Here is a 140,824-nt window from a genome sequence, read left to right on the forward strand (position 1 = left end):
GGCTCAGCCTGTTGCCTATGTCAGGCAGGAGCGAGTTCCTGGCCCTGGAGTGATGTTGAGCAGACTGAGCTGCTGCTGTGAGACTGATATACCTGCTCTGGGAGTCACAAGGCCAGTTCCTGGCTTGTGGATTAGCTGGAGCCCAGCACAGGAGGGAATCAGCACCTTACAGATGGCTCCCGGGGCGCTTGGCTCCCGGCCCCGCTGGGTATTGACATGCCAGGTGCAGGGGGCGAGGTGCAGCGCCAGGGAGGAAATTGGGGAGGCAGGAGCACTGAGGTGGGGCTGAGCGGGCAGGTGCTGAGGCGCTGCGGCTGGCTGGCCAGCAGAGAGGAGGAGCAGCAGCTCGGCTCTGGAGGGCCCAGCTGCAGCTTCACACAGGGCGCTGCCAGAGCCTGGCAGGCGGCTGGCTGAAGTGGCACTTTGTGATCTGGCACGGGCGGGAGCTAGCTCCCCACATCTGAACGCTCCGCAGCGCCGGTGGATTCAGATCCAAACCAGGATCTGGCTCCAAATTCACAGCTGGCCCCTTCCCCCGATCTGGAGCGGCCCGCACCGTGTGGGGGTGGTTGATTTCACAAGAGAGGTGGCTTCCCACAGACTCTCCAACTCCCTCACTGTGACGAAGTGGGACTCTTCTTAATGTTTCCTCTGAATACTGTAGGGGTGCCTCAGTTTCCCCTATGCAATTCTTAAGTCTCTAGGTGGGGGGATAAAGGGGCACTTGGTAGACATGCGCCGCCCGGCCAGGAGCTCGGGGAAGTCTCGGTGTGGCTGGCGATGCAATGGAAAAGCAGAGGCGGGCAATAGAAGATTCTCCTACCTGGAGTCAGGAGTGGGCAGAAGCCAGCGTGTATATGGGCCACCCACTTTCTGCTACCAGTGGCGGAGCTGAAACGGCCGGATCAGCTTTCCCAGCGGCACGTGCCAGCTCTCGCTCTGCCAGAGACAAGCCTGGCAGTGAGGGGATGAGGCTTTGGCAGCCAGCAGGGGGCGTGTCACAACAGGCAGGCGAGTCACAAGCCAGTCAATGTGTGACTGCCAAGCCATGGGATGCCCCAGCCCAGACTAGTTCTGGCCTCGCCAGGGCTTTAGAGCCTCTCCTTCCCCACCGGGGTCATGGGAGGGACCTTCCGTTCCCCACAGTCACAGACTTTAGGCCGGAAGGGACCGCTGGGCTCATCTAGTCCCAGCTCCTGCAGACCCCAGGCCAGAGCCCCTCCCCGCATCCATACAGCTGGAGCCGGGGGGGGGGGTGTCTCCGGATCCCCGAGTGGGAGAATCAGTTCCATCCCGGTTCCTCCTCCTTGTGACAGCGCAGAACAGGGGTTCCCGAACGCTCCCCTCCCCCAGCTCCCAGCCCACGCAGGCGGCTCTTTGTGCCTGCCCAAGCTGCTGGGCGCCTTGGCCGTAGGATGTAAAATGGCCCCATCTCTGCTTCCCCTCCCACCGCGGCAACAACACAAAAGCTGCTTTAAGAGCAGCCCCCCACCCCAGCTGAGTCTCAGGCCTTGCTAGCCGCTCAGTGCCACGGCAGCCCCAGGAGATGATTGCTGCGGGAGTCTCGGCCCAGGGGGAGGCAGTGACTCCTAGAAGCAGGGAGAGCAGCAGCACCAGAGATCAGGGAGTCTGGCAATGCCAGTGGCTGGCTGGGGTCTGACAGCCCAGGCACCCAGAGCAGACTGTCAAAGGCCAAACCCCTCTCACCACCGGTTCTGTAGCTCCCCCTTGCTTTTGGTCTGTCTTAGGCACCATCCTGGCCCTCATCCCCGTGGCATCAGAGCACTGTCCAACCTCGATTGCATTTATTCTAACCGCCCCCTGCAGGGCAGGGCCTGGCTGCTACCCCCACTGAACAGACAGGGAACTGCAGCACAGAGGGAATAAGGGATTTGCCCGAGGCCACGCAGAGCATCTGTGGCAGAGCTGGGAATTGACTATGGGTCTCCTGGGTCCCAGGATGGCACCTTCTCTTCCAATGACCGATTTTAAAAAAGCCCAATATGAGCGAGAGGAGAGGTGGCGTGCTGAATCGCGGGCTGAAGAGGAGAAGTTGCGTGCTGAAACGCGGGCTGAAGAGGAGAAGTGGCGTCAACTTGTACTCAGAAAGCAAGAGTCGATGCTCCGGCTTCTGGAGCATCAAAGTGATATGCTCCTGCGTATGGTTGAGCTGCAGGAAAGGCAGCAGGAGCAGAGACCGCCGCTACAGCCCCTCTGTAACCAACAGCCCTCCTCCCCAAGTCCCATTGCCTCCTCACCCAGACGCCCAAGAACACGGTGGGGGAGCCTCCGGCCACCCACTCACTCCAGCCTAGATGATTTCCAGTGCAATAAGTTTTAAAGTTTTAAAGTGCAGTGTGTCCTTTTCCTTCCCTCCTCCCCCACCCATCCCGGGCTACCTTTGCAATTATCCCCCTAGTTGTGTGCTGAATTAATAAAGAATGCATGAATGTGAAGTAACAATGACTTTATTGCCTCTGCAAGTGGTGCTTGAAGAGGGGAGGGTAGGGGTGGGTGGGGTGCTTGGTTTACAGGGTAGTAGAGTTAACCGGGTGGGTGGGGGTGCGGCGATTTCATCAAGGAGAAACAAACAGAAGTTTCACACCGTAGCCTGGCCAGTCACAAAACTAGTTTTCAAAGCCTCTCTGATGCGCAACAGTCAATGCTGGTTCTCCACTTATAAGGTAACTCCCTTCTCTTCATGTATAAAAATACCTGCATCTGTAATTTTCACTCCATGCATCTGAAGAAGTGGGGTTTCTACCCACGAAAGCTTATGCCCAATAAATCTGTTAGTCTTTAGTCCAGACTCCTCGTTGTTTTTGTGGATAAAGACTAACATGGCTACCCCCTGATACTTGACACCCACTTAGCTGCTCCTAGCCCAGCCCCTCAACACTTCCTCAGCTCTCCCTGCCTCGGGATCTCTGCCCCAGGGACCGCTCCCCCTCAGCTCCTCTCCCCCCAACCCCTGCCCCAGGGACTGCTCCCCCTCAGCTCCCGCCCAACATCCCTGCCCCAGGGACCGTTCCCCCTCAGCTGCTCCTCCCCCATACATCACCCCCTCCCTCAGGGCACAGCCCTATCACCCCCCTTCCCCTGGAGACAGACCCCTACTCACCCCACTGCCCCCCCCCGACTCGAACACCGGCCCGGGGGCCCCGCGCTCCCCTCCCCACCTCAGGGGACATGCTCACGACCCCTCCCCCCACTCTTTGCCCTGGGCTGGTTGAGTCGCCTGCGTCCGTCCTCCCCGCTGCAGTTAGAACCCAACGGCCGGACTGGGCCACGCGCACTCCTTCTCCAGGCACCGTTCGAATCCCCATTCTCACTCCCCATTGGTAAAGAGTGGACACGCCCCTAGTTACCCGATTGGTAGGAGCGAGGCAAGACCCGCCTCATAGAGCAGCTAGGCCACTCACCCCCGCTCCTGATTGGAGGAGTCCGCCCTTTTCCGCCTAGTTTTCCCGAGGGGGGGGTTCCACCTCCGTTGCTCCCGATTGGCTGGCTGCCTGGGGGGCGGGGCCTGCGCCGCGAGCAGGCCGTCGGTGCGGAACTCCGGCCCCCGCCCTCCTGCAATGGCACTCGCTGGAGCCAGAGGCTCGCGGGTCACGCCGCAGGCAGACGGGGCGGGACTGCTGCCAGCCCACGGGAGTTTGCAGCGCGAGCGCCCAGCCCCGGCGTGACCCGGGCCCGCCGTGTAACAGGCTGGGACTCACGCGGGTCCCAGTTCCAACGGAGGGGGAGAGCAAGGCAGCACAGAGCTGGGAGAGAACCCAGAAGTCTGGGCTCCCAGCCCCGCCTCCTGCTCTAACCCACCTGACCCCACTCCCCTCCCAGGGCCAGAGAGAGAGCCCAGGAGTCCTGGCTCCTAGTCCCCGGCTCTCAGGCAGGGCTCTAGCTACCCAGCTCCGTGGGCAGTGCCCAAAGCCCCAGCGAGGTCTTTGCCCTGCACACGCCACACTGCCGTGTGCCCGGTTACATGGCTGCTCTCTGGCTGCTGGGCTGAGTCACTGGGAAGTCCCTCCATGCCCAGGCTGGAGCTGACACCCTGCCCCGGCTCGCTGCCCGAGGCTCCTGCGCCACCCTCTGCCGGTTTCTGAGAAATCACCCGGGCATGGGGGGAACATCTGGAGCCGGTCACAAGGGTGGAAGGAGCGTGACCCCACTGGGGGGACCAAATAGCCCAAGTTTATAAGGATAGGCCCGCGATTCGGGGCTTTGTCTGACCCTATCACCCCTGCCTGCCCCTTGGCCCAAGTTTTCACACTTGCTATCTGGTCACCCTGCCTGCCAACGACTCACACAACCCACTGCGGGGTGTTCAGCAGCTGAGCCAGAGCGAGAGAACCCCACACTGCCCAGTGCGGGCCATGCAGCAATCTCAGGCCCTCAGCCCCATGGCACTGACCCCACCCGACCCCTAGTGTTATCCACCCCCTGGGAAGCCCCGGCCCCTTGACCCCTCCCCCCCCACTCCTGGCCCATTTCCTGGGCTTTGCGCCCTATTTGTCCCTGGTGTAAATCCAGCTGGTGATCTGGGGCAGCAGGGAGAGGAGAGACCCAGCTAGATGGGCCTGTTAGGCTGGGCCAGGTCATAGTGGGGGGGTAGAGGGATACCAAGCCAGACGGGTGTAAGGGTCTGACTAGGGTTGCCAACACTCCTGGATTTTCCTGGAGTCTCCAGGAATTAAAGATTAATCTTTCAGTAAAGATGAAACCTCCAGGAATATGTCCAACCAAAATTGGCAACCCTAGGTCTGATGTAAGGAGGCCAGGGACACTGGGTTAGACAAGCCAATGGGTCTGATCCAGCGTGGTGTGGATGGGCCCCAGGTCACACCAGGGTGGCTGGGGCAGGGCTGGAAATTGAGCCCAGGGCTCCAGAGTCTTAGTCCGGTGCCTTAATCACAATTCAACTTTCCTGTAGTGCTTTGCAGGAGGGGTGGGATGAAATTAACAAAGGGAACCCAAGGCTGGGGGGGTCTGTGAGCTGGGGATCCCTCCACAGGGGAAGGGCTGGGGATGGTGGGAGTCAGGGGAATCCTCTCTCCAAGGGAAGGGCTGTGAGCCCCCAGGACCAGCACTGACAACCCCCCCCTCCCCCCCAACACACCCCAGTCATTTAAAACCCCCCTCCCAGAATCCCCCCCAGGCGTGGGCACATGGTAGTTGTGACGTGGATACACACAGACACTTTGCACAGCATTCCAGCACTGCGGCTCTTTTACTTACCAAAGCCCAGAGAGGACAGAGCAGATAGAAACCACAGTCAATTGTGACCCCCATGGGGCAGGGCCCCTCTCTTTGGTCAGTGTTTGGGCTGCACCAGCACAACGCCGGTCTGGGCCAGGACGAGTTTTTAAATCACTTAAGAAATGCAGAGTCGTAGCAGAAGAGGAGAGCCCCAGTCGGCCATTCCCTCACCTGTGCCAGAGGGGGACAAGCCCGCATCCGTCAGCAGCTCCTGCTCCACGGACACGGGCTCAGAACTAGCTCTGACATTGTGAGCCTCAGTGGCTCAGCTCTGACCAGCTTTGGGATTTTTTATTTGACCCACTAAATCCGTGCAATAGCTCCAAGCTGAACTCGATCAGAGTACAGAGACGTGTCCTGACCATCACAAGCTGGGGGTCAGTCTGTCCCACGGAGAAGGGGTGCGATCCCACAACACCCCACTTGCCCCAGCCTTTGCCTGCTTGTCTGACTCTGGACGATGGCTGGGGACGGCCTTGCAGATTCTCACAGGCCGAGGAATTGTCAGACCCAGAGTAACCAGCGATCGGGGCCCATCTCCAATCACTGCTGGGCTCCCGTCTCCCCTCATGGGGACCACCCCCCGCACCCATAATGCACTGGGGCATCTGGGCCCTTTACCCAGGATTTATTCACTGGCTACCGGAGCAAAGGGGCCTGAAACACAAGCAGAGAATGAGGATCAGTGCAGGGAAGCAGGGTGACCCCTCCCCCCTGGTGACCCTGAACCCCCGGACATGGGGCTCCCCACAATCCCGACTGCATCGCGCTCAGGCCAGCCCCACCCCAGTGCCCCCCCCAAGCAGGGCACATGGCACCCAGCCAATGAGAGAGTCTACTCTGCCCCCAGTAGGGCCGGGCTACGGTGATCAGACCTGCTCCATGCCCCTGCCCCACCTGTCCTGGGGGGCGGTAGGAGGAGCCATTCCCCCTTGGGCTGGCTGGGCCACCCCACTCCCCAGACCCTCCCCACATCCTGGCTCTGTGGGGATCGGCTCTTACCTGCTGATTTTCTCTTCCACAGGATGACGCTGGCCCCTACGGCTCCAGCCAGAGCCAGGACGATGGCGGCCACAGCCCCAGGAGGCAGGGTGCCCTTCTTCCCAGGGGCTGTGGGATGAAAAAGGGCACAGGTCACCGGGGGGAGGAACCGCTGGGGCATCCTCCTGGGGCACCCACAGGCCTTTGCCTTGAACAGCTCCCCAAGGGCCTCTGCAGGGACCTGGCCTCTGGGGGAGGGGAAAGGCTGAGCCGGGCGGTGACGGGGATGGGGCATGGAGGGCGGGCGCTCTGCTGAGCACTGCCAGACACACACGCCACACAGCAACCAAGACCTTCCCTCCTAACGACATCAGCCTGTGGAACTCACTGTCACTGGATGCCACCATGGCCAGAAACTTAATGAGATTCTTTGAGGGATTAGCCATTTCTGTGGGTCACACGAATACCTAGAGCTAGAGTTCACACTGACAATGGGCAGGGATATTGACCTTCCTGCAGCAGGGCTGCATCCCATCTCTGTAATTCCCATGGGCTGTGTCCCCTGCCCCATGCCCTGCCATTCACCTCACCCTCACCCCAGACGAGCGTGGGCACCGGCAGGCTGCTGTGCTCCACCCGGCAGGCATAGCGGTGCCCGTCCTCCTGTTGTGGGGAGATCTCCAGGGACGACTGCCTGTAGTAGGTGCTGTCAGCATAGGGCAGGATCCCGCTGGAGTCCATCTCCGCCAGGATGTCTTCTCCGTCCCGCACCCAGGAGACGTGGATGGGACGCGGGTAAAAGCCCCTGGCATGGCAGGAGAGGGTGATGGAGCCGTCAGGGGCGTCTCTGCGGAAAGCTGAGACGATGGGGGGCACTGGAGGGAGACAGTGTGTGTGAGCCACATGCCAGGGGCTGGGACCATGTAAAAGACAAGAGATAAAGGCCCCGCAGCATGTCAAGTATTCAGGTGAGTGAGAGACCTGGTCTGCACTCGTTTATACTGATTTGTAACTGGAGCTAGTTAACCTGGTGTAAATACCCTCTGCAAACTCACTCAAACTGCTCACATCGGTGTAGCTGAACTGGAAGTTTCCAGCAGAGGCCTGGGCCCGGGTATCCTTCGCAGTACACTATCCCACACTGTAACACAGCCATGCCCAGGCAAGTTGTCACTGGGCCACCCAAACACGCGTGTGCGATTTATGGGGCTAAGAGCCCAATTTCCAAACTCCCCTCAGTGCCTAACCCCAGTGATTTCATGGGGAGTCAGGTGCCTCTGTTTGGAAATCTCAGCCGGCCCCATCTGCATCGTCAGGTGCTTAAATCCCTTTGTCCCACGGCCTTGAGTCCCTGTCCCCATCCATGTCTCTGCCCTCGACTGTGGAGGTGCCAGCACTGGGCACAAGAAGCTCAAAACAACTTTTTTTTTTGTATAATGACAACGTGTATCCCTCTCCCCCGCCCCGCCTCTTTCACACTCACAAAGGGCTGGGCCTTTTGCGGCTCAAATATGCCGAAACAATCAACTCACAGTCCAGAGCTGGGACATTTCAGCCTGAAAAGGGAAGTCTGAGGGAGCTGGAAGCCAACGGGAAAGGCCCTGCAGAATGGAGACGCCCAGGCAGCCAGAACCAGCTAATAACCTGTCTGTGCTAATAACAACCCATTTCTCTCATCTAGCGCTTGTCATCGGTCAATCTCAAACTCTTTACAAAGGAGAGTGGTGTCATTATCTCCATTATCCAGATGGGGAAATTGAGGCACAGAAAGGAGGACTGACTGGACCTAGGTCACCCAGCAGGACAGTGGCAGAGCCAGGTGTCCTGAGTCCCAGGCCAATTGCACTATCCACTAGGTCACAATGTCCTTTGTGAATGTGTCCAAGTCCCATTGCTGTCAATGTGCCCCAGAGCCCACTCCCTATGACAGATCCCTGCTGCTCACTCACCCTGCTGCTCCAGCACTCCCATTCCCTGCTGCAACAGGATCCGCAGGGTCCCCATGCACTCGTGCTGAAGGCACCACTGGACGTACTGAGTCCAGGTCTTGCCCGTCTCCCAGAGCTGCTTCTGGAGGAAGGCCGGCTGCACGGCCGCGACCCAAGTTCCCGTCTGGTTGTCAAAGCTGATGAAGTCCCCCCCGTCATAGGCGTATTGGAACCTTGGGTCCACAGGGGCCTGGTTGCTCAGGGCACAGCCTACATGAATCTGCTCAGTGTGAACCCCTGCAGGGGAGGGAGAGAGCTCGGACCGTGCACTGAAATCTGGGAAATGTCTCTGGGTGGGTGGGGTCAGAGGGGCGTTCAGCCGGACCAGTGGCATCGTCACATTACCATCTCTAACAGCATGGCACGCCTTGTGCCAAGCAAGTGAACCGTTCCAGAAGGAAGTTGATAAACTGGAGAGGGTTCAGAGAAGAGCCACAAGAAGGATGAAAGGGCTGGAAACCTGCTTGACAGTTACCGAGCTCCGGGAGTCTCTCCACTGATGGAACCAGCTGTTTCCACAAAATTGTAATTTTTGGTGAGAAAATTTCAGTTTTGCCAGAAAGCATTGATTTTCTGTTGGGGAAATTGAAAGGGAAGATCCCGGGGCTGCCCGGCTCCCTGCCTGGGATTCTCCCGAGATGGAATTTCTGAAAAATTTCCTTCTCGCGGACACCTCCCATTTCCGACTTCCCTTCCAATCGGGAATGAAAACACTCCCGGGAATAACACATTTTCTGTGGGAAGAAAGCTCCATTTTCCAGCCAGCTGTGGTTTGGGCAGCACCTAGCACAGAGAGGCCCCGATCCCCAGTGGGTGTGATTCTGAGCAGGCAGCTCTCTCGTGCCCATTAATAACAATAACTCTCAGACACTCACCGCCCGTCTGATTGTGCTGCTGCATCAACCTCCTCATACCCCCTTTAGAATCCTCATCATATGTCCAGAACTCCTGGGTCTTATTCTGGAAAAACTCAGCGCCCAAGGCCTGTGCAGCCCACTCCTTGGTGGTTCTAACTTCTCGTGTGTCACTGCTGTAGTACAGGATCTTAATGTCATCCAGCTGGGCGATCATGAAGTAGTGATGGGCCCAGTCTTCCTCAATGACTATTGTGACTAGCACGGCCAGGCTGTGGCGTCCTAAAGCAACAGGAGAGAGGCTGAGTTAACGAGCAACTTCCCTCCCTTGCTCAGGGGACACCAGGGTCACCCATTGGGACCAGCAGAGACCTCCCACCCCCAGCCACGTCCCCAAGCCCTCAGCCCCATCCTGGGCGAGGGACAAGCTGGGGTCTGTCAGTAACTCACACTGCGCGGAGCTGCGGGGAATCAGGAAGGACGATCTCTCAGCCCGCGCCTCTGAAAGCCGGTGGCTTGTTTACGGGGGTCAGACATTGATAGGGGGTCCATTGCCACTTTAAGAACTCCCCCCCCCAATGGGCAAATGCCCTGAAGATGGGAGGGGTGGATGGTCAAACTGCTTACAGCAGAACCTGGGGCGTTTGTGGTGTGTGTGCATATCTATGGTGTGTGGTGAGCATGTGCGGTCTGCATGTGTATGGGGGGGAGGGTATGCAGCAAGTGGGGTGTGTGCATGTGATATCTGCATGTAGGTACATGTGTGGTCTGTGTGTGTACATGTGTGTGCTGGGGTGTATGCATGTGGGGTGTGTAAGGCACTTTGTTTTCAGTTTTAACTGACTTTTTACTGAAAAATTCCCGTTTTTTACAGAAGCTGTTACTTGGTTTTTATTGATTTTCACCCCAATTTTGGCTCACTCAGGTACAAGGAAATACTGATTATAGTAAGAAAATCCAACCTGTGACAGAAGGTCCATGTGTTTGTGTTAATAATGAATTAGTCTAAGTGTCAATGCGAGGCTGTCTGTTAAAATAAGACACTGGAGAGGAACTTACGCGCGCGCACACACACACACACACACACACACACACACACACACACACACACACACACACAGACTGTTAAATGCAGTTCATGAAATAAACCACAACATTAGATTCCTTTGACTTTCAATAACACTTTTCCCTCTTTGTTGCTTTTTTTCAGTCCTCCCGTCCCCCAATATTAACCCTGATCTTGACCCAGGAAACTGGTCAGTTAATATCTGGTACTGGTTTTCACCCACTTTTTTAATTTTTGTAATTAACACTGATAAATTCCCAGGAAAATTTAAACAAAATAAAATTTGAAGACAAAGAACCTTGGGTGTGTGGGATGCATGTGTGCACACGCCCCTTCCCAGGAACTGAACAGGGCAGTTCTGCAGGAATGTGGGGTTCTCAGGGGGCCAATCAAGCAGCCCCCCCCTTTTGTGCCAGAGACAGGGGATAACAACAAGCCCCCCACCCTGCAGGGGAAGCAGCTGCCAGAGTCTGCCACAGGACACAGCCTGGGGCGGGGAGACGGTTGGCTGGGACAGGCTGTGGCAATATACGTTGCTTTTTTTAACTTGCACCTCCTCTCCCTGGTTTGACATCACCCCTAGGGGCTGCGGGGGCAGTTCTTGGGCTGGTGTGTTGGGGATTTCTGGCAGAGCCCCCAAAGAAAGACAGGAGGGCTATGGGGGCTCAGCCCTTGGAGGAGATGGAGCCGAGGGACTGGAGGGTCGTAGATTTCAAGGCCAGAAGGGACCATTCCTTATCTGTATGAGGGCAGCACCCAGAACCCCTGCCATGGCCCAGAACCCGGCTGCGCCGGGGCTGTACAAACCCAGAACAAAGAGACTGTCCTGGCCCCGAGGAGCTCACGTCCCATCTGAGCTCCTGCACAGCTGCCCCGTGGGTGTCACCCACCAGCCCCACGCCCAGCTGGAGTGGGGCCATTAGAAAGAGCTGCCCGGTCTGTTACAGTGAGACCCCCAGCCAGGGGGTCACCCTGCACCTCCCAGCCCCCCTCATACTCACCGCCAGCCACGGTTGGAGCCAGGAGCACCCCACAGAGCGCCAGGAGCAGCCCCCAGGACATGGCTCCTGGGCTGGGGGGAGGCTCAGCCCGGGGCACGGACCCCCAGCCACTGTCACTATCACTTTCCAAAGTGTCGCAGCTACCTGCTACCGTCCAATCAGGATGCAGGCAGAGGCCTTTCGTCATCGGTATCGGGGCAGAACTGGCTGTGCAAGGTTAAGGTGCAGACCCCATGACAGCAGAGTCCTGCCCCTTGCCCTGGGTGGGTGTGAAGAGCCAGGGGCAGCACTGCGCTGCTGGACTGGGCGGGGGCTGCGGGGCCTGGCTGCAGAGAGCAGGGGCTCTGGACCCATGTGTATAGTGGGGGTGCTGAGAGCCACTGAACCAAACTGTGAACCCTGTGTGTGATGGAAACCACTTCAAGCTGGGGAGTGGGGGGGGGCCGGCAGCCCCCAGCCCGCCTAGTTCCAGCACCTCTGGCCGAGAGGAGCCCAGGGAGCTAGGCTGGGGCAGGACGCCGGGGCGTGGGAACCAGGGCGGGCACCGAGCGCGGCTGGCGCAATGTTGGCACAAGAGAAGGGGAACCACATGTCCCTCAACTGAAACCGGGACACGTGGGGCTGGCCCGGGCTGCCTGGCGTCGCTCTGCTCGCCCCCTCCCCAAATCTCCCTCTGCGCCCCCAATTGAGCCAAGTAGCAGAGATGAGGCCAGGGAAGAGGGATGGGGCTGGGATCTAGGCAGCCAAGCTGGGGGCGAGTGGGTGAGCACTTTTGGGCTGGGAGCCAGGAGGTGAAGCTATCGGACTGATCCAGCTGGCGGGGCTGGGAGAACAGAGGGGCAGGAAGAAGGCTCCAGAGAGCAGCCCTGGGGGTCAGGGGAGGCTGGGATGGTGGCAGAAGCAGGCAACTAGAGGCTGGACTGGGGAAGGAAAGAGGCAGGTTGGGGCTGAGGGGCTAGAGAGGGCTGGCCCACTCAAGGTAGCATTTGCTCAAAGGTCAGGCCGGTTGCTTGGTAGGGGGTTAATTGTAACCGTGCTTTGTGAGCATGCTGGGGGTGTACGGAGTGGGGTTTGGGAGTGTTGGGGCGCTGGGGGGACATGTGCCCCATTACAGGTATACATGGCACCTGGACTCCACCCTCGCTTCACAATGCTCAGAAGGCAGGTTGCTTATGCGGTGCCCAGTGGAGCTTGCTCCCTGTCATGCCCCAGAGAACCTGGCTATAAAAGCCAGCAAATTTCCAGGCCTGGTGTGATTTAGGCTGCAGCTAGAGACAGGTTTATGATGCATGCTGGTGCTGCTGCCGCCAGGGCTGAGCTGATGCTCTCAAAGGGCTTCGCCGGAGTCATAAATGGAGAGAAGCCAGGAGGGAACCCTGCCCCCACAGGATCCCAAACGGCTGTATTGGTTTAACTTGGCTGCATTTCCTGCCAGCAAAAGGGGCCAGGCTGGCACCCCTCGGCACTTCAGCCACAGACGAGTTAAGACCCGAGCATGCAGCAGGTTAGGACCAGAATTAGGGACAGAGCTCCTGGCTCCCAGGCCCCTGCTCCAACCACTAGGTAATACTTCTCTAGGGAGTATCTGGGAGGGAACTACATAGAGTAAATCCCCAAATGGCAGAGGCACAGAGAACAGTCCCAGGCTCCTTCCATCCTTGCGGGACAAAAGGCAGCGCATGCAGTGGGCGAAGCAGGGGACTAGGAGTTCCTGGGTTCAGTTTCCATTTCTGCCGCTGACTTTGGGTGTGACTCCAGGCGGGTCGCTCGATCCCTGTGTCCCTCCTTTAACTCCTCTGGAGAAGGGGAGAAAAACCCGAGGGAAGGGGGGGTTTCGTTCTCTGTAACAACTCATGAGCGCTTTCCCTCTGCAGATCTCCACGCAGGGCAGCACCGTTATTTTCAGGGAGCAAATGAGGGAAACGAGATGGTGGGGAAGGGACTTGAGTTTTTCAAGGCCCGAGAGCCTGGGATGGAAGGGCTATGGGAGGCTGCTGATGGTGATTGACAGTGAAGTGTGGGGTGAAATATACAGACTGCCAGCATGTCCATCTCGGGCACGCGACTAAAATTAAGGCAGCAGAGGATCATCTTTAGCAGCCATTGGCCTCCTTGTCAGCTGATTACGGCAGGTCTAGGCAGCAGGCGGATGCTGAACGGCCAGGAGATTTTATCCACGGGGCGAAGGGGTTGGTTCGTCGTCGAAAGACATCGTCGCAGATATACATGGCTTCCTTTACCAAAGATATCTAAAGTGTTCATTTGGCCTGTGTAACAGGGCAGCTTGCCCCGTTAAGGGCTGCAGGCCTGTGGCCAGCTGGCCCTGTTCACTAATAAGACCTAGCTGAGGAGAGACAGGTGCTTAGTTCACTCTAAGGAGGGGCAGGGAGGTGGGGTCTGCAGAGAGATGCTGTAGCAAAGGACAGTTGCTTGCAGGAGCCGCTGGAGAGAGGCCCTAGGCGCTGTGGCTGGGTAGAAAGCCCCAGCTGGGGCAGTTTTGTTTTCCTGGGGTGAGTTTGTGGTTGTTGGGATAATAAATGGAGCCCAGAGGGAAGGGACTAAGGATGGGGGCATCAGACCTTGTCCTCAGCGTTGCTTATGCTTTACGCAGTTACCCCCGGGTGCAGGAGCGCGTGTGAAATTGCTGCAGGACAGGTCAGCACGCGGTAATTGAAAGCTGACTCCTATCAATCCCTCCCCCTCCCCACAGCCCTCATCAGGCAGGTGCCCTGGCAGGCAGAGACTCGGGTTGGGCCCAGGTGTATTCCAGGGAGGGGAGGAGTGCCTTGTTGGGGAGCCCGGCCCCGGGGAGCCCCACTCTGAGGATCAGGCGCCAGCTAATGTCCCCTGCAGTGTGAGTGTCCCAGGAGCAGCGCGGCCTCCCGGCCGTCGGGGCCCAGCCTGTCATCACTGTGGATGGTCTCCAGCCACGCAGTGACCTCAGGTGTGATGTGATCTTTAGCCCAATGGCTGGGCCTCTCCGGCTGTCACTGTCTGTAGCAGCTGACGTGTCTTAGGCCTTTGCCTCATCCCCTAGCCAGGCCACGCTGCTTCCCCCGGATTGAATCTTCGCCGCCTTGTTCTCAGCTTGGCCCCATGAAAGCAAACCCAGCACGCTCCGTGGGTGGGATGACAGAGGGACACGAGCTGTGTGTCCTGTGACACCCTTTCCCCCAGCCTCCCCCGCTATCTCCGATCCACCTCCACATACACGGCAGGCGCAGGATGGGCAGCCGCTGGGGAGCAAACCCCCAGCACCATCCCCCCAGGCTGTCGAGCAGAGGGGTGACTGGATCTGTTAAATGGCTGGAGAGCATTTGGATTGGTTTGCCTTGCAAAATTGCCCGGCGAGCATCATTTCCCAGCCCTCCCCGCTTCCCGGGGCTCTGGGTCCTGCTGCGGCAGAGGAACAAGTGGAGACGTTTGTGCAAGACCCTGCTTTTGTTTTGCTTTTCCTGTCTCTGTTACTAGGGAGCCGAGAGCAGTCCCGGGCCAAACAGGGGGCAGGTAGGTGCTAGACAAACCCCACACACCCAGCCCTGACCTCCAGCTCCCCTGCTATCCCAGCCAGCAGACCCCCAAACACAGCTCTGCCACTGCCCCTCAATCCTGACCTGCAGCCCCCAGACTTGGCAACGCCTTGGGGCCAAAAAGCAGCAGAGTTTGAATTTGCGCAAACTTGGACAAATGTGCATGAAATACTCCCTGGCGTGGGGGTGGGGACACTTCCAGCCTCTCCCTAAATGCAAATGAATGAATTCTGTGCCCAGCCGTGACGCTTCACACGGGTACCCGGGGTTGGGCGGCACCTTGCTACAACCTGCCGTTTGCATGTGGGAGCCTTGTCTCTGCCCACCGGGGGTCAGCTCCTCACCTCCACTGGCACCCCAGGCCCTACCCTCTAGGCCTCTGCAGGTCCTGCTGTCACTGAAGGGTTAGCAATTGGCACACGCCAAGAGGACACTGGGAGGTTGGAGTGTGCTGATCGCTCACTGAGTGGTCCCAGGTTCGCTGCACCCAAAGCAGCTGTACACCACACCCCCCACAGCTCCCCAGTCCCACCTCCGATCGCTGCCCTGTTTTGCACACACTGGGTGTGTCCAGAGGGACACACGCAGCAGTTTATTTGATGCAGATCGTGTAGCACGTACAGGACACTCCCTGTTATCCGAATAGCAGGCGGGACACGGATTTTATTTGGATAATCTAGCAGGCAGGAGCCACTCAGCAGCCTGGTGACCTCTCTTGCAGCTAGGGCTTGTCTTTCTCCTCCTCCTCTCAGTCCTGGCTGGGGGTCTCTGCGCTGCTCCGATCTCTCCCTCCCCTGACAGCAGGGCAACAGAGGAGCTCTATTGTCTGAACTGCTGTGTTAGCCAGCCTGTCTTGTCGCCCAGCATGGGAGACGTGCTGTGGGGGGCGTGTATTGGAAACCAACGGTTACATACAACGTAAAATCAGAGCGCGCATTCTAGAACCTAGACTCGATACTTTCATGTCGTACAGAGCAATGCTCACCCCAAAATCCTTCCAACCTTTTACAGCCTGTGATCCTTGTTTCATGAGACAAGTCATGCTGGCAGCTTGCCTCCTAAGTAAAGAAGCCCCCAGTGTCTCTTTTGCAGCCCAGGCTATCTCAAAACAGTCCTTTGATCTTTATTCGTAACCCAGACCCCCTGGTGCTAATTGCTCCTCCTGGTAGGTTTCAGAGTAGTTGCCGTGTTAGCCTGTATCAGCAAAAACAACGAGGAGTCCTTGGGGCACCTTAGAGACTAACACATTTATTTGGGCATAAGCTTTCGTGGGCTAGAACCCACTTCATCGGATGCATGGAGTGGAAAATAGAGGAGCAGGTATAAATACATGAAAGGATGGGGGTTGCTTTGCCAAGTGTGAGGTCAGTCTAACAAGATAAATCAATTAACAGCAGGATACCAAGGGAGGGAAAATAACTTTTGAAGTGGTAAGAGAGTGGCCCATTACAGACAGTTGACAAGAAGGTGTGAGTAACAGTAGGGAGAAATTAGTATTGGGGAAATTAAGTTTAGGTTTTGTAATGACCCAACCACTCCCAGTCTTTATTCAGGCCTAATCTGATGGTGTCCAGTTTGCAAATTAATTCCAGTTCTGCAGCTTCACGTTGGAGTCTGTTTTTGAAGTTTTTTTGTTGAAGAATTGCCACTTTTAGGTCTGTTATTGAGTGACTAGAGAGATTGAAGTGTTCTATTGGTTTTTGAATGTTATGAATTCCTGATGTCAGAGTTGTGTCCATTTATTCTTTTGCATAGAGACTGTCCAGTTTGGCCAATGTACATGGCAGAGGGGCATTGCTGGCACATGATGGCATAGCTCACATTGGTAGATGTGCAGGTGAACGAGCCCCGGATGGTGTGGCTGATGTGGTTAGATCCCTATGATGGTGTCCCGCGAATAGATATGTGGACAGAGTTGGCACCGGGGTTTGCAGCAGGGTTTGGTTCCTGGGTTAGTGTTTTTGTTGTGTGGTGTGTGGTTGCTGGTGAGTATTTGGTTCAGGTTGGGGGGGCTGTCTATAGGCGAGGACTGGTAGATTTTGCAGTCTCTTGTCAATTTTGTAATCTAGATTAGTTGCATACTGAGCCACAAGCTAGACTCCTGTTGTGAAGGGACTGTACACAATACAGACAAGGACCAGACGGGGAGATAAGTGTCTGTAACCCCTTCCCGAAAGGAACCTGTCTGAGATATGTCCCCTCCTGATTACCTGCCATGGCTCCCAAGGCTTTAAGAACATAATTTTAAGTATAGAGACATAATTCCTTAAATACTATCCATGCATACATTTCAAAATGATTGTGATGACCAGCGGGCTACTGGCTGTTGCTGGAGACTGTCTTCTGGAGTCCTAACGTGCATAGAACTGACCCAGGAGAGCCCTGTAAAACCCCCTGCACCTGCTATGCCAGTTGGCATCAAGAGGTCACTGGGTCACAGCAGCCCCACAGCACTTACTAATGTGCTCCCACATTTCCCCACATCAGCTCTGTGCCTCCCCATCAGTCTTGTGCTCCTCTAGCTGCCCAATCTTCCCCAGCTCCCCCTCACTTCTGAGCCCCTCCCCCAGCCCCACATTTGCCCCTCTGCTCCTTATGCAGAGGTTCTTCACCCCCCCCTCAAGCTTCCCCTGCCCCAAGCGCCGCCCCCGCAGCTCCCATTGGCCGGGAACCACAGCCAATGGGAGCTGCAGGGGCGGTGCCTGCAGACAGGGCAGCATGCAGAGCCACTTGGTTGTGCCTCCGCATAGGAGTCGGAGGGGGGCATGCCACCGCTTCTGGGAGCTGCTTGAGGTAAGTGCCGCCTGGAGCCTGCACCCCTGACCCACTCCCCGGCCCCAACCCCCTGCTCCAGCCCTGATCCTCCTCCTGCCCTCAAAACCCCTCAGTGCCAGCACGGAGCAGCCTCCTAAACCCCAAACCCGTCATTCCCAGCCCCACCCCAGAGTCCTCACCCCCCCTACTCCCCAACCCCCTGCTCCAGCCCAGAGCCCCCTCCCACACCCTGAACCTCTCATTTCTGGCCCCATCCTGGAACTTGCACCCCCAGCTGGAGCCCTCACCCCCTCCCACACCCCAGCCCCCTGCCCCAGCCTGGTGAAAATGAGCGAGTGAGTGAGGGTGGGGAGAGCAAGCAACAGAGGGAGGGGGGATGGAGTGAGCAGGGGCGGGGCCTTGGAGGGGGTGGGGCAGGAGGTGGGGCAAGGTTGTTCGGTTTTGTGCGAGTAGAAAGTTGGCAACCCTAGGGTGGGAGGGAGATGGGGAGAAGCGGAGGCAGGAACCCATCCCCGTTCACAGGAGAGGATAGGGGGAGCCTTCCCCAAGGGGTGGGGCAGTAGGGAAGGCAGCCAATCGGAGGCTGATTTCCCTTTAGACTGATGGGCTGTGCCCCAGATCTGTAAGAGGCTCTGAAACTGTGGGAGTGTTGGCAGGTCTGATGGCAACCGCACCCCGTGTTATTGCAGCCCTGGGTGTCCCTCCCAGCTCTGCCAGTGCCCCCAGCCCCCCTGGCTAGTCCATCCCTGGGCCTCTCCTGTGTAAATATGGCCGGTACCATGGCATTGTACCAGCTGACGAGGTGGTTAGCGTTAATTGGTGCATATGCAGGGACTGTGCCTCAGCTCTGTGCTTCTCCTTAATGCCCACCCACAGACCCTTCGAGATCATTATCCTGATGACCATCTTTGCCAACTGTGTGGCGTTGGCCGTCTACCTGCCCATGCCGAACGATGATACCAACGCTTCCAACTCCAGCCTGGTAAGAGACAGCCTCGTCCTCGTGTTGTACAAACCCGCCCGGCGCCGCCTCGCTCACGGCAAAGCCCCCGAGGCAAACCTTTTTCTTTCACTTGTGTTCCAAACTAACCTTTTAAAAATAGCCGGGGCATCAAGTCGAGGCAGCATGAAGGGGCTGAGCCCCTCGCCCACGAATGTTAGCGCCTGCCTGGCACTGAAATTTCACCCTCCAAGCCACCAGCACGTGAGCTGCATGATCTCCAGTTATGTAGTCGTGAAATTTGCACCTGAGTCTCTGAGTCCATAAGCAGGAAGGGAAGCTGGGACCCACAACACCAAGATACAGGCCTCTGCTCCCTGTTGCGTTGGGATGGGAGTGGCTGGCCCCACAAGTAAGAAGCTGTTTAGGGGGCTGAAATAATTAGGGGGCTGGGGCACATGACTTACGAGGAGAGGCTGAGGGAACTGGGCTTATTTAGTCTGCAGAAGAGAAGAGTGAGGGGGGATTTGATAGCAGCCTTCAACTACCTGAAGAGGGGTTCCAAAGAGGATGGAGCTCGGCTGTTCTTGGTGGTGGCAAATGACAAAACAAGGAACAATGGTCTCACATTGCAGTGGGGGAGGTCTAGGTTGGATATTAGGAAACACTGTTTCACTAGGAGGGTGGTGAAGCACTGGAACGGGTTACCTAGGGAGGTGGTGGAATCTCCATCCTTGGAGATTTTTAAGGCCAGGCTTGACAAAGCCCTGGCTGGGATGATTTAGTTGGGGTTGGTCCTGCTTTGAGCAGCGGGTTGGACTAGATGACCTCCTGAGGTCTCTTCCAACCCAAATCTTCTATGATTCTATGTTAATAAAACATTTCTGTTGACTGTTAACAGCACTAAACCACTCCGTTATCCCCTTTGACCCGAGCAGCTACTCAAATTCTGGGGCCCTGCGGGTTGTCCAGCTGAGAACAGAAATTGACGATGGAATCTGAGATTATCTTCAATCGATGCAGTCTTGTGTGTTTGTCCCTTCCTTGTAAAGTCCTGCGTCCCTGAACACAGGAGGCACCAAAGTGGCCTCACTCATAGCACCCATTCAGCCAGCGCCCCACAAGCCCTCTCTAGGCTTTTTCCAGGGGGTTGGGGTGCAGGGGGTGGTGAGGGCTCTGGGGTGGGGCTGGGAATGAGGGGTTTGGGGTTTGCCGGCTCTTTGCTCAGCATCCCTCTCTTTCTTGTCTCTCATTCTTCTCCTCTCTGTCTCTTCCCCCCCACCCCGACAAACAGCCCCCAGTACAACCCTCTGCCCCCGTGGTGCTAATTTATGGGAGGGGGGGGCTACCCCTTAGGTGGGGGCTTGTGAGTAATTCATTTTAAATGAAGGCTGGTGGTGAAGCTTGTAACCAGTCTGTGTGGGCCAGAGGCTCATGTCAAGTTCCTGGTCACGACTCCTATTCTAGCAACCATCTTGTAAGGCTTTCATCTGAACCATTTCCCATATTCGCTTTAGCTCTAGAGCCTTTTCTAGGGGAAAACACTGCTTGACGGTCTTTTAGATCAGTGGTTCCGCAACTTTTTCCATCCTGCCCCCCCTTACCCATAGTGGAACCTGTCCACATCCCGCCCCTGAGAACTGGAGCTGAGGCCGGGGCCGGAGCTGGGGCTGCAGCCGGGAGCAGAGCCATGGCTGGGGTCGGGAGCGGGGCCATGGCTGGGGCCCGACCTTCAGCTGGGGCTGGGATTGGAGCCAAAGTGGAGCTGGGGGCAGAGCGGGGCGGGGTGGCATTCCCCCCCCCTGCGCTCTGCCCCCCCCAAATGTTCCTCTGTGCCCCCCTCAGTTTGGCCACTTAAGAACTGCATAGTTGTCCCTCTGTTTCACACCGTGAGCGCTTAGAATTTCATAGTGACGGCGGGCTCCTAATTCAGATCATCTTGCTTCAGAAAGCCCAGGCCCCTACTTTCAGAGCAAAATGAAAATCTCCATTAGCTGTAAGCAGAGTAGGGGCTTGGGCACACAGTTGAGCAGTTGTGATTGCATCCAGTAGAGGGCAGTGGTCTCTCTCTCTCACACACACACACACACACACACACTTGCTGCACCTGCTGTGTGGATACAAAAGAGCGAAATCCCCGGAGATCTCAATCCAGCCGCTAGAGTCCCATGAACCTTGAAACAAGAAAAGGAATCCACACGCTCCTCTGCCTGCTCAGACCTCCCCGGAGATGATAGAGTGTCAGAGCCAGGGGCATGTGCAGGGGCTGCTATTGTTGCTTTTAAAGTGAATAAATAACTGGTAGCTGACAGTCCTGCAGCCTACCTCGGGGATCTGAGCGGGCAGCTAAGTTATGGCTGGGGGTCCCGTGTAGGTCCCAGAGTTAAGGCCCCGCTGACAGGGTTACAGAGGCCAGCCCTGACGGAGAAAAGCGGCAAGGTTTATGACTGGGAGCTAAGGAGTCCATAAAGGGAAAGGCTCCTTGTCGGAAGTGGCACCTCCACTCGCTCAGCTCCCAGGGAGAGTTATTGCTGCTTTGCAGCCTGTCTCAGGAGCCCTGGGATTCATCAAGCAAGGCCCCGTCCCTTGTTTATGGGAGGAGAGGAGCAGTGGATGAGGGGGCCAGAGCTCTGGGGAAAGCTGAGTGTACAAGCCAGGAACTGGTCCTCAGCTCTTTCCTATGTGTTCCCCTGTACGCATTCCTCGCCGAGATCCCCCGTGATCTGCGTAGGGAGCCGTTCGAACAGGCAGCCTTCCAGCCGGGGTCTCCTAGCATCGAGAGGCTGTCTGGGTTGGAAATACTCCCCCTGGGTTCCTGCCTCCTGGGCACCGTTGGAAAAACGTCCGCCACGTGCTCTGGACCTAATGCCTGGTGCCTCCGTTCCTGCACTGGGAGCAGGGGATCAAAACCCGCTGTGTTCTCAGGCGCCACCCCGGCCCGCAGTGGAACTTAGAGCAATCTCAGGGCTCTGTGGACTTGCATTCTGCTCCTAGTGCCTCCCTCTGGGCCCAGGGAAGCAGAGAATAGCTGTAGTGCAGTGCTTTCGGGTCACTCCCCGACATGCTCCACATCCCCCCCATGCCAGGCCCTGGGGAGCTGGGAGCAGAGCCTGTATAGTGAGCCAGCTCTGCCCTGGCTGGCGAGGGAGTCCCCGTTCCCATCACCCACGGCCCCTTGGCAATGCCAGACCAGGAGCTGCAGTCCGTGCCCCGGAGAGCTGACAGTTTAAGCTGTTAGGTTTGTTCGCAGGCATCCTGGCAAAAGAGAGTGTTGCGGAGGGACATGAAGGAGAAGAGGGAGCTTTGCAGGTGTTTACAGGGAGCTCCGCCCCAGCGGGAGAGGAAAGCACAAAGGGGCTTGTTAGAAAACGTAACAGGAGGGCGATGGAGGCTGCCGTCATGTAGGGTGACCAGATGTCCCGATTTTATAGGGACAGTCCCGATTTTTGGGGTCTTTTCTTATATATGTAAGCGGGGGAATGGTCCCGCTATTATGGGGAACTTTCCTGGCTTCTGCACTACCCCGGTGAAGTGGGCTAGCGAAAGGATCTGAGTCCTCGCTCCCACTTCCTTTACCCAGAGGCCTCCCTGCCCTTGAGGACTCCCCTTCCACTCTCCTGTCTGGCAGAGTCCTCGTAAACCCCGACAAGGCTGGGCCCAGGATTCCTGGGGGGCTCGATCCCCAACCCTGCTGTGGTCACCCAGGCCAGGGGCTAGGGTGTCCCCACTCCAGGGTACTCTCTCTGCTCTGGGCACCTCCCTGACCCACTGATCATTTCATACAATTTAAAGCAAATACAAGTTGTTTAATTAACAATTAATTTTAAAAAAGAATAAGGAAAAATGGGAAAGGTTAAAGGAAACACATCACCCTGCTCTGTGGCAGGGAACATCACAAACAGTGTCTCTGGAACGTCAGGGCAGGTCACAGTCTGTTCCTTGTAGGTCCCAGGTCTCCTTCTCAGGCCCGGGCTGTGCTGCAGGGATGCTGCGGGTCAGACATTTGCTCTGGCGGTGGCCACACGCTCTCAGGCTCTAGGTGGCAGGACCCTTTTTCCCAGCGTTGCCCCCGCCCTGACAGGGTTACGATCCCCCTTCAGGGGAGGGATAGCTCAGTGGTTTGAGCATTGGCCTGCTAAAGACAGAGTTGTGAGTTCAATCCTTGAGGGGGCCATTTAGGGATCTGGGGCAAAAATCTGTTTGGGGATTGGTTCTGCTTTGAGCAGGGGGTTGGACTAGATGACCTCCTGAGGTCCCTTCCAACCCTCCTATTCTATGACCCAGAACCCATTGCAAGTCTGGCCTGCAGAGCCTCTTGGCTGAGGTGTCTCCCTGCACTGGGCCTGCTCACCGCACCCAGCTCCACGCTGCTGCTGCTCTGCCTTCAGCTCCCTGGGCTGCTTCTCTGGCCTCTCTGGCTCTGGTTGCTACAGCTCTGTCCCCAGGACAGGTCTGCTCTGCAGGCTGCTTCTGTGACTCTGCTCCCAGCTCTGACCTGCTTTCTGGCCCCTCTGGCTTTGGGGCTGCAGCTCTGCTTCCAGCAGCTTAGCTTGGGCCCCTGCTTTCTCCTTAGCTCGGCCCCACTCTGTCTGACTCAGGCAATTCCAGTTCACACGGAGGACGGGACTCCTCCTGACTCTCTGATTAGCCTGCCCGCCCTGTCAATCAGGCTGATCTGGAGCATTGGCCTCTCCCCATTGTTCCTGGGGACTGTCAGTCTCAGGCTCCTGATTTGCCATCGACCCTTCCCCTTTTAGTGCTGGGAGCTAGCCAACCAAAACACCCCCACTGAGTGTTAGTAAGGGGGCAACAGTCCCCTTACATATAGGCTCCTATTACCCCCCACCCCTGTCCCGATTTTTCACATTTGCTGTCTGGTCACCCTACCGTCATGGTCCAGTCGGAGGCAGGAGTCGCCGTCTGGAATCTCGGGAGTGGGTGAGAGGGAGGGTGGGGAGAGGCCCTGGGGCCGTTGCCAATGAAGACAGTTAGCTTACCTACGATGCAGTAGAGATGAGGGAGGCAAAGAGAGGGGCAAGATGGCCCAAATGACGAGCTAGGACAGGGGTGGGCAAACTTTTTGGCCCGAGGGCCACATCGGGGTTGCGAAACTTTATGGAGGGCCGGGTAGGGAAGGCTGTGCCTCCCCAAACAGCCTGGCCCCTGCCCCATTCGCCCCCTCCCACTTCCTGCCCCTTGACTGCCGTCCTCAGAACCCCCGACTCATCCAAGCCCCCCTGCTCCTTGTCCCCTGACTGCCCCCTTCCAGGACCCCCCGTCCTAACCACCCCCCCCGGTACCCCACCCCCTATCCAATCCCCCTGCTCCCTGTCCCCTGACTGCCCCGACTGCTATCCAACTTCCCCCTCCCCCCAGCCCCCTTACCACGCCACTCAGAGCGGCAGGAGCTTGCAGCTATGCCACCGCGCTACCCGGCTGGAGCAGTGGGCCAGAGCGCTGGCAGCGCAGCACGCTGAGGCTGCGGGAGAGGGGGGACAGCGGGGGAGGGGCCGGAGGCTAGCCTCCCGGGCCAGGAGCTTGGGGCCGGGCAGGACGGTCCCGCAGGCCGATGTGGCCTATGGGCTGTAGTTTGCCCACCTCTGGGCTAGGAGGTGATCTCTGCAGCAGCACTCTGCATGGACATGAGCAGGGCTGGAGGGCATAGCTGGGAAACGCAGTGGCCCATCTTCTCAACCACTCTGTCCGCTGTGGGCCACTGGCCCCCTACAGCTGGGCTGAGGGGCCCTCTCTTTATCCTGATTCTGTAAAGTCCCTGTAGGTCTCCCCTCCAGGGCCTGCCTTAGCTTTGCATGTGAGACCCCTCCCAGCTCTGGGTGCTGAGGCTCCAGGAAAAGATGCCAGGGCCTGGTTCTCCTCTCGCTCCCCATTCACACCGGCGTAATCCGATTGGTGTCACACCTGATTGACAGTGGGCTGAGTAAGGAGCACAGGACCATGCTGTCCACAGACGCTCCTATCCTATCCCAGCTCTGCCACTGCGCTGCTGGATGCCCTTGGGCAACCTGGGGGTTGCAATGCCATTCACTGACATTGCGAGGGAGGAGATGCCGGCACGCTCTTTGAACAAGAACATGGTACTAAGCGGGTTGGGCTGGCCAGGCTTCCCAAATGGTGGGAATCCTTCCGGGGCAGCGAGCCCCGCAGACTGCAGCTACTGGATGATGTATCCACTGAGCAATGAGCTCCCAGGGAGAAGGTGGCACCCGCCAGTGCAGCAGAGTGTTTGAACCCTGCCTAGCCAAGAGAGTCCCTGTCCAAGTACCGCTGAGACTCTCAAACGAACCCCACCCTTGCCTTAAAAGACAGGAGCCTGGTGGGAGCGAGTCCTCGGACGGCTCCTCAGCTCTGGAGCTCAGGTATAAGTGACCATAAACTTGCCCTCCAAGCCACGAAGAATGGTAGGGGAGGAAGGATGGTGTGACAGCTCAGGGACAGGCTGGGTCACACCAACCTGCCAGTCTGTGCCAGGCACCTCAGCTCAAAATGCCCCTCTAGCAGTGACGGCAGTTCAGATATTGGGGAGGGGTGTAAATTCCGGTCCCCGCTCATCCCACCCCCTCCTCCTGCAGGGACCCTGGGTCTCCCTCGGCCGGGAAGTCTCCCCACTTTCTGACCCACACAGTGTATGAGCCAGTGCTGCCAGGGGTCAAGTTCTTGGTGGACTCCCCTGTGTTCCACGGCACAGCAACAGACGCCCTGTGTGCCAGGTCACAACGCCATCTGTCGGTACAGGGGGGCGGCAGGCCATGTCAGTGAATGGCATTGCAACCCCCAGGTTGCCCAAGGGCATCCAGCAGCGCAGTGGCAGAGCTGGGATAGGATAGGAGCGTCTGTGGACAGCATGGTCCTGTGCTCCTTACTCAGCCCACTGTCAATCAGGTGTGACACCAATCGGATTACGCCGGTGTGAATGGGGAGCGAGAGGAGAACCAGGCCCTGGCATCTTTTCCTGGAGCCTCAGCACCCAGAGCTGGGAGGGGTCTCACATGCAAAGCTAAGGCAGGCCCTGGAGGGGAGACCAGGGTGTTTTTGTTTTTTATCATTTTACTGTGCAAGTTCATTCGAGAGTGTAGTGATTGTTTGGTTTCACCCACGTAGTTGTTGTTGGGCACTTAGTGCACTGGGTGAGGTACACCACTTGTTGTGATAGGCATGTGTAGGACCCATGGATCTTGAAAGGTGTGTTGTGTGGGGTGTTGGTCATCGCAGCAGTGGAGCTATGTCTGCAGGTTTTACATCTGTTGTTCTGGCAGTTCTGGTGCCACTTTGAGTCGGTGTGTCCTGGTCTGTGGGGAGCTTGCTTCTGATGATGAGTTTGGAGAGGATGGGGGGTTGTTTGAAGGCCAGAAGAGAGAGTTCAGGAAAGCTCTTTCAGGATGTGGTCTCCATCGAGTATAAGTTGTAACTGTTCGATGATGTCCAATGATATGGGTTCCAGTGTGGGGTCGTTCCTTGATGTGATCTGTTTCTCTGGTGGAGTGCCCTTGTTTGGTGAAGGCAGTTTTAAGTTTGTAGCCCAGACTTCATAGATTTCCACCACACCTTAATCCATTCTATAAGACCATGTTTTCAGTATATATACTTTGGTCCTGCTTTGAGCAGGGGGTTGGACTAGATGACCTCCTGAGGTCCCTTCCAACCCTGATACTCGATGATTCTATGATTCTAACTCCTTACTTAATATCAGTACATACATCTCACAATGATATCAATAACCAATGTGACACCGGCTTTCAGTGGAGACCTCTCATGACATTCTTGGGTGAATGAGAAGGTGCATACTGGCCTCAGGGTACACCTGTACCCCTCTGTACCTCCTTGTTGGTTGGCATTAACAGGTTCTCGGGTCACAATATGGAATGGGGCTGCTAGCTATAAAGTGATACCTGGCATGTTCGCTGTGTGTGTGGGGGTGAAAAGGGAGCTACGTGGGCTTTGGCCTGATTTCTTGCACTGCACCTAGAGGCGGGAGATTTCAATCCTGGGTCCCATCCTCTATTAGGGTGAATTCGCTCTTTCAGTTCTGGCATTTTCTAATCTACCAGTCAAATGAATACTTAGGAAGATATGTGTGGGCCAAACCTGGCATGCACCCCTATTGATGGCAGCAGGAGATGGGCATCTGTCTTAGAGTCTGGCCCCGAAGAGCATTCAGGGTGTAATTCCAGGTGGGGTCAGGATTTCAGCGGCCCCCAGAGCAAACTGAAAGTGGGGAATCTCCCTGCCCTGTTATTGTGGGGTGTGAATGTAAAAACATACCCCCCCCCATATCTGGCTGGTTCTAAAGTATTTAAATCCTGACCTGGAAGAGGCCCCAGCAACAGGCAGTGATTAGCGTCAGCTGGGGTGATGGACAAGCGGCCGGCACTGCTGTGCCCGGTGCAAAACGCAGCAACTATTCCGGGCCCTGATGGCCGCAGGCAGCTGCGCTGAGTCAGCTGAAGCGCCAGACAGCAAAGCCTCTGGACGAAGGCAGGAGAGGAGGGGGGCAGCATCCTCTCTGCCCAAATGGAGTTTAGAGTTCTCTCCCCTTCCCCTGGTTTGCCAAACCTCAGTTTCCTGCCACGAGTGGCAAGAGGGGCTCACAACACAAAGGGAGCTGGAATTAGGGTGACCAGACAGCAAGTGTGAAAAATCAGGACAGGGGGTGGGGGGTAATAGATGCCTATATAAGAGAAAGCCACAAATATTGGGACTGTCCCTATAAAATCAGGACACCTGGTCACCCTAGCTCAAACCCATCAAGCACAGCCATGGGCAAAACCAGGGCTCAGTTTGGGTTTCGATGGGAGCGAGGGGCCCCACTGATGGGAAACTGGCTGAAGTGGGGGAAAGGGGCTCTGCTCGGGTGCCTGGCCAGAGTGGAGGTGAGGGGCCCAGATGGGAGAATTGGCCTCAGTGGGGCCTGGGGCAGCTGGGGGGACTGGCCGCAGTGGGGGTGAGGGGCTCAGATGTCATATTCAACTGTACTTAATAAAGAGGGACAAGATCATGGTGGAATGGATCAGAGGGGGCCGGGCTCAGGAGGAAGACAGAGGCTACTTCTGGGGGGATTCTGCACCAAAATTTTAAAAATTCTGTGCCAAAATTTTAAAAATTCTGCATATTTTATTTGTCAAAATGACACAATATAATCCCTTTAGTTTCAATTATTTTGGTAATTTATTTCAAAATACCTGTCAACAAGTATGTCAACAAAATACAGACAACAGCAAAAAAGATTCTCCCAGGAGTAGAGAATTAAAGAAACCCCTATGATGACCCAGTTCCAGTTGAGGGGTGCTGGAAGGAGTTGTGTGGGGCCCCCCCAGAGCCCAGACACCTGCACTCCCATCCCCCCCCAGAGCCAAGCCACACTGCACCCCCTGGCCCAGAGACCAACACCCCCTCCCCCCAGAGCCCAGTCGCGGGGCAGCCCCCGGCACAGACACCAGCACCCCCAGAGCCTTTACTCCCCCCAGCTTCTTTACTGTCCCACCGGGGGACATGGTGTGGTGCAGCCCTGTCCTTCCTCAGCCTTTACCAGAGCTGGCTGCATCTCCAAGGCCCTCTCCGTCCCTGGGAGAATGAGGATCAAAGTGCTCCACTCTGCAGTGTCCAGCGGCCCCTAGTGGCAGTTAGAAATTCTGCAGTGGCAACAGGGAATTCTGCAAAATTTTGCATTGTGTGGCAGCGCAGAATTCCCCCAAGGAGTAAGAGGCTGTGCGTGAGCAGGAGCAGCAGGTGTGGAGGTGACCTGGGAGTTGGCTGTGGAAGGAATGCTAGCTGGGTACAGAGTTCTTGGGAGGCTATGGATGCAAATCACATGCAGATCAGCAAGCCACTTAGTGAGAGAGTGGGGGGCTTCTCTCAAAGAGTATTAAACTGGTTTGCTCCGTTTTCCCTCTTAACAACAGGGGATACGTGAATTAGAGATTCTCACCCAATAGCAGTATTGCCAACCTCAAGAGATCAAGAATCATAGAAGATCAGGGTTGGAGGAGACCTCAGGAGGTCATCTAGTCCAACCCCCTGCTCAAAGCAGGACCATGACTCACATCCTCTAAAATCATGTGATTGGCCACACAATCAGTGACATTTAAAAAAATAATAATAATCAAACTCTGTTTTTCAATCTGTCTTTTGCCTTTCGAACTCTCCTCTGCTTGTGTGTGTGTGTGTGAGAGAGAGAGAGAGAGAGAGAGATAATGTCCGGTTGACAAGTCAACCTTTAATGAACACGTGCCTCTCTCTGGCTGCTTGAATGGAAGCTGCAAGTAGACAGACATACTTCAGGAGAATTCAAAAGGAGAAGATGCAGAAGATGTTGTATTTGGGCTAGTCCTCAGTACCAAGAGATTCATTTCAATATAATAGTCGTGCTTCTGGTAATGGTATCTCCTTATGAGGATGGAGCCCCTCAAAAGTATCCATTCCAAAATGGAGAGCTACCGTAGAGGGAAGGCATCCATGCTGGTTGGAAAAAGGGGAGGATGTATGGGAAGTTCTTGTACACAGGTATAACCCTAAGTACTCAGTGGAGAGCTCTGTCGTGTGACAAAGTTACAATATGATAGAAAAACCTAATTCACACACATTTAGAAATAGACTGAACAAGGCCTATAACATGGAGCCGGCAAATGAGCAATGAACAGCTGAGAAACACAAAGCATTCTCTCTGTGCAGCACGTTTTCCAACGATTTTTGAATAATGAGGTGAGCTGTAAAGATCTTGACACGTAAGAAGATCTTTACAACAACAAGCCCCTTTCAGAGCTTTCCTTAGCTCAGTGCAGTAGTTACAGTCATAATCCCTGAATATGATTTTTTTTTAAAAATAATCAATTCAGTCACATTCAAAGCATTTCGACCGTCTTCTGTTGTTGTATAATTTTGATAACTACATACATATGTACACGATCCAGTAATTACAATGAATAATTTGGTTTTTAATTAATAATTGTCCAAATAACTAAAAATAAATCATTTTTTATTTTAAATAGTCTTCTCTTTCGCAGCCTCCCCATCCCCCCATCAGTTCAGGCCCCCCATCAGTCCCCAACCCCTCAATCCAGCCCCCGGAGCCTCACCTCTGCTCCTCCTAGGTTTCCTCACCCCCCTTTCCCAGGCCTGGGGGTTGTAGTGGGGTCCCCTCTCATCTCCCCTTTCCCAGGCTGGGGGGTTAGGGATGGCTCCCTCTGTCCCTTTCCAGGCCAGGTGCTGGAGGGGAAAAGAGCAGAGGTCCTGCCCTGTCCATGTTTTTCACAGGATGGGAGGAGGGAACGGAGCCAGTGCTGGCTCAGCCAGCTTCCAGCAGGACCAAACTTCGCAAGGGGGCTGTCGCTTCTTGCGTCAATGCCAGACAGGCTCCAGACCCCCCTGAAATCCGGTCACCCACTATAAAATCAGAAGCTGCACTTTGCTGCATGACTGCTGTGGGGGGTCCCAGGGCTGCTGGGTCGTTCCCCCTCACTAGGCATCGCTGGTCTGTTACCCACCTCACTCCTGGTTCCCTCCTGCCCTTTGTCTCTCATAGGAGAAGACAGAGTACGTCTTCCTGATCATCTTTACCATTGAAGCCACACTCAAGATCATCGCCTATGGGTTTCTACTTCACACGGATGCCTACCTCCGAAACGGCTGGAACGTGCTGGACTTCGCCATTGTCTCTTTGGGGTAAAGGAGAGCTGGTTTGGTGGGGTGGGCAGAAGGTTTCTTAGAAAATGTCCTGTTTGTTCTTGGGGCGGGTTGTGAGACCACGGTAGGGAGAGCGTGACCAGGCCCGACACCTGGAGTTGGAGCCAAAGCCCACTGAAGCCGGTGGGAGCGTTTCTAGTGACTCCCCTTGGCGGAGGCTAACTTGCCTTTTCCCACACGGCGCCCCTCTGCCTGTGATGACTCCCCTGAGCTCACCCGCACGCCCTCTCCACTTTTAAGTCCTCCTTCGAGACCTACAGGTTCTGCACACGGGCTGGCTTGAAATCAGAGCTGGGAGAATAACCGATCTTTCGATTCACTGGCCATGCCGAAAAACAGAAAAAAAGCCGCACTGAACCGGTCTGAGATGAGGTTATGGTTTAGCTGTGCTGGCAGGGGCTGTGGTGTGAACTTCCCCGGTCCGGCCTGTACAGGGTGAGATTGACTTTCCTTGCTTGGATTTTTTTTTTTTACTGTCTCCTTCCCCCCTTTCCCTCCCCCTTCATGTTCCTTCTCTCTCCCCCCTCCTCCCCTTTCCCCTCTCTTCCCTGTCCCACTCCCTTCCTCACCCGCTCTGGCAGGCTGGTCACAGTGGTTGTGGAGCAGATCAACGTGATGCAGGGCATACCGCCGTCGGGGAAGGGCGGCTTTGACATCAAAGCCCTGCGAGCCTTCCGCGTGCTGAGACCCCTGCGCCTGGTGTCAGGAGTGCCAAGTGGGTGAAAGCTGCCCGGATGGCAGGCGGCTCACTGGCAGGAGGCTAGGGTCACGGCAGCTGCAGTAGGCTTCCCCTTTGCACGGGTCTGTGACCAGCCCCCAGCTGGGCCTCGGCGGAATTCCAACCGATCAGCAAAGTCTAGATCAGGGGTGGCCAACCTGAGCCTGAGAAGGAGCCAGTATTGACCAATGTACATTGCCAAAGAGACACAGTAATACGTCAGCAGCCCCCAATCAGCTCCCTCCCCCCCCCGCTCCCAGAGCCTCCCACCCTCCGACAGCCCCGCCGATCAGCACCTCCCCCTTCCTCCCCGCACCTCCCGATCAGCTGTTTTGTGGCGTGCAGGAGGCTCTGGGGGCAGGGCCGGCTCCAGGGTTTTGGCCGCCCCAAGCAGCCAAACAACAACAACAAAAAGCCGCGATCACGATCTGCAGCGGTAATTTGGTGGGAGGTCCTTCGCTCCGAGCCGGAGTGAGGGACGGTCCGCCGAATAGCTGGACGTGCCGCCCCTCTCCGGAGTGGCCGCCCCAAGCACCTGCTTGACAAGCAGGTGCCTGGAGCCGGCCCTGTCTGGGGGGGAGGGGGAAGAGCGAGGGCACGGCAGGCTCAGGGGAGGGGGCAGGAAGGGGTGAAGTGGGGGCAGGGCCTATGGCAGAGCCAGGGGTTGAGCAGTGAGCACCCCCCGGCACATTGGAAAGTTGGCGCCTGTAGCTCCAGCCCCGGAGTCGGTGCCTATACAAGGAGCCGCATGTTAACTTCTGAAGAGCCGCATGTGGCTCCGGAGCGACAGGTTGGCCACCCCTGATCTAGATAGTCCCAGTGCTAGTGCCCCTCGCGGAGACATAACCCACCAAGACCCAGCATGCGCCAATCCCACCATAGCCTGTTGTGAAAGGAGCTGGTGGGGGTGACCCCAGTGTCTAGGAGCCAGATGCCCCCATCCTGAGACCATCTCCCAAGGAGATGAACTGCGGGGACTCAGCCTTCCCCGATCCCTCTGGGGCAGTGTGAGGGGGCCTGGAGCTGCTGCTGCCTGTAATGGGATTGAGAGATTTCAGTCACCAGGGCTTTCCTTCTCACACACACCCCTCCTGGGACATGTAGGGACACATGCTGGGGAGGAAGGATGGCCTAGTGGTTGACACCCGTGAGAGCTGGGCCCAGGTCCCTCCCTCTCTTCCCTGCCATGTGCTGCGGTGGCGAAGCGGTTCAATGTGTCTGTGAGACGCCGTGCTGCCAGTTAAGAGGGGAGGGGGTGTGACCTGTTACCCTTCTCTCTCTCTCTGTCGGCTGCAGGCCTGCAGGTGGTCCTGAACTCCATCATCAAGGCCATGGTGCCCCTGCTCCACATCGCCCTGCTGGTCCTCTTCATGATCATCATCTACGCCATCGTCGGGCAGGAGCTGTTCAAGGGAAAGTTGCACAAGACCTGCTACTACATCGGGACAGGTCTGGAACATGGGCGACCCTCCCACCAGCCGGGGGGCCATGCCATAACCCTCCCAGCCACACCATATAGCCATATAACCATATGACGTGGCTGGGAGGTGTATGCCATATCTGGGGGCGTTGTATGACTACATGGCATGGCGGGGAGGTGTATGGCATGGCGGGGAGGTGTATGGCATGGTTGGGGGCATTATAAGGCTATATGGCATGACTGAGAGGTGTATGGCATATCTGGGGGCGTTATATGGCTGTATGGCATAGCTGGGAAGTGTATGGCATGGTTGGGGGCATTATAAGGCTATATGGCATGATGGAGAGGTATATGGCATATCTGGGGGCGTTATATGGCTGTATGGCATGGCTGGGAGATGTATGGCATATCTGGGGGCATTATATGGCTATATGGTGTGGCTGGGAGGTGTATGGCATGGCTGGGGGCGTTATATGGCTATATGGCATGGCTGGGAGGGTTATGGCATGGCTGGGGGCATTATATGGCTATATGGCATGGCTGGGAGGGTTATGGCATGGCTGGGGGCATTATATGGCTATATGGCATGGCTGGGAGGGTTATGGCATGGCTGGGGGCGTTATATGGCTATATGGTGTGGCTAGGAAGTATATTGCACTGCACCAGAGCCCTCCTCTGGGTGGGGCTGGGGGCTAAGGCACAAGCAGCAGCAGGAGTGTAGTTGTCCTTCTCCTCTACTCAGCCTGACTTCTGTGCTTCGGTTTCACCCTCAGATATCATTGCCAAAGGGGAAATGGAGAAACCATCCCCGTGCACCACCACCGGCCACGGGTATCACTGCACCCTCAACGGCACTGAGTGCAGGAGTGGGTGGCCAGGGCCCAACAACGGCATCACCCATTTTGATAATTTTGGCTTCGCCATGCTGACCGTGTACCAGTGCATCACCATGGAGGGATGGACGGAAGTTCTCTACTGGGTAGGTGCAGGCCTGAGCCCGCTGGCTGCGAGGGAGGAGATGCCGGCACGCTCTTTGAACAAGAACATGGTACTAAGCGGGTTGGGCTGGCCAGGCTTCCCAAATGGTGGGAATCCTTCCGGGGCAGCGAGCCCCGCAGACTGCAGCTACTGGATGATGTATCCACTGAGCAATGAGCTCCCAGGGAGAAGGTGGCACCCGCCAGTGCAGCAGAGTGTTTGAACCCTGCCTAGCCAAGAGAGTCCCTGTCCAAGTACCGCTGAGACTCTCAAACGAACCCCACCCTTGCCTTAAAAGACAGGAGCCTGGTGGGAGCGAGTCCTCGGACGGCTCCTCAGCTCTGGAGCTCAGGTATAAGTGACCATAAACTTGCCCTCCAAGCCACGAAGAATGGTAGGGGAGGAAGGATGGTGTGACAGCTCAGGGACAGGCTGGGAATTGCAGAGCTGAGTTCCAGTCCCGCCTCTGCCTCTGGAAAGCGCTTGGTGTGTTACCCTTCTGGGCATCCTTTGTTCCCAGGAGTGTGGGCTGAGGGCAGCTTGAGACACAGGTTGCTGGGCCAGTGTCTGATATTGTATCTGGTGGCTTTTAATAATAACACCACCTAGCTCTTATACAGTGCTTTTCACCATTAGATCTTAAAGCATTTCACCGTCGTTAACGCCCCCTGCCCCACACACACCCCGGGAGGCAGGCAGGACAGTGCTAATATCCCCATTGCATAGATGGGGAGCTGAGGCCCAGAGGCTAAGTGACTTGCTCAAGGTCACACGAGGAGTCTGTGGCAGAGTTGGGAGTTGGGTCTTCAAAGCCTTAAACTAGTGCCCTAACCACTGGGTTCCTGGGAGGAAGGCTGGTCAATGAGTAGGGACAAGTCTGAAACCTGGGAGACCCAGGTTCAATTCCCTGCTCTGCCACAGACTCCCATTGTGACCGTGGGCAAGTCTCTTAGTCGTTCGGTGTCTCAGTTCCCCATGTGTAAAGACAGTGAGGTGTCAGCTACTCCAGTAATGGGCTTACCTGAGCCAGGTGGATTTGGTTCTCCCCCTGGATCTTCATCTGCCTCTGTCCTGCTCAGGTGAACGACGCCATCGGGAACGAGTGGCCCTGGATCTATTTCGTCAGCCTCATTCTGCTGGGCTCTTTCTTCGTTCTCAACCTGGTGCTGGGCGTGCTCAGTGGGTAAGGCGTGTGGGCTGCATGGTGCCGCTCTCCTTTCTCTCTGTCCCAGCAGGGGTCTGCCCCGAGGGAGGGGCCGGGCCCTTATTGAGTTTGGGGATATGAACAGAAAGTCTGAAGGGGTTTTTTAACCTTTTCCTTCCCTTTTCTTCTTCCCTTCTTCCTTGTTACCTTGGCTACCAAGGCTATCAAGCCTTGTCTTCCCTTTTCTCTTGGAGAGCTCTTTGGATGACTCAGGAATGTGGAGCAGGGGCGCTCTCAGCCCTTAATTGAAGGGACAGGATGGCAGAATTCTTAACACAGAGAGCTTTTCTCCCCAGCCTTAACAAAACCAGACAATGAACACATTGTAATTATTCAGTTGTATTGTGGTAGCACCTAGCAGCCCCCATCCTGGCCCAGGACCCCATGGTGCTAGGTGCTGTGCAAACACAGAACAAAAAGACAGTCCCTGCCCCAACAGCAGTTTTAAATAGTCCCTGTAAAATTCCCTTCCCTTCTCAGTTAACCAGGTGTCACTTCCTTGGTCCCTGCAGTGTCACAATCTTACTAGTCCTCGAGTCTTCCAGCATAGCCAAGACATGAATTAAAGCAAACTGGTAAAATACCACTGAAAACAAACCCACCCGTCCTTTCCAGGCCTGCTTTATCCCTCAGAAGGGAGCAAAAAAAGGCCAAGCCCGATGTTTTTCCCCCTTGACAGGTCACCTTTATTATGGAGAGTGTGGGAAAGTGGGCACAGCTGGCAATCTCTCTGCACCCTCCAGCTGTGTGAGCTTCCCCTTTAGCTCTGACACTCTGTTATGATTTCCTCAAGGCTTTCCAGTATTGGATACTCCTGTGTGCCTCAACAGCAGCAGTGGGGACAGCCATTAGTGCTCCTAATGTTAACCTGCCCTCTTTACAATCTAGCTGTAGTAGTTGGTTCTGTGGTGTCCTGTGGCAAGGAGTTCCACAGGATGATAAAAAAATGAGGAATAAGGAAGCATTTCCTGTTATTAGGTCTGTATTCCTCCCCCTCCCCCCGCAATTTTGTATTATATAACAAAGGTAAAAGGCAGGACTGATCCATTCTCAGTCTTCAGTTGAGTTAAAGGAGTAATTCCACCAGCTGGCAGCAGTAGTAGGCTCTTGTCCTCTCTGGGGACTAGCCACTAGAATAGGACGTGGCACACACTTGATGAGTGTGTCCCATGAGCAAGGTCTGGATTGAAGCTGCCCGCAGAGCCCCCTCTCCATTGGCCTCATGCCAACCATCTGGGTTTGTTCCAGGGAGTTCACCAAGGAGCGTGAGAAGGCCAAGTCATGGGGCACGTTCCAGAAGCTGCGGGAGAAGCAGCAGCTGGAGGAGGATCTGAAGGGCTACATGGACTGGATCACCCATGCCGAAGTCATGGACAGCCACCGGGCCAGGGGAGAAGGTACCATCCTCACCTGGGCAAAGCCAGGCAGGACACGCCCAGGCCTGGCTTCCCTCTCGCTTCTGGAGAATGGTTAAATCCTCCACCGGGGGGGGTGGGGGGGGGGGAGGGGGGTGTCTGTGGGATGAGCGGGGTGGGAGGCCGGGGGAAGGTGTGCACTTGCTCCTAGTTTACTCATTGAGGGAGGCTGCCCCTCCCTTGACATTATCCAGGTTCAAGGATTAGAAGCTGCTTCAGACCCGCCAGAGATGAAGGGTTTTTGGAGAGGAAAGACAGTCTTATGGCATAGGACAGGCCAAGGCCTTGGGAAGCCCGTCGGCTGTTCCTGGCTCTGCCACTGACTTACTGGGTGACCTCGGGCAAGTCACTTCACCAATCCGTGCCTCCGTTTCCCCATGTGTAGTGGGATGTACTAACACTTGCCCATTTTGGGCTGAAATTAGTCACATTTGCTAAGGGCTTTTGAGAACCTGAAGTGGAAGTTGCTATAGAAGAGAGTTATTGGCCCCCTTCCCCATTACCTCCCTGGGATGCTGTTATGTGCTTGGATATAATCCCTTGGCTCTTTGTTTACTCTGTGGGGCATTTTACACAGCTGTGGAGCTATATGTAATGATCACAATTCTGAACGCCATCGCAGGTCCCCTGCGCACTCTTTAAGGGGCAGTGTCCTCTCCAGAGCATGCCACCGGTTACACTCCCGTGGTGTCTAGTATCGCTCCGTTTCTTCGCACATTACGATGCCAAAAAAAACCTCCTTCCCAAACTTGTTCTCTTGAGCGCGGACGTGTCTCTTGAGGAGGTTTGTGTCTCTTAGGGAGTTATTAGATGGGAACCCTTCCTTTGCAGATGTGCTTCTCAGGGTATAGCTACGCTGCAATCACTTTAATCTAGCCAGCTCGGTCACCAGAGCGGGTGAAGCCGCAATAGCCCCGTGAGTGATTATGTGCCGATTTCACCGCTCCAGTATCGGAGCTAGCGAGATTAAAGTTCGCTCGGGTGCATCTGCACAAGCTGCGATCACACCTCCGATTGCAGTGTGGACATACCCTTAGAGTTCCCCTTCCCTCCCTGGTGGGAATCCATTGCCAACATCCCCATGTGTCTGTTGAGGGGGTCCCCAGCTCACTGAAGATCTCTCTCTTTCATAGGGATGCTGCCATCAGAGGAAGGGGGTTCAGAGACCGAGAGCCTGTATGAAATTGAGGGCATGAACAAATGGATTCTCTTCTTGTGAGTACACACACACATACACACACACACACACACACACACACACACACACACAGAGTCTCTCTCTCTCCTGCCTGATCCTGACTCTCCTGCTGTTGGAATCAATCCTGTTGTAAGAGCCCCTATCGGAAGAGCTGGTAGTTTTGTTGGGGGGGGGAATACACCATGTTCAGTGCAGCCCACGCAAAGGTGGATTTTGCTATGTCCGGCTCTGGAAAAAGGCTAGTTCAGGTGGTATCCCGCCTCTTCTTTTGGGGGACCATGCGTCAAGCTCCTCTCCACTATCCCTCCTCCTACCCAGCACACCCCAGGGCTCCGGGAACTGCGTGAGTGGTGTCAGGAAATCCAAGGTCATTCCGACCGATGAACAGGTGAGGCCAGCGCACTCTTTAAGGGGCAGTGTCCTCTCCAGAGCATGCACAGGACCGGCCGCCATGCGGAGGGGAAGGCATCTCATGGATCTTGCGCTGGGCGAGCAGCCCGGACACCTGGGTTCTATTCCTTGGGCAAGTGCCTTAGTTTCACCATCTGTAAAATGGGGATAAATGAAGCACACTTCCCCAGGGCTTTGAAACAAGTTGTTCACTAACACACCAGCGTCTCCTTTGTTATCCTGTAAAAAGCAACAGAGGGTCCTGTGGCACCTTTAAGACTAACAGAAGTATTGGAGCATAAGCTTTCGTGGGTAAGAACCTCACTTCTTCAGATGCAAGTAATGGAAATCTCCAGAGGCAGGTATAAATCAGTATGGAGATAACGAGGTTAGTTCAGTCAGGGAGGGTGAGGTGCTCTGCTAGCAGTTGAGGTGTGAACACCAAGGGAGGAGAAACTGCTTCTGTAGTTGGATAGCCATTCACAGTCTTTGTTTAATCCTGATCTGATGGTGTCAAATTTGCAAATGAACTTGAGCTCAGCAGTTTCTCTTTGGAGTCTGGTCCTGAAGTTTTTTTGCTGTAAGATGGCTACCTTTACATCTGCTATTGTGTGGCCAGGGAGGTTGAAGTGTTCTCCTACAGGTTTTTGTATATTGCCATTCCTGATATCTGACTTGTGTCCATTTATCCTCTTGCGTAGTGACTGTCCAGTTTGGCCAATGTACATAGCAGAGGGGCATTGCTGGCACATGATGGCATATATAACATTGGTGGACGTGCAGGTGAATGAGCCGGTGATGTTGTAGCTGATCTGGTTAGGTCCTGTGATGGTGTTGCTGGTGTAGATATGTGGGCAGAGTTGGCATCGAGGTTTGTTGCATGGGTTGGTTCCTGAGTTAGAGTTGTTATGGTGCGGTGCGTGGTTGCTGGTGAGAATATGCTTAAGGTTGGCGGGTTGTCTGTGGGCGAGGACTGGCCTGCCTCCCAAGGTCTGTGAAAGTGAGGGATCATTGTCCAGGATGGGTTGTAGATCACTGATGATGCGTTGGAGAGGTTTAAGCTGAGGACTGTAGGTGATGGCCAGTGGAGTTCTGTTGGTTTCTTTTTTGGGCCTGTCTTGTAGCAGGAGGCTTCTGGGTACACGTCTGGCTCTGTTGATTTGTTTCTTTATTTCCTTGTGTGGGTATTGTAGTTTTGAGAATACTTGGTGAAGATCTTGTAGGTGTTGGTCTCTGTCTGAGGGGTTGGAGCAGATGCGATTGTACCTCAGTGCTTGGCTGTAGACAATGGATCATGTGGTGTGTCCGGGGTGGAAGCTGGAGGCATGAAGGTAGGCATAGCGGTCGGTGGGTTTTCGGTATAGGGTGGTGTTAACGTGGCCATCGCTTATTTGTACGGTGGTGTCAAGGAAGTGGACCTCCCGTGTAGATTGGTTATCCTGGTGCATCCCCATTTGGCGTCGTGGTGATTGAGTGGGGACTTTGACCCCGTGCTGGTAATAGTTTGGGATGGAGGAAAGGTGGTAGAGAAGGGCAAAGCGGTATCCCTGCCTGCAGAACCCCTCTCCTATGCGTTTGCGTGGGTCCCTAGGAGCTGGTGGGCAGGGCGCTTTGCAATGACTCTGCCCTCTGGGGCTGGGTGCTGGGGGGGCAGGGAGCCCTGAAGTCACCCCTCTTGGCCCATCTCTCTAGCCGGCAGTGGAGGCGATGGAACCGCCTGTTCCGCAGGAAGTGCCGCGAGGTGGTGAAGTCCAAGTTTTTCTATTGGCTGGTGATCCTGCTCATCTCGCTGAACACCCTGTCAATCGCCTCCGAGCATCACTGGCAGCCCGAGTGGCTGACCCGTGTGCAAGGTGAGCAGGGTGGCCCGGGCCTGGGGAGCCGCTGCCGGTTCAGTGCATCCACGGGCGGGCGTGCGCACACGCCTGCCCGCACGTGAACACCCACATAGACACCCACACATACCAACGCACATACGTGCATGCGCCTGCGCACCACACACACACGCAAAAGTGCACGCACACCCCCGTGCCTGTGTGCACATGTAGTTTCCTCCCGGTCTTGTGTTTCCCCTCCTGCACACAAACCCACCTCTTGCTGGGGTGGGGAAGGGAGCGTTCTGCTGCCGCTGCTCAGGGCTAGGAGCTGGGCAGGTAAGTGTGAGTCAGGCTCCTCTTCCTCCCTGCTGCGCTGCCCCAGGATCGTAGGCTGGGGGAGAGGGAGGCAGCAGGGGGTGTAGTGAGAGGGCGGAGGAGGATGTGGTCTCATGAGCAGCTGCTAGTGGCCATCGGGGGATCTGCCGCCTCAGTCCAGAGCGCTGACTGGCTGGGTTCGCTGCTTGCAGACAGCGCCAACCGGGTGCTGCTGGCGCTCTTTGCGGCCGAGATGCTGCTGAAGATGTACGCGCTGGGCCTGCGCCAGTACTTCATGTCCCTCTTCAACCGCTTCGACTGCTTCGTGGTGTGCGTCAGCATCCTGGAGATTATCCTGGTGGAGATCAACGTCATGTCACCCCTGGGCATCTCCGTCCTGCGGTGCATTCGCCTGCTGAGGATCTTCAAGATAACCAGGTGGGGGCACCTCTCCCCAGGGCCTGGGGTCAGGCAGTACGGGCAGGGGGGCTTGCACTGGGAGGCTGGGCTGTCCTTACCCCTTCTGAGGCCTCAGGCATGACTACAACTATGAGCTGCCAGAGGCTGAGGAAGGGGAACTGGTGAGTTCTCTGGCCTCTGTGTGGCCAGGGTCAGGATACCTAGTGTCTGTTTACAACTCTGGGAGGGGAGTGGGGTCTAGTGGTTAGAGCACGGGCTTAGGAGTCAGGACTCCTGGGTTCTATCCCAGCCACAGGAGGGGGGTGGGGTCTAGTGGTTAGAGCAGGGAGGCTGGGAGTCAGGACTCCTGGGTTCTGTTCCCAGCTCTGGGAGGGGAGGGGGGTCTAGTGGATCAAAGCAGGGGGCGGGGAGCCAGGACTCCTGGGTTCTCTCCCTGGCTCTGGGAGGGGAGGGGGGTCTAGTGGATCAGAGCAGGGGAGGTGGGGGGCTGGGACACAGAACTCTGGGGCTGTAATCTGACACTGACTCACCGCTATCAGCCCGCAGCTGATCAGGCTGTCCTGTGAGTGGTGGGGCAAACCACACTCTGAGTAGTTACCTGCGGCCCTGCTGGAAGGAGGGCGTGGAGAGTGCAGGGTCTGAGCCCTCCTGCCACGAGACAAACCAGCAGCTCAGCCTGTCCTTTGGGACCCAGCGAGGCTCCTCACAGCTACCCGGAGCAGGAGCAGGAACCCGCTCTGCCAGAGGGGTCCCGGAGACACAACAGAGCTGGGAGCTGAGAATGCCACAGGATTCATGAACCTCACTTCCCTAGGTTGGGATATTTGGTGGCAATAATGAAAATGGGGAGAAGCTGGGCATGGGGTTCACCTGGCTCCCCAGATCTATCTAGGTAGGTACTTATCTGCCCTCATCACCATAACATCAGAGCAACGGATTCCTCCTCACGCCCCCTGTGCGGCAGGGCAGCATCCTTATTCCTGTTTCATGCATGGGGAACGGAGGCCCGGAGGGGATAAGTGCCAGGCCCATGGTTGCACAAGACATCTGTGGCGAAGCCAGGAACTGAGTACTAGGATGTGTTTCCTAATGGAGAGCACACTTGAATGGGAATCAGGAGACCTGGCTTCTACTCCCAGCTCTGCCACTGGCCTGCTGGGGGACCTGGGGCAAGTCATGTCCCTGCCCAGTGCCTCAGTTTCCCCACTTGAGAGATGGGGACAAGGAACCTGGCCTCCTTTGCAAAGCACTTTGAGATCTACTGATGAAAAGCTCCACAGAAGAGCTAGGCATTATTCTTATCATCTCCTGTCTAACACCTGGTCCCAGGACCACACGGGAGACATTTGGCCAAGCGGAGATGAGATGATGGAGTGTCCCCCTCGAACTGAGCAGGGCATTCCCCTCATCACCCTGCCCCCCATTTCTGCTTGTGTGCCCCAGCGGCGCCCCTCGACGTAAGCAGCCTGTGTGCCTCTCCTTATGCTAGGTACTGGACCTCTCTGAGCAACCTGGTGGCATCCCTGCTAAACTCGGTCCGCTCCATCGCCTCCCTGCTCCTCCTCCTCTTCCTCTTCATCATCATCTTCTCCCTGCTGGGGATGCAGCTCTTCGGTGGGAAGTTCGACTTTGAAGACATGGAGGTGCGGCGCAGCACCTTCGATAACTTCCCCCAGGCGCTCATCAGTGTCTTCCAGGTACGGGGCATGGGGTGCAGCGGGCAGCAATCCCGCTGGTCTAACGCATAGAGGAGGGGCTGAAGTCAGGATACCTAGGTTCTTTTTTGGGCTCTGGGGGACAGTGTGACTTAGTGGTTAGAGCAGTAAACAAGAAGTCAGGACTCCTGGGTTCTGTTCTTTCTGGTCCAGTGGAATGGTTCTACCTGACCTGTTCTTTCACTCACCCCGTCTCCCAGATCCTGACCGGAGAAGACTGGAATTCAATCATGTACAATGGGATCATGGCTTATAAAGGGCCCTCCTTCCCCGGCGTGCTGGTATGCATTTACTTCATCATCCTCTTTGTCTGCGGGAACTGTATCCTCTTTCTAGTCAGTTGGAGAATAACAGCTGGGCGTTTTCTTGTCTTATCCAGCTCAGTCACATCTAGGTTCAAGTACACATTGGGGAAGGGCTATGGGGCTGGGTATGGTATGTTCAGACATCATATGGTGAAACAGGAGTGGGGGTTAAAAGGGATGAAAAAATCAGTTGGGTAGCTCTCTTGGTCTCATGGCTTTGGATCCCACTGCTGACACCAACAGAGATTCACTGGTGACAGCCAAGAGGCAGCTGTCATGGGTACACAGAGGGCTCGTTGCTGAACCTGGGGTTCTCCCCAGCTGCCTGCGTACATTGCTTAGTGTCACCACACAGGCTCTCGCTAAGCCTGGGCCATGGAAGGGACTCATTCCTTACATATGAGCATGCTCCCTAAGCTCCTTAGCCCCACCCCCTCTCAGATATCCTGCTCAGTGTCTTCCTGGCCATCGCTGTGGACAATCTGGCCGAGGCCGAGAGCCTGACGTCGGCCCAGAAAGCCAAAGCCGAGGAGAAGAAGCGGAGGAAAATGTCCAGGTCGGTGCTGCTCTCTGCTGCTTAAAAGCGGGAACCCCCAAGGGCCCAGGGCTTGCAAATCAATGTGGTCTTGGGCATCATCTCAGCAGCATTCATTGCATCTCTGCCATGGCCTCACTCCTCACCTCTCCTTTTCGGTTCCCCCGTCCAGAAGTTACCCAGAGAAATCTGAGGAGGAACAGCTCCTGCTGGCCAAGAAGCTGGACAGAAAGCCAAGGCTGAAGGAATCCCCACCACAGCCAAGGTCAGTGCCGCGACCCCTCTGAGCTCGTCTGAACAAATGTCTAGGGGAACTTTCCCCGGCAGTTGAGGAGTACGGTACCGAGCAGTAATGTCTTCCCATTATTTGTTCTGTCGTGCATGAAAGGTGGATGGCCATGGGGGGAGGGAGGGAGATTTCCCCAGGGCCCACGGAATGACTGGGGACAAAATCCTGAGCTTCAGCAGACGCATCTCCGGAGACTTGTAGCAAGACGTCCATTCTGTATGCCCTGTAGGCCCGGATCATTCCTCTGACGAGCGAGCCTGCTTTCCCTGCCCCCTCCCAAAACGCGTGATGGGGGAACGGGGAGTGGGACTCAGTGGGTACAGGCCCAGGATCAAAGGTCCTGTATCAAAGGACTGTCTCGGTGGACTTTCCACTCAAGATCTTTCTACACACACGTGTTCACAGACACACACACATGTAGGGCCCATCAGAGGCCCTTGTCCAACTGGCCAGTGATCCTGGCTCCCCTGCCTCATGTTGTTTATTATTAATTATTTCTATTATGGTAGCGCCTAGGAGCAGTGGCAGATTAGCCACTGGGCCCAGGGCCCCAGCCAACTGGGGGCCCCCGGAAAAAATCTGCTGGCGGCAGCGAAAGCCTGGAGCTGCGGCCGCTGGGCGGGTGAGGCTGGAAAGCCCTCACGCACTGACCCTGTTCCGTGGCAGAAGTGTTGGGCAGGGGAAGCCCCCTCCACAGCAGCCAGACCCTGGTCCCACAGAGAAGCACGGGGGTGGCGGGGGAAGCCTCAGCATCCAGACCCTGGGACTGAAGGAGCTCTCACACCCTGCTGTGGCCCCAGGGCCGTGGCACGGGACAGAGCTTCTTGGTCTTGGGGTGCAGTGGGGGGGGCAGAAAGGAGCAAAAGGGGTTGTGGGGCTGCAGTGGGGGGTCAGAATGAGGAGGACCCTGGGTGGAACAGGGGCGGGCCTCAGGGGAAGGGGCAGAAAGGGGTGGGGCCACAGGTGGGGCCACAGGTGGAAGGGGTGGGGAGGGGCCCCCCACTTGCTCTGGCCCAAGGCCCCAGGGAACCTTAATCCGCCTCTGCCTAGGAGCCTCCGTCGTGGGTCAGAGCCCCATTGTGCCAGGCATTGTACAAACACAGAACAAACAGATGGCTCCTGCCCCAATGGGAGATCGGGGGAGCTCTCCCTGCCTCTCGCCTGCAGCATTGTCCCGCTGGCCTGGGGAAGGCTGGCACGCAGAGCCCTGGCAGTGCCACGGGTGGTGTTTCCGGGATGCTCAGCTAGTCGCCTCTCTCTCTCCTCAGTTAAAAGTGGACGAGTTTGAATCAAACGTGAATGAGATCAAAGACCCCTACCCTTCTGCTGACTTCCCAGGTAAGGCTCTGGCTTGATCCTTGCCTCCAGCCGGAGAGATTGAGGGAGCGATGGAAAGGGTTGGGGTGGCTTGCAGAGAGAAATCCCATTGGAGGGCTCTGGTCCCAAGAGTGCAGCTCAGCTAGTGGCTTATTACGATGCAGAAAGCCACATGGTTTGTTTCCAGCAGACGCTGAGCTGGAATAAACTCTGTGCAGTTCTCTGCAGCACTTGGTCTGTGTATGAGGGTAGGGGCGTGATCAGGGAGTTCTACCTCTCTCTGGGGAGGATACCAGACTCTGCACATGCCTCTTCCATTGCTTGTGGGGTGTTACTTGCCTCACTGACGGGTGAGTCCTGCTGGCCACTAGGGAGCGCACTAGGAGACATAAGATGGGGGATCCCCCCCCACACACTGAGAACAATGGGAGCTGGGTTTGGCCAGGAGGATTTGAAGTCAGGACGTCGGGGGATACCCCAGGGTTTTGTCCTATGGGTCTCTAATGGCAAGCAGCATCTTGCTCCACAGCGGGAGTGTGAGTACCCCCAGGGGCTGTGGGGTGTGAGGGGAGCCACAGCCCTTCATCTAACTGTGGTGGCCACAATCTCTCTGCCCAGCATAAAAGGAAACATGGCCAGATGTCAGGTTCCTGATCCCTGCATGGAGGGTCAGAGCTGTTCTGTTGACTCATCCTGCAGCTGGACCACGGGGGTCTCATCATCCCCAACTCCGGATGGTTAAGGAAACAATCCCTCATTGGCTGCCCAGGATGGGGAGGGGCCAAGTGATCCTTCTCTACCTCTAAGTTTCAGCTTCTGCTAAGTTTTTTTTTTTTTTTTTTTTTGGCTGCTGCTAAGTGAATGACCCCAACATGCGAGCTCAAAGTGACTGACTATGTTTCCCTCCCTCTGGCTGCTCCACAGGTGACGATGAGGAAGATGAGCCCGAAATCCCCCGAGCCCTCGGCCATGCCCCCTGGCAGAGCTGCAGCTCAAGGAGAAAGCAGTACCCATGCCCGAAGCCAGTGCCTTCTTCATCTTCAGCCCGACCAACAAGTAGGTGCTGCTTCTCCTCCCATCTGTCAGAAACCCAGCAGTGATCAGCGAGGATAGAACCTGGAACCTCCCGACTGAGCTACAAAGTAACACCTTTAACTATAATGGACTGTTACAGCCTCTGGAGCCAGCTGTGCCCACAAGCTGTCCCAGGGTAGAAGCATGCCGGGCATACAGAATGAGGGGTGCCACCCCCGAGACTCACGCAGGGATCTCCCCAGCTGCACCAGTCCCCAAGCTCTAACCTGGGCTGACACTCAGCCCCTTGGAGCTGACAATGCTTTGACTGCCTGCCTCCCCTCTCTCCCTTCCCCAGGATCCGAGTGCTGTGCCACCGAATCGTCAACGCCACCTGGTTCACCAACTTCATCCTGCTCTTCATCCTGCTCAGCAGCGTCTCCCTGGCGGCTGAGGATCCCATCCGGCCTGTGTCCTTCAGGAACAAGGTTCCCAGGATGGGCTGTTGGGGAAAGCAGTTTGAGCCACCAGAAACGGGCAGCTTCAGGGGAGCTGCTTGCCAGGCTATTGCCTTGTGCCCAAGGAGAGTTTAGTGCAGGGGATGAGGAATCAGGAGTCCTTGGGTCTTTTCCTGGCTCTGGAAGGAAAACCTGTTCCAGGGCTGCAGCAGGGGATTCTGGGTTCTCATTCCTGGCCTGGCACTAACTTTACTTTGTGGCCCTGGGCAAGTCACTTCCTCTCTGTGCCTCACCATCCCAGTCTGTAGCAGAGGGATAATAAAGCTGCCCTGTGAGGTTACATTCGTTCCCCGCTGGGAGCTGCTCGGCCCCTGTGGTGCAGGGAGCGGTAGGGATGCCCGCAGAGCAGTCCATTGCCCTGTGAAGCACTCGGAGACCCCACAAGTGTGGATGGAGTTATTCATCAGAACTCCACAGCTGGAGGTGGGCCATTGAGCAGGGTGCAGAGGTGGCACCGAGCATTCGTGCTCTCAGGCACTCGGCTGGCTGGTTCTTGCTCACGTGCTCAGGGTCCAACCGATCGCCATATTTGGGGTCAGGAAGGAGTTTCCCCCAGGTCACACCGGCTGGCATCTTGGGGCTGGCTGGTTTTGCCTTCCTCTGGGGCACAGATCACTTGCAAGGACTCGCTGGGTATGTCTCAATAAAACAAATCCCTGCCATTGCAGGGGCCTGAGCCATTGGTGGGCCCCTCGATCACTGGACTGCTGGCTCAGGTTTCTGTGGAAACCTCAGCAGCGTGGGGCACACAGCTGAGGTAAAATGGGACTGCTCTAAAAAACTGGAATCAGGACTCCTGGCTTCTGCCCCTAGCACTGCCACTAACTGCCTGTGTGATCACTGGCAAGTCACTTAACATCACTCTGTGCCTCAGTTTCCCCACCTTTAAATTGTCTTGGATTGTAATACTGTGGATGTACAGAGCCTTTCATCTGAGGACCCCAAAGCACTGTCACTAACCTCGTTTTACACATAGGGAAACTGAGGCCTGGAGAGGGGAAATTACTTGCCCAAGGTCACCCAGCTAGATGCTTACAGAGCTGGGAAAAGAACCCAGGAATCCTGACACCTTAGGCCATGGTCCTTTCCCAGAACCAGGAATTGAACCCAGGAGTCCTGACCCTAAATCGCCAGCATTAACCACTGGCGAGGCCACATCTGGAGCACTTTGTCCAGTTTTGGGCCCCCCACTACAGAAGGGATGTGGACAAATTGGAGAGAGTCCAGCGGAGGGCAATGAAAATGATCAGGGGGCTGGGGCACATGACTTATGAGGAGAGGCTGAGGGAACTGGGCTTATTTAGTCTGCAGAAGAGAAGAGTGAGGGGGGATTTGATAGCAGCCTTCAACTACCTGAACAGGGGTTCCAAAGAGGATGAAGCTCGGCTGTTCTCAGTGGTGGCAGATGACAGAACAAGGAGTAATGGTCTCAAGTTGCAGTGCGGGAGGTCTAGGTTGGATATTAGGAAAACCTATTTCACTAGGAGGGTGGTGAAGCACTGGAATGGGTTCCCTAGGGAGGTGGTGGAATCTCCATCCTTAGTGGTTTTTAAGTTCCGGCTTGACACAGCCCTGTCTGGGATGATTTAGTTGGGGTTGTTCCTGCTCTGAGCAGGGGGTTGGACTTGATGACCTCCTGAGGTCCCTTCCAACCCTAATCTTCTATGATTCTATGAACACTCTCCCCTCCCAAAGATGGGAACAGTAGCTAGGAATCCTGGCTCCCGGGCTCTAACCCTTGGACTGCTGTGCTCTGCCAAGGATAATCCTTTCCTGACTGCTGTGGGGGCTGGGAGGCTTAATTCATTAGTGTCGTAAAGATGCTGGTGCGAAAGGAGCAGTCACAGTGCAAAGCATGTATGTATTATTGTTGTATTTATTATTAGCACCAGGTGTGCAGTTTCCATTCAGCGGGCAGTGTGCCGTCTGTCTGCCAAAGCTCCCGGTTGTAGGACGTTCAGATAACATCTGGTCTCCCGAGTTACCAAAACCTCTGCCTGATTTTTATCTTCAGGTTCTGGGATATTTTGACATCGGCTTCACCTCCGTGTTCACAGTTGAAATAGTCCTGAAGGTGAGTCACACCCCATCTTTCTGGAGACGGTGCATAATGGGGTGATGCCGTGAGGGGAGCCGCTGATCGGGGCAGAGCAGAGGCAGGTGTCAGAAGTGGCTGCAGTGAATGGGGAATCTTAGATTGAGGCTGCTGCACACAGACAGACACTGGGGGGGTCGCTGGCCAGCCTGTGCCACTTACTGTCACCACTAGGACGGCCACCTCCGTACAGCTGGTCAGAACATTTTCCTCAAACGTTTTTCGTTAGTTTCTCCAAAACTGAAATTTGTCATGAAATTGTGTTGATTCTGACAAAAATTCCTGCCAAAAAAAAAGAGGTTTGGAAATGTTCAAAATGTTGGTTAGAATTTGATGTCCTTTCTTTTTTCATGTTTACTTTATTTCATACCATGGCAGGAGTAACAGCACATAATAGGTTTCCATCAATACGAACTAGCAACTGCCATTAATGTACGCCCATAATATGCCCTATTACTGTGACATGTCATAATATAATAGAAATTAGGGCTGTCAATTAATCGCAGTTAACTCATGCGATTAAATAAAAAAATCACGATTAGTCGCAGTTTTAATCGCACTGTTAATCAATAGAATGCCACTTGAAATTTGTTAAATATTTCTGGATGTTTTTCTACATTTTCAAATATATTGATTTCAATTACAACACAGAATACAAAGTGTACACTGCTCACTTTATATTATTTTTGATTACAGATATTTGCACTGTAAAAATGATAAATAAAAGAAATAGTATTTTTGAGTTCACCTCATACAAGTACTGGAGTGCAATCTCTTTATTGTGAAAATGCAACTTACAAATGTAGATTTTTTTGGTTCCATAATTGCGTTCAAAAACAAAACAATGCAAAACTTTAGAGCAGGGGTGGCCAACCTGTGGCTCCGGAGCCACATGCGGCTCTTCAGAAGTTAATATGCGGCTCCTTGTATAGGCACCGACTCCGGGGCTGGAGCTACAGGCGCCAACTTTCCAATGTGTTGGGGGGTGCTCACTGCTCAACCCCTGGCTCTGCCACAGGCCCTGCCCCCACTCCACCCCTTCCCGCGCCCTTCCCTGAGCCTGCCATGCCCTCGTTCCTCCCCCCCCCCCAGAGCCTCCTGCACGCCACAAAACAGCTGATTGGGAGGTGCGGGGAGGGAGGGGGAGGCGCTGATCGGCGGGGCTGCTGGTGGGCGGGAGGTGGCGGGGGAGCTGATGAGGGGCTGCTGACATATTACTGTGGCTCTTTGGCAATGTACATTGGTAAATTCTGGCTCCTTCTCAGGCTCAGGTTGGCCACCCTTGCTTTAGAGCAGTGGCTCTCAAACCTTTTTTACTGGTGACCCCTTTCACATAGGAAGCTTCTGAGTGCGACCCCCATTATAAATTAAGAACACTTTTTTATATATTTAACACCATTATAAATGCTGGAGGCAAAGCGGGGTTTGGGATGGAGGTTGACAGCTCACAACCCCCCATGTAATAACCTTGTGACCCCCTGAGGGGTCCCAAACCCCAGTTTGAGAACCCCTGCTTTAGAGCCTACAAGTCCACTCAATCCTACTTCTTGTTCAGCCAATCACTCAGACAAAAAAGGTTTCAAAGTAGCAGCCGTGTTAGTCTGTAACTGCAAAAAGAACAGGAGTACTTGTGGCACCTTAGAGACTAACAAATTTATTTCAGCATAAGCTTTCGTGGGCTACAGCTCACTTCTTCGGATGCATAGAATGGAACACACAGACAGAAGATATTTATACATACAGAGAACATGAAAAGGTGGAAGTACGCATACCAACTGTAAGAGGCCAATCGATTGAGATGAGCTATCAGCAGCAGAAGAAAAAAAACCTTTGAAGTGATAATCGAGATGACCCATAGAAGGTGTGAGGAGAACTTAACATGGGGGGAAAAAATTCAATTAGTGTAATGACCCAACCATTCCCAGTCTCTAAAGTTTGTTTACATTGACGGGAGATACTGCTGCCTGCTTCTTATTTACAATGTCACCAGAAAGTGAGAACAGGCGTTCACATGGCACTTTTGTAGCTGGCATTACAAAGTATTTACGTGCCAGATATGCTAAATATTCGTATGCCCCTTCATGCTTCGGCCACCATTCCAGAGGACAGGCTTCCATGCTGATGATGCTCGTTAAAAAAATAATGCGTTAATAAAATTTGTGACTGAACTCCTTGGGGGAGAACTGTATGTCTCTGGCTCTGTTTTACCTGCATTCTGCCATATATCATCTTATAGCAGTCTCAGATGATGACCTAGCACATGTTCATTTTAAGAACACTTTTGCTGCAGATTTGACAAAACGCAAAGAAGGTATCATGTGAGATTTCTAAAGATAGCTACAGCACTCAACCCAAGGTTTAAGAATCTGAAGTGCCTTCCAAAATCTGAGAGGGACAAGGTGTGGCACATGCTTTCGGAAGTCTTAAAAGTGCAATATTCTGATGCAGAAACTACAGAACCCGAACCACCAAAAAAGAAAATCAACCTTCTGCTAGTGGCATCTGACTCAGATTATGAAAATGAATATGCATCGGTCCACTCTGCTTTGGATTGTTATCAATCAGAACCCGTCATCAGCATGGACGCATGTCCTCTGGAATGGTGGATGAAGCATGAAGGGACATATGAATCTTTAGCGCATCTGGCATGTAAATAACTAGTGACGCCGGTGTTATACCAATAAAAACTAGCAGGATCTTATTAAAGGGGACAAGATAAAGATGCCACATTTATTATGATAACAATTTGATTTATGACCAATAACTAATATCTTAATCCTTATACACACACATTATACCTAATACCTATACACACACACATCCATCAGATGTTCTGCAGCTGCTGCATAGTTACCAGTCCTGCTTGAGTCTGTGGCTTGAGTTTGCAGCTTGGGTTCGTAGCTTGTGGTGGCTAACTGGCCAGGAAAGCCGGGCACAAGGACGAGCTGGGTCTCTGTTGGGCATGCACCAATGCCCTTCCATGTTGGCAGCAGAATGTTACCCTCCTCCAAAGTTTTCCATCTCACCCATCCTTTTTGTAGGCTTTAGTTTGAATCCAGAGTCTATAGGTCTTGCTGTGTCATGCTGCCTCTGGGTTTGGTGATTGATCACCCGTCAATTGCAGACATGACTTTCGGCCTCGGACCGGGCTTTGATCTTCCTTCTATTGTACCTTTTCTTTTTAGGGTGGATTCTTCTTACTTTGTTAGGGCTCTTGTCTGCATCTTCAGCCGTTGGTGTTTGAACTCTATTTAATCAGGACAGGCTGGGGCTGGAGGTTGATTCCATCATCCATACATACCTCATTCACACATCTAAACTAAACTAATAAGATTACAGCAGGGTTTGCAAAAATGAAGGTTGCAGCAAGCCCTTACAAAATGGAGTAAGCGTTTTAAAATGGGGTTTGACTTACAATATGGCAAACAGTGAACAGAAGTTACAATATAGACAAGTATAATGGATGGCAAACAGTGAACAGAAGTTACACAGTAGGCAAGTGTAATAAATGGTGAACAGAAATTACAATACTGAAACAGTGCAAGTCTCAGTGATTTAAGCAGGAATTGGATTGATAGTGAAACTTACAAAGGCAGCTGACTGAACAGCTATGGCTCTTAACAAGCATCTTAACTGTTAATTAGCCAGTTATTGGGGTAACCGGTTTTATGAATGAATATTGTTTCATTCATAAAACTTTACTTATGAAGTTACGTTAATAAAGTAAACAATTTAAAACAATTTCATTCATCAGTCCTACACCGGCTACAACAGTGCCATGAGAACACCTGTTCTCACTTTCAGGTGATATTGTAAATAAGAAGCGGGCAGCATTATCTCCTGCAAATGTAAACAAACTTGTTTGTCTGAGCGATTGGCTGAACAAGAAATAGGACTGAGTGGACTTGTAGGCTCTAAAGTTTTACATTGTTTTATTTTTGAATGCAGTTATTTTTTGTACATAATTCTACATTTTTAAGTTCAACTTTCATGATAAAGAGATTGCACTACAGTACTTGTATTGGGTGAATTGAAAAATACTATTTCATTTGTTTTTTACAGTGCAAGTATTTGTAATCAAAAATAAATATAAAGTGAGCAGTGTACACTTTGTATTCTGTGTTGTAATTGAAATCAATATATTTGAAAATGTAGAAAACATCCAAAAATATTTAAAGAAATGGTATTCTATTGTTTAACTGCAAGATTAATCAATATTAATTTTTTTAATCGCGATTAATTTTTTTAATCGCTTGACAGCCCTAGTAGAAATATTATTTTAATATAGTTTATTTTAAAACTCTTTAAGGGCAGCTGCCACTTAGCATGGATTGAAACAGCTTCGCTTTTCTTTTAGATCAAAATGTCTCCTGTTTGTGTTGTAATGAAAGTTTGACACTGGAGTTACAATGCAAACAGCAGACGTTTTGACCTAGAAGAGAAGAGAAGATGTTTCAATCAGTGCTAAGTAGCAGCTGCCCTTAACTGTTTTAAAAATGCACAGATTAATCCATTCCAAGGCCAGAAGGGACCATTACGATCATCTGGTTTGACCTACTATGTGACACAGACCATAGAACCTAGAGAATGCCTTTAGAAAAACATCCCCTCTTGATTTAAAAATTGTCAGTGGTGGAGTCTCCACCACGTCCCTGGGTAAATTGCTCCAATGATTAATTACCTTCACTGTAAACAATTTACACCTTCTTTCCAGTCTGCATTTGTCTAGTTTCAACTTCCAGCCATGGGACTATATTATGCCTTTCTCTGCTAGACTGAAACACCCGTTATTAAATATTTAAAATAAAATCAATAGAATAATTAAACGATTATGTCATTTTACGACACCAGTAGTAGTAGTGTATGCCACAGGCATGTCATTAAATAATAGAAAAATAAAAATATTAAACAAACAAACAAAAAGAAATAAAATAAAATAAAATAAAACGAAACAAAATTTCAAAGTGTTCCAGAACCAACATTTTTCAAAACTTCCATTTCATGGGATATTTTGAAAATATTTTTTTTGTTCCAATCGGGACCAAAACCAAATGATGATGTGTCGAAATTTCCCCCGAAACAGAAATGCTGAGTTTTGACCAGCTCTGCTCCTGAGTCCCGCCCTAGACGGAGCAGTCAGAGAAGGCCCTGCGGGCCGTGCTCTACTGTGGCCGGTTGGGCGCCCAGGGAAGCATTTGTTTAGTGGCTGTCAGCCCAGTTCCTAGGCCACAGGTGTCTGCGTGAGAAAAGCACCATCACAATTGGCAGCTGGGCCAAGAACGGGCTGTGGAGAATGAACTCCCTGGAGAGACTCCTGTGGGGTGGGGCTGAGGCTCGCTGGCTCGGTGGTACATGATAAGCTTCCTTTACTGTGCCTATTCTGTGGATCTAGAGAGGACTTAAGTGTCCAGGGCTCCAATCTGGCTTCTTTCATGAGCAGCAGTCACTAAAAAGAAAGAGGATCAGAGGTGATCTGTCCCGTTCCCATTAACTCCCCTCTGCTCCCCTTCAGATGACCGCATACGGTGCATTCCTTCACAAGGGGTCCTTCTGCCGGAACTACTTCAACATCCTGGATCTGCTGGTGGTTGCTGTCTCCCTCATCTCCATGGGAATTGAGTAAGCACCCGTTGTAGCAACAGGTCTGCCTGTTCAGCAGAGGATAGGGCCATCTGCTGTGCTGTCATCTACGTTGGCAATAGAGACGTAGGATGGGTTAGGCCATTGGTCTGTCTAGCCTAGTATCTCACCTCCAGCAATGACCAGTAACTGATGCTGCAGATGGTAGGGATGCACCTGGGCAGATGCAGGGCTGTAGATGGAGGGTGGGGAGTAATTCCCTCCTGATCCCTGTGACAATCAGCCTGTGCCCAGAAGCATGTGAGTTGGTTGATTCCCCTTGCATTAGCATTCATACACTATTCAGTGCCACTAAGTCATCCAGCCACGCTGTTGGGAGTAAGGAAATAAACAACCCCGAGAATGGGGAGGAGAGGCTATGCCATGAATTGGATACGCAAGGATTTTGTGGGCAGGCACCCACTTCAATCTGGAATTGCCTTCCTCCTCCCCCAAGTTCCTTCAGGACTCCTGGGTTCTGTTCCTCACGGTGGGTGGGAATGTGGCCTAGGGGCTAGGGCTCAGGACAGGGATGTCAGCGATCCTGGGGGCTAGGCCCAACTCTGCTACTGATGTACTGTGCAGCCGCCTGCCCCTTACAGGAATGGTGGGAAGCGCCTGGAAGTGCTGCCCTTGGGGAGCTCTGTCAAACTGGATTGCAATCCCCTCCTAGAACACATGACAGCCTGGCCCCGCCAGAGCATGCTCCCGGCCTGTCCTCCTGCCCCTGCCGCTCTGCACCCCCCGGCCTGCCCCCTGCAGCACACCGCCAGCCTGCCCCCCAGCGCGCCCCCTCCCACTCCGCACCCCCCAGCCTGCCCCCTGCAGCACACCGCCAGCCGGCCCCCCAAGCATGCCCCTTCCTGCTCTGTACCTCCTGGCCTGCCCCCCAAGCATGCCCCACAGACTACCCCCTCCTGCCCCTGCCACTCCACACCCCCCAGCCTGCCCCCTGCAGCACACCGCCAGCCGGCCCCCCCAGCACGCCCCTTCCCGCTCTGTACCTCCCGGCCTGCCACCCAAGCATGCCCCCCAGACTGCCCCCTCCTGCCCCTGCCACTCCACACCCCCCAGCCTGCCCCCTGCAGCACACCACCAGCCGGCCCCCCCAGCACGCTCCTTCCCGCTCTGTACCTCCCGGCCTGCCACCCAAGCATGCCCCCCAGACTGCCCCCTCCTGCCCCTGCCACTCCACACCCCCCAGCCTGTCCCCTGCAGCACACCGCCAGCCTGCCCCCCCAGTATGCCCCCTCCTGCCCCTGCTGCTCTGCAACCCCCGGCCTGCCCTCCAAGCATGTTCCCCAGCCTGCCCCCTCCTTCCCTGCCTGTCCCCCCAGTCTGCCCCCTCCTGTCCCTGGCAGGTACAGCTCCCCTGCCCATGTTAGAGGGGCACAGGTGTTGGCTCTCCCCCGATGTGTGTGAGGAGCTGATTTGTCTGGCCAGATCCCAAGCTGGCTGAGTCACCCCGTCTCCCCCCACCCTCCCCAGGTCCAGCGCCATCTCCGTGGTGAAAATCCTGAGGGTGCTGAGAGTCCTGCGGCCACTGCGGGCCATTAACAGAGCGAAGGGGCTGACGGTGAGAGCAAGGCGGGGACAAGGGCCCTCCATAGGGGGTGGACACGGCCCCCCTCAGATCTGCCACAGGAATCCAGGGCCTGCCAGATCATGGGCCATCTGAGCAGGATCCCAGGACTGCACGTCCCAGGGCTCAGGCCACCTGATTTCACTCTCACCCGGGTGTTTTGTTAGGTGTCTGTGGGCAGCTGGGAGCAACCCATTGGTTTTGTACTAGGTCCCCTGGCTGCATCTGGAACAGCTGCTTCCCCTGCACACCAGTGTGGTGCCGGGTCCCCCGTCCGTGTCTGGGATGGCCGCTTCCCCTGGTGTGGTGCTGGGTCCCCCATCCGTGTCTGGGACGGCCGCGTCCCCGGCACACCGGTGTGGTGCTGTGTCCCCCGTCCGTGTCTGGGATGGCCCCTTCCCCTGCACACGGGCACGGCCGATACCCACAGCAGGTCGTGGTGCTGCAGGCCTGGCCCATCTCTGCATTGGCCTCTCTCTCTCTCTCTAGCACGTAGTCCAGTGCGTGTTCATGGCCATCAAGAGCATCGGCAACATTGTGATTGTCACCACCCTGCTGCAGTTCATGTTCGCCTGCATCGAGGTGCAGCTCTTCAAGGTGAGAGCCCCTCCCGGCCAGAACCCAGCGCTGGTATCCCCCAACCCTCCCTGTCCTGGGGAGAGCTGGGGTGGAGCTGAGCTCAGGGAAGTGCCAGGAAGTGGCTCCCTTTCGTTTCTTTTAAGAGAGGGGATTCTCCCATGTCAGAAATTCAGAGGGAGGCCGAGGACCATCCCCAGCCATCCCCTTGGGGGTACTAGCACGCTGCAGGCAGAACAGGGCAGTGTATGCATAATCTGTGCCCAAGCAAGGCAGCCCCATGGCCCAGTGGGAGTCAGCCAATTTGGGGGTCTCTTCCCAGCTTTGGTGCTGACCAGCCAGGTAGCCTTGGGCCAGTCCCTTCCCCACCTGTGACTCGTTTCCCCCGCCCGCTCCAGCTCCCCACCGTGTTGCAGGATCACAGGTGTTTCCTCCTGACCACCCGTGGCACTGCAGGCAGGTCTGCACTTGCGCTGTTGTGCGAATGGATGAGGTTGACGTGACTCTTTGGCTAGAAGTGCTACGGGTTGCTACAGCAGTGGTCTGGCCTTCGGGCCCTGCAGGGCTCCTAGGGGTTGTCAGTGCTGCTGACTGCGCAGGGAGAGTTGAGGGCTGGCACATCTGGCTGGGCTCTAACCACCCCTAAGGAAAGGCCCAGCTGGGATAGGGCCCAGACGCTCACGGCCGGCACTAACCAGCCCCCTTTCAGGCTGGAATGGGCCGTGGAGACGCTGCCCCCTGGGTCGGGGCCAAGCCGTGGGGCCATGTCAGGATGTACTGCAGTTGCCAGCAGCTGCCCTTGTCCTTGCTCCCCAGGTCTATCAGTCAGGCCCCCTGCGGTTCACAGTACAATCCCTGATTCTTCTGCTCTCTGCTTAAACCTAGGGGAAGTTTAGCAGCTGTACGGATCAGGACAAGATGACAGAAGAGGAATGCAGGTAGGCGCCCCCTGTCGTCACTGCATGTACCTCACAGCCAGAGTGCAGGGACCGGGGGTGTCATTGCCTGAGGGGGGACTGGTGGGGAAGGCGAGGAACCAGTCCTGGTTTGTTGTCTCTTGTGCTCACAGCCTGTTCCCGGGAGCCTGCTGAGCAGAGGAGCCCAGGGGTGGCTCTCTATGCAGAGCAAAGCCTGCAGCACAGGGCAGTTTGCTCTAGGGGGCAGAGAGCCGAGGGGAGTGTTGAATGGCCAGGACCAAGGAGGAGTTGGGCTCGTAAGCCAGAGGAAGGCCAGGCCAACGGTTAAGGCACTAGCAGGGTGGCCAGGTGTCCGGGTTTTGACCGGAACGCCTGGTCGAAAAGGGACCCTGGTGGCTCCGGTCAGCACCACTGACCAGGCCATTAAAAGTCCGGTCAGCGGCACAGCGGGGATAAGTCAGCTGCGGCTTCTGGAAGCAGGAGCATGTCGCCCCTTTGGCTCCTATGTGTAGGGGCAGCCAGGGGTCTCCGTACGCTGTCCCCGCCCCAAGTGCCAGCTCTGCAGCTCCTATTGGCCAGAAACTACAGCCAATGGGAGCTGCAGGGGGGGTGCCTGCGGACAGGGCAGCGCGCAGAGCCACCTGGCGGCGCCACCGCGTAGGAGCCAGAGGGAGGACAAGCCACTGCTTCCGGGAGCTGCTTGAGGTAACCACCGCCCAGAACCTGCACCCCTGACCCCCTCCCACGCCCCAACCCCCTGCCCCAGCCCTGATCCCCCTCACGCCCTTGGCTCGGAGCACCCTCCTGCACCCCAAACCCCTCATCCCCAGCCCCACCCCAGAGTCTGCACCTCCACCCCCCAACCCCCTGCCCCAGCCCGGAGCCCCCTCGCGCACCCTGAACCCCTCATTTCTGGCCCCACTCCGGAACACCCACACCCAGCCCAGAGCCCGTACCCCCTCCCACCCCCCAGTCCCCTGCCTCAGCCCGGAACCCCCTCCCATACTCCGAACCCCTCGGCTCCATCCCCCAGCCCGGAGCCCCTCCTACACCTCAAACCCCTCATTTTTGGCCCCACCCCAGAACCCGCATCCCCAGCCGGAGCCCTCACCCCCTCACGCATCTCAACCCCCTGCCCCAGCCTGGTGGAAATGAGGGAGTGAGTAAGGATGGGGAGAGCGAGTGACAGAGGGAGTGAGCGGGGAGCGGGGCCTGGGAGGCAGGGCAGGGCTGTTCAGTTTTGTGTGAGTAGAAAGTTGGCAACCCTAAGCCTGGGACTGTCTTGTGTTTTATGGAACGACCTGGAAAAGCTCTTTCAGGCCTTCTTCACTCATCATCAAAAGCAGGAGCAGAAGATGGCAGCCCCCAGGCATGGGTGGTGGGTATAAGAGGCCAGAGGGGGCTAAGCCTCTCCAAACAGACGGCCTGCCGCCTTTGGAGCGCACCGCTGCCAAAAGGGTGGGCACCCTGGCTGTGGTCCTGCCCGCACTCCACTTGAGCTCCCGCTCCCACTCATCCTCTTCCTGTCCACAGTCTGCTTGCAGGGGAGCCTTGCGGGAGGGGGTGAAGAGACACACGCATGCACGAGGGGTGAGCGGCCGGAAGCCGGTGGGCAGGCAGGGGAACCCCAGGGGAGGGGCCAAAGAGGCGCAGGCGGGGATGAGTGGGGCAGGAGCTGGAGCAGGGGCAGGGCTGTGGTCTGGGCACACGCAGCCTCCCCAAATGGAGGAGTCACGTGCCGCCCATATCCCCAGGTGTTATGTCACCTTTGCAGGTCCCCTTTCAGACACCCTAGTGGGTGGAGTACGTGTCTGGGTGTATAGGGGGCTGCCCTGGGGCATGAGTCTCCCTGGCTGTGGAAGGGCAGAGCTCATTCCGGATGGCAGGATTTGCCATGCATGTGGTGGGATTTGCCAAGCTGCTCCAGCCTGCAGATCCAGGCTGCCACCTGATCCCAGGTACTCCGGGGAGAGGCACCAAGGGTGGATCTTGGTGAGGCTGCTGGGCAGGTTGTAGACGGGTTGTAGCCCTGGCATCCACAGGTGATCCTTCCTCAGCACACCCTGATTGCATGACTGCCGATTCCTGTTATTGTCAGAACTCGCATACTCGGCCATGGTGCTTGTCGCGACCAGCACTGGCCTCTGGCTTCCTGCAGCTGTGAGTTCCCCAGGTTGATTTGGTGAGACAGTAACGTGCTCTGAGCAGCATGGAGTCTTCAGCAGGCGGGCACGTGTGTGTCATGGGCAAGGGGACTGGAGAGTTTCTGGGCCCAGTCCCCCGCTCGCTCACCCCTCGTCTGTAAATGCGCCGCTGCCTCCCATTCCAGAGGCAACTTCATCGTGTACATGGACAGCGGCCCCAAGCAGCAAGAGCTGTACCCGCACGAGTGGGTGCACAACGACTTCCACTTCGACAAAGTCCTCTCAGCCATGATGTCGCTCTTCACCTTCGAGGGCTGGCCGCAGTGAGTCCGCCGGGGGGAGCACGCAGCATGGGGGCCGGGCACTGGGTCAGGCTACACGGGGGGAGATCCCAGCACCCCACTGGTGCTGCTGCCTGGCTGGGGAATGCCATGTGAGGGGACTTCTGCCGAAGATGGAGAGAGGGGTCAGACCCCCCCACCCCCGATCAGGGGCACAGAGGTGCCAGTGCAGTCAAAGGGGAAGCAGCTGTCTGGGATGTCCTGACCTCTCTGCCTTAGCTCAGCTGGACTGAGCCGCCCCCCCATGCAGCCTGGTAAACTGCATGCTCTCTACTCGCCACCCCCCCCCAGGCTGCTGTACAAGGCCATTGACACCCACACCGAGGACATGGGCCCCATCTACAACTACCGGCTGGAGATCGCCATCTTCTTCATCATCTACATCATCCTCATCGCCTTCTTCATGATGAACATCTTCGTCGGCTTTGTCATCGTCACCTTCCAGGAGCAGGGCGAGAGCGAATACAAGAACTGCGAGCTGGACAAGAACCAGGTACTCCCCATGGAATCCCCCCCATGGGACCTCCCCCAGCCTGCAGAGACCTCCCTCCGACCCCCCAGTCTCCTCCCACCCCAGCTCCCATGACATGGGTAACTCCCGGTTCCAGGGATGCCCAGGCTCTGGGTGCGAGGAGCCAGTTGTACCAGAGCTAGGTGCCAGGGTCTGGACGTGGCTAAGCGTGCGGGATGAGTGCCAGCCGGACGAGAGCCGGGGTGCCCTAGCTGGGTGTGAACTAGGCAAGACCAAGGTGCAGGGGACCCCAGGCAGGAGAGGCCGGGAGCCCAGGCACGAGGGTGTGTCCAAGCTGCAGAGTTGAAAGACGAGACCCCCTGTTCTTCTGTGCCTCTCTCTGTCTGCTCTCTGACACCTTCACCGACACATCCAGGCTTGGCCACCACACTGGGAGCCCAGGATGGTTCCCATAAGCCAGGCTGCACAGACCACTAACTTAGGGTTACCATATTTCCACAATCAAAAAAGAGGACACTGGGGGGGGGGGGGGGGAAGTCCCGCTCTAGCCCCGCCCTGCCCTCATCCACTCCAACCCACTTCCCACCCCCTGACTGCCCCCCTCAGAACCCCCAACCCCCCCACTCCTTGTCCCCTGACTGCCCCCTCCTGAGAACCCCCCACCCTAACTGCCCCTCTAGAACCCTACCTGTCCCCTGACTGCCCCGACCCTTATCCACATCCCCACCCCATATTCACACCCCCGCCCCCAGACAGACCCCCGGGACTCCCATGCCCTATCCAACTGCTCCCCACCCCCTGACAGGACCCCCAGAACTCCCGACCCATCCAACCCCCCCTGCTCCCTGTCCCTGACTCGACCCCTCTCCACACCCCTGCCCCCCTGACAGCCCCCCCAGAACCCCCGACCCGTCCAACCCTCCCCCCCGCTCCCTGTCCCCTGACTGTCCCCCTTCTCCAACTCCCCGGCCCCCTTACCGTGCCGCTCGGCTTAGAGCAGGTGTCTGGCTCCGCCCCACCCGAGTGGCGTGCTGAGGCTATGGAGGAGGGGGGAAGCGGGGGAGGGGCTCTGGCCACCGCTGCCAGCCCCGCCGCCGCGTTCCCTCACAGGCGCACAGCCCTGCCCCCCAGCGTTGCCGGGCGGCATGGTAAGGCTGCAGGGGATGGGGGGAGCTGGGAAGGGGCTTTGACTGCCGAGGCCCCAATGCGAGCGGCGCTCGGCCGCCCTGTCAGCCGCTTTTCGCTCTTTAAATAGCTGACCGGGGGAAATCCCGGACATTTTTAGATTATTAGAAATCCCCCCCGGACGGCTATTTAAAGAGCGAAAAGCCGGACATGTCCGAGGAAACCTGGACGTATGGTAACCCTACACTAACTAGTTGTGACGGAGCGAGACTCACCACCATGGCGCCTCCTGCTGGCCGTTCTGGAATTAGCTCAAATCCTTCCACAGGGCGGCCTCCTCCGGTGGTGTCTCGCTCGCCGTTACTCCCGCTTTGCTGTCTCCACCACTCTGTGACCCGCGTTGCTCCCCGGCGTCCTCTTCTCTCCGCTGTCTCCCACCCCTTTCGGGGGGACTGGCAGTCTATAGTCCAGCCACTCGCCTCAGTGGCCTGCTGCAGTCACCAGTCTAGTCCCTTGCTCCAGGGGCAAACTGCAGTCTGTGTGGGCCACTTCCCTCAGGGCAAGTGAGGGGCAGCCCTAGCATGTTGTCTGCCCTTCCTCCGGGGCCAGAGTCTGGCAGCGGTCAGCCAGAAGCTCCTTCTGCTCTGCTACCCTGCCCAGCACTGCTCTAGCCATGGTGCTCCTAGGCACCCAATCCTTCTCCCTAGCAGGCCAGGGAGAGACTGCCTTTTGCTCTGTTGAGCAGCCCTTTATATATGGCTTCTGCTGGCCTTGATTGGCCGCTGCAACAAGCCACCTCCTGATTGGCTCGCCTCTCTGATGGGAGGGTTCTGCGCAGGCTCCCTCTGGCCTGCTTTAATCCTTCCTCCCTGTGTGGGGCAGCCGCCCCACCACACTAGCGTATTGGCTATGTGGGAGCAGCACAGTATCGACCCTTTGAGCTGCAGTGGGGGCCTGCCCCAAGTCAGTAGGGTGACCAGACTTTCCCGATATTTAACTCTCTGTCCTGTGACCCGACCGATGTATGATGGACATGAATCCTGCATGACAGTCGTGGCGGGAACTAGCACCACTGGGAATGCCGGAGGTCCCTCATGCGGTGTGGCTCGGGCCCAGCTGCGAGGCCAGTGTGCAATGGTGGGAGCATTTTCTGCACCTTCTTAAAGGGAGCAGCAGGTCCCACTCCCGAGGGGGCTCCTCACCCCATTTGTCCCAATATTGTAGGGCTGCCAGGCCTCCGGTTGGTGCAGAGCTGGTAGGCTCCCTACCCAGATGGCTAGTGGTAAAATCTCCCTCTGGGTTCTAGGTGCAGGGACGGCCAGGGGGCTCTGCGCATGCCCCGCCATGAGCACCAGCTCCGCAGCTCCCATTGGCTTGGGACCGCGGCCAATGGGAAATGCTGTGGCGGCACCTGTGGGCGAGGCAGTGCACAGAGCCACCTAACTGCTCCTCTGCCTAGAAGCCAGAGGGAGATGTTGCCACTTCTGGGGAGCTGCCTGATGTAAGCGCCGCCCGGAACCCGCACCTCTGCCCCAGCCCTGAGCCCCCTCCCGCACCCAAATTCTCTCCCGGAGTCAGCACCCTGAACCCCCTTCCTGCGCCCCAACCCCCTGCACCAGCCCTGTGACCCCCTCTTGCGGCGGGGGCCAGAGCAAGGCCTTGCGTCCCCGACCTGCGGCTTGCAGAGGGGGCCGGAGCCGGGGCCGTGCGTCCCTGACCCGCGGCTTGCAGAGGGGGCCAGAACCGGGGCCATGTGTCCCCGACCCACGGCTTGCAGAGGGGGCCGGAGCTGGGGCCATGCACCCCCCTCACAGCTTCCTAGGGTTGTGCACTCCCCTCCCCCATGCCTCCGGTGTGCCCCCCCATGTGTCCTGATATTTTACTCTTGAGATCTGGTCACCCTACAGGTCAGTGACTGGCGGTGGCCTGCCAACAAGGGGTGGCGGTGGGCTGGGGAGCCCCCTCGGGAGTGGGACCTGCTGCTCCCTTTAAGAAGGTGCAGAAAATGCTCCCACCGTTGCACACTGGCCTCGCAGCTGGGCCCCAGCCACACCCCATGAGGGACCTCCGGCATTCCCAGTGGTGCTAGTCCCCGCCACGACTGTCATGCAGGACTCATGCTGCCCCCGTGCCCTCTCCCCCGCCCAAGGAAAGCTAGAATATGGCCCTCTATGGCCCATTCCTGCCTGGGAGTGCAAGGGGCTCCGGCTTCCCACCCAGACTAATAACTGGTTAGAACTGGGTCCAGGGAGGGCAAAGTCCAGGAATGAGCCGAGGGTCAGAAGCCAAATGCCAGAGCCGAAGGTGTGGTAAGCCACGGGCAGGGCTGGGGATCGAAGCCAGAAATTTGAAGCTGGAAGGGAGCAGGGACTGGAACAAGGGCAAGTGCTGCTGCAGGCAAGGTACCCGGTAAGCAGCCGCTGATCTGCGGTGGGGGCCGGGCTTAGAACCGTCAGGGGCTGTGACCTCTCTGTCAGTTCCAAGGTAGTGCAGATAGGCTCACTGATTGCTTTGCAGCGAAGTTAGTCAGGGACTAGGCCAGCGGCTGGGCCTAGCTGGTCTGATACCTGACAGCACCCCGCTTCTTTTAGGGTTGCCTCCCTGGAGCCCTTGGGCTGGGTTTCTTGGGGAGCCTGCAGGAGGTCCAGGACATGGACGTGTTCCAGGGATTCCCACAAATGCTCTTCTGGGCCGCATCCCTCCCCATCACTCAGCTATTGGAGTCGCCCCCGGACTTGGCGGGAGTCCCGAATCCGCTGGCCCATGCGTTCCTCTTGGCCCAGCCCAGTTATTGGCAGAGGGGGAGGAGTAGCATGGGGTGGGAAGGGATTCTCGGTGAAAGGTTTCAGGAAGGAGATGTGGAACAAGGGGTGGACCTTGAGGGATTCTGGCAGCTGCAATCAAAAGGTTACCGGGTCAAGTTTTTCTGTGATCACAAATGGCCCTAAGGACTTGTGGTCCAGCTTCACAGATGGATGGGTGGATTCCAGATCCTGAGCACCTGAGGTTGTTATGAGTCTCATGCCCAATGTGCAAGAACAGAGGGAGTTAACCCAGGCGACCTGGGCCAGAAGGGGCCGAGAGCAGAACGCCCAAGCGATTGCTGGTAACCGTGCACCAGGGCAGCCTGGAGTCAGAGAGGGGCAGAAATGTTTCATCACAACAATTCTCCTGTGGAAAATGCTGATGCTGTTGAAAACGTGTCCCTTCTGATGAAATATCATTTGGAACCCCCTCCCGCAATGAAGCATTTTGCTAGCGTCAGCCATTCAGCCATTTTCTGAATGGAATGTTTGGGGGGGTTTTGGTTTGATTTTTCATTTAGAAACAAACCACAGATTTAAGCTGACGAAGGTCGAAGGCGGCGGGAAACATTCCCGTTTTCTCAGAGCAAAACATTTAGATCGGCTCCAAACACAACTTTTGTTTCATGGGAACTTTCTAATTTTTATGTTTTCAGAACAGGGAAAAAAATGTTCAAAATCACAGGATTTCCTGCGCAGTGAGAAATCGGGTCTGGCCTGGCTCTGCAGGGGAGAGGGGCAGGGAGCGGAGCTGGAGGTTTTATAGCTGGGAGTGTTTCATAATTGCCCACGGTGCCACCTCTGCTCCACGGGCGTCAACGCTTGACCTTTTTCCTCCTGTTGCCCCAGCGCCAGTGTGTCCAGTACGCGCTGAAAGCCCGCCCTCTGAGACGCTACATCCCCAAGAACCCCTATCAGTACCAGATCTGGTATGTGGTGACCTCCTACTACTTCGAGTACCTCATGTTCTTCCTGATCATGCTGAACACCATCTGCCTGGGCATGCAGGTGAGGAGGGAGCAAAGCTAACGACCTCGCTGTTGGGTGGCAACCTTTGATCACTGTCCATGGGGCCTGGGGGTGGGGTGTCCAAGACCACCTTGCTCTTGGTAGCAGACTAGCAAGCCATCAAAGTGAGACTCAGGCTGGGCCACTGGTCGGGTGCCCCTGGATATCTGGGTTTGGATCTTGGCTTGGAATACTTCAGGCAGTTCAGCATCCCTGCTCCAGGGAGGCCCCTCCTATGGAAAAGCCGCGGGTGCTATAGGTGAGGAGGGAGGGACGGTGGCACAGCTGTGTGTGAGTGCGGAGACGCCCCGGGCTGCGGATCAGGAGTCAGGAACATCTACAGAGCTGTGGGGCAGGACCCAGGGCTGGAACAGGGAGGGGGCTAGGGGGCAGGACTATTGGCAGAGCTGTGTGTGGAATGGGGGAAAGCATCACAACTTCTGCTCACATTCCAACCCCGCCAGAGCTCTAGGTTTGTATGTTGGTCTCAGGCTCTCACATCTGGCCCAGAATCTGAGAGCCCAGCCTCATACCTGCTCCCCATAGCCCAGTGGGCTAACCTGTGCCTCTTCCTGGCTCCCCAGCACTACAACCAGTCAGCTGAGATGAACCACCTCTCGGACAACTTGAACGTGGCCTTCACCATCCTCTTCACCCTGGAGATGTTCCTCAAGCTCATGGCCTTCAAAGCCAAGGTGAGTGTGGGGTGAAAGTCTGGGGGGCATGAGTCTGGAGAGGGGTGCTGGGGGGGTGCATAACGTGACCAGGATGTGGGCAGCCGTGCCCAGTGGTTGGAGCAGGAGTCAGAGCCCAGTGTCAGAACCGAGTTACCTGAGCTGAGACAAGGCAGGAGCTGTCCCAGCCATGGACAAATGCTTTGAGTAGCCACTGGACTGCTGCTACTGCCGCTGCTGGGCTTAAGAGCTTGTCTGCTGGCTCTCCCCACCCCTCAAGCGCGGTATCCACAGGCAGCCTGCTGCAAGCCAGCTGTGCTCGTTGGGTTGCCTGGAGACTGGCTCCGCTGCAGACCCCGATTCCTGACTGGCAGGTGCGAGTCCGGAGGGGGGCCCAGGGGGTGTGAATCTGGAGGAGGGCAGGGGCTCACCCCAAGCGGTGGGCATGGCATTTTCTCCCCATGCGGCGTCCCGGGAACACAATCCCCTCGGAGCCTGGGGCCCCGGAGAGACCTGCCCACGCCCAGTCACTCATGTGGACAGTGCCACTGAAGTCACCTGGGCAAGGGCTGCAGGCTGACCTGGCAGCTCCTGAGGGGAAGAGCAGGGCCAATCCAGGCCACAAGGGGGAGCCCTTCCTCCAGCTACCTGTTCGCCCAACACCCCCACCCCCACTCCGCTGCTCTCACTGTCCTGGGTGTCTCTCCAATGGGGGTGGGAGGCTAGTGGTCCTCCCTGGAGCTCTCCGGACCCCCCATCAAACCAGGCTTGCGTGTGAGCGGCCCTGGGAGAGCCCCTGAACCTCCCCCCACCACAGCCACTGAGCCACATGAGAGGCGAGGCAGAGCCCCCCGCCCCGCAGGCCTGTCCCCAATGCCACTGAGAGACGGCCATCACCTCCGTGGTCCCTGTCGATGTGCCCGGAGGGGAATCCCTCCCCTGCCCGACCTCACGAGCGATTCAGTCACGTGAGCCGCTGCTCCATGGGCTGCCTTGGCATCCAATGGTCGCTTTTCCCTGAACCCCACCAATGCCAGCCCTCGGGGGTAGAGAACCCCAAATGTGGATGGTCCTCTGGGAACCAAGCCCCCTCCAGGTCATCCCTCTGAGCGTAAGGGATAATCACAGGTTGTCTTGCTGCCACTTGGTTCAAACAGATCCATGCCCACCGGGCACTTACCTAGTACAAGAACAGCCTCCTCCAGCCTCCCCCTGCCTTCCCTATACGCCTGTAGCCCCAGGCAGCCAGCATGGGGCATGCCGCAAGAGCCGCTGCTTGCGACCCATACACAGTGATGTGGGCCGGGGTAGGTGCACTGCAGGGAATGTTTCCCAGTGCAGCTCCTTGGCCACACACCTCCCCTGTACTTGCGAGCCGTGTCTTCCCCGCCATCCCAGCCCTGACTCGAGCTCCCTTGATGGACAATCACACTGTTGCTGGGCCTGTTGGGGGCTAGGAGCGTTCGTTCCCTGGCGTGCCGAGGACTCGCCCAGAATAAGCATCGGCACCAATCAGCTGGGAAGGTCTGACCCCAAGAGCTCAGTGGGTGCTGGGTGCCAGCGGATAAGAGTAGACATGGAAGGAAATCTAAATCCAAGCTCCGCAGTGCTCTCTCCATCTCGAGGCATGGGGGGCAGCCTGGCCATGCTGGCTGTGTTCTGTATGGGCAAACGGAGACCCTCCCTCTGGCGCGGTGAGTGGGGCAGCGGTTTGCAAGGGAGAAAGCGCGCTGCGCTCAGGAACGGCAGGTCTCCTCCGCAGGGAGTTTATAACCCCCCTGTCTGACCCTCAGCTTCTTCCTTTCCTTTCCCCCTGTTCGGCCCCCCCAGTCATTCCCACCTCATTACTCTCTCCAATCTCAGGGCTATTTCAGCGACCCCTGGAACGTCTTTGATTTCCTCATCGTCATCGGTAGCATCATCGACGTCATCCTGAGCGAGATCGATGTAAGTGCCGCGATGGGCGGAGGGAACGTGTCCGAGAGCATGGGCAGGACAGTGATGTCATGGCAGTGACAGCCTTGGCAGGCTGCCAGCGTCCCACTGTCACATGGGAGGCCCGGGTTCCTGCAGGACTGCGCGGGACACCGGTCCGGCTGGCAGAGCAACCTGGGCCGGGCAGAAGGAGAATGGGGCAGGGGCATGGGCACACGGGTTAACCTTCTCCTTGCTGTTTAAGAGACAGCGCTGACGGGATCTCTCTTCAGCCATTACACAGCCATGGTGGACCCCCCCTAGCCTCAGTGGCCCTCACCCCACCCCTCCTCCTGAATCTGCCTGGAGAGGTACCCTGTGGAAACTGCCCTTGTCCTGGGACAGAACCAGAACCTCAAGCTGACTCCGCAGTGACATATGCCAGTACTCCCCAGAGGCTGCACCCATGCCGTGCCCTGCCCGTGTTCTTTAAACTCATGCCCAGATGGCTAGTAATCAGCTCATTGGCCTGAGATCACCATAGAGATGGCTGAAAGGGTTCCCCTTGCCTCATGGTCCCTATAAGAAGTTTCTGCCCTGCGCTCCGTGAGGGTCAGGCACCGTTTCAATCTGCTGCGTGTGCTTGGAGTGTGTCAGTGTGTATGACGATTGCCACATATACCCGGTGCCTACTCTGTATATGTGTGCCTGTATATCCAATATACACCGGAATGTATTCGGTATATACCGTCTACATGATACCACACGTGTACGCTGCAGTGTGTATGTACTGAGCAGCCTGCATACAGAAGCATTGTCAGAGAGGCGTGCACAGTGCATTGCTGGGAGCTGTGTACCTCGTTGCTAGCACGTGGCATGGAAACCGGCTCCATACACACATCGGGTGTGCGGTGCGTACAATCGACCCAGCTGTAGTCGGAGAAGTAGCTTCCGAAGTGAGCACTCCAGTGGGGTTAGCACGTCCTCGCTAATAAAAAGGCCCATCCAGTTGTCACTGCAGAGAGTCCCCGCTCTTTGTGCTGTCCCAGAGTAGCATTGATCCGTTCCCCCGCATCTGAGAGTGAACCATCGGCAAGGAGATCCGGCCCGGAGGAGATGAAATGTCATCCTCTCCTGTTCTCGGGCACAGCTTCCCAGCCCCAATGCACACCAGTCCTGCATGGTGGATTGCCATCCCTACAGCCCAGAGGAGCCCTCTGGCTGGCTCCGTTCTCCTGGGGCAACTGCACTGGCTGAGCGAGCTGCCGAACTCCAGAGAGCAGGACTCCTCAGAGCCGCCCCCCACCGGGTATTGGGTCATTGGCTCCATTCCCATGTCACCACCAGCTAACAGCAACCAAAAGCCCTCCTAAGCAGGACTGCCACCCCAGCTTTAGTGACCGGCACTGTGTCAGCCCCTCTGCTTTTTCACCATTCCCAGCCAGCACAAAGGACAAACCCCTTAGGGAGCTTGCAGAGGTCCCCAAATTGCCTGCTCATTTGGGCAGTTGCCAGCTGCTGTCAGGAGTTCCAGGCAGAGCAGCAGCTACCAGCCCCTTTCCCCAAGTGCCGAGTTGCCATCGAGCGGCTCTTTGCCCACGGAGTGCTCTCTGTCTGCTCGGGGGGCCTTGAAACACGTTCTGGGCTGCTGTGTCCTTCCCAGCAGTTCTCAGACATGAGGGCACCTGGGCTCCAGATCCCATTGTTGCTTGGGAAGGGATCCACTGGAGCTCTGGCTTCCCACTGGAAAGAGCTTGGCATTCAGTGGGTATCGAGAAACACTAACGGGTTGGGCACGCTGCCCAAGTCACCCCACATCCCCTCCTCCAACAAGAGACCTCGGGGCTGGTTTTTTGGTCTCGTTCCAGAGGGTTCACTCGGCCACCCCACGATCCCCCCACCCCTCATTTCCCCCTTGACATCGCTCCCAGGCACGCACCTTGACAGCCCCCCTCATGGCCACTGTCAAAGCTCCAGGGGTAAGGGGAGATCCTGTCTGGCCACCAGGAGCTAAGGGACCCAGAGTTCTAGGGACCGTGCTGGAAGTTTTGGTTAGGGGGAACTAGGCTTAGTGAAGCCGGGCATGTAGCTGGAGAGCATCAACCCCACCCGGTAAGTACTCCTCTCTGCCCGCCGTTGGCAGCTGGGGTTTCTGGGTCATTGCAAGTGGTCATTGCCCATCAGGGTATGTGTTTGCACCTGTCTCACCTGGAGTCTGTAGCCTTGTCTGCTCTGGAGACTGAGCGATTGCTTAGGGCCCCAAGCAGCTGATGGGGGCTCCCTACTGGCTTTTTCAGTATGTGCTGTGTGGGGGCCCCTCAGAATGTTCCTGCTTAGCCCAATGGGCTAGCACTGCCTCTGGCTCTGGAATGCTGCTTCCTGCCCAAGCGCACAGACCCCGGGAGCACCGTGGTTTAGGGAGACAGTACCCTCACGAAACTCTGCCAACTGGGTCCCAGCAGCGCCACTGGGACAGGTTCGCCAGTAACAAAGCCGTCCCTGGCAGTTGTTTTCTCCCAGAAAAATGTTAACGCTGGTTTGCTATGACTATCCTCTCTTGCTTTCTCTCTGCTTCCTTTCTCTCTCCTGTTTCTGTGTACGGCTGTTCACTGACTCGTGCAAGATGGGGAGGAGAAGGCCTTGCTATTTGAAGCCCTTTCCTGAGTCACTCAGGTCCCGATCCAGCAAAACATTGAAGCACATGCAAGCGGTCCCAATGGGACTTAAAGTTAAGCACCGTTGCTGGATCATGCCTTGTGACCGTGATCCAAAGCCCACTAAGTCAATACACTCGTTGACATCACTGCACGGTGGGTAAGGCCTTACGAGTGAAATTCACTCCTGCACACAGGGCCAGCACAAGGGCTAGACACCACTTACGCCTGGTGTGACGCTGTAAGTGGTGCTTGTAGCTGTATTCCGGGCATAGGGGAGAATTGCTTTCTATCCGCGGACCATTTTTGCGGATCGAATGTGGATACAAATTTTGTATCCGCACAGGGCTCTAGGAATAGCTACTCTCTAGGAATTAACGAATTCAGTACACTTGGGTGAGAGGATTTTGTGTGTGGACGCGAGCCGGGGTCGGGGCAACACCCGAGAAAGAGCCTGCATTAACTTGATAGTGAAGATGAACCCGAAGTGACTTAGGAGCTGAAGTCTCATTTTCAAAAGTGGCTCAGACACCTGGGAGCGTAAGACCTGCTCTGCACTTGAAAATGTAACTGTTCTGTATGTTGGCAACAGGCATGAATTTCTGACCAATATGTAGCTATAACAATGCCAGTATAAAGCTGCTATGTACTTGTATTCCCGTTCCCATATGGGAATAGCTATCCCTGTATAAAGCACCTTCTACACCAGTATAATTGCGTCCACACCAAGGCAGGTTGTATTGCTCTAACTACCCCGGAACAGTTCAAGCAGAACAACTTTCTAGTGTAGACAAGGCCTATGTCTCATTGAACGTCACGGGGGGCTTAGGCCTTTAAGTTGCTCTGGTACTTTTGCAGATGTTTCCCCTAGTGCCTATCTTTAGGTTCCCAAGTCAGAACATTTCTCTTCCAGTCTTACCCAGCTTGATATTTCCTTCAAACTGCCCTAGGGGTTGGGCCTGGATTCAGATCTGCCTTGTTCTGTGTGTTAGATTTTGGGCCATCCTACCCTGTCTTCTTTCTGTCTCTCTCTCTCTCTCTGTTTCCCATCTTTCCCTTCCCTCCAAGGATCTGTGTCTCTGTCTGGCTCTCTCTGGAACCCAGCCGCCTGTTTCTCTTTCTCTCTCTGTCTCTCTTTTGTTTCCTGCCTCTCTGACAGTTTCTCTTGCTGACTTCTTGTTCTCTCGACAGACGTTTCTTGCTTCCAGTGGCGGACTGTACTGCCTAAGCGGAGGCTGTAATGGCATTGTAAATATCAGCTGCATGTGCTTGCAGTGGGTCTCCTTATTTTTCTTCCTCTAGTTGTTTCTCTGCTGCACTCGGCTGCTGTATTTGCGTGGATTGCATGGTGTGAATCCAGGGAGCTGCTCTGCAATGCACAGGGTGACTCTCCCATAGCGGAGCGGGGGTAGGAGCTAAAGACACCAATGGTCTGGGAGCGAAACACACCCAACCTCTAGGAGATCTTCTTACCTCACATTGAAATGTGATCTCCATCCATCTGTCTATCTATCCACCCCTCCCTATCCCACCCCGACCCATCCATCCATATTACACTTTTCTTCTATCCATCCATCCTTTGTCCATGAAATACAGCAAAACTCAACCAGAGACAGAACCATCTAACTAAGGTTCCATCCAGCTGTTGTACAGACAGGACAGTCGCTCTATCTGCTCATTGTATCATCTAACGCAACGTTAGTTTGTAGAAGGTCTCTCCCCCCAGCTGTATGCGCACAGCTTCTTACAATGTGATTTGGTGCAATTGCAGGGATACGTTTCTCGAACCTCCCTTTCTCTGCGGAAGGTTAGTTTCCCTCCTGGCCTGACATTGCCCTGGGCTCTGGGTTCCCTCAGTCCCTGTTCGGCTGTGTATGGTACAGAGCCTGTGCTGGTGTCGGTGGTAATTGATCCCCTGGTGATGGACAAAAGCCAGGAGTCCCAGAAGCAATGTTCCCTCTAATTTTTCCCACCCATGTGCGGAATGAAGTTTGTTATGTGCACCAATATGGAGGTGACGTGTGACACATCACCTCCATATTGGTGAACATAACAAAATTCATGTGGTGGGGGTGGGGTTGAGGGGCTCGGAGTGTGGAAGGGGGCAGAGGGTTGGGGTGCAGGGGTGTGCGGGCTCCAGCTGGGAGTGTGGGCTCTGGGGTGGGGCCGGGGATGAGGGGCTTAGGTTGAGTGTAGGGGGTGAAGGTTCGGGCTGTGGGTGTAGCCTGATTTGGGGTGTGTTAGTAGTGTTAATTTAATGTATCCACTTAATTTAATTTTATTTAAATACATTTTTAATTAATTAATAAGTTTAATAATTTTACTAATTATTATTGTGGGTATTAATTAGTATGGGTTTTGGCTCGCCAAGTTGTTTGATCAGAAGATAAAGTTCGTCCTGAATCAGGCTTCACAGAGTTTATAAAAGGAACTTCGGGGGTATGACAGGAAGTTTACACTGAGACAGATATAGTCATAAAGACCTTTTTATTAAAATCAATGAAGATAGTAAGCAAATGGTAAAACAGTTAGAATTACAGAGTTACAAATATCACAGTTCTTTAAGATATAGATATAGATATATGAATATAAGATTATAAGCTGCAAAGTTGATTTAATACTCATACCCTGTTTTGATAACCCGGTGTTGGGAGATGTGATACCACGCCTATGGCAATTTCCGTTTTCACACCTCTGGCAGAGGAAGCTAATGCAGAGCTGTTTACTCTCTTTTAATTTAACTCGAAGCTGTACTAAAATAAAAAATAAGGGAGCTCAAATCCCTATTTAACTTACAATTTGAAAAGAAATAGAAATATGGCCTATTAATAGTTAATAGCCGTGGTAGATGGGTAGCATCAAGACGTAGTTGAGGCAATGAAGAGTAGACAGGAGCAGATAGGTGGGTAGATTGCCTGCCTAATGGTGAGCTGCTTCTCCTTTTTATAGGGCATTAGTCGGAAATCCTTCCTCTTATGCCCAAATTTCATTCTTCCCCCACGGAAATGTTAGGGTACACTTACCCCATAGGCTAGTATGTATGTGCGTATGGATGACAGGTATGTACGCATTTGTGGTGTATCTGTTAGAATTGTGGACAAAACCCCCCTTTTTTACCCTTTATTGCTATTGGTTCAGGTAAAGGTCTCTAGACATCTGCGTGGGTGTTTTGTCTAATTTTACTTTTCTGTGCTCCTAAGTCACGTGGGCCCTTTAACACCTCTCCCCGCCCCCACAGTGAAGCTCTACATAGCCGCTTTCCTAGCCGCCTCAGACACTCTCCCCGTGCTCCACCCCAACAGCCGAGATCAGCTGAGACAGTCCCTGGCAGCCCCCAGCTTTGAATGCCGGGGGGACAAGAGTCTGGGGATCCTTAGTGCTGGGCAGGGGCCCTGACTGCAGTTTCCTTCCCCTCTTTGGTACAACGGGGCCCAGGGCTATTAGGCATTTGCCCAGGTGCTGGCTAGTTTTCTTTGGGCTCGGGGCAGTGCCGAGTTCTTTGGAGCTGGCGGTGCGTCACTGAGTCAGGTGTTTCGAGCGGCTGCACACACCCCTAGGGGAGATGGCAGGCAGTGTTTATGAATTGAGACAGAAAGAAAAGGGGAAAGAGAAGGCGAGAGAGAGAAAGGAAGGGAGGAGCAGGCAAGCGAGAAGCACGTTTTCCAGCTGAGATGTGACGTGCGATCAAAGCTCAGTGAAGCGGAATAGCACCAGGAGGCAATTTCCGACAGCCAGCGATGCAGAGGAGAAGGCTCTCGCGCCAGCAGTCATGAAGGAAGCCGGCGGTGGACAGATGGAGGGGAACAGAGAGAAACAAACTCCATCAGTTTGGCTGGAACAAGTGGGGGTGTTTTAAAGCAGAAGGCGGTACCCAGAGACCTGGAAGAGCTTTTGCTGCTGGTGCTGATACTGCTCTGGGTGGACAGCAGCACCCTGGAATGTGAGGAGAGGCCAGAGATGGAGGCTGGGATGCGATTTGGGGCTGAGATGGAGCTGGGGCAGGGATCGCAACAGGCTGATTTTTCAGACCAGGAGCCCTTTGGAGAGCAGAATTCGGGACACTTCACTAAACCCCTCGGGATAAACCCACTCTGTCCTTTGCAGAGCTCCCCCCATACGAGCCATCAAGAGGGGCAGCTGGGGTTTCAGTGTGGCAACCTGGAGCGGCTGGAGATGACCTGCTGTTTTTGCTGGACCACTGCCTCTGGCACTGGCACCACTGTGGTGTTAAAGCCTGGTGACCAAATGTCACTATCCCCATTGGGCAGCTGGGGAAACTGAGGCACAGAGCGGGTCAGTGATTTGCCCAAGGTCACCCAGCAAGTTGCTGGTGGAGTCGGGATTAGAACCCAGGACTCGTGGCTCCCCACATCGAGCATTAGGCCACAGCTGCCTTGTGGGGAGTGGGATCTTGTACTATGATCATCTGATCTCATGCCCATGGCCTGTGCCTGGCACACCCCCTCTGTCCATACAGGCAGGTCAGGTCTCTGCTCCCCCCTCTGCCCCACGCCGCCCAGTGAGTCAGTGTGCCAGCCATAGCAGCTCCTGGCTCCTCCCCAGCGAACGCTACCGAACAGGACGGTGCAATGAGACAAGACAACGCTGACGTGGGCGTGGCGGGGGCTTTTCCCCACAAGCTGTGATCCTGGCTGATCAGCACTGTGGAGTGTTTGCTCAGCTTGTTCCAAAAGTTATTGGGAGCCTTTGCTCCGACGCAGACACCTGGGGCTCCTGGTGGGGAAGGCAGCATGTGAGCTACAGGGAAGATGGGGTTAGGGCTCTAGCTAAGGAGACGGAAGGTCCAGGTTCAATTCCCTGCCCCAGGCTCCCTGGGGAAGTCACGCTGGGCCTCAGATCCCCGTCAGAACCTAGCCCTGCCTTACCGCCCGGCGGGTGCGAAGACTGGGATCTGTGAATTGCTTCGAGATCTGCTGACACGAAGAGCTAGGAGGTGTTATTACTGCAGGTCCCATGCCCAGCAGCGTTTGGCTACTCGAGTGGGTGTTGTGCTGTCAGTTGTGTGTCTGTGGCCCCTGTCGCGGAGCGGAGAGTTCCCACTCTTGCCAAGAGCTTTTCTCTCCTGATAGCCTCCTTTGCTGCACCTCCCCCTCGAGAGGGCTCCGATCCCCACTTCCCTCCAGACAGGGAGGGACTCGCGGGGACTTAGGGCAGCAATATCGTCTTTCGAAGGTCTCCCCCACCCTAACCTACCCTATTCCTTCCTTCCCTTCCTCCCACCCCACCCTGGTCGGCCCCGCTCTATGATCCAAACCAAACATGCCCAGCCAGCTCAAACCCTTTGCCCCCTGCTGTAGACCTGCTGCAGCCAGGGGGCTCTCGGGCCCAGTGTGGTGGCAACCAGAGCCCCAGGTGAAGCAGGAGGGACCGGATTCCATCATGTAACCCTTGCCGGTGGAGCTGAGCATGGGGGAGGGAGGCTCTCTTCTGGATCATCCTCGCTGGCATGTACTGACTTGGTAGCACTCCTCCACCCTCACTACAGCATGCAGCTCCCCTGAGCCGGCCCAGCGAGTGGGCTTACTCTAACACACATAACACCCAACTGCAGGAGAGCCCTGAGCCGGGCTGCAGATCCGAGAGATCCCTGGGCTGTAGTGGTGAACAGTGGGGGAAATGCCACCAGTTCCGCACAGCAGTGGCTCCTCCTTGTGGCCAAGCAGCCCCGAAGAGCTCAGCAGGTCTCCTGGGCCTGCTCCCTCCCTCCCCTCCCTGGGGCTTCTGTTCCCACTGAGCAGCTAAGGGGCGTGCTTTGCCTGCAGGATTCTGCAGACAATACCCGCGTCTCCATCACCTTCTTCCGACGTTTCCGGGTGATGAGGTTGGTGAAGCTGTTGAGCCGGGGGGAAGGAGTCAGGACCCTGCTCTGGACCTTCATCAAGTCCTTCCAGGTGCGTATGGACCAATCCCCAGTGTGGCTGGGCAACTGGCTTTGAAGATGGGACCTTCAGCCCCAAAGCACAGGCCTCTACTGCTCAAGAGCTCCATTAGCCGGTAGCAGCAGCAGGCTGTTAACCTCGATATGGACTGGTCACTAGCTGGCACGCACTTGACATGTATGTTACCCAAGCATCTAGGAGTTCAGGAGGAGCCAAGAAGGGCTTCCCAGATGCTCATTCATACTGGTGTCAGCATGTCTCAGAGCCTCAGTTGGCCCCATATTCCCCAGACCAGATCAGTAAGATCGCCAGCTCCCTTGGACAGGACCTTCCAGGACTGGAGGGGCGCTGAGGGTGCTCTCCAGCACCTCAGTCGTAGGCACCTCTTTGTGCTGAGATTGTGCATGTCCCTTTCTCCCTCCCTCCCCCCCCCCACCCAGTGCTTTTCCTAGCTGCAGGGGCAGGGAGCTCCCTGTGCAGGCTGTGGAGTGAGTGACAGCAGCAGGAATGCTGGAGAACGGGTGTTTTTAGTGGCAACTTCCAGCCCCAGCCAGCAGCAGACAGCCTCACTCTCCGGCCAGCTGCCCCGCTGGAACCCTGGCTGGCACCAGAGCTTGGTAGCTCCAGCCCGGAGAACTCCTACTCCTAAAGCAGGCGGGATCCACAGCGGGGATAGGCTGCTCCCTCTCAGCTCCACTCCCACATGAGCCCTGGACCCTTTGTCTCACAGGCCCTGCCCTACGTGGCATTGCTGATCGTGATGCTGTTCTTCATCTACGTACGCTGTGATCGGGCTGCAGGTAAGGAGGTGGGGACAGCGCTGGGGCCCCGGCTGGCAGGGCGTGGGAGAGCCAGGATCCAGGGAGCAGGGGTCACCCCTCGTCGGGCACTCCTGCCGCACGACAGATACAACCCCACTGTCTTTCCACCAGGGGGGTCTCAGAGTGCTCTGCAGTCACTAGTGAATCAAGCCCCAGCAGCCTCCCTGCCAGGGGGAGGCCACTGTTATTATCCCCATTCCGCTGATGGGGAAACTGAGGCACAGAGCTGTCAAACTCCCCCGGCTTCACACAGCAAGTCAGTCGCAGAGCTGGGAACACACCTTGGGCCCCTGACTCCCAGCGCTGTGCCCAGTCCACAAGGTCATCCTGCCAGGCCAGCCCTTTCCCTGTGGTGCCAGGCTATTGGCTGGAAAGGAGCCAGCGGGAGCAGTGGTGAGGCCAGGAGCGGGAGCACGTGGGGTGGAGGGTAGCAATGAATGCCTATGGCAGGGCGTTCCTCTGCAGGGCAGCTGGGACCTGAGCATGTCATTCACAGATGTTTGGGAAAAATCGCCCTGGTGGATGGAACCCAAATCAACCGGAACAACAACTTCCAGACCTTCCCACAAGCCATCCTGCTGCTCTTCAGGTCTGTGTAGGCTCCACCCCTTCCTCATCCCACCTCATCCCTTCCCATTCCATCCCCTGGGGGTGCCCGGTACAGCCAGCCTGGGGGCATTTGTAATGCAGAGCCACTGCTGGGGGAAGCCAGCCTGACTTCCTCGAGGAGCGAAGACCCCAGGCTAGTCCCTCACTCCCACGGGTCATTAAAGGGCCCCTCATATGTGCCATGAGGTTGCACTGGATCACAATGCACCAGTCCATGGTGGTACAACACAAGGGCCTGGGTCTCCCTACACGGAAGCAACAATGAGGTGTAACCATCCTGGCACTGTCATCCTGGCCATCCCCAGGAGCTGGACCCAGCACCTCCAGAGCTGAACATGGAGCTTGTGCTGCGGGGCTACGATCCAGAGCCTCAAAGTTATTTCGGCATCACACGCGGCCCCTGAAATCGGTGGCATTGAAATACCTTTGAGGATCTGGGCGTAAGTCCCGCAGCTGGCACGGGCTCGTCCTAGCCGCTGGGGACCTGGCACAGAGGGGGAAGTATGGCTCGCTGACCAGCTGGTTACGGTTGCAACAGGTTCCAGGGAAAATACACTGTGGGTTCAGGTTGTGGCCTGAGTGTGCCTTGCGGCCCACACTGGGCTCCCCAGAACTCGCCCAAAGAAGACGCATGAGCCCTGTTGGGGATGCCCACAGCCCATCAGTGGTGCCTGACTCACAAGTCAGAGGTCAGCTGGGCTTGGTGCTGAACGCAAGGCCAAGCTGGAGCAGAGCGGGTCGGAAAGTTTTAGTTTTTCACCACCCAAAGAGGCTGTTGGGCTGAAATTGCAAAGTTTCTTGGGAACGTGTTGATTTCAACACCAGTTCTGATGGCAACGTTTCCAAATGATTTGAATCAAAACTTTAAAAATGTTTAATTCCTTGTCATCTTAGGTTAGGTTTGTTTCCACGTTGTGGAAATGAAGTGGTGTGTTCTCCATGCAGTAGTTCTACTAGACAGGCTGTGAAACGCTCTCCGGCTTGGATTGGCTGCCCATCGTGGATCGATGTAAGGACCAAATTGTCCCTAACATTCGATGTTTCAGAAATGAAATACTTTTGACTGGAGCCCTGACTTCCACTCCTCTGTTCTAACCGCTAGACGTCACTCTTCTCCCAGATCCAGGGATTGAACCCAGGAGTCCTGACTCAGTCTCCTGTTTTACCTGCTCCATCGTACTCCCCTCCCCGAGCGGGGGCTAGGACCCAGGAGTCCGGACGCCTAGTCCCCTGCCCATCCACAGCTGGGACTAGCACCCAATAATATTGATTCTCGGCCCCTGCTGTAACCACTAGCTCCTGCTCTCTTCCAGCTAATCTCATCCCATACTTCCTGGGCAGGGCAGCCCTTCCCTGCAGAGCCTAGCTGGCATTCTCCCTTTCTCCCTAGGTGTGCGACAGGCGAGGCCTGGCAGGAGATCCTGCTGGCCTGCAGCTACGGGAAAAAGTGTGACCCCGAGTCTGACTGGACCCCAGGGGAGGAGTACACCTGTGGCACAGGCTTCGCCTACTTCTACTTCATCAGCTTCTACATGCTCTGCGCCTTCCTGGTACGGCTCCTGATTCCGGATCCCCTGGTGTTTAGCTCCCGGTCTCTTCATTGTCCTTAACAGGAGAAGGGTGAAAGTGGAGGCCATAGGATTGTGCCAGCCGGGGACCAACCAGAGAGCGAATGCCAAGGCTTTCTCCCATGAGCTCTCCCATGTCACCCCAGGTCCGGGGCAGTCCAGAGCAGTCCAGCAGGGTCCAAAGGGTTCAGGGTGTTCTGCAATGCGCAGCTGCCACCCCCCTTCCTGCGAGGCTGAGGGTATAGCACGCTTCATTCGCCAGTGGCAGAAGGAAGGCTGGGAAGACAAACACCAGTGCTGCTCCAGAACTCAGTCACCAGGAGGCGCTGTCCTCACCCTCCAGAGCCCACCCCCTGGCAAGCCACTGAGCTACCCACAGTCACGCTGGAGGGGTTGACATGAATGGGCTGCCATGCGGATTGAGGACAAATGTCAGCATCCGTCTTGCGGGGGCGAGGGGAGGATTCGCCCGTGGTTCTCACAGGTTTTACTGGCTGGGTATGAAATATTTCCAGGGAGCTAAGGTCTGGTCCCTGCCCAACGGTAGCTGCAGACTCTGCTGGCTTCAGGAAACCCTCTCTGCTTGGCCCTCACTCAGCCCCTGCATGAGGGGATCCATCCATTGACCCTTTTCACCCTCTTTTTTCAGCCTGGGATCCTGTGGGGCACATGGGTCCTGGGTTGGGTCTTGCTCTGGTGAGAGCGAGGCATGTAAAAATGACCCTCTAGTGTGTTCTCCATGCAGTAGTTCTACTAGACAGGCTGTGAAACGCTCTCCGGCTTGGATTGGCTGCCTATCGCGTATCGATGTAAGGACCAAATTCTCCCTAATCCACACAGCAGGCCTGGTCCCTGCACGATGGGTCCCCCAGGGAGAAGACAGAGAATGTCTGAACGAGGATATCGGGGCTGAGATCTAGCAGGCAGGTTGGAGAGGAGAATTTTGTACAAAGTGTGTAATTTGTCAGAGGAGACCAACCAGTAGCAGTTTAGAGCACAGGGAAGATAGCAGGGCACCAGGCCGTGCGCTGTCATTTTATATACGTCCTTCACATTTGGAGACCTCATGTCCTGCCCTCTCTGGTGCATTGTGGGACAGACGCTCAGCTGACTTCAATGGGAGCTGCTTTGTGCCAGCTGAGGATCTGGCTCCGCATCTGGTCCCCTTCACGTACGCTCCTCTCTTGCCAGATTATCAACCTCTTTGTCGCTGTCAGCATGGACAGCTTTGACTACCTCACGCGGGACTGGTCCATCCTGGGTCCTCACCATCTGGACGAATTCAAAAGAATCTGGGCAGAATACGACCCGGAAGCCAAGTGAGTGAGCACTGGTCTGTGGCTGGCCTGGGTCTGAGTGGCAGCCAGGGAGGCCAGCGGATTATTTCCTTAAAAGGCTGAGAGAAGTTAGCACAGCTGGAAGGTGCTGGATTGGCAGCCTGTGGGACTGAAGTCCCCTGTTTATCCACAGCTCAGCCATAGCACAGTTAGCGTCAATACCAAGGACTGTGGCAGATTCTCCAGTGCTGGCAATTTTTAAATCAAGCCTGTACGTTTTTCAAGATGTGCATTAGTTCAAAAGGAATTATTTGGGGCAAGTTCTCTGGCCGGTATTATACAGGAGCGTTGACCGGTTCTGTTCCCTGCTACCCAGAACGCACAGGTTCACAGACAGGCCCTTGAGCTTGAAAAAGAATGTCATTTCTTCACTGCTTCAGTGAGTGATCAGGCCACCGAAACAGGGCCAAACAGGCGCACCCCCAGGTTCAGGTACTCGCCTTGAATACATTGTTACAAAGTTATTCATTATATACGGTATAAACACTTTCCTGCCTAGCCGAGATTAGCTGGCTAAGTCAGTTGTTTACCTGATGAGGTTGCTGACCAAGATGTTCACTTGATTGAACTGCTGACCCAATTGTTAAGCTGATCAGGTTGCTGGCTCATCTTTTCGCCCAGCTGTTCTCCCTCCCTGCCAGACCATATCCCAACACCAAAAATATACATGCTACATGTTACATATCCTACAAGGAGGTCAGACTGGATGAGCACAGTAGGCTCTTTTGGCTTATGGCTCTAAAGCCCTGCTGAGATGATCATCCGAGGTGCTAGTTATAACAGTGGCTTTCTAAGACCTGTTAAGAACTGGCCTGAGACACACCAACTCATTTAACGCAGGCCCCCAAACTGCCCCCAGCTGGATTCTAGACTTGGGAGCTTCCAGTCCCCAGTGACATAATATTGAAGCATCCAGTCCCCAGTGACATAATATGTCAGCAGTGTAGTGTCATTCTACAATGGCCTGCAATATGAAACCCCATCAGTTCCAAAATTATCTGTCTACCTACCTACATACTTCTCTGCCCCCCATCTCTGTAGTGCCTGGGGGCCTTGCCTACATTAATGAATTTACCCTCGCGCCAGTCTGTGCAGCACAGAAGTGTCCATGTTGAAGATGGAGTGTAGCAGTGCGGGACACACCCCTGCGGCGCCTCCTGCTGGTTGTCCTTGGGAATTAGCTCTGCCAGCCTTGGAGCGCCCTCTGCAGGCTGGTGATCCGCCTTGTCACTGGCCCCGTGTCCCTCCCAGGACCCCGGTGCCCCTTTCTCTGGGTGCTGCCCCCTGGCAGTACCCCACAGTTCTGGGTCTCCCCCTCCCAGGGGAACCCCCACCCACTATCCCCACTTCGCCTCAGTCTTGGCTACTGCCCAGTCTCCGTCTAGCCCCCGTTCACTGGGGCAGACTGCAGTATCAGCCACTCATCACAGGCAAAGGGGTTCGGACCTGCTGCCTCTGCCTACCCACGAGCTGCCCCCTGCAACCCAGTACCTAATAGGCCTTACCAGGCCTGCAGCCTGGGGCTTTCCTAGGCCGGAGCCTCCCTGGCTCCCTTGGCCTTTCCCCAGCTCTGCTCCACTCCAGATATCTTGTTAACCTCCCTGCAGCCAGGCCCTTCTCTCTCTGAATGCAGAAAGAGGCTCCTGGCTCCCAGCCTCTTATACAGGCCAGCTGTGGCCTGATTGGGGTGTGGCTCAGCTACGGCCACTTCCCCAATCAGCCCGGCTGTTAGAGCTGCAGCCCTCTCCAGGGCTGCTTTTACCCCTGCAGCCCTCCTTCAGGGCTGATTTCAAGCCCTTTCGGGCAGGAGCGGGTGTCCACCCTGCTACATGGAGAAACTGAAGTACAGACAGACTTAAAGCCCAGATTTTTCAAGGTTTTTGGCATTGCTGCACTGAGTTTTGCAATGCCTAATTGATTTAGGAGCCTAAGGTTCATTTTCAAAAGAGATTTAGGCCGTAAAGAGCCAAAAATCCCATTGCCAGCATCTATATCCCTTTGGAAACGAGCCTTTGGCTCCTGAATCAGTTCGGTGTTGCATCACTCAGCGGAGCAACGTCTGATACCGTTAAAATCTGGGCCTAAGTGACTTCCCCAAGGTCACACAGGCAGTCAGTGGCTGAGCCACAGATCGGACCTTGAGCTCCTGCCCCCCAAGCCAATTAACTCCCCACCCCCAGCCAGGGTTTGCAATTCTACCACTGGAGCAGATGGGTAAAGCACAGCTGTCTCTTGACTCCTGCAGGGGAAGAATCAAACATCTGGATGTGGTGACCCTGCTGAGACGCATCCAGCCTCCCCTGGGCTTTGGGAAGTTCTGTCCGCACCGCGTGGCTTGCAAGGTAACAACCCCTTTGCAAAGGGTAAGGTTCCATGATTGACATGCTGGACGGCTCTATCCCAGTCCCGGCCCCCTCCCTCCAGCACACCCTGCAGCCTCTGGGTTCCCCAGCTCCCACCGAAAGGGGCTGGGGAGAAATCCAGGGTTGGTTTTGTGTATCCTCATGATCTGATATCAAGTGTTTAATGGAGAAGGAGGCTTTTGGGGGGAGCGAGACAATTTAAACGGGCGGAGGCTGACACACTTCAGGTTTCCTGAATTATAATCCCCCATGGTACCGTCAGTCCAATACAAGGCAGAGGCCCCCAGCTCTGAGAAGACCCCCAAACTCTTGGTCAGACACAAATCTCAGCTAGAGATGGGTCCAAGCTGCACGGCTCAGCTCTAGTGTCCCCATGTTCAGGTCTGGGGTTGGGGACTAGGCCTTTCTTCAGCTTCGGTGGGTCCCATTGTAACTGCATGAAAGCTCTTATGGTGGGAGTCCAAACTCCTCAGCGGGGAACGTGTCCCGTTGTCCGCAGGGGGCAGCTCTCCAAAAGCCGGGGGCTGCAGAGGGAGCAGGGAGAGTGGGCGGCACTTCTTCCTGCACCCGCTCATTCTCCACAGAGCATGGGAGACATTTCTGACTCATGCCATCAAAGCGTTAACAAAGCCACCCAGTTCCTGGGTCGAAGTTCAAGGCAGTTTTGCCATTTTAAACCAGCTGTGGATTCTGGAGCACTGGGTGAAATGGCATGTTATCAAAAGGCCATGCGGTCTTATCCCAGAATCCTTTGGGTTGGACGGGCTCTCTAGTGGATCCTCTAGTGCACCCCGCTGCCTTTGTGGTTGAATGGATTTCACTGATCCCATCCCTGATAGAAGGATGTCTTGGTCCTGCTTTGAGCAGGGGGTGGGACTAGATGGCCTCCTGAGGTCCCTTCCAACCCTGATATTCTATGATTCTATGTTTTCCCAATTCCCTCACCTTCGACATCTCCACTGGTGAGGCCACACCTGCCATATGCAGCCTGCCGAATAACCCAACCCGTCTGAGTTATAACCTTTAACCTGACTGTTCCCATGCAGCCTATGCCTCCGTGGTCTGTCTTTGCTGACTGGTGAGCTGTGCTCTGGAGAGCGTCCTTTGCACAAGTGCCGTGAAATAGAGACGGATCTCCGTTGTCATGAATATAAAGGGGACTCTCTCTAAGGGGGCTGCTGGTCACAGATGGACCAGGAGGGTCTCTCTGGTTCCCTAGCTCTCAGACTGTGCTGCCATTGTCACGGCGCAGCATCTCCCTTAGGCCTGGCCTGAGCGGTCCTGCCGGGGTCTGCTGCCGGCCCTGTGCGTGGGAAGTGTGCTCCGGGCTGGGGGTGAACGCAGTTGTCGTTTGTTGTGCAGCGCCTGGTGTGCATGAACATGCCTCTGAACAGCGATGGCACCGTCACCTTCAACGCCACTCTCTTCGCTCTGGTGCGGACAGCCCTCAAGATCAAGACGGAAGGTGAGGGACACGCTCTGTCTGCTTTGGTGCCCTGCCCTGCCAGCATAGCGCTGGCTGGTGCATCTATAGAGACTGCCTCCAGAATGCTTCCCTAGCCCCACCCATGCAGGGGTCCCTCCCCAGCCATCAGCGTGAGATGTGAGTAATATCGGCTACCCTGGTGCATTTCATCTGGGCACCGAGGGCCAGATCCTTTGCTGCTGCAAATCAGCATGACTTGACTTCAAAGGAGAGATGCCTGTTTACACCTGCTGGGAACTTGGCCCCTTATAATTTAGCCTCACAACACCCACGTGAGGTAGGTGAGGGTTGTGTAGGGATCCTTTCACCCATCCACAGAATGCTGCCTTCTTCTTTGAGGAGTGTCCCTGGCGGTGCTCCACCCCGAGCACCTTTGATTGGAGATGTTCACTAGCAGTGCCTGTTCGTCCCATGCGTGCACTCCAGACATCCCCGGGCTCCGTACTGAGGGTATATAGAGCTGCCCAGGCAAATTGCCCTCGATTCCTTCTCAACTACCCGCTGGCCTGAGACAGAGCGTCAAGCTTGCCCGCTTCCGCTTTGCTCTAACTTAGCCTCGAGTTCCTAGTTCAAGGTTTAGTTTAGTTTACTTGCCTCTCTCCTTTATTTTATAATTGTCCCTCTTCGGTTAATTTGGGGAGGTTCTGCTTAATAGCCCCTTTTTTCCTCCTCCCCCTTTCTGAGGGGTTTGCCTTGGGGATTGTCATCAACCTGGTGTGCCGGGATTCCTGGGATGCAAGCGCTGCCTTTCCCGCTGGGAATCGACCCTGGTCAGTGACGGACATTCCCAGTGTATCCGCTGTCTGGGACACGCCTCCAATTCCAACCAACTCCAAGATCTGCTCAGCTTTTCAAAGCAGATCTAAAAACTCCTGGAGATTCAGCTTAGGATCCTCATGATGGAGCTCGCCGTCCAACCAGCTCAGGGTCCAGGCCCAAGAGACCCCCTGTACAGCCGCAGCCAAGTGAGCACAGTGCCCCTCAATCGCCGTACCCCGCTCGCCTCGGACTTTGCGGGTAGGAAGACAGAGCGCACTGCTAAAATTCCCAAGCAGAGTTCCGGCTCTCCTCCTGGATGGCCCACTTCAAATGACCCTCAGTCACCGTCAAGATCGACCGTTTCAGAGACCTCCTGTCCCAGGTGTCAGGAATGAGGGCCTGCAGCTGAGCCTGGGACTAGCTAGTCTCCAGGCATAGCAAGCCCAGATGGGCTGCAGCAGGACCGCCTGACTGGCTGAAGGGAACCAGCCAGTGTGCTTGTAAGCCCAGCAGCAGCAGCAGGTCACTAGCTGCTCAATGCTTCGCCCACAGCTGCAGTCACCCCAGGCCTATCTTGCTCCAGCCTTGTTCTGCCCACTCCCAGCCCTGCCCCAGCCTGATTTCTGTTTAAACCCAGTTTACTCTGGCTCTGGACCCTGACTCCTTCTTCCTGACTCCGGTTCTGCCCCTTGGCTCCGGAATAAAGCTCTGATCCTTGGTTCTGAGCTCCAACTAGTAGGCCGGGTGCCCCAGTCCTGACACCAGGAAGGGCACCGCTGAGGGTCCATCCTTCTCCAGTATCAGGAACTCATTGAAGACCCCGAGCTCCTCAAAGACCCACAATACCAAGCATTCCTCAGTGCCAAAGTTGTCCGCCATATCGTCCAAGCATGACTGCTACAGAAACGACCCTAAACGCTCTGCCTCTAAAAAGTCTGTAGCATAAACAGACTTTTCAATACCACCTCCGGTTCCTAAACATGTGACCCTGACAGCAACATCGGTTCCTCTGAGCTCAGCATCTTCAGTATCAGCGCTATTGACTAGACAGATACCACCAGAACAATCCGCATCCTCGGTGCTGACACTGGTCGCATCAGAGCCCCATCCAGTCCAGGTTCACCCAGTACCACAGAAGTTTAGATTCTCCAAAGACTTGTTGGAGTCTGATGAGCCAGAATGGGTACCACATGGCTATCGGTAGTGAAATCTGCAGGGCCTCTGAGACCTTACTTTCCTCCGGTACCCCCGGGTTCTCCTGTACCACCTGTCCCAGGTGGAGAACCATCCTCGCCTCCAATGTCTGCTCCTCCTCTGGACTGTGCTGAGGACTCCACTTCAGATTCTCAGCTATCTGTGCAGGGATCCCCTAGGTACCACCATAGCAGCATCTCTCCTGATACCTTTGTGACGGGCTGGACCCCCTGGGATGTCACCTGCTGTGCTGGGATTTCACTGAGTCAGACCATTCTGCCAGCCTGGGCCCCCCTTTACCTGGTCTTGCTGGGCTCGGCTCCCCCGTCTTTTCCAGCCCAGCACACAGGCAGGGCCACACCCGCCTGCACAGAGAGACAGAGATCCGCTCTGGGAAGACTCAGCTTAAGGAGCTTGCCACAGCACCCAGATGTCCACCCTCCCTTGGAGTACAAACCCGAAATTATATGAGATTCGCCTCTTCTCTCAGTGTGGAGGAGGGTGTGCACATCTTCCCCTCCCCCCCCCCCCGTTAGAAATCACATCGACTGGGTTCTATTGTAAACCAGAAATAAATGTATTAAGTAGAACAGGTGTGTTTTAAGTAGTTAAGGAAGTAGCAGACAGAACAAAGCATATCTGCCCCAAGTGTTTTCTCCAAAGTCCTGGCAATAGTAGCTGTGCACAGGTGGGGAATAATCATCTTTCCTACCACGACAACTGGCTGTTCAAGGACCATTGTATGTCAAAGTCTTCTCTGCAATACAGAAGCCATCTGTAATGTCCACTTTGACTCCAGTTCAACAGATAAACTTCACAGGAGCATCTCTGAATGCCCTAACATCCAGAGCTTACCTTCCTTCCGACAGATTTCTGATACTGATGAGCTTAGTGCCAAGATTCAAATAACCCCCTGACAACAGCAAGAAATTGCCTCCAACTGCTGGCTCATATGGCAGCTTGTACTTTCATAACACAACATGCCAGGTTACATCTTGCTGCTTCCAGGGTTGGCTCAGAATAGTCTATCACCCGAACAAACAGTCAAGACAATCTGGTGTCTGGCCCTCATCACGTGCTACACTCGCTCAAGTGAAGGACCTGTCCAAAGTCCGTGCAGGAGTTCCTATCACCCAGCCGCCTCCTACCATCGCCATAACTTTGGATGCCTCACTTGTGGGATGGCGAGTGCAGCTAATGGGACACACTGTCCAAGGGAAATGGTTGTCTCAAGAGTCTCTCCTGCACATCAACCTCCTAGAATTAGGAGCAGTCAGGAATGCCTGAATCCACTTCCCTCCCTTAAGCAAGGGCCAATCCATGAAGGTCATGACAGACAATGTAACCTGCATGTTCCACGTAAATCTCAGGGAGGGGCGAGATCCCCTTCTCTTTGTGCTGAAGCAATAAAGCTGTGGAATTGGTGTCAAGCCCCAGTCACATCCTCACAGCCGCTTACCTTCCGGGCATGCAGAGCACCATGGCCAATGATCTGAGCAGACATTTCTCCCACGATTACGAGTGGGAACTGGACCCTCAGATCCTCAAACAGAGATTCCTGACCTGGGGTTTACAGAAGCAGACATCTTTGCAATTACCGTCAACAGAAAGTGCAAGAAATTCTGCTTGAGAGGAGGACTGGGCCATCAGTCGTTGGGAGACACCTTTCTCATTCCTTGGGCCTACTCTATACATTTCTGACACCGTTGATTCAGAGGGTGTTGAACAAGATCAAACGAGACAAAGCCAGAGTCAGTCTAGTTGCACCAGCTGAGCTGAGGCAGGTCTGGTATCCTTCCATGACTCACTTCACTTCCTGTCCAGCATTGCAGCTTCCAGCCATGTCCTATGTGCTGTCCCAGGACTCCAGTCGGACTCTCCATCCCAACCTGGCCATCTGCTGACTCCGAGCTTGGTTCCTCAGTGGTTTTTGGGGATAGAGGTTTCCTGTTCGACAGAGATCCAACAGGTCCTATTAGAAACATCAGAAAGATCTCTACTAGAAATACCTTCAAAAATGGACCTTGTTCCTTCTTCCCTCTCCCCTGTTTTTGGTTATCTATTGGATTTAAAGTATTCAGCTCTTTCTGTGAGTTCCGTCAGAGTTCATTCATCAGCTACGACAGCCTTACGTTCCCCTGTGCAGGGATTCATTCAGGCTTTGCTCATCCCATGACAGCAAAATTCATCAAGGAATTGGTTAACCTTTTCCCGCAGAGCCTGCTCCCGCGTGGGATTTGAACTGTCTCATGAAATCTCCCTTTGAGCTGCTCACTAAGTGCTCTCTGGTGCACTTACCTACGAAAGTGGCATTCTTAGAGGCAGCATTGGGGAATTAGGAGCATTGGGGAATTAGCACTGGGGAATTAGGAGCATTGATGGCTGATTTCCCGCCCCCCTTCCCTGTTTTCTTCAAGGATAACGTTTTGTTAGGCCCACATCCCAAGTTCATACCTAAAATATCCTCTGATTCGCTCATTAACCAAGTTATCCACCTTCCTGTGTTTCCCCCAGAACCACGCCAGACTAGAGAGGAAGCTGCCCTCCACAGCTTGGATGTTAGAGGGGCGTTAGCTTCTATTTGGACAGAACCAAGCCATTTAGACAGTCTCCCAGACTGTTTATCTCAGTTGTGGACAGATCCAAAGGATCCACAGTCTCCCCCCAGAGACTTTCAAAGTGGGTTCCCAGTTACATTCGTGCTCGTTACCAGGCTGCTAATGGTCATCCCCCTTCGAGAAGAATAGCCCATTCTCCAGCCTGCCTCCATGGCACTCTTAAAAATGCAGCCATTGCTGAAATTTGCAGAGTGACAACCGAGGCCTCGGTGCACACTTTTCCCGAACGCTATGCCCTGGTACACGCCTCTAGGTCAGAGGCAGCTCCACTGTTCCCTCCTCCTTCAGGGGCTACTGCAGTGGAGCACCCATTGGGACACTCCTTGTAGAAGAAGGAGCGGTTACTCACCTTGTGCAGTAGCTGGAGGTCTTCAAGATGTGTGTTGTTATGGGTGCTCCACTACCCACTCTCCTTCCCCTCTGCTTTGGAGTTCTGTCTCACGGGACTTCAGGGTCGAGAAGGAACTGAGGGCAGTTCACTTGCGCAGCCCTGTTTATCCCCGGTACAGGGTAGGAGGCTGCTGGGAGGGCATGCATGGGCCGAATGGGAACGGCTACCAAAAATCTCCAGTCAGAGGCGCATGGGGCACATGCGCACCTGAAGTGGAGCACCTATAGGGACACACCTCTCGAAGACCTCCAGTTACTGCACAAGGTGAGTAACCTCTCCTTCTCTGGGGGGGATACAGCAGCCGTCGGAGCGCAGGAAGCGACACCACCCGGCAGGTAAAGACAGGAAGGTGAACCGCAATTCCATCTATTTCAAATGGCAGAGGGAAATTCGGGAGGTGGGATTGAGATGGAAGTAGGGTTGCCAACTGTCTAATCCCACAAACCCAAACACCCTTGCCCCGCCTCTTCCTGAGGCCCCGCCTCTTCTTTGAGGTGCCCCCCTCTCACTCCATCCCCCCTTCCTCCGTTGCTCGCTCTCTTCCACCCTCACTCACTTTCACTGGGCTGGGGCAGGGGGTTGGGGTGTGGGAGGTGGTGCAGGCTTTGGGCTGGGGCTGAGGGGTTCAGAGTGTGGAAGGGGGCTGCGGGCTGAGCCTGGGGCAGGAGGTTGGGGTGCAGAAGGGGGTGCGGGCTCTGGAAGGGAGTTTGCATTTGGGAGGGGGCCCAGGGCTGGGGCAGGAGGTTGGGATGCAGGCTCCAGCCGGGCGGCACTTACCTTGGGCCACTCCCGAAAGTACCCGGCATGTCCGGCTCCTAGACTGCTCCGCGTGCTGCCCCTGCCTGCAGGCACCTCCCCCGCAGCTCCCATTGGCTGCAATTCCCAGCCAATGGGAGCTGCAGAGTCGGCACTCAGGGTGGGGGGAAGCGTGTAGAGACCCTCCCTGGCTGCCTCTCTGCCTAGAAGCTAGAGGGACTTGCCAGCTGCCTTTGGGAGCGGCGCAGAGCCAGGGCAGGTAGGGAGCCTACCTTAGCCCCGCTGCGCTGCCAGACTTTTAGTAGCCTAAAATCTCCCGGATTGGCGTCAGTAGCCTCTGGGAGATCGAGCCCGATTCCAGGAGACTCCCGGCCAATCCGGGAGGGTTGGCAACCCTAGATGGAAGCTGGGAAGGCCGTCAGGGTCAGCACTTGTAAAAAGGTGCCCTTGCATTTTTAATGGCCATAAATGGCCAAGGCAACAGTTTCGTATCTCAAAAACCAATAGCCTCGTCCACATGGTGACCCCTAACAGCCCTCTCTTAGGGCACTGACTACTTCCCATGTTACCAAAGCTGTTTCCTGTAGCATCCACAGCCAGGCCAGACTGTTCCCTGTTTAGCATGTTAAAGCCCAAGCTCACAGCCCAAGATAGCCATCACAGCATGCTGAGTGAGCCCCCTCCCTAGGCTCACCCCTCCCATTTTTCTAGGCTTGTCCCAGTTTCAACAAGGCCAGGGCGTGTCATCCCATCCTGCCGCCTCCCACTCTTCAGGCACCATGCCAGGACAGAGCCACAAAGTCAGGATGACAAGAGACAGTGGTTTTTTTCCCGAATGAACCTAACGCAAGTGGTGGGAACACAGACGCAGCTGCGAGGGGAACCCCGAGTGCTCTAGAAAACACGGATGGGCCTTCACGCGGGTGACCGCTGACAGGATGGATTTCACCCACTGCATCTTGGCTTTCCCTTTAGCCATTGGCTGTGTGCGGTGTTCCCTCGGGGCGGAACGAATGGATCGGTGGTTTGTTTCCCCACAGGTAACTTTGAGCAGGCCAACGAGGAGCTGAGGGCCATTATCAAGAAGATCTGGAAGAGAACTAGCATGAAACTCCTGGACCAGGTCATTCCACCAATTGGAGGTGCGTCTTTGCCATGCTCCCTGGCTTATTTCTCCCCGGCACCCTCTGCCTGCCCCCTCCGCTGCCCCACACCACTCGGACGGGGGCTGGGTATAGCCACTGGGCAGTGTTAATGGCCTCACTTGGCTTTCTCCCCTCCAGAGGATGAGGTGACCGTGGGCAAGTTCTACGCGACCTTCCTCATCCAGGAGCACTTTAGGAAGTTCATGAAGTGCCAGGAGGAGTATTATGGGTATCGGCCCAAAAAGAACGCCATTGCTATCCAGGTCAGTGCAAACAGGTCTGGGGATCCCAGCCGCTCCTCTTGCCTGGATAAAGCAGCCAGCTTGTCCCTCCTGCACAAGGGCAGGGCAGGGCTCAGGGGGCAGAATTGCCTAGTGGATAGAGACCCGGGCTCGGCCACCAGCGCCGCTGGGCAAGTCATTTCCCCTCTCTGTGCCTCAGTTCCCCCAGCTGTAAAATTGGGATAGGGACACTGACCTCTGTGGTAAAGCACATTGGGATCTCCTCGTGAAAAGTGCTTCACAAGAGCTAGGTGGTGGTGTTGTTATATGCTGGGCAAGGTGGGAAGCAGGCCTAAGTATTTGAAGGTGTCGGTACGAGACTGGCCGAGGAATTCTCGAGGATGGCTGGAGAGGAAGCACTGGGACGGAGCTGAACAAAGGGAAATGGAGACAGGGGAACAGTCTGTGGGTGGAAGCTCTGTCCCTTAGAACACTGGAAATGGGGCTGCACAAAGGGTACGTTGCATGGGCGAGCCCGTGGATGACCCCAAACAGGTCTCAGTGTGTAAGTGAGGGGACCTCATGTTAAGAAGAACAGTCCTGAAACGGAGGAGGCTGGCCCGGCCTAAGGGAGCGCTTGGAGGCTGCCTCCTCGGGGCCTGGCAGTTGGTCTCTGCTGCACACAGCTTGGACTGGGGCCTTGACTGAGCTCTGGGCTTTCAAGGGCTTCCCATGATGGAATCTCAGAGCTGGTGCCCTCACATCACCCTTCCTGCAGCCCTGCTCCTTCCACGAGAGCCCAGGCTCAGTCTCTACTGAGGCAGCGCGCTCTAGAGGAGTAAGCACAGTGGTGAGCAGCAGGACTCCTGGGTTCTTTCCCCGCTCTGCCACTGACTCGTGTAGCCATGGGCAAGTCACTTCCCTCCTGTCTGCCTTGGTTTCTCCACCCATGAAATGGGGACAAAGAGGCAGGGACAAGGGGAAGGTCTGAGGCTCGTGTCGCTCCCTGCCCCCCCTTCTGGCTGATGGAACGAACAGCCCCACGCAAGAGTTTCAAACTGGAGTCCAGTCTCCCTGCATCAGAGGTCCTGGGGGGCATGTCCCGAGCACAGAGGACTCCTCCCCTGGGGAGATGGGGGCATTTCTCTTGTCCAACCTGGAATGCAGCCATGTCTCGGGGTTCCCATGGCCTCCCTGCGGGGTGTAGGATCATCTGTCCCTGGGTATTAAATCCAATTCCAACATGTGCAAGGTGAGATGTGCCAGCCCCCATGGCCCTGCGAGAGGGGCAGAGATGCCGCTGCCCTAGAGAGACACCCCCCACCCCACGGCTCAGCCCGTTTACCCTCCTCCAGCCCCATTGTGTGAAGTCCCCCTTTTCTCCACACCCAGTGCACAGAGCTAGCGCCGTGGGAGAGGCTGCTGAACCAGCAGGCACCAGAGCGCCCCCTTTGGGAAGTAGGCAGGGCAGCCTGGGCTCGGTGAAGGCAGTTGCGGGGCCAGGGCTGAGGGTTCGGGGAAGGAAGCTGGAGCTGCCAGGCCACCGGGCTTTGCTGAGCCTCCTTCTCCCCTTGCCCGGTGAGGAAAAGCTCGCCCTGCCACCAGCAGCCCCATGAGCGACCTCCCCATCTCTGTCCATCCCACCAGGCCGGTCTGAGAAGCATCGAAGAGGAAGCCGCGCCCGAGATACACCGAGCGATCTCTGGGGACCTGACCGCCGAGGAGGAGCTGGAGAGGGCCATGATGGAGGCAGCGATTGAGGAAGGGATATACAGGGTGAGCACAGTGGGAGGTACCACCCTCTAACCCCACACATACCAGCCCCACCGTCTGTGTCCCATGCAGAGCCTAGCACACTGAGAGGTGACTGCTGCAGACAGGGTAGGGGCCAGCCAGCAGGTGCCAGGGGTGAGTGATGATGCCCAAGATCATAGTCATATTGTCATGGCCGCTTGGTGCCAAACGCTTGGGCAGGACCCAGCTCTGTGTGAGCACGTGAGTTGGCTGGGGGGCACAAAGCCACTAGCACGGGAGATGCCACAGTCCGTGGAGATGGGCCTGATCACAGAGGAGAGTGTCAGTCACAGGAAACCACGTCACCGACTGGCTAAGTGGGTCCTGGGTCACCGTCTCCTCTGTTCCCAGGCGTTAGGGTGGGCAAAGTTTTTGGCCCGAGGGCCACATCTGGGTATAGAATTGTATGGCAGGCCCTGAATGCTCACGAAATTGGGGTTGGGGTGCGGGACGAGGTGAGGGCTCTGGCTGGGGGTGCGGGCTCTGGGGTGGGGCCAGAAATGAGGAGTTCAGGATGTGGGAGGGGGCTCCGGGCTGGGTCGGGGGGGTAGGGTGCAGGGGGTGTTGAGAGCTCCGGCTGGGGGTGCGGGCTCTGGGGTGGGGCTGGGAATGAGGGGCTGGGAATGGGGTGTAGGAGGGTGCTCTGGGCTGGGACCGAGGGGTTCGGAGCGTGGAAGGGGTATCAGGGCTGGGGCAGGGGGTTGGGGCATGGAGGGGGGGCTTAGGGGTGCAGGCTCCAGGCGGCACTTACCTCAAGCGGCTCCCAGAAGCAGCGGCATGTCCCCCCTCTGGCTCCTATGTGGAGGCACGACCAGCCCCATCTGCAGGCGCCGCCCCTGCAGCTCCCATTGGCCGTGGTTCCCGACCAATGGGAGCTGCGGGGGCAGTGCTTGGGGCAGAAGCAGTGTGCAGAGCGGAGTCCCCTGGCTGCCCCTACGCATAGGAGCGGGGACATGCTGCTGCTTCCAGGAGCTGCGTGGAGCGGCCCCTGACCCTGCTCCCTGGCTGGAGTGGGGCAAGCCCCAGACCCCGCTCCCCAGCAGGAACTTGAGGGCCGGATTAAAGCGGCTGGTGGGCCAGATCCGGCCTGGTGTAATGATAACCATGGCAACCCAGGTTGCCAGCAGTCTGTGACAGTGTCCTGCCCAGTCTCACTCCTCAGGGAATCCCTCGCGTTCAGAGCTGCCTGTGAGTATGGGAGGGTTTATCTGGTAGGAGAGGCAGTGCTGCCTAGTGGATGGGCTGGGACTGGGCTGCAACTCAGGAGACCTGGGTTCTATTCCCAGCTCTGCCATGGACCTACTGGGTAACCTAAGGCAACTCACTTCCCTGCTCTGTGCCTCAGTTTCCCCCACTGTGAAGTGAGGAGCTGACCCCCCTATTTATAAAGTGCTTTGAGAACAGCTCTGTAAGAACTGGGACTGTTACTACTGCTGCCCTGCTGTGCATGATCTTAAATTCAGCCACCATGACTGGCCTTTGCTGGCTCACCATGGGTCCAAACCCATCCGGACCGTCGGGCAGCATGTGCCTCGGGCAGCATGTGCCTCGGGCAGGGAAGCCTCGAGAAGCACCACTGTCAAGGCCCGCTCTGACCTCTCCCCTCTTGGTTCCAGAGGACGGGTGGCTTGTTCGGTCATGTTGACTCCTTCATGGAGCGGAACAGCCCCCTGCAGCCCCACGTGACCAGCCAGAGACCCCTGCAGTTCACCGAAGTGGGGAGTGAAGACTTGGACTCCCCTGTCTTCCTCGATGACTTCTCCCCGGACAGGAACACCAACACCAACAACAGCAACACAGCCACACGGTAATGCTCGGCGGTCGGAGACAGCCCCCCAGGGCGCGTGGCGGCGGGGGCCACAAGGCAATGTGCTGTCTGTATAAACGGCGCAGTCTCCATAAGAGAGGAACCCGACTGCGCGGCTGCTGTGACTTGGGGAGCAGGGGGAAGCTCGGCGCTCGGGGACTGTGAGCCCGGGTGCAGCCGTGGGTGCTTGTGCGTGCGTGCACATGTGAGTGTGCACCCGTGCATATGTTTACTCTTGTGTGGGTCGGGCCAGACACTGGCCACCTTACTCCCCTTTAACCATGGGAGGGTGCAGTTTCTGCCTTCAGGTCTCAGGCAAAAACAGATGCCTGCATTGCCCAGGTCTCATTTACAGAGCATGGCACATGCCTCCCCATGGCCAGGCAGCTTCACCCCTTCACCAGTGGTTCTCAACCTATTTATCATTGTGGCCCACAAAGTGTTACCTGGGCCACAGGCTAAGAACCACAGGGCCTCCCATCTAACCCCCCCACAAACCCCTATGCTCAGTGCCCTCCGCCCACAGACCCCTCCACAGAGTGGGGGCAGAAGCGGAGAATTGGATGTGGGGTGTGGGGCAGGGACCCCAACCTGGACGCTGCTGTGCGGGGACCCCTAACCCCGACCCCCACTGTGTGGGGCTGGGGGGCAGCCAGGACCCTGACTCCAGACCCTGCCAGGACCCCACTGTACAGGGCCCAGCAGCAGCCGTCTGCCTGGACCCTGCCACGCGGTAGCTAGTTGCCTGGTCCCAGGGCCCGCCTTGTGGCCTCTATCACACAGCTGAGCGGGCCGCAGCTGTGTACTAATTGGGCTGCATGCGGCCCGCCTAGGGTGACCAGACAGCAAGTGTGAAAAATCGGGACGGAGGGTGGGGGGTAATAGGAGCCTATATAAGAAAGAGACCCAAAAATCGGGACTGTCCCTATAAAATCGGGACATCTGGTCACCCTACGCGGGCCACGGGTTGAGAACCGCTGTTCTACACTGTGCTTCCCATAGGGCACACGCGGGGTTAAGGAGAATACAGCGCCTCTTAAAAAAAGTGGGAGCACAGTCAGGGCCGGCTCCAGGGTTTTGGCCGCCCCAAGCAGCCAAACAAACAAACAAACAAAAAAGCCGCAATCGCGATCGCAATCTGCGGTGGCAATTCGGCGGGAGGTCCTTCGCTCCGAGCAGGAGTGAGGGACCGTCCGCTGAATTGCCGCCGAACAGCTGGACGTGCCGCCCCTCTCCGAAGTGGCCGCCCCAAGCACCTGCTTGGTAAGCTGGTGCCTGGAGCCGGCCCTGAGCACAGTGCCTTTGAAAGCGACTATCCCAGTACAGCCGGCGCAGATCCTGTTTAGACCAGCAGATGTCAGACTAATCCCAGCAACAGGCACGGTGCAGCTGCCAGGCTGTTTTACCCCAGAGGAAGATGTGGCCCCAGATTATTGGTGGGGCACTCGAACAGAGCAGAGAGCGATTTAGAGCAGCAGCGAGCAGAGCCGCTCTGACACCGGGGGCGGCTCAGCCCCACTGCGAATCGGGCCGCGTGATTTCAGGCGCCCAGGCTAAAGCTCTGGTCACAGACTAGTTCTGTGCGCAGATGTACAGCTTTTGTGAAGCCCCGGACAGCTGTAGGTGCAATGAATGGCGCCTGCTGGCAGACTGCCCCTCCAAGGCTGCCCCTGTGACTGTTATCCATATGGACGCTGCAAGGACCTTGGGCTGGCCCCAGGGCTGGCATAAGCAGCGTGACTCCTTTGGCCTGAGCCCAGTTGTGCCCATCTGCATGTGGCTTTCGGTTTCCCAAACACTTCTTCGCTCCCTCTGGCCCTGGCGGTGATGTTCTGTAGTTAGACAGCTCCAGAGAGTGCAGAAAAGACACAGCCACCGCCCAGAGCGCTTGTAATTGAAGCATGACATGCCCCTGGCAGGGTCATCAGCAGGGGTTGGTTGAGGAGGCGAACCTCGGATCTGAACGCATCAGCTGCTACTGCTTTAAGGCCTGTAGCTCAGCAGCAGCAGACCCAGGAATATCTTTGCATGGTCCAGCCAGCAGGGGGCGATAGACTGCAGCGTTGTGCTAGCCCGGGGCCCGGACACCTGGACAAAACAACACAGGAGGGACAGAAACAGGAGGGCGGTGAAATGGGGGGACAAGGGTTACCCCACAAACATAACTAGGTTGCCCTCATGAGTCCTTCCGCTATCCGTCCTGGTGGGTGCTCCACCGTAGGATGTGTGCGCCCTGGACTGGAGCCTGCGACGTCGTGCTGGTGGGCCTGCGCCGGCTCCGAGCGACGGGATACAGGGAGGCGAGAGCCCACCGCCACTCAGTTCCTTCTCAGCCGCCTGTGGCTCGAGACCGAGTTTTCGGTGGGTAGCTGTGTTCTGCTTCCCGCCTTTCTCTCACCTCGGGAAAGACTTTTCTCGCGTATTTTCGTTTCTCATTTGTTTTCCTGCCCTATATTTTATTTTCATTTGTATTTCATCTGGCACGTTTCTGTGCTCTGGGAGAGGGGGTTCCCCATCTACTCCTGCACCTTTCTTTGTGCCGATCAATCTGTCGTGCCTAACACCCCAGGGGCTAAGCCCTTCCAGACTTGCCACAGGTCTTTTCCCCACACTGACGGACATTGGAGTTACCTACGGTGTTTGGGGAACTCCCCCATCCCCTCAAAGTGTGTGATCTGTCTGGGGTTTGGGGGCAGGCCCCAAAATGACAGGGAGACGAGACTAGCAGTCCTGTTAATGGGACATGCTCTAGCTCTGGAGAGGTCCGCTTCCCCCAAGGCATTAGCACTGGCTCCTTCAGGCATCAGCCCAGCCTCAGCTGGGACCACGGAGACAAAGCCTTTGAAGAGGAGAAAGCACTCCTTCCCATCCAGAGACAGGGAGAAAAGGGGTAGATCACCTCATAAGACCCACTCTCAGGAGCCCTCGTGTCCATTAAGGGTTACCGTAGAGGCTCCGACTGAGTCCGGTATCGAGGTGTCGGTACCATGTACCTGATCCTCCGTGGCACCATGATCCGCATGGGGCTACCGCACATCCCTTGGCATCGGCTTCTGACCCCAGCTCTGAAGTGATACAGGACCCTGCATCCGCCTCAGTACTGCAGCAGTCTCCATCTCAAGGTCCACATTTTCACCTCTGGCTGTCAGCGGCTGTCAGTGCCCTCCAGCTCCTTCCAGGTTTCAGTTATCTGAAGATCTCATCATTTCGGATGAGCCTGACGCCATTGCTATGGGATCCGTCAGAGCCTCCTCACCAGTACAGCCCAGGCACCTGCAGGCCAAAACCCACCCAAGCCTCCAGCAGTCAGCATCCGCCACATTACCTGAGCCATCACGTAGCCTCTCAGGTCTCGGTACAGGAATCCTTCCTGGTGCCATACCATCCGGCTGCCAAGGGTCCCTGTACCAAGGAGGACCCTAGAGAACCCGCCAGGTCTCACAGACCCAGAGACGATAACTGTCATTGGGGACACTCTCCCTGTTCCTCCCCCCCATCAATGGGAGTCCTGGGGGCCATTTTGGTGACCAGTTCCACAGGATGCCAAGAAGAGATTACAGGCACCCACTGGTCCCATGCCATCCATGGCAAGCAGCTGTCTCTCTCCCAGTACCATGCACGTCTTCGGTACCGGACAATACACAGCAGGAGTCAGAGCCTCCACCTGAGGAGGTCTCACCTCCTTCAGCTGAGTCCTCTTCATCTGTGGCCGAGGCGGTAACGCCACCCCAGCCCTCCTCTGCTGATGAGTTCGAAACATTCCAGGAACTCATGAAGAGGCTGGCAGACTCTCTCCAAATCCCGCTAGAGGAAGTCCAGGAGTCATAACATTCTTTGGTGAATATCAATCCCCAAGGAAAGATTGCTCCGCCCGTTAATGAGGCATTGCTATCCCCAGCACAATTCCACCCACCTGAGAGAGATCTGATAAGAAGTACTACATCCCACCAAAGGGGAGGGAGCACTTCTTTTCCCACCCTCGCACTAATTCCTTAGCAGCCAATGAAAGGAGCCGTCAGACTCGATCTAGACCCTCTCCAATAGACAATGAATCCAAGAGACTGGACGTATGGGGCAGAAAGCAACTCACCAGCTGCTCTTCAATTCCGTAGTGGCAATTTCGGGCCTGGGTGGTGAAATGGGACTTTACCACATACTCAGAACGTACACACTTCATTGAACATCTGCCACAAGACCAAAGAGACCGGTTTCAGTCCAGTGTTGTGGAGGTCCCATCCTTCCTCCTCCTGGGGCCAATCAAGCTGGTTCCAACAGCATCCATCAGGAAAGGATTCTATTCCAACTACTTCCTAGTTCCCGCGAGAGACGGAGGCGGGAGGCCGATTCTTGACCTCAGAAACTTGAGCAACTAAGTTCTAGCACAACAGTTCAGCATGGTGACACTCGCTCCCATTCTCCCATTGTTGGATCCAGGACACGGGCTCGTCGCCCACGACCTACAGGACGCCCATCACCACAAGTGTTTGCTTTGCTTTGTAATTGGACCATGATCAACATCAAGTTCTCCCCTCCGGACTCTCCACGGTGCCGAGGGTGTTTACGAAGTTCCTCTTGGCAGTAGTAGCTGGTCTCTGTCAATGGGGGATCTTGGTATTCCCATATTTGGACACCTGGTTGATCAGGGGTTGATCACTCCAAGAGGTCCAACCAGCCATGGCCAAGGCGTTAACTAGGACTTTGCATCAATCACAAAAAATTGATACTAACTCCAGTGTAAAGGATAAACTGCATAGGAGCCACTCGAGCCCACAACAGCAAGAGCCTATCTATTCTGGGAGACATCTTCCACCCTACCTGGCCTAATCTTGGTGCTACAGTTCAGCCCATAAACAATCATGAGGGCTCGTCTTCCACTCTTGGGACATACATCCTCCTGCACGTTCATGACTTCCTATGTGAGACTCCATCTCAGATGTCTCCAGGATGTGGTTTAGAACAGTAAATATCCCAGACAGACACCACCTGTCCAAAGGGGTCACGGTGCCTCAGAAGGTGTTGGATTCCCTTACATGACAGAAAGACCCACATAGGGTCGGTGTGGGAACCCCATTCTTGCATCGCACACCATCAAAGATCCTCATGACAGATACGTCCTCTCTGAACCCCAGGGCCTGGCTCCCGAATGGTTCTCTCGACCATGGAGTTAACTCATTTGGCTGCAGTTCAGTCAGTTCGTTTGGCAGATGGCCCAGTACCGGCAAGACTTATCTCCGGAATGGAAACACTTTCACTCTTGATGCTCTCTTTCTTCTTCCCAAGCCCTAGAAGTTTCCCTTTCCAAAATACTTGACCGCCAGCTGGAATTAAAGATACAGGGTCTCTCCGTGAGCTTTGTTAGAGTGCAGGTGGCTGCTCTCACAGTTTTCCAGTCACCCATCTAGGGCTTCTCGGTTTTTGCCCACCCTGTCACAGCCAGATTCCTCCAGGCTCTATACAATTGGTTTCCTCCTGTTTGGGACCCAGTGGGACCTCAACCTGCTTCTTAATGCTCCAAGGAAAGTCTCCTTTGAACCAACAACCACCTGCTCTCTCCTCCATATCGCCTTCAAAATTTCATTCCTGGGCGCCATTACTTCAGCAAGACGAATTGGAGAGCGGGGGGCACTCCTGGCTGACACACCATATCCCACCCTTTCATAGGGACAAGGTTCTACTGTGTCCCCAGCCCTATTTTCTTCCTAAGGTCTCCTTGGAAGATCACATTAACCAGGAGATTCGCCTGCCAGTGTTCTACCCACATCCTCAGGCCTCCAGAGAGGTCTCAAGCCTTCATTCGCGCTTGGATGAATGGATGTTCGATGGGCCCTTGCCTTCTCTGTGGACAGGACTAGGTCCTTGAGGGCCTCTCCCAGGCTACTTGTGTTGCTAACAGAATGAATGAAGGGCCAACCTGTTCCTAGTCCATACAGGGGTTGTCTGTGTGTTGCAGGTTGTATTTTAACCTGTTATGACAGAATGGGGGTGCGTCCCCCCCCGCCCCCCACGGTGACAGCACATTCCACTGGAACTCAGTCCACATCCAGTACGTTCCCATAGCAGAAATCTGCAGGACTGCGACTGGTCTTCTGCCAGCCCTGTGCCAAGCATGTGCCATGTCCCCTGCTTCCAGAGAGGACGCTGCCTTTGGTGATATCGTTCTCCGAACAGTCCTTGACTCACCTCTGTGGCATGCCCCTCCTCTCTGAGTTACTGCTCTGGAGTGCCCTGCAGTGGGGCGCCACAGGGACATACGCTCGACGAAGAAGGGACGGTGACTTACCTTACATAACTTGAGTTCTTCGAGATGCTTTGTTCCTATGGGTGCTCCACCTTCCCGGCCTCCTTCCCCTCCGCTGCAGATACGTCGCCCCGTTTCCCTCCTTCAGAGTACAAGGTGTGACTCTGTGCAGGCCTGCCAGCACGACTGCCGTCTCCGCATGCACATCCTATGGTGGAGCACCCATCGGGCCAGAACATCTCAAAGAACCCAGGTTTCAGAGGGGTAGCCATGTTAGTCTGTGTTCACCCCTGTTGATATTCACCCCTTCTTGTCCTCTGTTGGGAATGGGCCACATTCACCCTAATTGAATTGGCCTCGTTAGCACTGACCCCCCACTTGGTAAGGCAACTCCCATCTTTTCATGTGCTGTATATTTATACCTGCCTACTTTTTTTCACTTCATGCATCTGATGAAGTGGGTTCTAGCCCACGAAAGCTTATGCCCAAATAAATTTGTTAGTCTCTAAGGTGCCAAAAGAACCCAGGGTAAGTCACCTCTCCTTCTTCACACTTAGTGATGCTGTCCTGTCTGTCCCCATTCACCTCATCTATCTATCTATCTATCCCAAGACAGACCCTTCCATCATGTATCCATCCATCTGTCCATCTTACACATCCATCCATCCATCCATCCATCCATCCAGTACCTAGAGTGTCTGTCTGTCCAGTCATTGGTTCTCTCTCTAATACAAGTGGTGTTTGTGCTGTTTTTATTAATATGATTGGGTGGGGGGTGATTATGGCGGGGAGGAGATGAGCCCAGAGGTGCTGAAGAAGAGGATGGAGGGTAGAGGAGGGAGGGGAGGAGCCCAGAGGTGCTAAAGAAGAGGAGGGAGGGTAGAGGAGGGAGGGGATGAGGCCAGAGGTGCTGAAGAAGAGGAGGGAGGGTAGAGGAAGGAGGGGAGGAGCCCAGAGGTGCTGAAGAAGAGGAGGGAGGGTAGAGGAGGAAGGGGAGGAGACCAGAGGTGCTGAAGAATCGGAGGGAGGATAGAGGAGGGAGGGGAGGAGACCAGAGGTGCTAAAGAAGGGGATGGAGGGTAAAGGAGGGAGGGGATGAGACCAGAGGTGCTGAAGAAGGGGATGGAGGGTAGAGGAGGGAGGGGAGGAGTCCAGAGGTGCTGAAGAAGGGGATGGAGGGTAGAGGAGGGAGGGGATGAGACCAGGGGTGCTGAAGAAGGGGATGGAGGGTAGAGGAGGGAGGGGATGAGGCCAGAGGTGCTGAAGAAGAGGATGGGGGGTAGAAGAGGGAGGGGAGGACACCAGAGGTGCTGAAGAAGAGCATGGAGGGTAGAGGAGAGAGGGGAGGAGGCCAGAGGTGCTGAAGAAGGGGAGGGAGGGTAGAGGAGGCAGGGGATGAGGCCAGAGGTGCTGAAGAAGAGGATGGAGGGTAGAGGAGGGAGGGGAGGAGCCCAGAGGTGCTGAAGAAGGGGATGGAGGGTAGAGGAGGGAGGGGATGTGGCCAGAGGTGCTGAAGAAGAGGAGGGAGGGTAGAGGAGGGAGGGGAGGAGACCAGAGGTGCTGAAGAAGAGGAGGGAGGGTAGAGGAGGGAGGGGATGTGGCCAGAGGTGCTGAAGAAGAGGATGGGGAGTAGAAGAGGGAGGGGAGGACACCAGAGGTGCTGAAGAAGAGCATGGAGGGTAGAGGAGGGAGGGGAGGAGGCCAGAGGTACTGAAGAAGGGGAGGGAGGGTAGAGGAGGGAGGGGATGAGACCAGAGGTGCTGAAGAAGAGGAGGGAGGGTAGAGGAGGGAGGGGATGAGGCCAGAGGTGCTGAAGAAGAGGATGGAGGGTAGAGGAGGGAGGGGATGAGGCCAGAGGTGCTGAAGAAGAGGAGGGAGGGTAGAGGAGGGAGGGGATGAGGCCAGAGGTGCTGAAGAAGAGGAGGGAGGGGAGGAGCCCAGAGGTGCTGAAGAAGAGGATGCGGGGTAGAGGAGGGAGCTGTGGTGGACAGAGGGCAGGAGGAAGTTAGGGTCTCGCATGGTGACTGACGCTTGTGAATGGAAGCCCTTGGAGGGGTGGCTGGGTGATGGTCCCTGCGCCAGCCTGACGCTCTTTCCTGTCCCTGACAGGATGCAGTACGAGGACGAGCTGCGCAGGGAGAGGATGCTGCCGGCATCCTGCCAGCCACAGCCACAGCCACACTCTGCCCTGGGTCAGTACCTGCAGCATCGTCGCACCGGGCACTTCCTGGCCTTACTGGGAGGGGTGTCCTGGGGGGGCAGTGTCATGGCCTGGGGAAACTCCCAGCTTGCCAGATGGGCACAGGGTGGGACCCCATGTTTCACCAAGTGGCCTGGAGGATGGACCCTCTTTTGTCAGAGGGTTGGGAGGGAGGCCCCTCTTTTATTGGGGGGACCCCATAAGGCGTGGAAGGGAGGGGCCCCATTTTATGTGGGGGTGGGACTCCATTTTTCACCAAGGCAGCTGGTGAGCCCCCTTTTATCGGGGAGCAGGGGCTGTCTCTTCATGGCCCTAAGGATGAACTAAGCAATAGAAAGAGAAGCCAACACTGGAATTCCCTGCAGCAGCGAATGCAGATAACCTCCTTCCCTAGGGATGCCAGTTCTGGGGGGGGGGGTCCTTTTCCCAGGGCGCCATGGCCCTCAAGGGGAGGTGAAGCAGGAGGCTGAATTTCCTGGGGTGCTGCAGGCTGAGTTCCCCCTCAGCCGGCAGAGACAGGAGGTCGTGGTTCCCAGGAGGGGTCATCCAGGTCTCCGTTTTCCCATCCCCATGTGCAGGCCTCACCGGGGGCAGGGGCGGGCTGGGTGTAAGGCCGAGGGAAGGCCCGTGCTCAGCTCTTTCCCTGTGAGCAAGGGGCGCATCCAGTTCCCTCTGCCTCTCTCGGGGGGTTGCCGGGGAGGGGGCTGGCCCAGGGCTGGCTGGGGCATGTGCACAGGACCTCCAAGTGCACCAGCTCTGCTTCCCCAGCCCCCGCACTAGTCAGCCCCTTCCCAGCTGGCACCCCCTATGCCTCAGGGCCACAGCAGTGCCCTTCCCGTGGGCTCCCCACGTGACGCCCCCGTTCCCTTCCCCTCAGGCCACAACCGCTCCTTCCGCCTGGAGAAGCGGCAGCGGTGGCTGGACAGGAGGCGTGCAGCCAGTGTCGGCGGATGCCCGGGATTGGAGCTGCAGGTAAATGGTGCTGGGATATCATTTGGCTCATCTGCGGCGGGGGGAGGCTAGTCCCCCTCCCACTTTGGGCTGGCCAAGACAACTGTGCACTAGAGGCACCGGGTCCCCCGGGGCCAGCTAGCAGGAGATCCCAGCTTGGCATCTGCCTCGTGCGCTGCGTCCACCCCAGCCTGGTTGGCCCCTGGGAAGCAGAACGGAGCCTGCACTCCTGGCCTATCCGCAGCAGAGACGCGGCCATGGGGCTGGAGGAAGCTGGGGGTGTCCCGGTGTCCAGCCACAAGCCCCCCGAATGGCTCAGGCGCAAAGACCCTCGTCTCCGGCACCCCTGCCCTCTTCCCAATGGCAACTGGAACGGCCCACAGGGCTGGAGCCTCTGCCGGGGCCACCGGTGGCCAGGAGTGGGGATGGGCGTACCAGGGAATGGAGCACTGGGGGGCGGGGGTTGTGCCTTGTTATATCCAGGTAATCACGGCTCCGCTATGTAAGGAGATGAGGCTCTGTAGCCTTGCCCCTTCTCTGCCCATTTCCCTGTCCTCTTCCGCCCTGTGCTCCAGAGGAAAGAAGGCCCCTGGGGCTATGGATGGGGCTGTTGCTAGCCTGGGGGAGTTGGCCATTGACTCTACAGGAGCCAAGTTCAAGTGACTGGGCAGTATCCTGGAGCTCAGAGCTTGGTCCCTGCTCTAGTGCCCAGCCAGGCAGGACTGGCCCTCGGGTTCTGTACCATCGCCAATGATCGCCACCTCTCCTTAAACTAACCGGGGTGCCCGGCTGTTCCCGGAGCCCGGCGTGGAGCAGGGCAGGCGCAGGTAGCGCTGTCCAAGTGCCGAGTCATTGCCCCGGAAGAGGCTGCGCTCTTCCTCCAAAGGGGTGCCACCGGGCGGCTAGCGGACGCCACGGCGGGCGAGAGGAATCTGAGCTGCTCTGCAAGCCTGGGGGGTGGCCCCTGGGCGATTCCACGGACCAACCCCCACCTCGCCCACCTGTCGAGGCTGTTGCAGCACGTTCAGTATTGCTCACCCCCCAGGATGTGACTCTTGGCTCCTTCTCTGCCCAGCTGCCCAGAGAGGAGGCTGCTGCCCAGGAGCAGGGAGCGGACCTGACCTCCGAGTGCCAGCTGGATGGCGGCAGTGACATGAACGGGGAGGGAGACGCTGCTGCCTCCACCCCAGCCACCACCTTACTCATCCAGGAGGTAGCAGTGGGGCAGCACCCAGCAGGGGGACTGGCTGGGGTGGGACTGGAGAGACTGTTCCTGGGGGAGCGGTGAAAGGAGGAGAGAGGCCACAGCTCCTGGAGTGGGATGGGGTGAGGCCAGGGGGCGGGGGCAGAGGCAGGATGGGACGGGGGGAGTTGCCAGCCCTGAGCCTACGGATGGGATGGGAGCAGAGTTCATCCCCAGTTAGAGGGGTCGAAGGTCATCTATGGGGTGGTAAAGTAGGGGCAATGGGGGGACTTGGAGGGATCGGAATGGGGTGAAAGCAGAGATCAGTAATGGTGCTGGCACAGCGGTAAGGCAGGCAGAAAGCCAGCTGTGGGATAGACACAGGAAGGGGGCTGTGGGTTGGGAGTGAGGAGCACCAGCGGAGCTGTGTGTGTGAGGAGCCCAAGGCTGGGATAGCAGGGGCTGTGGGTCGGGATTGAGGGGCACCGGTGGAGCTGGAGGGAGCCCAGGGCTGGGATAGCAGGGGCTGTGGGTCGGGATTGCGGGGCACTGGTGGAGCCGGGGGGAGGGGGGAGTCCAGGGTCCCAGGGCTGGGATAGCAGGGGCTGCGGGTCGGGATTGAGGGGCACTGGTGGAGCTGGGGGGAGCCCAGGGCTGGGATAGCAGGGGTTGCAGGTCGGGATTGCGAGGCACCGGTGGAGCTGGGGGGAGCCCAGGGCTGGGATAGCAGGGGCTGTGGGTCGGGATTGAGGCGCACCGGCGGAGCTGCATATGGGGAATTTGCCGAGCATCTGCTCACACTTTGCTCTAGGCCCGGTTCGCTCCCGAGTGTGAACATTCCCAGCTCCACGGGTTTGTGCTAAGCTGGGAAGCGCAGGCATCAGCTGCACAGAGCCCAGAGGTCGTTTCTCCACAGCCCGAGCAGCCAGGCTATGCTGATCCCTTTCTTCTGCTGCAGGCTCTGCTCTCCAGGGGCCTGGGCGCTCTGGCCCGCGACCCATCCTTTGTGACGGCCATGAGAGTCGAGGTGGCTGCCACCTGCCAGCTGGAGATGGTGCTGATGGAAGAGGCCGTGGCCGAGCTGCTGAGGGGAAGGGAAAGCCCGGAGGGAGCAGAGGCCGGTTCCACCCAGACACGCCTTGGCCACGTCCCTGCATAGCTCCCCTGGGCCCGGCACGCCTGGCTCCCAGAGGCCATCTCCAGCCCCTGCCTGTGAGACGCTGCCGAGGATCCCCCTCGCCAACGGTGCCAGCCGGGAGGTGCTGCCCGTTTGTGGGCTTTGAGAGGGTTACCGTGGAAACACAGCGCCATCTCCTCCCACGCACAGCCTTGACTGGTTGCTCTCTGCCCCGGGCCAGGCAGATGGGAGCCAGAGGAGGACTCGCCGGGCTGTTTGGGGAGGAGCGGTGAGGGCCTGAACTCCGGGGGCATTTCCTACAGGGGTGTCTGGTGCTGTGTGGGCAAGGTGCGCCCCCTGCCCTCTCAAGAGCTGTAACGTGTGCGCCGGACGGGTCATTAAATCCCTGGCACTGCGATCGCGCTGCTCCGCTCTGTCCTTCAGTGCTCTGGTCTTCGATCAGAGGGGGGCCAGCGGAGACCCTTGGGGGCCTGCTTTCCAGCAGTGCTGAGCACCCGCAGCTCCAGCCAACGCCAGCGGGACCCGTGGGTGCCCGTCCCTCTGAACATCAGCCCCCCAGGTGTCTCCAGTCAGGCCTGCCGAATGAGCGGCCACTTTCCAACTGTGGGGCTGAGCATACATAGCCAGAGCCGGCCCTTGCCATCTAGACAAGGCACCTGCTACAGATGGGGGACGAGGCCCAGCGAGGGGAAGGGGGAGATTCTCACTGTTTATCTCGCTCCCTGTGACGTGCCGGGAGGCCTCGCCTCTCATTGTCACGTGAGCCTTTGCAAACCAACGCCGGGGTGACTGGCCGAAGGTCACAGGGGGAGTCTGTGGCCAACGTGGGAACTGACCCCACATCTGAGTCCCGGCCAGAGCCTTAACCACGAGCCCACCCTTCCTCTGACACGGCCTCCCTTCCTCTGTCCCAGGAGCCACGGCCTGAGCCTGCCCTTGGCTTGGACCCTGAGCTGGGAGGGGCAGCTTGCCCTGTGGTGATTTATTATTGCTATTACCCTAGTGCCTAGGAGCCCCCGGCGTGATGCTCGGGGCTGTGCCAGCACAGGACAGAAAGAAGGTCCGTGCCCTAAGGGGCCAGCTCACCACGTAAGCCCTGGGTCAATCTCCCGTGTCGCATTGTCTTCGCCCAGGACAGGTGGCATTTCCGGCCGCTGAGTAAAATCACACGTGTGTTCTAATCAGCCCAATAAAGAGGAGATTTGGTGCCTTTTGTGGTAAATTTCCCTGGCTGGGTTCAAAAGTGGGGCTGCCTCGCTCTGTTTCAAAGCAGGAATAAGTGCTCTAGGTGAAATCTAGCTCAGATACAGCGCCTCTTCTTAGTGTGTGGGGGTGGAAATTAACAATCAGAACAACTGCTGCATCTGGATGGCTCCTTCCAAAAACCACAAGGCAGGGGCTTGAGGCAGGAACAATGGGTTGAAATTCTCCAGCCTGGGTTAAACAGAAGGTCAGACGAGGGGAGCGCAGGGGTCCCTGCTGGGGTAAATCAGCATCGCGCCATTGCTGTCAATGGAGCTGGGCCAGCTGAGGATGTGGCTTCTCTGTGATTAGCTCAGGGGTCGGCAACCTTTCAGAAGTGCTGGGCCGAGTCATTTATTCACTTTAATTTAAGGTTTCGTGTGCCGGTAATACATGTTAACGTTTTTTAGAAGGTCTCTCTCTATAAGTCTATATTATATAACTAAACTATTGTTGTATGTAAAGTAAACAAGGTTTTCGAAATGTTTAAGAAGCTTCCTTTAAAATTAAATTAAAATGCTGATCTTACGCCGCCAGCCTGCTCAGCCCGCTGCCAGCCTGGGGTTCTGTTCACCTAGGCCTGCAGCGGGCTGAGCGGGGCGACTCGAGGTCAGGGCAGAAGGCTGGGTGTATGTGGAGGTGCAGGGCAGAAGGCTGGTGTGTGTGTGGAGGTGCAGGGCAGAGGGGTGGGGGGGTGCAGGGCAGAGGTGTGTGGAGGTACAGGGCAGAGGGCTGGGTGTGAGTGGGGAGGATCAGGGCAGAAGGCTGGGTGTGAGTGGGGAGGATCAGGGCAGAGGGGTGGGGGGAGGTGCAGGGCAGAGGGGTGGTGTGTGTGTGGAGGTGCAGGGCAGAGGGGTGGGGAGGTGCAGGGCAGAGGGCTGGGGTGTGTGGGGAGGTGCAGGGCAGAGGGCTGGGGGGAGGTGCAGGGCAGAGGGCTGGGGTGTGTGTGGAGGTCAGGGCAGAGGGCTGGAGGGTGTGTGTGGGGGGGGTTCAGGGCAGAGGGCTGGGGGGGAGGTGCAGGGCAGAGGGCTGGAGGGTGTGTGGGGGGAGGTGCAGGGCAGAGGGCTGGGGGGGAGGTGCAGGGCAGAGGGCTGGAGGGTGTGTGGGGGGGGGTTCAGGGCAGAGGGCTGGGGGGGAGGTGCAGGGCAGAGGGCTGGAGGGTGTGTGGGGGGAGGTGCAGGGCAGAGAGCTGGAGGGTGTGTGGGGGGGTTCAGGGCAGTGGGCTGGGGTGCTCGGCTCGTGGGAGTGCTCCCAGGCCCCCGCCCTGAGCAGCTCATGGCAGGGGGCTGGGAGGGATATGCCCTGTTCCACCCCCTTCCCCAAGGCCAATCCCTACCTCTCTCTGCCTCCTCTACGGAGCAGGCTCGGCTCCGCTCCCCCTCGTAAGGGCCGTCCCTGGCGGGGGGCGGGGGGAGGAGGAGGAGCCGGAATGCACCACGTTGTGGGGAGAAACGGGGGAGGGGGGGAGCTTGGCTGCCGCAGGACCAAGCTTCTGCCTCCTGCCCCCGCAGGGAAGAGCAGTGGGCGGGGGGGGGGCTGAGGGGGGCGGGGGGCCGGGTACCCCCCCCCCCCGCTCTCCCTTGCAGGGGCAGGAGGCAGAAGCTTTGTCCTGCGGCAGCCAAGCTCCCCCCCTCCCCCTTCTTCCCCCAGCGTGGCGCTTTCTGGCCGCTCCGCCCCTCCTCCTCCTCCTCCTCTCACGGGACAGGCAGCGTGCCACTCAGAATCGGCTCTTGTGCCGTGTTTGGCTCTTGTGCCGTGGGTTGCCGACCCCCGGATTAGCTGATAATCCAGCCCCGTTCCTTCTACGGCGACGAACCGGAGCCAAATTCATTCGTACCAGGAAAGGAACCCGATAGGGCTTGAAAGTCGTGGAGGGAGCAGATGTGCTGGGGTCGGGATTTGTAGCGAATGGCTGATCTGCTGAATTCGTCCTCTCCCTCGCTGTGCAAACTTGCCCAAGGAGCCCGATGCTGGGGACTGGGCTCTTGGGAGAATCTGGCCTGCCGTGGCTTCCAGGGGTCCGTGCTGTCCTGCCAGCGTGGCGTGATCTGGGACAAGGCCAGAGACACCCCACCCCAGCCAAGACAGCATTGCCCAGCCAGTGCTGCCAGGACGGCACTTCTGTCATGGTGTGCGGTGGGGGTGGCTGCACGGCACCCCCTGCTGGACAGTGCTTCTCCTCCCCTCTGGCCCCCCGGGCTGCACGCTCTGGTTTGAAGCAGTGCGAGCCCATTGCTAGCCCAGTCCCTGGCTCCTCCCCGGCTAATCTAGATTAAAATGCAGAGTAATTATGGGTCCCGTGGGACGTGCTGAATCATAGAATCATAGAATATCAGGGTTGGAAGGGACCTCAGGAGGTCATCTAGTCCAACCCCCTGCTCATGGCAGGACCAACACCAACTAAATCAACCAATCCCCAACTAAATCAGAGTTAGGCTTCTCTATAATCAAGGGACCACAGATGTCCCAACACCACTTCAGCCCCACTGCACGTGGGGCCAAAGGCTATGCAGCCTCTGCCTAAAGAGATAGGTGAGGCGGGCACAAGAGGGAAAAGAGAAAGGAGCCAGAATGAGGCTGTAGAGAATAGGAAAGAAAGGAGGACAATGGGGGTACATAGGAAGGAATCAATAGAGCCCATCTGCTCTCAGCCATGTTGTTTATTTGTTAACTTAATAAACGGGAAGTGGCTGTCGCAGGGACCATCTGCGGCCAAGCCCTGGCGAGTGACAGCAGGGGGTCCCCCTGGGGGGGGAGGGGAAAGGAGCCAGGCAGTCAGCGGCTCTCTGGGCAGGGCCGGCTCCAGGCATGTGCTTGGGGCGGCACCTGGAGGGGGGCGGCGCTCAGGCCCGAGAGCGGGGCCGCGACTGGGCTCGCCGCCCTACCCGCGGTGCTCCGGCCGGCCGGGGAGAGCGGGGCCGCGCCCGGGCTCTCCGCCCTCTGGCCGGTCGGGGAGAGCGGGGCCCGCGGCGGGCTCGCCGCCCTCCCCCCGGCTCTCCTGCCGCTAGGGAGAGTGGAGCCGCGGCGGGCTCGCCGCCCTCCCCCCGGCGCTCCGGCCGGTCGGGGAGAGCGGGGCCCCGGCCGGGCTCTCCGCCCTCTTGCGGCGCTCCTGCCGCCGGGGAGAGAGGCGCCGCGGCGGGCTCGCCGCCCTCCCCCAGGTGCTCCTGCCGCCGGGGAGAGCGGAGCCACGGCGGGCTCGCCGCCCTCCTCCCGGCGCTCCAGCCGGTCCAGGAGAGCGGGGCCCGCGGCGGGCTCGCCGCCCTCCCCCCTCCACGGCGCTCCTGCCGTCGGGGAGAGCGGAGCCGCGGCGGGCTGGCCGCCCTCCCCCAGGTGCTCCTGCCGCCGGGGAGTGCGGGCCCGCGGCTGGGCTCTCCGCCCTCCTCCCGGCGCTCCTGCCGGTCCAGGAGAGCGGGGCCCGCGGCGGGCTCGCCGCCCTCCCCCCTCCACGGCGCTCCTGCCGCCGGGGAGAGCGGAGCCGCGGCGGGCTCGCCGCCCTCCCCCAGGCACTCCTGCCGCCAGGGAGAGCGGGCCCGCGGCCGGGCTCGCTGCCCTCCCTGCGGCGCTCCGGCCGGCCGGGGAGAGTGGGGCTGCGGTGGGCTCGCTGCCCTCCCCCCTCCCCGGCGCTTCTGCCGCCGGGGAGAGCGGAGCCGCGGCGGGCTCGTCGCCCTCCCCCAGGCGTTCCTGCCGCCAGGGAGAGCGGGCCCGCGGCCGGGCTCTCCGCCCTCCTCCCGGCGCTCCGGCCGGTCGGGGAGAGCGGGGCCGTGGCCGGGCTCGGCGCCCTCCCCTGCCGCGCTCCCCGCCGGGGGGCGGGGAGGGGCGGCGGGAGGCTTTTTTGCCTGGGGCGGCAAAAAAGCCAGAGCCGGCCCTGTCTCTGGGGGTGGAGAGCCGGGGAGTTGGCAGGGAAATTAAACCTGTGCTCAGACGGAACTCAGGGCTCTTCCCCCAGAAGTCAGTGGGCATCCCTGGGGGTTTAAGGAGTGGCTGCCCCCCCCGCGAAGTGTTTAATCAGACACACGCTGTAGGAACTGAGCATTGTCTAGAGGTTGGAACAGGGGACCGTGGGCCAGGCCACCTGGAGTCTGTTCCCAGCTCTGGCACACTGTGTGCCCATGGGCAAATCACTCGCCCTGCTCCGTGCCTCAGTTTCCCTCCCTGTAATGTGGGGATAATGGTACCCATCTGCCTCACGGGGGAGTTGTGAAACTTCATTAATCATGATCCAGCCAGAGATCTTAAGGGTGTGTGGCTGAGGTGGGGGGAAACTGAGGCACAGCAAAAGGAAGTGACTTGCCCCGGGTCACACAAGGGAGTCAGTGTCAGAGCTGGGGACAGAATCCATGCCTCCTGGTCCCCAGTTCTGTGCCTGAGCCACACTGCTACTGTCAATAAGGAATGAGATCTATAATAATCCAGTGTATCATTATGCTTATCCTTCCTTTCTCCTCTCTGTAGCTCTGAAGTCCTGGGCAGTGGCGGATTAGCTACTGGGCCAATGGGTCCCATGCCCATGGGCCTTGGCAATTGGGGGGCCCTGGAAAAATGGGCACCCCCGTGACCTGCTCTGCCCACCCAGCATTCCTGCCTGGGGGTGGGGAAAGTCCCCACGCCCTGACCCCATTTCCCTGGCAGGAGCACCAGGAGTGCAGGGGGGATGGGACTAGAGGCAGAAGAGGTGCTCTGACCCAGGGCCCCACAAAACCTTAATCTGCCTCTGGTCCTGGCTGCAGGCTACTGAGAACAGCTTGCATGGGGATGAGGCTCCAGCGGCTTTTTCACTCCTTAGTTTTGGGATGAGCCATTTGGATCAAGGCCACTTGGCCGGATAATTATGACCTCCTGGAGAGAGGCCTTCAGGCCTAGGAATGATTAGCTGGGGGTGCTGGCTCCTGTCTTCATACAAGACGGCCTGGGGACACAGAACAGGGAAGCTAGAGCCCATGTTTTGACCAGTAGGGCAGAGTCCCCCACCGGCAAACACTCCTTGGGGGCTCAGCTGCTCTTTAAATCAGTGAGCGCTTGTCCCAGCTGACACTGTGAGCCTCTTTCTTAGAGAGAGGGGAGGGGAGGGAATATCTTTAGTTGGCCCAACTCCTGCGGGTAAGAGAGAGGAGCGTTCGAGCTACACAGAGCTCTTCTACAGGTCCTGGTATCTCTCACCAACAGAAGTTGGTCCAATCAAAGATATTCCCTCCCGCACCTTGTCTGTCTCATCGCCCGGGACCAACACAGCTAGGACAACACTGCAGATTCTTTCCCAGGTGTCCGGCTGCTGGGTCTTGCCCACATGTTCAGGGTCTAACTGGTCACTATATTTGGAGGTCAGGAAGGAATTTCCCCCCAGGTCAGATTGGCAGAGACCCTGGGGGGTTTTCGCCTCCTTCTGCAGCATGGGGCACTTGCAGGTTTAAACTAGTGTCAGTGGTGGATTCTCTGTAACGTGGAGTCGTTAAACCCTGATTTGAGCACGTCCGTAACTCAGCCAGAGGTGGTCAGACAGCTGAATGATGATGGTCCCTTCTGGCCTTAAAGTCCGTGAGTCTGTGTGCTGACCCGCGCCAAGGCAAGGGGACCTAGGGAGGCTGGGGCCATTGGAGCGGGGTAGAAAGAGTAACATGAAGGTGGAACAGAGCGAATGGGATTCCTGGGGACCTGAGCAAAATAGGCTTCATCAAACAATGGGGGCCCCTTAATCCGCTTGCGCTGTATGTTTAATGGGGGGTGGGGGGGGCGCTGGGTTGCCAGCAAACGCGGGAGCTCTGTGCAGCAAGAGCCGGCCAGGACTATGACGCTCCCGGCTGGCCAAACTGGGGCCCTCTCCCTGCTGTAAAGAGCCCAAACGCTGCAGCTCATCTGGGGCTGGAGCATCGCCTGGTGCCAAGGAAACAAGTGGTTAACCTCAGCCCCGCTTCCCCTCCCCTTGAGCTGGGGCTGGGCTGGGGGGAGGCTGGGATCTGTGGTCGCAGGGCTGGGGAATGGGGGGTACCTTTGGGGTGTCCTAGCTTAGCTTGCTTTAAACACGCCCTCTGTGGCAAAGGTCTTGCTTTCTGCCCTTGTGCGTTCCCTGTGGCCGGGACGTCCCAGCAGCACAAGGGATAAGGACTCGGGGTACACCTGTTGCAAGTGCTGGGATGGGCAGGTCGACCACCCTCTGCCAAGGGGAAGCACCAATACACTCAGGCCACAGCTGAATTCGGGAAACAACAAAGGCAAAACCCAGCTCCGGGAGCCTGGCTGAAAGGTTGAAGCTCAGGGCTGCGGGTGGGGTGCCCGAGCAGAGAACCCCAGACAGCACCCACTGCCTGCAGAGAGTCGGTGGACGCTGCGTGGAGGTGTGACACAACGAGGGATCGGAAACAGTCGCAGAGCAGCCTCCGCCCAGCGTCCTCCTCCTGCTGTGACGGCCGGTTGTCCTGCCCAGCGCCCGCAGGAGGTTGACCAGGAGGTCCCGCGATTTCCTGGGGCTCCGAATGGGCATGCGAGACTGAGCTAGTGAGGGGCAAAGTGCAGTGAGAGGCCCTGGAGGAGCCGGCCGAGAGGCTGCAGCCTGGTGCACTCTACGGTGGTCTCAAGTTGCAGTGGGGGAGGTCTAGGCTGGATATTAGGAAACACTATTTCACTAGGGGGGTGGTGAAGCACTGGAATGGGTTACCTACAGGGCCGGCTCCAGGTTTTCTGCCGCCCCAAGCGGCAAAAAAAAAGCCGTGGCAGCGCGATCGCGCCGCTCCACTCTTCGGCGGCAATTTGGCGGCAGGTCCTTCGCTCCGAGAGGGACTGAGGGACCTGCCGCCGAATTGCCGCCGAAGACCCGGACATGCTGCCCCAATAGCGGACGGAGTGCCGCCCCTTGGTATTGGCCGCCCCAAGCACCTGCTTCTTTAGCTGGTGCCTGGAGCCGGCCCTGGTTACCTAGGGAGGTGGTGGAATCTCCATCCTTAGAGGTTTTTAAGGTCTGGCTTGACAAAGCCCTGGCTGGGATGATTTAGTTGGTGTTGGTCCTGCTTTGAGCAGGGGGTTGGACTAGATGATCTCCTGAGGTCTCTTCCAACCCTAATCTTCTATGATTCTCTGAGTCTATGATACACAGGTGGTGCCAGGGTCTCCCTCGTGCCGCAGAAGCGGGAGTTGGGGTCTATTGGACTGAGCCAGGACGCCTGGGTTCCACTTCTGCCTCATTGCGTGACCTCAGGCCAGCCACTCTCGGCTGACTGCCAGAGCCTTCGTTCTGGGGAGCCCCAGTTGGAGACACTTGAGGCCTGATAGGAAGTGCCAAATGCCCTCTGCTCAAGCTGCAATCAATGGGCATTGCAGGGGCTCAGCACCCCTGGAACGTCCCGCCTGAGGTGCCACAGGCTGGGCTCCCAAACCGAGGGTGGACTCGTCGAGGCGGGCTGTTAGCTCGTCCAGGCAGGACCTGTGCGACCAGCCCGGCAGGGCCCGCTCTCGGCTGGGGTCTCCAGGGGTATGTCAGCACCGCAATGAAAACCACGCACCACAAATCTCAGAGCCCGTGTCAACTGGCTCAGGCTGGGGCTAATAGCAGGGCAGACGTTACCGCTTGGGCGGGAGCCCGGGATCTGAGACCCGGCGAGAGGGGAGGGCTCCAGCCCAAGTGGGAACGTCCACACTGCTGTTGTTAACCCCAGAGCATGACCCCACAAGCCTGAGCCCATTGTCCCAGGCTCTGAGACTTACTGTCATGGGGGGAGGGGGGTTCAGTGTGGATGTACCCCTAGGTGAAATACAAATACTAATGACCTCAATTGCTTTGTGCCTCGGTTTCCCCACCTGACCTACCCATGGGGAGTGAGGTAAACTAGCCCATGTTTGTGGATGGGGCATCTGGGATGTAATTCAGACGTATCCTCATTAAAGGGGGCCGGTTGTCCAACTCCAAGTCTTACCCCTCCCTTTTGCTCAGGAGTTAACTCAGAAATTGGGGAGAGGCAGGTCCCACGGGGCAGGAAACCAGTTCCAAGAGCTTCAGGCCAGAAGGGACCGCAGTGACCAGCCTGCCTGGCCTCCTGCATCGCCCCGGATGGAGACTGTCCCCCAGTGATTCCTGCATCCAGCCCATGACTCCTGGCAGAGTTGGCGCCTGCTTCTGAGCCCGTCCCAGCTGATCCCCGTGCAAGATTCCAAGTGATGGTGAACGCACCCCGCCCTGGTGCGTTGTTCCACTGGCTAAGGGCCTTTTATCGGTGAAAAAGGGCCTCTTATGTTTAGCCTGAACGTCTCCAGCTTCAGCTTCCAGCCACCGAGTCTCCCCTTGGCTCGCCCCGTAGCACGAGCTTTGCAGGACACCCGTGACCTGCTGATCTCATTCCAGCTGACTCCCAGGAACAGCTCTCTCTGTGCAGCCAGACCCCCTCCTCCCCCCGCCGGACAGGCTGTTCCCATTTCCTGCCCCACAATGGGGCTTTGTCAGGGCCTCCCAGCGCCTCACTGGGCTCATGTGACCAAGAGGATCAGCCTCCACCCAGGGACATCAAAGCGCTGGCTCTGCGCCTAGGTGTCCCGTGCCCTGGGGACTGGCTGTGGTTCAGTGGGGGAGGTGGGCGATGGGTGGCTCAGGGGGTCGCTGGCCTCCAGCCCGGTCTAGTGCGTTCCCCACTGAGCTGGTCAGCAGGGAGGAAAAAGCTTCCCACTCTCTACGTGCCTGGGATCAGCTCTTGGTTCAGGCCCAGCTCAAGTCTAAGCCGACACTCACCTATCAGTGCCAACCGCCCAAGCACTGCTGTGTCCCTCGGGGCAGGGGAGAGACCGGCCTGGCCTGTCATGGATACACAGGAGACCCTCCACTGAGGCTGCTGGACACAGCCAGACCCAGTGGTTCTCTCTGGTGTCTCCCTGCGTCCTGGCCTGGATGCCGCAGCGACGGCAGGCTGCTGCTGGCTAAACGACTCCAGCCCTGTCAGGGAGGCAAAGGGGGAGAGCTCTGAGGGGGTCTCAGGAGATTGGGTCATTGTGAGGGGCCTGGGTTGGAAATGGGCCCAGAAATCAAACCCACCCCAAGCCCAGCAGGAGGCGACGGCTGGGGCCGTGTGAAACGCGCTACACAAGCGCAGGTTGGACTCCCCTCCCAGAAATGTGATGGAGAAACTGACTCCCAGCTAACGTTTTCCAGGCAAGGGATCCTGCAAATGAGGCCAAACCATGTCTGCACTGCAGGGGCATTAAAAGCTCTGCTGCATGGGCCCTTGTGCTTTGTAGCATGGCCCGAGCCGGCGTGGCAGGAGCTCTCTTGTGTTAACAGAGACACCGCAGACGCTCTGCCCTTGGTTGGCGAGCCTCGATCATCGGGACATCCGCAGCAGCCCGCCAGTGAGGACACCGGCCCGTCGCCGCTGGACAGCGAGGACCACACCTAATACAGGTGAGAACCTGCTCGGCTTTCCCCTTCCCCGTGTGTTCCTTTCTACCCCCCACCGTCTTCCTCCTGTCCTCTCTCTCTCTCTCGGCTTTTCACCTGATGTGGGACCATCAGCACGGCCCAACACCAGCATGACAGGAGGAGACAGTCCCCCCCGGCTCTGCCCTGCCAGCGAAGGAGAGGGACCAGACCAGCCAGATGACACCCCAACCTGGGGAAGTGAGCTGGGGGGAGGCCGACCTGCCAGCCCAGGTATCAGCCAGTGACTTGTATCCTGAGAAGGTGGTGGAAAGCCGTACTGCCCCACCTTTACTACTCTGTCTCTTCTCCTTCTGCATCGGTCTCTTGGGTCAAAAGCCAGGAAAGTGATCCCCATTCACAGCAATCCAGCTACAGAACGAACCCTTTCCTGTCTGCTAAGAGGGACAGAATAAGCGACTCTAGCCAATGCCCTGTGATACATTGGATCGTTTCTCCTGCAGAACCACTCCGCGTCAATCGCAGAAGGGTTTGGGTTTGAACCTGTTTCTCTTGTGTCCCCTGATCAATAATTCCCAGTCTTTGGCGTGAACTTTCGAGCTCATTTGCCATGGGACTAAGCAGGCCGAGGTCTCTGGACCCCAGACCTGGGGTGGTGACAGGCTCATGTTCACACCTCTGACTGTCTGGGGCCATTCATCCTTTGAAATTAACAGCTCCCTGGAAACCCCCACAAACCCGCTCCTTGTCCTGCAAATCCCTCCTTTGCTGTGATGCTGATAACACACTTGACAATGATTCCGGCTCTGAGCTCAGCCAGGGTGACCAGATGTCCCGATTTTACAGTGAGTCCTGATAGTTGGGGCTTTGTCTTATAGAGGCGCCTATTAACCCCCCCCCCCCCATCCCCATTTTTCACACTTGCTCTTTGGTCCCTAGGTGCAGCACACCAGCTGCCATGGCGCTGATCAGGATTGTCTCATTGCTTCCTGGCTCTCTCTGTACCCGCCTGTTGGCGCTTGGGCCCACAGACCAGCTCTTTGGTGTGTGTTTGTACAGCCCCCCGCACAATGGAGGCACTCCGGTAACACAGACGAGAATAATGCACCTCTCTCAAGTGTAAGAGAGTTGGCTCTGTGTCATCAGGCAACATTTCCCCTCCTATAGGGGCAGCATGCTGTTTCACCTGCCTGTCATGTTGCACCCCAGAGCTGGCTGCATTTCAGAGGTGGGAGAAATTATTCAGGAATTTGAGGGGGTGAGTCTGGGCTGTAATTAACCCTGGTATGACGAGAGATACCCCGGAATATGCCCATCTGCAAAGCTAACGCTGAGGAGAGGAAGGGGGAGCTGCTTAACCAGAGCAAATACATGGGGTGATGGGAGGCAGGGATGTCTAGTGGTCACAGCATTGGACGGGGACACAGGAGAGTCACAGGGGACTCTGCCACTGGCCTGCTGGGTGACCTTGGGCATGTCACTTCCCTGCTCTGTGCCTCAGTTTCCTCTCCCACCCTTTGTCTGTTTAGCCTGTGAGCTCTTTGGGGCAGGGACTGTCTCGCGCTGTGTGGCTGTGCAGTGCTTGGCACAGGGAGGCCCCACTCTTGGTTGGGTCCTCCAACTGCTGTAATATTGAACAATGAGGCATGCTTGCTTTGCCTGGTGTCTGGGCTTCACCCAGCACCTCTCATTACAAAGGGCTGTCTGGGAGCGTATGTCACCGCACAGACCTGGGGTTCGGTGACTTGAAACACCAGGTGCTTGGTTCTCAGAGGGGCTGAGCACCCAGAATTCCCACTGACGTCTGGGCGATGCAGGCGTGCAGCCCTCGAGTCTGAGTCTGGCCCTAGGTCTGCTCCCCACCTTTACCTCGCAAGGCAGCACGTGTGCTGAGGACCCAGGAGCTCTGGCTGCTACCGCAGGCGCCCTTCCTACGTTAGCACAGCAGTGCGGAGGGGCTGCCACTGAGGGCGTCCGACTCTGGACAGGACTGGAATCAGTTGAGATATGTAAGAATAGGAAGGGGCTCCGGGGCCGGTTTTCAAGTCCTCGGCACAGCTGGGGCTGGCTCGTCTGCATCCGGGTTACCCAGCCAGCAGTGGCAATTTTTCAGTCGAGACTGGCTGGTTTCCCGAAAGATCTGCTCTACTGAGGCAGGAATTAATTCAGCTCGGTCCCCTGGCCCATGCTATGCAGGAGCTCAGGCTAGCGATCACAATGGGCCTTCCCGCCGTACGATCTAAGCCTCTGTGCAAGCTACGTCTGTGTGTGTAAAGGGTTAATAGAGGACGGGGCTGGACAAGGAGCAGCACTGTAGCTGGGCTGACAAAATCCCCTGGTTCTTGTGCCCTGCAAATGGCTTCCCTTGCCAGGCTAGGGGAATGGCCAGCAACGGCCCTGGGCACTTAAGACAGAGCACAAGGAAGGCTGATGTTCGAAGCCAGCTCACCTTGAAGCCAATGGGAGTTGAGAGCGTGCAAGCAGCCCAGGATCGGGCCCTCTCCAGCTGGCTCATGACAGGGGGTGCCGGGTGCCACAGTCTCTGAGTCCTGCTTTAATAAACGCTCTGGGACAGCAGGTTCCAATTCCAGTGGGGCTGCTTCAGTTCTCCCCCTCCCCCCCAGCACCCCGCCCCGTGCGTTGCCGAGTTCCTTGCCGCGCCTTAGTGACGAGACCGATTCAGCAGTGATGGCATGCAGCTCCCAGGGGACTTCCCTAAGCCAGGGGCTTGCCCCACTGTCCTAACCAAAAATCCCCCTCCTCTGCTGTCCTCTGGGCTGCCCTCAGGGGTGCTGGCTCTACACACAGCAGCTCTTTGGGTGCTCTATAAAAGCAGGCTCACACAACGCTTTCCAACTACCCTGTGTACAGCCGGCACCTGTGAAATGCAGCCACCTCTGGGGTGTGTGTGAGCACCACGCACACGCCACAGGGGGCTACTCCCCTGCAGACACCCCTTATCCTCATTCACTCGGCTTCTCTCTCTCGTGCACTGGAGCGAGAGAACGGGTCAGGAGCAGGGCAGTGGCTCTGCGGTGGAGTCGGGCAGGGTGCTTTGATCTCTCCAGCTGTCGCTCTTTTTCCTGTTTTCGCCTCCAGATTCTCCGTAACATCTGATTTATTGGTTTATTTTTTGTTCTGAGCCTGGCGGTCTCTCATGGTCACGTTTCACCAGCTGGCCGGGACCATCGTGCTGCCGTGTGAACGGGATCGCCCAGGCGGCGACGGAGTTGTGCATGTGGAAGGAGCTTTGAAACCACACAGGCATGGCTGGGGCCGGACAGGAGGTGGGGAGCAGCTCCCATTCATGAGAAGCCTGTAGACATGCCTGCCACTGGGACAGTGCATGAGCCACTGTTAGGAACGTAGACGGTGCCAGATTGGGCCAGGCCCAGAGTCTACAGAGCCTACACAGCCCTCTCCCTACGAGTTAGAATGGCTTAAACCATGAAGCAGGAGGCTTTACATCCTGTGAGAAACAAGCTGTGGGCTCTGGATCCCCCCCAACAAAGTCCCCTCTGGGATTGTCTCCTGTCTGACAGCACACGTCGTCCTTGGGCTGCCCGTGGAACTGGGGGAGGAGATCGTGGCCTGGATTCCTTTGCTTGCCCTGGGATGGGGTCTGCAGAGCCACCCCCTGGGAGAACGGTCGGCAGCAGGTGGCTTTCTGTGCCCAGCTGGGGCTGAGAGGCTACAGCGAAGGGTGCCCCACAAACAGCAATAGACGGACAGACAAGTGCTTGTCCCCTGGCCGGGTTAAGGCAGAGAGGCCCAGGACGAGGTGCTGCCTCTCCCCACCCCTGTCCATGTGGCGATGCCAGTATCTCAGCTTTCATTGTCGTTTCTAGTCTTCCTGCTAGCCGTGCTGCTGAGGGTAACCGTGATATCTGCCTGAGTCTGCAGCCAGCCTGCAGTGGAGGGGGAGCAGCAACCGCTCGCGCCAAGGAGGAAGCCAGGTGGCCGGAGACCCAGCCTCAGAAAAGCCTAGGCCCCCACTCTGCTTTGGGAGGGGGTGGTTGCTGTGGGGGATGTTTCCCCGTATGGCTTTGATCCAGACCTGCCTGTGCCCAGCTGAAATGGTCTCTGGGTAAGAGTCCATTGTGGATAATTGCATTCTTCCTACCTAGAGTCCCCTGCTAGTTCAACTAGCCAGGGTGTTCTTCGCTGCCTTTTAGCTTCTGTGTTGGTGTTACTGTCCATTGTTAAACAGCTGCTGAGTTCCACCCATAGCGGGCTGCATTTCAGGAGTGCAGGGAATTAGTCTTGCACGTGTAAGTGTGTAATGTTCAGGACAAAAAGCGTCCTATAAACGTGAACTACCATCAGTGGTGTGGCAACCGCTAAAGGCTATTTTTACAGGAGACTATTCTTCACTGGATACCACGTCAGTAAGAGCCAATGTTCATCTATTAGACTATTGGCTAGAAGAGTCTGAAGCGATTTAAACTCCTGTACTTAGATTGGAAACTCTCGGCGTCTGCGCGATGGGGCCTGGTCCATCTGTGGCGCTCCTGGGTGTCACTACAATACAGATAATAAATGATAAGAACATGGTCTTCACTCCCTTCCACTGTCATTTCTTCTTTTAATTTTTCTGTGGCAGCTTCAGTATTAAAAGGGCAGAGCTTTGGATTTCACACCTGGTTAACCCCCTGGAGCTAGCCAAAGGCATTCTGATTAATGGGTTTTATCCCCCCCCCGCAATCTATTTCACCTGAGCAGCCGTTGTTCCCCTTCACAGTCGCTAGATGCAGTCAGTCTCCTGGGAGATGTCCCAATTACTTGGCATGCACGCTGCAGTCATTACATGCACTGGCCGCATAAGCAGCTGGGAAACCCTGACCAGCCACTGTTGCTTCCTGTGCAGGTTTGGAGAGATGTGCAGCAGATCAACCTGCCCAAGCAAATGAGTGTGTGATAACAGAGCAGGGGAATTCAGTAAGAGGGTTTTGTGAGGGGAGCTTATTGGAATTTTAATTCTTAGTTCCTTCCCTCACCCAGATCTCTTAAATATCTTTATTTTTCTGACCATAATGTTTAAAAACTGCATTCGAGTTTTTAATCTGTTATAACAAAATGCTGGTCCCTTAAGACTTTAGGGTTCTGTCTGTCTAGGTACTAGCAGGTAACGCCCGCTGAGCACCTTTGCTGCAGTATCTGAGCTCCGGATGGTTGTCATTATGCTGTACTAGGTGTGGTCACTTAGCATTGACAAGGACAGCAAGAATAAATCCTGATCCTCTTGCTCCAAAAGCACAGGCCCCACCACTTGAGCAAAAGTTAGCTAGTGGGTTTGCAGGACCTACGGTTTACAACTCAGCAGTTCTGGTTTATTCCAGGAGAGGGCAGTGATAACACATGGATATTAGCCTATCCCTTCTAATATTTGTTAAATCAGCGTCAATGCAGTATTCCTCTGTTTTTTCCCCCAAAAAAACTTTTAAAACTGAGCATAGAAAATACTGTTTTCAAACAATAAATAGTACACTGTATCCCTTTGATTTATATTTAAACACAAAGGTAGTTTTTCTTGCATACAAATGCAGTGAAAAGCAGTGTACACAACTGGACTGTACCTTTCAAAACAGCTAACTTCTGGAATTCCAGGCTTATGAAACAGATTCTTATCTGTATTCTTATTCCCCCCCCCCCCCCCATGAAGGTGCATTTTTGCACAGATGGAAGGGGAGCGCACACAGACAATTGTACCCACGTGGGGAATTAGATATTCTGTCTATGGGCAGCACCTACAGAGGTGCTTGTTGGAGCCTAGATAAAGGAGTGGGGGGGATGGGGGGTACCAGGATAGGTGTTAAGTCTTCTTTGTCCGTTAAGGGACGGGAGAATAGGGGGTGTGACGGGTTCAGTCACAGAGACCACCTTGAGGCTGTCACCTGACGTGCTGGAATTACCTCTGAGCCCGTTTTCCCTGCCAGCTTGGGACTCCAGAACCCTGCCTTGTTGAGCCAGACATGCTAGTCTGCTGCAACACAGACCCAGGTCTGGTCCATGTCCCCAAAGCTGCTCAGCAAGTGCTCCTGTCTCCAGCACCCAGACACTTAGCTCCCACTGGGATCCAAATCCCAAATAAATCCATTTTACTCTGTATAAAGCTTATACAGGGTAAACTCATAAATTCTCCACCCTCTATAACACGGATAGAGAGATATGCACAGCTGTTTGCTCCCCCAAGTATTAATCACTTAGTCTGGGTTAATTAATAAACTAAAGGGATTTTATTAAGTATAAAAATCAGGATTTAAGTGGTTTCAAGTAATAACAGCCAGAACAAAGTAAGTTACCAAGCAAAAGAAAAGAAAACACGCATGTCTAAGCCTGATACATTTAAGAAACTGAATACAGGTAAATCTCACCCTCAGAGATGTTCCAATAAGCATCTTTCACAGACTAGACTCCTTCCTAGTCTGGGCCCAATCCTTTCCCTTGGTATAGTTCTTGTTAGTTCCAGCTTTGGTAGTAACTAGGGCTTTTCTCATGACTGCAGCCCCCTTTATTCTGTTCCACCCCCTTTTATAGCTTTGGCACAAGGCAGGAATCCTTTGTCTCTCTCTGGGTTCCCACCTTTCCTTCTAAATGGAAAAGCACCAGGTTTAAGATGGATTCCAGTATCATGTGATATGTTCACATGTCCTGTGAGACTTCATTACCCACTGGCTGGCACACAGGGAGGCTTACAAGTAAACAGAGCCATTTACAACCAATTGTCCTAGTTAATGGAAGCCATCAAGATTCCAAGCCACCATTAATAGCCCACATTTTGCATAGTTACAATAGGACTTCAGAATAATACTTCATATTTCTAGCTTCAGATACAAGAATGACAGGATGAACACATTCAGTAGATTATAAGCTTTGTAATGATACCTTACAAGAGACCTTTTGCATAAAGCATATTCCAGTTACATTAGATTTACACTCATAAGCATATTTCCATAAATATATGGAGGGCAACGTCACCGGGGGTGCTCTGGCCCACCCCATATGGCCAATCCCCCTGGCCAGCACCACAGCCTTGTCCTCCCCCAGAGTCCTGGCTGGCAGTGATGGTGTGAGAGAGCTTGGCAGAGGCAGCAGGTGCTATGCATGGGGGGGAGGGGCAGGGGCTCTTTCTGGCCATAGAGCTGGCAGGGGTTGAGGAACCACAGTGTGAGGAAGAGGAAGGAGAAGAAATCCCAGGCACCTGGAGGCTGAAGCTCCGGTGATATTGATCCCTATAAAAGGTCTTTCATCCACAGAGTTCAAAAGCAGGTCTGGATCATTATCACCAACTAACTAGCAGGGAAACAAAGGAGGCCAGGGACTCCCCCAGGTCACACAACACCAGAGCTAGGAACAGAACCTCAGCTCCCTGCTCCTGAGCTTCAACCACTAGACCTCATGGCTGCACAACTTCCCTGCAGCTAGGCAGCAGACAGGCATGACAATAACCCCACACAAGCCAGAAGCAGCAGAGAGGAGACCAGGGGAAGCTGCAGAAAGGGACAGAGACAAACCCTCCCAAGGCTCAGTCCAGGGGCACTCTCCAAGCTGCTCCCCAAGACACCCGTCCTAGTTAGGAATGGAGGAAGAGTGTGAGGCTGAAGGAGCTCCTTGTAGTCCCTTCTTCCCTGCATGCGGGCTGAGCTCCGGCGCCCTACCTCTCCCCGGGAAACGCTTTTAGCTCCTGCATCCTTTCCCCTCCACCCAGCTCCCAGTCAAGTCAGGAGAGGCTCCACCGCAAGAAGTTAATTGAAAGCACCAGGAAGGAGCATGTCTCCAAAGTCCTAGTGCAGCAGGTTCGTTGACGCCGATGTGAGCCTCTAAGAGCCTACGGCTGGTGCAACTGGCACGGCCCAGCCCCTGCACAGCTCTGGAGCAGGGCATTGGAATGCTCTTCCCTGCCATGCCGCCAGTCCAGAGAGCTGAGATCCAGACCCCATCCAGCCCAGGACATCTTCCCTGGGCCCGGCCACTGGAGCACAATCCCTCACCCCATCTACATCTGGGAGCTCAACAGGTCGTGGCGGCACCGCCAGGGCCCGGACGGGGCTAGCTCGGGCCCCCAGGTGAGGGCAGCTCTTGTGGGGAGGGAGACGGGTGCTGCGTAGGCAGAGGGAGCAGCCGTTCTGTGCTGGGCTGGGGCCTGCTCCCTCCTGGCTGGAAGCTGTGTTATTGAGGCAGGGATGGATTTGGCCTGGGACTATTGGCCTCAGCGCCAAGGCTCTTAGGAGGGACCCCAGAGCCAGAATCCCGGTGGAGGGGGAGCAGGAGGGTGGCCCCCAGCATAGACAGGGTGAAGGGCCACAGGCAGGACTGGCACCGGGGGCAGCTGCCCTGGCACAAACCCCGAGCAGCTTAGTCCGTCTGCGCTAGGGCTTTGCACTACAGCAGCTGCTGGGGCAGGTCCCCGGGGTAGATGATCAGGCCCAAGGATGGGTGAAAGCAGGACCCAGCGCTGCAGCCCTTGGGGTGACTGGCTGGTGCACTGAGCCCCGCTGACACTGCTCCTAAGCCCAGATGTCTGCCCCTAACCTGAGGCCAGGATCGCGGCCCATGGTGCCCAGGGACATGGTATCCCCAGGGTGCTCTGTGTTCAGGGCCCAAGGTCACCACTGTGACGAGCTGCACCCTTTGGGGAGTCACCTGATGTGCCTGGAAATCACTGAGTTCCCCCACTTTCTGCCAGCCTAGGCTCCCTATTACCTGATCTTCCTGGGTCAGGCTCACTAGCCTCTCCCAGCCAAGCACATAGGCAGGGCCACGCCCAGCTGCACAGACAGAGACCAGCTTTAGGGCTTATTACAGCACCCAGGGACTCCCCCTTTAAGGGGTGCAGACCCAAAGGGTTTATGAAAGTTGCCCCCTCCCTCAGTGTGGAGAGAGATGTGCACAGCTCCCTGCCCCTGCCCAGATATTAATTGCACAAACTGGCTTATAGCATAAACAAGAAAAGTGTATTAACTAAAAGAAGGTACATTTTAAGTGGTTATAAGTGGTAACAAGCAGAATCACTTCAGTAAATAAACAAAACAGGCTTGCTATCCTTAGTACACTACAGAAATTGGCTACAACTAATATTTCTCACCCTAAATATTGTTCCAGGCAGATTCTTTCACAGGCCAGAAAGATCTTTCCAGCCTGGATCAGCAGCTGTTTCCTCCCTCAGTCCAGTCTTTTGTTCTCAGGTGTTTTCCAGTGTCTCTTTGTGCTGGAGTCAGGGGAGGAAGAACTGAAGACCCTGATTGCTTTTCTTCCCCGCCTTAAATAGAGTTGACATAAAGTGGGAACTCTTTGTTTGGTTCCCCCCACCTCCCAGTGGAAAAGTTTGGTATTCCAAGATGGAGTCCAGTATCAGGTGACCAGACCACCTGACCCTATAGCATCACAGAGTCCCTGAGCCCAGGCAAGTCCACAGGAAGGCTAGACCTTTTCACCAGCTATTGTCCTTGTTGATGGGCCATCAGCACTGGCTGGCTTCTCCATTGTTATACCTGAAGTTTTAGCAGGGAGTGTCACCCAAGGTAGCAAAGTTTGAAATACAGATAAATAATTAATATTCTTAACTTCAGGTGCGAGGCTGTTATATGCATACAAATAGGATAACCATATTCAGTAAAACATAATCTTTCCAGTGAAACCTTTGTGACAAAGTGGGACTGTTCTTAATGGTTCCTCTGAATACTGTGTGGGTGCCTCAGTTTCTCCTATGCATTTCTTAAGTCTCCAGTGTGCATAAATGGCCGACACTCTGTATCCTGGCAACAAATGGCCAGGGCCCTTCCCCCCTGCAAGGGAATAGCTAAAGGTGAACAAAGAGATCAGGTGACCTCCTGGCCCGGGAAAGAGACAAAGGCCAGAAAGGAGGGGCTGGAGGGGGTTTCAGTTTGGGTCTGGCTGGGGACGAGTAGTGAGTGCAGATGGGTTTGTCTGGCTCGCTGGGCCCCAGAATGGACCTGGCTGAGGAGTCCCGTTCTCTGTACCTACAAGCTCTGTTTTAGACCATGTTCCTGTCATCGAATAAACCTCTGTTTTACTGGCTGGCTAAGAGTCACGTCTGACTGCAAAGTGGGGGTGCAGGACCCTCTGGCTTCCCCAGGACCCCACCTGGGGGGACTCGCTGTGGGAAGCACACGGAGGGGCATATGCTGAATGCTCCAAGGTCAGACACAGGATGGTGAAGCCGTGTGAGCTTCTTGCCCTGAAGACAGTCTGCTCCAAGGGAGAGGAGGCTCCCCAAAGTCCTGACTGGCTTTGTGGGGAGCAGTTCCAGAGCATCGCCCGGGGACTCCGTGACAACCTTACATGAGTTATCTTGCTGCAGTCCATTGGGGGGAGTGGCTCCTCCCCCTCTGGGTCTGTGGGCGACCAATCCGCCCCACTACGTCTCCGGGGGCCGCCTGACATGGGGAATAAGCGGGGTGACGGGAGACGTGAGCTCGGGCCTGTGATCAGGGCTGAACAACAAACAGTTACGGAGCCCCAGCCCCTGGTCGGGGTGGGGCAGCAAAGAGTCTCTGGCTCAGGCCTGCACTCAGGCTAGGCAGCAAACAGTCGGGCCTCCTAGCTCTGGTGGGGGGCCGACAAGCTCAGGCATCTTGCCTAAGGGAGGGGGAGGCTGCCACCCATGGCTTGGGGTGGCGGGGGGACGCAGGCGCACCCACTCCACTGTGTCCCGGCCCAGGGCCCTAGCAGTGGCAGAGCAGTCTGCCTCTGGGTCAGCAGGGATCCTGACCGCAACGTGCTGACTCACTCGCTGGCAGCGTTGCAGCCAGACAAGGGTTGGCTACCCCTGGGCCACTTCCCAGGTCCCCCTCAGGGTGTACCTGGCTCTGGAGAGGGTCGTCCTTGTCGTTGGGGAAGAAGGCCTCTGTCAGCGCTTGCAGCTCCTCCCTGCTTGGGTCTGTAAATGGCTCCGGCCAGTCCTCGTCTCCCTCGGGGTCTGCAGCAGCCTCCAAGCTCGGAGCTCACAGGAGGCGTCTGGCTCCTCCGGCGCCTGCCTCCCAGCTGAGTTCTCCAGCCCGCCTTTTGTACTTCCGCTCTCCTGTATGTGCCAGCTACAGGGGCTTGATGCCCACCAAAGGCCTGGCAAGGAGGGGATGCTCTGGATGGGGTAGTCCAGAGCACTCAGCGGCAGCCTAACTCTGCTCCCATGGCGGGCGGGAGGGAAGGCACCGTTCTGTTGACCTGAGTGGGAGCAGAAGGAGGCCAGTGCTGAGCACATCTGCATAGGCCACCCAGTGTCTGAGAAATGCCACGAGCCCCCCAGGACTCGTGGCCTGTACCCGTAGTGCTGGGCAGCTCGCCAGCCCTGGAGACTGGAATTCCAGGTACCCGGTCCAGACCACACCCCCCACCGACATGCCTTATGCGAAGGTGCAAATCCTGGAACAGCCCCAGCTGAAAGCACAATGCTGCTTAATCATGGGAATAAGGGGCAGCCTTGTAATGTACAATCAAAGGGGAAGCACATTCCCCTAAACTATATATGCTGCACCCCTTCTGCGGGGCAGTAACTCGTAGCACACCCTCTGGCGTACCCCTGCTATTGTTTGTAGCTGGGGGCGTTAGCCTCTTAGAAGAAATGTGGAGTCATATTGGTTTCTTGTCTTCAAAATCTGCCTCCTAGTGATTGCATGTGATTGTGCTTTCAGGGGGCAACACAGGCAAAAGGACAGCACAAGTCAAGAGGTTCTTTTGGGTGAGGTTACCATATAAGTTGGGAAGACAGGGAACAAATGCCTCCATGCAGGGGCAGTGAGTGACAGTAACTGTGACACTGGGAGAGTTTAACTGTGTCTGTCTATGGTGGGAAGCAGGTAACAGGGCAGGACAGCGAGGGCACAGGAGACCAATTCACTCCCAAGAGTCTCCTCAGCATTGGCACCAGTGCTGGGGGGAGGCTGTAGCTTAGTAACTCGGGGAGAAATGCAGAGAGGAGCCCAAGGTGGATGTAACCTCTCCCCGACCTCCTCTCTCTCCATCCCCCTTTCTGGCCCTGAAACCATCCAAGACTTGACAGGCCATTGGCTGCCTTCACCTACCCACTGCACAAGAAGGGGGTTGAATTCAGGGAGCGGCTCCAGGCCCTGGCCTTCATTGGGAGGGACAGTTCAGTGCAGGTAGCCTTCAGGGCTTTTGCAGCAATGGCGCCTCCTGCAGAACGATGGTGAAACTAACCAGTGGGGAGATGATGATGTAAGTTACAAGTCTGAGCTGCCTCCCTGGAATGGCTGTGGGCACTGCATGTACCCCTAGCGTGGCACTCAGGGGCCCTGTTCCTTTACCTGCTGTCTGTGCAGCCCCTGCTCATGCAGAGCTCTCCTGTGTGGCTGGGCGCAGGGAAATCGGCCCTAACGGACACTGGAGACAATTGAGCTCAGTTGCTGCAGCCCTGTTTCTGCGAAATTCGCGCTACTTTGTCTCTGCCAGGCTCTTTTCTCCCCCACGACCACCCTTGTCCTTTCCCAGCCGTACAGGCCGTGCAGCTCCGTTCGCAGCACTGGCTGTGGTATCCTCCTGGAGTTGGGACTCACTCTGCCCCATCTGCTACCATGTGCGCTGCAGGGGCAGGGCTGACTAAGTCTAGCACCCCACGGCTCACCCCTTTCAGACCCCCGATTAGCTGTTAGCACCGTAGAGCCAGAGTGCTAGCCCCGTTCCCACTAATCACTGGTGACAGGGCACAGTGTCCAGTTCAGAAGCCGACTCCTTTAGCCCCCAAAGCCTTGGGGGAAGGCTGTGGTTCCGAGCGGTCCCATCCCTCATGCTCCTCAGGACAGAGTAGTAACCCCCCTTCTGAGGGCCCTGTTCTGCAGCCCTTATGTTGGGCAGGCCGTGCGCCTGCAGCAGGAGACTTTGCTTGGCAGTGCGCCCCAGCGTAAGGGTTACAGACCTGGGGCCGCACTACTTGGAAGGTGGAGTCTTATGAGCAATGGGGTGTCCCAGCACTGACTCTCTCCCAGGACCCTGTTTCCTTCCTGGTCCTTTACACTCAGCCCTTCCACCTCCCGCTGACCCCCATTTCAGGTACGATCCCCCAAAGAGCACAAGGGTCAGATTTTTCTCTGAGCTGACAGCGTCTCCCATCCCACCACCCCCTTCAGCCCTAACAACAAAGTCACTTGCTTTAAGATTCCAAGGCAAAGTTTCTCTCCGGGGAGAGCTGGGTTGCGGGACCCAGGGGAGTAGGACAAATAGCCTTCATCGGTGGCCTCCTCAAAGGCAGTGGGCCAATGGCACTGGGACTGACCCAGAGCGGGGCTCATTCCACCCCTCCCTGCCATACCCCAAAGTTCCACCCGGCGATTCTTCTGGTGCCCAGCCCTGCAACTCTTAGCTGAATTGTCCCATGCTTCACCCTGTTCGTCCAGAGGCTCCTCCACCTTCCACTACAGCCCTGCTTTACCCTGGGACAATGCCCAGCCTGGGGTGTAGTCTGTCTGCATGATCCCCACCAGGCACTGGCAGGAGCACTGCTTTACATTAAGGTTCTTTTGGTGATGGGCTAACCTTAGCCCGTCCTGCATTTCCAGTGTGAACAGCTGTAGATGGAAACCCAGACAGTAGAGTGTCACGGACTCACAGATCGTGCCCACTCTTGGCCCCGTGCGGTCCGTGGGGGGTGCCCCTTTTAGTGAGACAGCCCTTCTCAGGGGTCCAGTCTCTCTCGGGGTCAGGCCCCTCCACCTCCTGGATCCGCACCTCTCTGAGCCTTAGCACGTCTGTCTCTGCCGTGGGCCCCCTCAGGGAGTCCACTCGCTCTGGACCCCCGGGGCCTCCACCCCCGAAGGGGTTGATGCAACCCTGTTCCCTAGACCGGAGTGACTCTCAGCCAGCATGAAACAGGAGGGTTTATTGAGACTTGAACACAGCACAGGAAACTCTCTGACCCTCAGGCCTGGCCTCCCTCACCACAGCACATCCCAGTCTCCCTGCATCCAGGTGGGCTCTGCCTGCTTCCCCTCTCCAGCCCAGAGCCCCCCTGCTCGCGGCTGGGCATCTGAGATCCCCGGCCCCAGGCCCCGCCTCTGTCCATTGTCTTCTCTCCAGGTAAACAGGGTCGTAAACCGGGGCCTCCTCTCCTGCTTCTGTCCTCTGGCTGGAACCGGCTGGTTAGGTCACTGGGTCCTCACTCTGCAGCCCATTGTCCTCCCACTTGCCAGAACCGGCTGCGTCTCCTCAGCTGGGCCTCTGGGTCACCAGGTCGCCAGGTCACCGGTCACTGGGGTATCCATCCTCCCGGCCATCGGCTGGGTCCCCACGTCCTCTCTCCGGTCCTCTGCAAAACACACTCCCTCTCCCCTCATCTCGTTAAACCAGTAACACCCAGGGAAACTGAGTCCCACCCCTTCCGCATGCAAACCATTGAAACTCCACAGAAAACAAGAAAACCCCCCACTTCGTCACATAGAGATGGAGCAGGACTAATCGTGGTCACTTTGTCTAGCCCTCACCCTGTGTCTATACTGTACAAGTGTTGCAAACAGCAGGTGCATTTTCCTGCCCTGATATGATTTTGGAGATGTTAACTCTTGCTACGGCTTTCTCGCTGTATGGGTTGTGGGATCCATTGGAGCGGTCTGTGTTCTGTGTACAGGACAAGATGTGTAGATCTTTTATACCTTGATGTATTACTGTAATTACAATTATTTAATCAATAAAATGAATAAAAGCATTAAAGTACATCAAAAAACATCAGAATGAAACAGAGGATTGCTATGTACAGGGTGGGGGATTGCATGTGAGTGATGTTCGTCCATCGTTATCGATGAAGACCTCAACAACTCATGCTTTCGATGACCGGGCTCTGTGCGTCCGAAGATGACTGATCAGTCCGATTCGGGCGTGGAACGTCCTGTCACACCTCGGGCAGACATGTAATGGCACTGTCGATGATGTACAAGCAGCTCTGGATTTGCTCAGCTCACGCTTTTTTTCAGCCTCAGCAATACGCCTCACCTCAGAGGTATTACTGCCTGTGTGAATGAGGCTGCGCCATGCTGGACGGTTCAGTGCGAAGGTTTCCCATGTGGCGGTGTTGATCTCGAAGGACTTCAAAGAGGTCTTCAGCGTGTCCTTGAACCGCTTCTTTTGTCCTCCATGGGAGCGCTTTCCCTGAGTGAGTTCTCCGTAGAAGAGCTGTTTAGGAATGCGTTCATCTGACATTCTCACGACATGTCCGGCCCACCTGGTCTGGGCTCTCATCAGCAATGTGTGAACTGACGGCAGACTGGCTCTAGTAAGGACATCAGTATCGGGCACTTTGTCCTGCCATCTGATTTTTAGAAGCTTTCGCAAACAGGAAATGTGGAAGTGATTGAGCCTTCGTGCATGACTCCGATAGACAGTCCACGTCTCGCAGGCGTACAGCAGAGTTGGAAGCACCACTGCTCGGTAGACCTTCAGCTTCGTTGGTAGGCTGATCCCTCGACGTTCCCAAACGTTGGAGCGCAATCGGCCAAATGCAGAGCTGGCTTTAGCAATTCTGCAGTTTACTTCATCATCGATTGACACTGCTCGGGAAAGGGTACTGCTCAGGTACATGAAGTGGTCTACTGTCTGAAGTCTCTGTCCATTTACAGTGATGGACGGTTCTGAGTACGGAGCGTGGGGAGCTGGCTGGTGCATGACCTCAGTCTTCTTGATGTTAATGGTGAGACCGAAGTTGTTGCATGCAGTTGAAAACTTGTCCATATTGGCTTGCATTTCTGGCTCTGTACTAGCATTCAGAGCACAATCATCGGCAAAGAGAAAGTCTCGAAGTACAGTTTCCTTCACCTTGGTGATGGCACGCAGTCGCCTCAGATTGAATAGTTTCCCATCAGTTCTATACTTCATGCCTACTCCTTCAGAGCAGTGTTGAAAGGCATCAGTCAGAGTGGCAGAGAATATCATGCTGAACAAAGTGGGTGCTAAAACACACCCTTGCTTGACGCCGTTGGTGACTGGGAAGGCCTCAGATGTTTCACCGTCATCCAGGACACGAGCCATCATACTGTGATGAAATTGACGTACCATTCGTATAAATCTGTCTGGACAGCCAAATTTCGACATGATCCTCCACAGGCCCTGGCGACTGACAGAGTCAAATGCTTTCGTGAGGTCCACAAAAGTTGTGTAGAGTTCACGATTCTGCTCTTGACATTTCTCCTGTAGCTGACGCACAGCGAAGATCATGTCAATAGTCCCACGTCCCTTGCAGAAGCCACACTGTGATTCTGGCAGTAAGCCCTTCTCCAGGTGAGTGATCAATCAGTTCAACAGAACCCGTGCAAGAACTTTCCCCGCTGTAGAAAGCAGCGAGATTCCACGGTGATTGTCGCATACCTGGCGATTGCCCTTCCTCTTATAGAGGTGCAAGATGGAAGCGTCTCTAAATTCTTGTGGAATGGTTCCCTGCTTCCAGAAGGACTGAAACAGCTCAGTGAGTTTCCGCAGCAGCATGGGTCCACCGACTTTGTACACCTCTGCTGGTATGGCATCTGACCCTGGGGCTTTGCCACTTGACAGCTGATTGATAGCTTTCTTCACTTCGTCCTCTTCTGGTGAAGCATCCATGAAGTCATTGACTGCAACCTGGGGCATCTTGTCAATGGCCTCGTCATTGATGACTGAGGGGCGATTGAGAATTGCTTCAAAGTGTTCAGCACATCTCTGGAGAATCTGCGTCTTCTCTGTAAGGAGCACAGTACCATCAGAGTTCAGGAGGGGAAAGCTCCCAGAAGACTGTGGACCATAGAGTGTGTTGAGGGCTTCATAAAACTGCTTATAGTCGTTCCTGTCTGCATATGCCTGTATTTCATCTGCTTTGACGCTCAGCCACAAGTCCCGCATTTTGCGCAGTCGGTTCTGTACTGTTCTGCGAGCGTTGATAAAGGCAGTCTTCTTTGCCACTGAGGATGGATCGTTTTGATATGCACGATGCAGGCGGTGCTTCTCAGCAAGTAAGGCCTGGATTTCTGCATCATTTTCATCAAACCAGTCTTGTTGCCTGCATGTGGAGGGCTCCAATATCTTTGATGCAGCTGTATGGACAGTGTTGCGGAATCGCTCCCAGTCTTTCTCAGCGTCATCCTCAATATGAAGATCAGCAAGCTCATTCTCTAGGTCTTCCGCTAGATTTTCAGTGATGCGGCTGTTCTTCAGCTTCGACACGTTGATCCTTTTGAGAGCCTTACAGCCTTGTGGTTGTCTCTTCAGCATGATACGGAGCTTTATTTTGGATACTATGAGCCTATGATCCATCCAACAGTCAGCGCCACACATAGTTTTTGTAACCCTGACATCTTGTCTGTCCCTTCTCCTGATGATGACATAATCGATCAAATGCCAGTGGTTGGAATGGGGATACATCCACGAAGTCCTGTTGCGGGTAGGAAGGCGGAAGACCGTATTGCTGATCAGAAGGTCATGTGCTGCACAAGTTTTCAGCAGTAACAGGGCATTGCTGTTACACTTTCCCACTCCATTTTTCCCGATGACTCCTTCCCAGGCTGCGGCATCGCATCCAACTCTTGCGTTAAAATCGTCAAGCAGAATCAGCTTGTCTGTGCGGTGCACTGACGATAGCAGAGTATCTAGTTCTTCGTAGAATTTATCCTTCACCTCCTCTGGGTTGGTCATTGTAGGAGCATATGCGCTGATCAAAGTAGCTTGTTTTCCTTTTTGAAGCGGAAGCTGCATTGTCATGAGCCGGTCATTCATACCCTTGGGGGAACTGGCAAGTTTCCAAACAAGATGATTCTTGATGGCAAAGCCAACTCCAGACTCGCGACGCTCATCACTGCTGCAGCCACTCCAGAAGAATGTATAGCCACCGCCTGACTCGGACAGCTGTCCTTCATTAGCAAGGCGAGTTTCGCTAAGTGCTGCAATGTCAATGTTGTAGCGTGCGAGCTCTCTAGCGACAAGTGCTGTTCTTCTCTCCGGTCTGTCTGCCGTGATGTTGTCCAGTAACGTGCGCACATTCCATGTGCCAATAGCGATCGGTGTCACTCTAAGTTTTGTTTTTGTTTTTGTTCGACCGCTTTTGTGGGATCCCCGCCAGCCGCGGTGTGCTGGCCAGGGTAAGGTGAAGCACAGGGCCGGCTTTAGGCCGATTCCACCGATTCCCCTGAATTGGGCCCCGCCCCTAAGAGGGCCCCGCGCAGATCGGGCAGCGTCCCTGCCTGAAGCAAAGCTCTGTGGCTCTCCGGGAAGCAGCAGCTGTTGCTGCTAGGCAACCAGAGACGCTGGCCGGCAGGGGGCTGAAGCAGAGGCAGCAGCGGCTGTTGCAGGTCAGGAGGGGGAGGGGGGGAGAAGGCACATGTGCTTTGCAGCCTTCCCCTCCCCTCCCTCCAGCACTCACCTGGAGGAGACACCGAGGGGGCTTCCGGTCGGTGGGAGACAGGAATCTCTGCAGTGGACCTCACTCACCTTAGCAGCTGCTGGGGCTTCGGTCGGTGAGTGTTTGACCCCGTGATTTCCCATAGGTGTGTAATATTGGGTTGGTTTTGTGGTTTTCGGTGGTGTTGCTGTTTGAGGGTGAGTTTGTGCCTGCCTGTGTCTGTTTCAAAACTAAACTCGGGATCATGTAACCCAGGAAGAAAGCCCCGAGCCAGTACTTAGTGCTGTGAATTCCAGGTGAGAGAGAGAGGGAGGTTTGGAGGAGGAAATCAAATACATCCAGAAGGGAGAATGCAAAAGGTCTGCAACACAGCAGGCTGAGACTTTTATCTCTCCCCCCTCCCCCGAGAGAGGGAAACTGAGGCACGGAGTGATCTGATTCCCCTCCCCAAATTATTTTGCAAAGGAGGGGGACGGGGGCTTCTATCCAAACCAGTTCCCTTCCCATCAACTCTGCTTCCCCTGCTGCAAGACCACTGTAGGGGCTGAATATTTCCATTACTCTGGCTTCTTCATTTGCCCTGCAACAATAAAATAGACCGGTTTTGGGGGGGAGGAATATCCCCCGCCCAAAGCTGTGTGGACATTAAGTTTTTTTGGGGGGGGCCACGATAATATTCCGGATCGATCAAACACCCAGCTCAGCTTTCTAGCCATCCAGCAGCTCTAGGGCAGGGAAGGAAGGTGCTCTTGGTGCAGAGTGGTCGCAAAACAGGGGTGAATTTAGCGAGGGGGGGGTCCGGTTGAAATCCCACCCGATGCAGGCACACAGAATCGCTGGTGGCGCTAGGAGAGGCCAGGAGTGGAAGCAGGTGGCCCGGGGGTGGGGGGACATTTGCCCTCAGTCCTGGGCTCTGGGATGGACTAGGCTGGGTGGGTGGTGGGTTCAGTCTAGTCTTCCAGCCTGTTGCTCTCGCTGGGGTTTGTGGTTTTCATCTGGCTCCACCAGAAAGATCAAATAAGCCCAGTAGAAAAGGGGGGTGAGAGAGGCGGGAAGGGGTTTGTAAGGGGTTAAAGTGACCCATCAACGAAAGAGTAAAACCAGAGTTTGACTGGGTTTCCCCCCAGCCACCACTCCTGCAAACACTGGGCAAGGGGCAGCCCCATCCCGCACCGAGGCTATGGTGAGGGGCAGCAGGGGAGGAAGGAAGCCACATGTGATGGCAGTCCCCTCCCCCTCAGCACCCACCACCCCCTCTCCGGCCCCCAAACTCTGTCCCAGAGCCTGCATCCACCCCTCCGCACTCCCTCCCAGAGCCTGCACCCCTCCACCCATCCTGCACCCCACACCATGCCCCAGCCCGGACCCTGCACCCAAACTCTGTCCCACTCAGCCCTGGGCAAAGCTCTCCTTGGCTGGCTCTCAGCCCCTCTCCAAGGGTTGCAGCTGTCTGGAAGTGCCTGCCTTCCACACCTTCCTCATTCACACCTCATTCATTCAGGTCAATTGATCACAAAGTGGGGGGAAGATCTTATTCTACTTCTAGCAAAAAGACATTTTTCTTTTACCTTAATTATACTACCTTAGGGGCCAGCTATAACATTACCAAGGTTCAATACAAAGTCATATAAAAGTTATACAAAAATGCATAATGCAGCGATTTATCTACAACTGCACTGATTGACTGCTGTGTGCAGTAATATAGTGACCCCTGGGTCTTTGAATGAGGCTTTATACTTTGGGGGGGGCGAGCGGGTGGACAAGCGGCGGGTGGGTAAAGAGGCAAGCAGTGAGCTAGCAGGAGTTCTAGGGGCGGGCATGGGGGTTTCTGGCAGGGGAGGGAGAAGGTGAAAGGAGGCAAGTGGTGGGTGGGGGACTGACTAGGAGGGATGCAGCAAGCCAGCGGGGGGCTAGGGGGTGAAGAGGGGTGTGATGGTGGGGCCGAGCGGGGAGGGGTCAGGTCCTATTTTACTGCTGTGATCTGGTCACCCTATGTGTGCCGTTTCTTTCCCCCCCCCCCCCCATGCCAACCTTCCTTTTCGGCCCACAGCTGTTTCGGCGGGGCGGCGCTGGGGAAGCAGGATTTGTTTCCATGGGCCAGGAGGCGCTGGGAGGTGGGGGGGAGGAGGGCACAATTTTATATTAATAAGGAAATATTTTATAAATTTTAATAAAATAAACATTATTGAAGAAAATCAGTTGTACAACTATCAAAATATAAATTATTTTCCTAATATGAAAGTGAAAATCAGCTAATTAATATATGATGCAATGTATGTAATATATAATTTTGTTATTATTTATATAGTCATGGAAAATAAATAATACATGGAAGAAATGAAAGGCTTCTTTTTAAGTGGCTTTTTTTTTAGTCATCCCTGCTGGGGCCCCGTCAAAACTGTTCAAATTGGGCCCCGCACTTCCTAAAGCCGGCCCTGGTGAAGCAGGCAATGTTTAGGGCACCTTTTCTAGCCCCCTCCTCATTCTACGGAGGTGAGCAGTGCAATCCTGAATAGGGCTGCTCAGTCGCTCAAGAAGATGCCGAGCTCCACTGCTGCTTCGGTCAGCTCCCAGTGTATCCACACCTGCTGCTTCGTCGCTCGCCCATCGCCACAGGACTTGATATGATGTGATATGATATGATATGATATGATGTCGAGACTTGCGCGTGAATTGGATTAAAGTGAGGGAGAGTTGCGCGACGTCAGCCTCACTCTCTCTTCCCAGTTCCTATCTGTATCCAGTGGCAGGACAGAAGTCGAGACGGCTGGAGATAGGGCAGGGCGCAGTGGATGACCAGGACGCCTACGTGTCTTGTCGTGCTCTTAAGCGTTCCACAACGCTTGCTGTCATCGCCTTCCTGACCATTGAACCAGGTTGAACCAGGTTGCCTCAGTCAGCCGGATCCAGCCTTCACATGCAATGGGTAGACAGGCCCTAACTCACCGAGAGTCTCATACTCATCAGCTACCCTCACCTGGTTTAGCCCGCCAGTCGAGACGGTCTCCGGGGTGTGGCCGCTGTCACATCCTGACAGCTACTTGGAGCCACAGGTGGGAGCTGGGTGTTGTCAAGTGGGGACCAAAGTGGATGAGCTACTCCTAGGAGTACGACTGCTCCCCCATCAGAGGTACTACCCCTCCCTGACAACCCCATGTGAGTAGGTAACTGCTCGATAGCTTTCATCACCATATAGTTTTTGACAGGTTTCCACGCCCCGTCCCCATTGCCGGCGCCGTCCCCATTTTTCTGTTTGGCCGGGGTAAGGTTGCGTGCTTGTGTTTTGACATATTTCGAGAAAAAGTATGAAAGACTAGAAAGAGAGGCTGTAAGGGGTTTGCAGCTCCCTCCCCGTCCGTCTGGGCGGGAGACAACGCCCCTCGCTATGATACTTCTGGGATACCTTGGTTCAGGGGAAAATTAGCTCAGTGTTCATGGTTCAGGCCTGCAGTCAGACCGAGCAAAGACTTAGGCCTTGGCTACACTTGCAGCTGTACAGCGCTGTGAGGTAAACCTGTCTTCGTGCAGCTGAGTAGGGAAAAGCGCTGCAGTCTGTCCACACTGACAGCTGCCAGCGCAGTGGCCACACTTGTAACATTTGCAGCTGTGTTGGGAGCGGTGCATTATGGGCAGCTATCCCAGCATTCATGTGGCTGCAACGTGCTTTTCAAAACGGGGGGCGTGGGGTGGATTGTGACAGGGAGTGTGGGGGGAGAGAGAGTGCTTTTTGGAGCATGTCATCTCTCTATTTTGCAAGTTCCGAACTCCCGGCCCCCTGCTCATTCATTCACTCACTCAAAGCAAGCTTCAATCTGTTTACTTTTCTCTGTGGTACGAGCTTTGAAACCGGCACTTCCGCATTCCTGCAGCCGGTCACAACAATGGAGAGGATTGGCCACTTGACAAGGTGATTAGTACAGCGCTGCAAGCCGTTTACACTCACACCCGTGAGTCGTAGCCACTCCGCTGCAGCTGTTATTCCTCTCCGGGAGGTGGAGTACCTGCAGCGGTGTACCCAGGGAGATACAGCGCTGTAAGTGCCCTGCCAGTGTGGACGGGGAGTGAGTTACAGCGCTGGGGGAGGCTTTACAGCGCTGTAACTTGCAAGTGTAGACAAGGCCAGAGAGTCTGTGTCGCAGGGCAACGATTCACCGGTGAGGGATGATCTCTTCCGGCCTCTAAGTGCCCTCTACAGGCTGGTGTCTCGCCTGCCGCTGGTCCCGGTGTACCTCCCAGACCCCGGTGCCCCTCTACGTCAGGCTCCTGCCCCCGGCAGTAACCCACTATCTGGGTGTCCAGGGGCCCAGGGGAACCCCCAACCCTCTAACCACACCTTGCCTCAGTGGCTACTGCCAGTCACTGTCTAGCCCCCGCTCACTGGGGCGGACTGCAGTATATAAACCACGCATCATCGGCAAGGGGGGTTGGACCAGCTGCCTCTGCCTATCTCTGGGCTGCCCCTCTGCAGCCCGAGTACCTTTTGTAGGCCTTTATCTAGGCCTGCAGCCTGGGGTTTTGCCCAGAGCCCTCAATCAGGGCTGGGTCAGAGCCGCTGCCGCCCTGCAAAGGGGCGATCGTCGGGTACCAGGTACCGGGGCAAGCGACTCGCTGGGCAGCCTCTGGAGGCCGTCTCAGCCCGGGGCACGGTCTGAGTGGGCAGGGACAGCGAGAGAGGGAGGGAGCATCAGGGGGCATCATCCAGGTGTCATTATCCATCTCTACTGCCCCTCCCGGAGCGCCGACTCCTGCCCCAGAGCGAGGGGCACCTCGCCCCCACTCTCCAGCTCCTCCCTGACCCTCCCTGAGCTTTCCCCCTTTATGGCCAGTTGGGAGATTAAAACTACTCAATCCCTCCTGTCTGCAGCATTGCATACATCTTGCTGCGTGCCCGGGTGCTGCGGGCTCTGACCCAGTTCCTGCCTGGCACAGCATGCGGCTCCGTGCCCCTGCGCTGCGGGCTCTGACCCGGCTCCTGCCTGGCGCAGCATGCGGCTCCGTGCCCCTGCGCTGCGGGCTCTGACCCGGCTCCTGCCTGGCGCAGCATGCGGCTCCGTGCCCCTGCGCTGCGGGCTCTGACCTGGCTCCTGCCTGGCGCAGCATGCGGCTCCGTGCCCCTGCGCTGCGGGCTCTGACCCGGCTCCTGCCTGGCGCAGCATGCGGCTCCGTGCCCCTGCGCTGCGGGCTCTGACCCGGCTCCTGCCTGGCGCAGCATGCGGCTCCTGTCGTGGAGTGTGGGAGGGCTGTGGCCTACAGGCAGGCAGGCAGAGCAACAGAAGGTCCATTTGCCTGGCCATTGATCAGGGTGGGGCAGCAATCAAGTAGGGGGGCTCTGGCCTACAGTCCAGCAGAGCTGTGGCAGTCTAGGGGAGGTTATCTCTCTGGTGGGAGAGTCAGCACAACCGTCTGGCGTCCGGATTCAGGTGGGAGCCAGACCAATGCAGGCCTCCTGACAACCAGGTGGGGAGGCTACCACTCCTGATGGTGGGTTGCCAGGGGTAGGGGAACCCAGGCCCTCCCACTTACCTACGTCCCATCCCAGGGCCCTAATAGAAGCAGAGTGGCCTGCCACTGGGTCAGCGGGGAAAATCCGACTGCAACACACTGGCCGGCTTGTAGTCAATGACACAGCTGAATCTGATTCGGCTTCCCTGGGCTCCTTCCTACACGACCATTCTTTGTGTACATAGGTTCCAGGGTTGTTGTTTGCTTTGGACCACGAAAAAGTTCAAGGAGCTGAGATTACAGAAAAGTCCCATAAAATGTAAAAGGGCTTAAAGCCAATGGGGTTCTCTCTCTCCCTCTTTCTCTCTCCACATACACCACATCTATCTATCTATCTATCTATCTA

General features: G+C 56.2%; 1 protein-coding gene and 1 pseudogene across 6 annotated transcripts; one reads left to right on the top strand and one right to left on the bottom strand.

Moving 5' to 3' along the window:
- Positions 1 to 5,203: 5,203 nt before the first annotated feature.
- Positions 5,204 to 11,298, bottom strand: LOC135878368 (class I histocompatibility antigen, F10 alpha chain-like). Of its 6 annotated transcripts, none has more exons than XM_065404012.1 (6): positions 11,147 to 11,298; positions 9,101 to 9,361; positions 8,187 to 8,462; positions 6,834 to 7,112; positions 6,259 to 6,366; positions 5,204 to 5,913 (listed from the first exon to the last, which is right to left on the bottom strand). In XM_065404012.1, exons 1-6 carry the CDS (start codon positions 11,205 to 11,207, stop codon positions 5,885 to 5,887), a joined length of 1,014 nt encoding a protein of 337 aa, XP_065260084.1. In that variant the 5' UTR covers positions 11,208 to 11,298; the 3' UTR covers positions 5,204 to 5,884. The 6 variants fall into 6 exon arrangements, with proteins under 6 accessions (XP_065260084.1, XP_065260082.1, XP_065260087.1 ...); XM_065404010.1 differs by having other exon boundaries at positions 6,828 to 7,112; XM_065404015.1 differs by having other exon boundaries at positions 6,823 to 7,112.
- A 7,015-nt stretch (positions 11,299 to 18,313) lies between these two features.
- Positions 18,314 to 106,081, top strand: LOC135877808 (voltage-dependent L-type calcium channel subunit alpha-1S-like; annotated as a pseudogene).
- Positions 106,082 to 140,824: the final 34,743 nt, after the last annotated feature.

This window comes from Emys orbicularis, chromosome 4 (genome assembly GCF_028017835.1).
Source record: "Emys orbicularis isolate rEmyOrb1 chromosome 4, rEmyOrb1.hap1, whole genome shotgun sequence".
Taxonomy (NCBI): Eukaryota; Metazoa; Chordata; order Testudines; family Emydidae; genus Emys; species Emys orbicularis.

Bases quoted from the DNA above. Each gene is read 5' to 3' on its own strand.
- LOC135878368 (XM_065404009.1), bottom strand. From the start codon at position 11,207: ATGTCCTGGGGGCTGCTCCTGGCGCTCTGTGGGGTGCTCCTGGCTCCA. The intron at 9,362-11,146 runs GTGAGTATGAGG...CTGTTGCTTTAG, and splicing joins GGCTCCAACCGTGGCTGGCG to GACGCCACAGCCTGGCCGTG. The intron at 5,914-6,258 runs GTAAGAGCCGAT...CTTGTGTTTCAG, and splicing joins GTGGAAGAGAAAATCAGCAG to GCCCCTTTGCTCCGGTAGCC.